This window comes from Lathamus discolor, chromosome 5 (genome assembly GCF_037157495.1).
Source record: "Lathamus discolor isolate bLatDis1 chromosome 5, bLatDis1.hap1, whole genome shotgun sequence".
In the NCBI taxonomy this organism is placed as follows: domain Eukaryota; kingdom Metazoa; phylum Chordata; class Aves; order Psittaciformes; family Psittacidae; genus Lathamus; species Lathamus discolor.
In genome coordinates, this window is record NC_088888.1 from 59,047,603 (window position 1) to 59,164,284 (window position 116,682).

Below are 116,682 nucleotides of genomic sequence, written 5' to 3' on the forward strand. Positions count from 1 at the left end.
ATATATATTTGCTTGAACAGCCTGTATTACCACTCCATGTCATTGGAAATTTGTATTGAAACCAAAGCTTTTTTTGCATCATTATAGCATTTTTGATCACAGCGGAAGACTCCACCCTGAATTAGGAAGCATAGAGCTCAATACTTCTGAAGTATGGTGTCTCATTCTGCATAAAAGTTTTTCATATCAGGAATTATTAATGAGCTAGCACAATCAGTGCTCCTTGTGATACAGTCAGACTTCTCATGATAGAAACTAAAGGAAGTTATACAGGATTAGGAGTATGAAACTTACCATGATAACACTACTATCAAAGTTACAATATTCAGGATATATTCAGTAGACTGAACGGAATACAGACATCAACCAACCTCAGAAGACCGGATTCAAATACAAATCTGAATCTGATATTGGGACAATATGATTATAAAATAGCACCTGTTATTTCATGAATGTGTAGCAAGAAGCTTGATTTTTAAGTGTGTTCTTTTCTTCGTCCTCTTCAGCATCATTAGTGAATATTCTTCACCTGACTTCTCCAGAAGCATACAGAAATGCATGTTGTATATAGAATATCATGGCACTTGTAAAATATTTTTCTATTAAAATAGCCAGTTGGGAGGGTTGCAGTATTTTTTAATCATCTTTACTATTTCTCGTCTCAGTATACACATTTGCCCTAAACCCATGAAAGCTGATGAACATTTTTCTGCAGATTTCCACCAGCAGAAATTCTGGGTGAAGAGCACAAGTAATTTTGAAATCCTGTGACATTTTGTGGCAGGCTGAGGAAGTTGGGGCTGTTCAGCCTGGAGAAGAGAAGGCTGCGTGGAGACCTCATAGCAGCCTTCCAGTATCTGAAGGGGGCCTACAAGGATGCTGGGGAGGGACTCTTCATTAGGGACTGTAGTGACAGGACAAGGGGTAATGGGATAAAACTGAAACAAGGGAAGTTTGGATATAAGGAGGAAGTTGTTTACTGTGAGGGTGGTGAGGCACTGGAATGGGCTGCCCAGGGAAGTTGTGAATGCTCCATCCCTGTAGGTACAGAAGGCCAGTTTGGTTGGAGCCCTGGATGACATGGTTTAGTGTAAGGTGTCCCTGCCCATGGCAGAGATGTTGGAACTAGATGATCTTAAGGTCCTTTACAACCCTAACTATTCTATGATTGTATGATTCTACCATTGTTTTGTTTGTTTCAGTTATCCGGCTACAGTGGCAGGCTACTGCAATTAGATAGCTTATGATATTTTAATGTTTTGTCGGGTTTAAGAAAAAATGGTTTATTTTATAAGAAAGAAAGAAAAAAATGCGACAGAAAACAAAACTCAGTATCTTTTATTTATTTCCTGAGGACTTTCACTTACACAAGTAGGCACTAAATATTTGAAATTGACTTTCCAGAGCACAGCAGTAAAAAAGTAAGTATTTGGCTTAGTTTCATTTAAAACAGTAAAAATTGACCTTGTAAACATTTCCATAGGAGGTAGGATACATACATTTGACAATCTGTCAAATAAGAGAAAGTAAACAGTTACTCTGTGGTCCTAATAAATAATGAGCAACACAGGCATTAAATAAACATTTTTATACAAAAAGATGTAAGTGAAAGATGAAAATAGCATTTTTAATAAATTAGGAATAGATGTAATAATTTCTTTACAACTTAGTCTTGCTTGCAAGAATCACCGTCTCTTTCTGCTCACCCACAATTTTTGACTGAAAAGTTGTAATGGTGAAAGCAATCCTGAGTGATTCACAAGCAGGACGAAATTTGCATATAGCTATTTTTTTCTCTGTGGAGGGCTGCTAATATCCATTCTTTAACACCTGTATGTAATACTTTTCTATTCCATCAACTTGGAGGGGCTTGTATCATAGCCTTAATATCTGGATTTGGAAAGTAAGCTTAAAGGAACTGACATGACTCTCCCAGTTAAGTTCCTCCAGCAGCCGCTCCCATGAATACAGTGTTGATTGGTGGTAAAGATGACACCATATCTCTGCTTGGTGGGCCATGGGGCTCCAGATTTTCCTGAGAAGGGAACTGACCGAGTGTTCCATACATGCACTGGGAAGAAGATGTGGTTTGCATGTTTGAAGCTGTGGGGAAAAAAAAGTTACCTTAATTGTAAGTTTTCTATCTATTGGATTTAACAAAAAAAAACAATCCAATTTCATCTGATGGAGACCTTATCTACCAGGCACACTATCTGAAGGGTGGAAATGTCAACACTTCTATACTACACTCAATTTACCTACACTTCAATAAATTTTCTTCAGTGGCACTGAATTCTTGCAGAGCCTTAATGAGGTAAGTAATGTCTGATCTTTTGTGCAAGGCTAACAGGTAAGTAGTAGCAAGAGGTAATCAACAACAGAACAGTGCCTTGGTTTATATCTTCCATGTAACTCTTCTTTGGAATGTGAGACAAAACCCTTTAATGAACATACCAAAACAAACCCTTTGGGGTTAGGTAATTTCACCTAAAATTCACTGTCAGTGAGAGCTTTGCCTTAAGACACACAGTTGTGGAAGCACAGGACAGGAAGGGACTATGCCATAAGAAGAATACGTCTAGACATCTCTGACCCAGGGTTCATTTGATCTGTGTGACAGTGAGGATCCTTAAGAGCCCTTAGAAGAGTTCAGTCCATTATTAGCTCACTTAATAGCTAGTAAGTGTTTTCTAATACGGATTTTTCTGCAACTGAGGCCCAGGCCAGTCATTCCAGTCCTCACAGACAATGGGTCATAGTCCTCCTTATGGAATTGAAGAGTTATTAAACCCGCAGTCCTGCAATATTAGGGAAAACATATCTTATGATGCCCTGGGTACTGAGCCATTTTATCTCAGTATTGCAGCTTATATGCTATATATATGTGCTACAGTTTAATACTCATCACTTGTTCGGATGCTAAAAAGTTCATAGTTCTTCCTCAGTCATTGGCTATACTTACACATAGGAGTCCGACAGGTGATTGAAGGTGAGGACTCTGTGTAGTATGAGCCTGCTTGTTTTCTTCCGCTGTCATCCAAGATATTCAGTGGATCATGTATATCATTGTATGATGGCAATGATCGAATGCTGCTTACACTGCTGATTACAGAAACATGTTGATCCACCATTGTTCCAAGTCTGTGAGATTCTGGATAATTTATATTGTTTCCATAATACCCTATTGACAGGAGATTGGAAAAAAGCAGAGTGAAAATAAGGCTGAGGAGAAAGGGTAGGGTAGGAGCCTGTGACAACCTGGGACAAAAGTTAATTGTTACCGTCTGAGTCCCTTGAGAGTAAGATTATTTATGTACTCATACAGCCTAGTAACATTAGAAACGTACACAGTGATTGACCCAAAAGAGGGGTGGTAGCATGGGATTAAAAAGATCCCAAGAGTTGTCACACCTTCAGTACAGAATTGCCCTTCCAGTCTAAGATCAAGAATCAAACAGTAGCCTACAGTCAGTGGCCATAAGAGACACCATGGAGACTCCTATCTACAGTTCAGTGCTCCCTTCTGAAGCGCACCATCAAGGAAAGTACATGTGGAAAGAAAATCTGCATGATAATGCAGATATATGCAAATCCATACAAATGCAATAATTACACTGTGTCTTTCTTCCAGAAGAGGGAGATGGTTTTGTTGACCATATCTCTAAAGCAGATTGGTGCAACAACTTTATGCTTGAAACAAGAGAAATATTAGGGATGATGTCTCAAACTAATTCTAACGCACATATCTATACTTTGTCTCACCACCCTGACCTTGTGACTAGAATGGTCCATTATGCTGATCCCAGAGGTAAGCTATCTTATTCTTTTCTGTTTCATAGTAGATGTTTGGGAGGCTTTTCAAGAGATTGTTACATCACAAGGTCAGCCTGGTTTTGCTTCCTTTGTGCAAGACATGGCAGTGGTGCCAAAGTAAGATTAGCATAGGCAAGGCAGATGCATTTGAGGTCTACTGAGAATGCACCAGAGGAAAATAAATCTTTAAGTAGCTTGTTAAGCTACTTTACAATCTCTGTGTGTCAGCGAAGTGCAAAACAAGAAGGTATAAATAAGAAATGAAAAACATCTTCCATAGAAAAAAGCAGATAAAAGGTGTTTTACTCCAGAAAGGAATAGAAACAGAAGGCAAAAAGAAAATATCTATTGATACCATTGGAAGCATTAGCAGGATATGCTGCTCCTGGGCATGTAGACACAGAGTTGCTCAAGAAGTTGAAACTCCCAGTATTCAGAAACTGTGTATTGTGCACGTCCTGAGACATGGATGAGGGACCATAGCTAGAAGGGGATCTGGCATTGTATGGAGACACAGCACAACTGTTGCTGAAGTAGTCTCTGGAGAACTGCTGTTCACTCAAGGCACTGAAGCGGCTGTGCTCTGCTCTGTGGTGGTAAACTCCTGGAGTGGAATGGGCCTGAGTTCTGAACATCGTCTGGTAATTGGAATTGTTTCCATAGTAATTCTGGTTAGTTTGTGACAGTGTCTGGTAAAGGGGTTCTGAATAAGAAGAGCATTGTGAATGTGTAGGTAACACTGGACCTACACTTGGAGGTCTCACAGCCATTGGCCCCTGGTTGATAACACTTCCTCTGCTGACCATGGCTGGTGAAATGGGTGGAGTCATCAGGTGACCAGTGCTTTGAGACAGTTCCATCTGACCTGGAATAAATAAGAATTAGCTGCAACCAGAATTCATACTGCAGTACTGCTGAATAGAGCAGATCTGTTAAGACATCGTCCCTCTAGTGACCCCCACCTATACAACCAATGCTCTTTAATCCATGGCTTCAGGGTATGAAGCTTCCCAGTTTCATTTTCTCGCTTAGAAGCTGTCACATTCAATGAGAATGTCCAGCAATTGGTGGAGTCACTAAACCTGGAGGTATTTAAAAGATGTGTAGATCGGGTGCTTAGGGACATGGTTTAGCAGTGGACTTGGCAGTCCTAGTTTAACAGTTAGACTCAATGATCTTAAAGGTGTTTTTCAACCTAAGTGATTGTATTGCATGTATGTATGAATTACAAGTCACATGTGCTTCAGGTGTTACTGTTCATTCTATCTTCACAAGAACCAGCCAAGAGGTATAGAATAGTTTTACCACTGTTCCAAGAGGACCTATTACTGGCATGGCTCTACAATTGCCATCTTCGGTAAATCAACACAGAGGGTGAATTCATCAAACATTATTTACTAGAGGTCTTTATAAATGCATATGGTCATTACAGCAACATGTTACTGTGGACTGAAAGCCTAACAAGCAAGAGAAGGACAAACTACAAGAACTGATACATACCTGCCAGATGCATATTCTCACTGTCTCCTGTGGCAAAAGGGTTCAGACCAGAAGCTACACTGCTTGGCTGACTAGCCGACAAGGATACGTAGGTTTGCTCTGCTAGACACTCATTTTTGACTGAAGTGTCACTGGGCAGAGGAGCAGCTTTGTTACGATTTGCTAGGAAGCAAGAGCTGGGTGATGCAGTAAAGGTGGCTTTGCTTGCATCTGGAAGAGTAAGTGAAAACTCTTGGTGGCTGTCATGTATGCTCATTGCACATAAATTCATCACGAGTATATAGACAACATATGAGCTGCCTGATTTGTTCATATCTTTGCGTATTTCAAAACATAGTGATGCCTCCACGTTTTGCATGCAGCCAATGAATATCACCCTAGTCTTTATCTTCCCAGTGGAATTGTTTGTTTCATATTCCCTGACCACAGATCTGCATCACAGAGTATCAGCTTCTTACTGGAGCCATCATAGTGAAGGTACAAATCAGACTGATTCCCTTGTAATAGGAGTCAGCAATGAAGTCAAGTAAATTGGACCAAGAGTGAACCAAGCTCATGACACTTCCTTCTAAAGAATTAATAATAGGAATATTAGAATGCTTGAACTCTATTTTCATACTGGTATCTAGAGAAAAGCATTTGTTTTACTCAGTATCTGTACAGGTTTGTGCAGATTATTGATAAAGTCTGTGGAAGTTTTGCTATTCTTCAGTAGAAACCAGGACTTCATGGTTTCAAGGACTTCACCTAAATATCCAAGGATAAGGCAACTGCTACACAGGAGAAGCTTTTTCCTGAATGATGAATTAAAAACATCAACTGTCAGACAAATTCTATGCAAGTTTCTTGCAGCAAAGGGCAGATTTAGAGTATCAACAACCAAAAAGTTAAAGAATGATTGCTGGTGCTAATGTTAATAAAAAATATCTCAGCAGATCTATTTTTATACAGTCAAGTTTCACTGAATTTTTCAGGATAAACTTGGACTTAAATTTGATCCAAATTAAACTTCATTCATTTTTATAGCAAAGGGCCGGAGAATATGACTTCAAACTGTCTAACCTTGAAGAAGCCTGGTAGATGGAAAACATTAAGGTTTTTAACTTAATTTTGTTTCTCTTCCACAGGGTAATATTTCAGCCAAATGCAAAACAGGGCTCCAAATTTGTGTTCCAACCTTGCAGGAATAGTTACATTTTAGCAACATTTAATATGTTCCTAGTTCCAGGCCCAATTTCATATTGAAGCTTTTGCAGAAAAACTGGATTAGGAATTTCCGCCCTTTCTGCTAGTTATATCTCTTTTCATACTTCAGCTTGTGGCCCTTCAGATGTACCTACAAGTGTTTGTTGCACCCAGAGATCCAGTGTATTCACATTCCCACAAAATGTTAAGTGAACTATGGTAAGAAGGTGGGAATGAATTGCTGAGGGGTCACAAGCTTTTCAAGTGAATTTGACAATGTTGAATATATCTACACCTTCAGGAGAAGACAGTAAGCTTGTTTCTGTTTAAACAAATAAGTCAATTTCTAAAAATACGGGAGTACATTTAAAAGAACCAAGCTCTAGTTACCTAAATTCTTCATGTATTTGTCCAGTAGATTTTGGAGTTCTTGTTCTTTGTCATTGTTGAACTGTGTCTCCATGGCGAGCAGGATGTACTCATCTAGTAGCATGCGGATCAAATGAAAAGAACCTTTGGGAGGAGAAAGAGAGAGAGTAGCTAAGTTATCTTTGTGACCATCTCTCACCACCCTACAAGAAGCGAGTGAAACAAACAAATAATTGTGGACTTTAAATGACCTGGCAAGACCAACAAGGTATAGTGCCTAAGTTCTACCTCTAATCTCTCTTTGCACTGGCCCACCTAGCTCAATTGTTTACTGTCCTGTAGGCTATTTGACCACTAATTACATCAAAGAAAAATACTGATGAAAGTGAGACATGCTTTATACTTGAAGAGGGCACACAGTAGAGTTAGATAAGGCCAAAGTCTGCTAGAATGCCTCTGCTCTGCTTCTGTTTGCCTTGTGCTAAATAACCAGACAATAACTGGTGAAGTCTTTGACCTTATTTCAAGGATATATCACATTAAAAATGTGTGTCTCCTTACAGCCATTTAAAATGCACTCTGAAATTTTAAATTGCAATTTACTTGCAGCTAAACTTAGGAAATTATGTACTAGATTCACAGTGACTTTCACTTGCTCTACCATCTTCTATTTTATAAAAGGTTCTTTCTGAAAGTCCCCAAAAATGTAAACACTTCCAAAGATGGACATGTGAAACTTAGGTTTTAAAAAACACAAACTGTTTAACTGACTGTCTACTGATCCCAGAATTAAATGAGGGGTGATCTGCCAAATTAATTTTGTTTGTGTTAAATCGTAATATGCACAAGAACTTCTGCACAGCAGTTTTTTTTGTTTTGGTTTGGTTTGGTTTTTTTTTTTGCCAAACTGATCCACATGTAAAACTGACGATTTAAATCTTCTGTCACCTACACTGAGGTATGCGGTTATATTTCCATTGCCATGTCAAAACAAACACAGCTTTTCAATGCAAAAAAATAGCTTTTAAAAATGAACGTGATACTGCTCACCAACAAAATATTGCTAGCATTTACACCGAAAGGCTAGTTTGCTTAAAGCCACAAATGCTGTGTAATGTATTTTTCAAAGAATCTTTAGGCTGGGACATGTTCCTCTGCTCAGTAAATGGTGGAAAGCTGGTGCTAGCACATATGTACAAAACATGAGAGTTTTTACAAAGACTGGGTACCAAAACTTGATGCGTTGTTTAGAGTTAGATTATGCATCACTCGAGCACCGAAAAAACTCCATTTGAGAAGGAAGTCTTGAGCTCTCTTCTTTAATGACCTCCCATTTTGCTTGCTTGCCTGAAAGAGAGTAGTAAAATATTGGTAAGTATGCTAACTTGTTTTCTGCACACATGAGAACTGAATATTCTTGGGAGTTCAAGGAGTCTTTGACTCAAGCTGATGTTACAGGGTTGGATCAAGCTGCCTCATTCAAACTATCTTCATAATATGTGTCCTACAGTGATAAAGAGCATCATTCACTTATTTCAGTACAACCAAAGCAGAGGTCTGACAACATCAGATGAAGCAAACTGCTTACTGCTTTGGCTCTTCCGTGCCCTGAAGGTATACAAATTGCTTCATATTCTAGTATTAAAGATGCCAAAATGTTCTGTAAATATACAGGTGTACAGGGCAGAAATAAATTTTTAAAACCTTACCCTCTGCCACTATATTATTCCATATAAACAGGGAAATTAGTCTTTGTACTTGAATGTAGTCTAATACTGGCCAGACTTTCTCTTACAAAATGGTATGTTTACTAACGAAACACTGACAGTTTTAATGCTGCTCATTTCATACTGTCATTTCACTCTGGCAGTGATTTTTTTGTGTGGTAGTGTATGCCCTGTTGCTTTCTCAAACAGCAAGCAGTTGTGTGAATTTGACAGTAACCACAATTTGGCATGAACAGAAGGCAACTGAAGGATTACATGTTCTGTAAATTATTAGCTTCTGCTTATTTGACCTAGCCTCCTATCAGGAATCATTGGTATTTCTTACCCTTGACTACAGGAAAACAATGCTAGGAACCATACCTGTTAACTTTTAATAATAACATATCACATAGTAGATGCTGAATGAGAGTATCACCCTTTCTGCCTGGCTTCTTTATCAGAAATTGTGTTCTGAAATTGTGGAATGAATTTTAGACCATAATCATTCAGTTCTTTGGATAAGTTGTGATTGCTTAGCTTCAGTGGGAGTTTTGTGTCCAGGTAAGTGTGTATGAGGACTTGCTTTGGCTCTGCCACCCTGAATCATTCGTAGCTCCCCACTGTGCTGAACACTTATGACAGCAAATATCAGGAAACTCAAAGAGCTTTAAAGGAAAGAAATTATCACTGTCTCCATTGAAATTTGGGAAAACAGGTGAAGAAAGGAAAAAAGACATGCCTATGGTTGTTTTGTAAGTGGCAGAGTCACTGTCCTGCAAGTCAGTCAAAGCTAACTGCACTGCCTCCTCCTCCTGCAACCATTCATATGAAGATGCTCCCTTAAATGGCAGATATAATATTCCATTTCCAGATAGAACAAGACCTGATGAGAAGACCAGTGTTCAGCTCTAGTAAGCAATGGGTAACAATTTATTCTGCTAGTTCATATTAATTAGAGTCATGAATTGGTAAATATCTCTTACTTGATGTATAACATAGAACTCAATTATTCTGTTCTGAGTCATAGTGTAATCATTCATATGTAACTACACGCATATAAACTACTTGTGATTATAAAGCATCTTGTAAATCAGGAGGAAAAAAAAAATCCCATCAAAACCATCAATTACTGTGTTAAGAGCCATAACAAAACTACAAAACTGTATCTTTTATCCTGGTTTGTAGAAATCCTTCTACAGGTTAGCTACTTCTGAATCCATCTGATACATTAACTTACACCATTCAAATACCATGAAACCATAGAATCATAGAATGGCTTGGGTTAGAAGGGGCTTTAAAGATCATCTAGTTCCAACCCCCCTGCCATGGGCAGGAACACCTTCTACTAGACCAGATTGCTCAAAGCCCCATCCAACCTGGCCTGAACCTGGAAATAATGGCTTCTCTAAGGCACAGCTTCTGCTCATTCACTGAGCAATATACCTGTGTTTCTGCATACACATATAAGGTGGATGTGTTTCTTTCATGTACACTGCTGACTTTTATGTTAAGATACTTCTTAGTTTGTTGCACACATAAGACCACTTAACAGCACTCAATATGATTAACTGGAACTAATGGCACTGCAACCTTTCTCACCAAATGAAGAACTCCCCTGTTAGAATAAGAAGATGGGAGCAGAGATAAGAATTCCACAAAGGTAACCAAAGGGACTACCTAAATGTAAGGGGACTGTGCAAGTAAGGGGACTGTCTGACTATGTGAGGAGTAAGGGCAGCAGGATTTGGTCTTGAGTCAGACAGAACATTTGAAAGGTACCTTGATAACCCTTTGCTCAACCACAGTATCCAACCATTCAATAAATGATTCCACAGTGGCATTCTTCTTTAGAAGGTCCTTCAGTTCTTGGAACACTGTAATAGAGTCATCTACCATGTAAAAAGGAGAACATATCATTTCATGCCATTCTGAATGTGTGAAAAAGCCACTCACCAGCAATATGACAATATTGTAGCATGGAAAGGAAAAGCAAAGAATTAGAGCAGTAAAGAAATAAGCAATTCCCTAGCAAAGCAAGCAGACACACATTCATCACACATACATATTTAAACTACTTAAGCATTACAGTGATACAAGTTGTAAGATAATGAAGTTTCATAAGAAAATAAAAACAAAAAAAAAATCTGTTAATTTGAATTCCTTTTAAGATTCAGCCTTGAAAACATTTTTATTACTAAGTTTAGTTGTAAAGTTTTATCTGTAACGTGGCAGACTTGTACACTGTTTTAGGTTTACCCTATATTTTACAAGTTTGTCACAACATAATATAAATCTAACTCCATAAACTCCCATTTTCAAAAAACTGCCTGAATGACCAGTTACGTCTCTTCTTTCTTTCTTCTTCTTTTTTTTTTTTTTTTTTTTAAACCAGTGTGGAAGAGCACACAAACAAAATAGAAAATAATTACACAAAAGCAGAAAATGGGCAACTCAAATGAAAATGTGAATAGGTTTCTGAACTATTAGAGACAACAAACTTTCATGATCAAGTAATAATATTTAGAGGACAACACACTGCTACTCCTTTCAGCTCTCCAAACTCTGATCAACATGATTCCTATGACAAAAGTTATTTTTTAAACAGAGAAAAAGGCTTTTTTTTTTTTTTAAAGCAGGTATGTATATGAAAATTAACACTCTCCACTCTAATTCTGTGTATGAAAATAGCTGTTATACTTCATAGAAAATGATGTATTTTGTTAAAGAACAACATGCAGTAAAAAAAACCCTATTCATAAAAAGGAATGTAAAGTAGCTCAAATGTCCATTAAATTAAGCCATAATGATGTGGAATTTTTGAGACATATTTCAAAAATTGATCTGTGCTAATATGCTCATAATTAGGACAAAACTAAAGAGATTTGATTATACTTAGCAACTGACATGTAAATGATTTCTTTACCAACTGCTCATGACTTCTCAGACCAAGCTTCTGTTCTTGTAGGACATGCTAGGGCAACTAACTGGTTTTCTTGAGATACTGAAGTTAATACTGAGCTAGACTAGAGGATGCAGGACATCTGTATGCCCCTTCTCAGTCCATCTCCAAGTAGACTAGCATGGTATGGAACGAAAAAGCGAATTACTTTTAATGATACATATATATCACCATGAACTTACATTCACTGTAGACTTCCCCATCAGAGTCTGTGCTCCCTGAGACTGCAAGGAGTGCCTGAGATGCAATACTATTCAAGTCAACTTTTTCAATGTCCGACACCATGGAATTGACCACATGCTGATCAAAAAGGGCTGGCCGAGCAATCTGGAAGAGAAGTAAATGTAAACTGTTGAGACCGCATCACAGTTTAACCCCAGCCTGCAACTAAGCATCACACAGCCACTCATTCACTTCGCGCACCTCTGTGGGATGGTGGGAGAATTGGAAATGTAAAATAAGAAAACTCATGGGTTGAGATAAAAACAGTTTAATAATCTAAAAAAAAAATAAAATAACAATAACAGTAACAATACCAATAACGGCAATAATAGCAAGGAAAAGGGGAAAAAAATAACAGAGAAAAATACAAACCAAGAAAGACAAGTGATGCATATGAAAACAGTTGCTCACCACCAACCAACCGACTCCCTCAGCAGTGCCCCCTCTGCCAACCTTCCCTCAGTTCCTGTTGCTGAGCACGATGCAATATGGTATGGACTATCCCTTAAAGCCACTTAGGATCAGCTGTCCTCACTGTTTCCCCTCCCACATTCTTGCCACCCCACACCTACTCTATGGTGGGGTGAGAGGCAGAAAAGGCCTTCGCTCTCCGTAAGCACTGCTCAGCAGTTAATGAAAACATCTCTTAATTATCTGCACTCTTTTCAGCACAAATCCAAACCATCAACTCTATTCAAGCCAAAAGCAGCACACACCCACACCTGGGGATCACCTGAATAACCCCTCAGAGAAGAATCATACTCTGTTTGGCTGGGGTTCTTGTGGATCAGTTGAGAAAATGTTTCCCTTCCATTAGACTTCTAATGCTTTTCTAATGCGTCTTTCTGTAAGATTATATTCCTGATGTCACATATGTGCTACTTCTGTCTTTATATTTATGTAAGAGAAAACTAAGATGAATATATGGTGCATGTACTCATGAGGATTACCATCTCAAAGCCCAAGCTGTTAGCACTTAAGTTCCCAGAAGACACTGTATCCTTTTGTATAATCTACCAAACCATCACATGGAGGTGCCTTCTAATCGCAGACACCTGTATCTTGGCCAAGACAGCCTTGAAGCCCTAGGCTACCTGTCACTCACACATTCTCCTTTCAGTCAGAACTCAAAAACAAATAAGCTCACTAAAGGACACCATGGAAAAGACAGCAAACCTTTTCTGGGCAAGAAGAATCACCTTGCTATTTTCCAATTTGGAACTAAAACAAATACACATATATTATGCTTCATCATTTGATCGCCTAAAGTTCCCATGAAAGTATTTCATTATAACCATGGTCTTTTCTCTCTTTTCCACTACAAAAGTTTGAAGTTTTGGTCAGATCTATTTATGGTCATTTCCTTCTTGTGTGGTTAATACTACAAGATGTTAAGTGTTGCATAGCTGAAGTTGAACCTTGAAAAAGTAATGCATTGTATCTCATAGCCTGAAAGGTGCATGAAATATAATTGACAATTTTTTTTATATATAGTCTTCTTTTTTTTACCTGTGCTAGGTGTAGGAATGATGTCTGTCGTTTCAAGGAGGAAACAAATCTTCGCGCAATAGGCAGTTTCTTATCTGTCAGATTTTCTGGTAGATTTTCCAAAGAGGAAATGACCCACTGTTCCCAGTTTTTTGCAAAATTTCTTATATCTGCCAGTAAACTATTAAAAAAAAAAAAAAAAAGTGTTTTAGGGAAACATCAATAAAATTTGACTTGCATTAATTTAAATAATTAGGTTTCAATCATGATTAACAGAAGATTCAGAGGCAACTTATATAATGCTTAAATATTATTGTGGTGCACAGGCTACAAACTTGAAAAATAGTCCGGAAAAAGGTAACAATTATTTTTCCTTAAGTAACACAAGTACATTTATTTATTTTTTTTTTATCTTATAGGGCATTAATGTAGAAGAAGCCTATTACAATATATCCAAGAAGCCAGTAAAATGGGATATTAAAATACTGTGTAATATTCAATATATTGTGTTCTATATACTACTTCTATAGCTGTCTTGAGAGCTAAGTGTATTTTGCCATACATATGCTACTGTTCTGAAAAAAAAAGAATAAATATTGTAAGAAAATTTATCTGGGATACAGAAATTCTGCTCTTTACCTGGAATATGCCTAACAACCATGATTTAGCATTATTACTGACAAATACCTACCTTTCTGGCATTTCTTGCATTGTTGCAGGGATAAGTACATCTGTAAGGACCTTCAAAAAAGTTACAGAAAATTATATCAAGCTTCCACTGGCCATTTATTCACTCATATCTTTCTTGTCTACTTAGATTGCAAAGTGATAAGGAGAAATTAATGCAGAATAAAGCCATTTAATTTATTGTCCAGATACTTGAAATGTTATTTAAAGCAGTGATTATTTGAAGTGAGTAACATGTTATTTAATGTGATACTGAAGTGTTTGAGGCCAGGTTGGACAACCTGGTCTAGTAGAACGTGTCTCTACCTGCAGCATGGGGGCTGGAATTTGATTATCCTTAAGGTCCCTTTCAACCCCTAATGATTCTATATTTATATACCTATATTTCTCCCATCACTATTAGATAGGAATATATGAGATATTTTTATATTTTGGGTAGCTCCCATTCTTAATGTATGCCAGCATGCCAGTAAAACAGGAAAGTGCTATCACTCCTATGATAGGGAAATCAGTAGAAGTGAGATGCATAAACACTTTGTCTTCTCTAGAATCACTGTGAGTCTCAGTAAAGCATGTCCTAAGTCCTCATGTGCTATTAGCCATTTGACTCTTCTCTCTACCATACTGAATGTTGTGGCACTGAATGTGTTCAGAGTTTTGGACAAATCCTTGATAGAAAAGTATGATGTAGAGCTGTTTGGGAAAAAAACTGTGCCATCTGGCATGCCTTCTGGGGAATGTTATTGCAGAGGGCAAAGCTGTCAGCTTATATCCTAAAAATCTGTTTCCACTACTGATGTAAATGGTTTGATAACAACACAACAACATTTCTCCTTCTTTCTGGCAGCTGTGCTGTCAAGAATATCTAACATTATTATAAGTGAGAAACAGTAAGACACAAAGAAGAGACACAATAGTAAATTTATGAACTTTTGAGAAATTCTGTCTTACTTGATTTATAACTTAGGGCTCCTGTAGTATTTCTCCTCCTGTCACATTAAAAACTTATTACAAATAAAGTTAATATTGACAGCACTTTTAGAGCAAGGAAAACCTCATAAACTCAAGGTACAATATAACCTCTACAAGTAATGAGGCTTAATGGCTCATCTCCAGGGCAGTAATTATGATCCTTGATGCTAATTACTGCTACATCTCCCTGCTAGCTAAAACACCTCTTCTAACTTTACAGTTTGATGTGTTTTTAGTAAATACATAGTTTCATCTTCTCTGGATTTTTTCCAACATCATTTTGTACATTAAAGAATGAAATAGATGGCTGTGACACACTCAGTGATAAACAGTCCCAAGTCCCGTGCTTTGGCTGCTTGGTGTTTTACTGTTAGCCCTTATAGTTATTTGGTCCTGAAATTTGTTAAAGAAAAGATGACAAAACTTTTCTATTCATATGGCATGCCCTACCAAAGGAACCTAAAGTACTTTGCAGCTATTAATTAATGAACCGATCCGATGTTCCAAATTAAAAGCTCCAGTGGCATTACATTTTTTCCCCAGTGCTCTATTATAGAATCATAGAATCATAGAATAGTTAGGGTTGGAAAGGACTTCAAGATCATCTAGTTCCAACCCCCCTGTCATGGGCAGGGACACCTCACACTAAACCATCCCACCCAAGGTTCTGTCCAACCTGGCCTTGAACACTGCCAGAGATGGAGCATTCACAACCTCCCTGGGCGAGCCATTCCAGTGCCTCACCACCCTAACAGGAAAGAATTTCTTCCTTATATCCAATCTAAACTTCCCCTGTTTAAGATTTAACCCATTACCCCTTGTCCTGTCACTACAGTCCCTGATGAAGAGTCCCTCGCCAGCATCCCTATAGGCCCCCTTCAGATACTGGAAGGCTGCTATGAGGTCTCCACGCAGCCTTCTCTTCTCCAGGCTGAACAGCCCCAACTTCCTCAGCCTGTCTTCATACGGGAGGTGCTCCAGTCCCCTGATCATCCTCGTGGCCCTCCTCTGGACTTGTTCCAGCAGTTCCATGTCCTTTTTATGTTGAGGACACCAGAACTGCACACAGTACTCCAGGTGAGGTCTCACAAGAGCAGAGTAGAAGGTCAGGATCACCTCCTTCGACCTGCTGGTCATGCTCTTTTTGATGCAGCCCAGGATACGGTTGGCTTTCTGGGCTGTGAGCGCACACTGCAGCCATCTCATGTTAGGTTTCTCTTCGACCAACACCCCCAAGTCCTTCTCCACAGGGCTGCTCTGAATCTCTTCTCTATTAACTAATCCTGACCTTACAATACTCCTCAGTTTCACTTAGTTTCAGCTATTTCTATGATCATGCTGTTAACTAGATTAAATTACACATATGGCACAAAACCTCTGCAAAACAAATGTTCCATAGATTTTTTTTAAACCCAAACAAATTCAAAGTGCAGCAGTTTTGCTGGTACATCCAGCAGCATAGGAACAGAAGCAGAGTGTAGCAGGCAGGAGAGGCAGGAATATCTTTACCCAGAATTCTTCCAGCTTTGTAACATGAAGCTTTGGCCTGACATAACCTGTGAGTAGCACATTTGTGTGTGGAATTACCTCACTGATCTGCCACAGACTGTCTTTGCTGGTCGAAATTGCAATAATCACAGACTCATAGAATAGTTTGGGTTGGAAAGGACCTTAATAACATTTAGTTCCAACCTCCCTGCCGTGGGCAGGGACACCTCACGCTAGACCATGTCACCCAAGGCTCTCTCCAACCTGGCCCTGAACATTGCCAGGGCTGGAGAATTTACCACTTCTTCAGCCAGCCTGTTCCAGTGCCTTATCACCCTTACAATAAAGAACTTTCATTATATCAAACCTGAATAAACTTTTAAGTAGAAACAAGGCTTCAGTCTTAATTTAGCCTTGTCAGTGAAGCAGCCAAGCAAGTAGGTCAGGATTTCACTATTACTGTGCATCCTGTAGTCACATAACAAGTGTTCAGCAGAACTGAGACTGGACTTCAGCTTTTACATGCACCAGATTTCATGATTGAAACTGAATCCTTCCTGATTTACACAAGTGAGAGGCAGAAAGCAGCCATAGCATCCTGTTATTCTAACTTCAGTGTTGTTTTTACACAAGCAAAAGCTGTAATGTACCCATGAAGCTAAACACTTAACTTACCTTATACAGTATTGAGTCACAAACACAGAAGATGTCAACAATGATGGGATTTTCAAGCAGAGGAAGAAGATGGTCAGGCATTCCTTGCCAAAAATGTAATAAGAAATGCTGAATCTAAAGGAGTAAGAACCAGATTCATGGACATAAATAACACTTTCTTGGCTCCCTGTGCACATATACCAAGACTGTGTGTTCAAACAACCTTACCTCTTCGAAGTTCCCATTAATTGCATTGTCAAGGACACACTGACAGTGTGTCTTGTACATCATGATAAGAGTATCTACCTATTTTGGAAGAAAGAAAGATTAAATAGAGTTTCTTAGCTCTCTACTGCTAGTGATGCAGATTTCTGCTTTCTGTAGTTAGTATTTAAATATAGAATATAAATTGTATTACAACGCATATGCACAAATAGGCAGCCTGTATAGCCAGAAGTAATGAGGTCACTCTAGATTTTATTGACATCTTTGCGTCTTGATGCTGTTGTCAGAAATGTAACATCTGAGACTCTATACACTGTGAAAATGTGAGTATCAAAGCAAGGAAATAGCTAGATTAGCCAGTCAGATGGCAAAGTAAATTCCCCTTTCTGAAGCTAAGATTAATCCCAAAGAGTAGTGCAAGTTAATCATTAGGCTACTATAGGCGTCTATGAGTGTTCTGAACCATCATCTGGTTAGACAAATGAGAAAATAGCTGCCAGTCATTTGGTCAAAGTTTAATCACTGCTTTACATGAACAGAACTTTAAAAAGCAGAACTCCCTTTCATCTCATCAGGCTAATTTATCTGAATGGAGTGTTCCCTCATTTTAATAAATCTTCAGAGGTATTACAAGACTGTAAAAAATCGTAGCAAATTTTAAAATCTGTAACAGATTATAAACCAAGAAACTTCGTAAAGTATCTTAAGGAAAGAAAAATGCTAGCAAAACCATTCTTATGGTCCAGAATCACAGTAAGTTTGTCACAGCTTGTGAACTTCTCTGGCAAACCAATATCAGGTTTCAAATGCACCTAGTACCACCTTATTTCAGTAGGTTTAGCATACAGATTTCTTTGAAAACAGACCTTGCTGACTTTCAGATCCGCTTCTGTAATTACATATCTTTGAAAAACAAGGGCAAAGTGTGAGAGTCAAGAACATTTTATGATTTATTTATTTTTTTAAGGGGTTGATGGAAGCTAAAGCTGTGGGTAAGCTTTTTTTCAGAAACTTAAAATGAAGAAATTATCGATCTATTTTAGTGCTGGCTGCTACATTTATTAATTCCCCAGAGATTTCAGTTGCATGCAAATTCTTAGGAGTTTAATGCAGGAATCAAACTTCATGTACAGGGTCTCTTCAACAGAGTACCTAAATATCCTGGGTTCAGTAACCCTTGGCCAGACAAGGTGAAGGAAGTGAAAGATGGTAAGAAAATAAAACAGGACACAAGACAACAAGGAATGAGGAAAAAGCAGCAAGGAAAGAGAGAGCGGCAGACACACAGAAATTCATCTCTCTTCCTATAGTCTTCTCATAACTCCATGAGTCTGTCCACAGTCACCTGCAAAGCTCTGCTGGGCCCCCCATCGTCTGGTTCAAACATCAGAGCAATTAAATGCTTCAACCCAAAATGAAGATAAAATGAGTTGCATCTTTTTTCTCATTGTTGGAGTGGTAAAATTCAGTTTTGCTTACATTGCTGCGTTGGGTCTGCATGGAATCTCAAATGTTCTTCAGATTTAAATGTTACATGAATGTTGCATATATGAGAGATGTCAATTCACTGATGGAGACTATAACAGCAGTTGATGCACACTGCTGAGTACACCAATTCTTGTGTTTTCTTTAGGAACTGTAAGATTTCTAGCTAAGATCTCTGTCCTACAGATGGCTCCTTTTGTTCAGTCCTCACAACAGGATTCCTTGGCTTCACGACTTTCAGAGATCAAACTTTAGAGGAAGGGATCATAAACCAAAAAGCTTTAAAGCAACATTTCTCAAGACAGCCACCATCATGATCTGTACTGGAGGCTAAATTGGAGAGTTCTTAATGTATATCAAAAGGTTTCTAGCACAGTTCAGGGATGTAGCAGTCTGTAATGTGACCAGAAATAACACAAACGTAGCACACAGGCAAGGAGTCAAAGACATAAAACATATGCCAGCAACACTTCCAACAGAACAGTTACTTTTAGGATGAGCAATACTAAGTATTGATTTGGGGAATAACATTTTACTAATTGAAAAAAAAAAATAAGTTCAGATTTTCACAGTCTCTTTTCAAGCAATTGACCAAAAAGAGCAAAGTTCATCTAATTATTTGTTGTGAATTATTTGTTCTGATCTAATCAGAACAAAATTTACCTTAAAACCAAAGACATTTAGAATGAATACAACTCTCAGCTATTTGTTTGTTTTGTTCTCCCATTCTTACATACCATCAGTTTGTAAAATACCAGGTCAGTTAATAGGTAAATAATTCAACCACCTTTCCAGTGGAAAGCCAGTTAATCGGTGTTAGTAAAGGTTTGCCCCCTCTATAAATCAGTCACCTCTGTTTGATTATGGACATTTCTGGTTCTTTCATGCCAATACCTCAAAGTCTAAGATATGAAGAAACATTCTGTGGTAATTTTTGATCTGTAAGTAAGTAAGTCAGAAGAGAAGTAGCTCACATTTTACCTTGTCTTTAGAAATGCATCCTTGAAGCAAAAGGTGTTGAGCACTTGGAAACTCTGGGAGGAGAGTCCCAGTTTTGGAACTCAGAGAATATTTACGAGTGAAACCACCCTGAAATGGAAGGGAAAAAACAGGCGCATTAAAATAACCAATATAGATTCAACTGAAACCAGAAATCCATGCTAAGTTGCATATTATCTCACAAGTCTCTCAACATTCATGAATATTTCTGTTCAGATAGTCCTTCAAAATATTGATGCATATACAGACTTGAGTTCCAGCTCAGGAAGGTAAATAGATATGTGCCAGATCTAAACTCCACCAAATGCAGTTTTCAGAGTAATGCAGCCTTTAAACCACATTACTTCATGTAATTCCACGATCTTTGCGTTGCTCTATGTTTAAAAACTGAAGTAAAAAATTCTCTCCTCTACAGTGTGGACTGTCATACCCTCGTGGAGACCCTCATACCCTCATGGAGATATAAAACCTTAAGTAATATGTATCTTGCTAGTAGAAGGATCTAGAGTAGTGGAGGTATTATTGCTCTTCCTTGCTCTCTTCTTGTTCTGATGGCATGGCAATAGTGACTTCTGCTGGTTTAATACAGCAACCATTATTTTAGTTGATCATGAAGTTTTATAATATGTTATAGTGTTATGGATGTGATGGTATGTAGGGTCTACAAACACTTACGACCTAAGTATTTATTATTAATCTCTTTGTGATAGTTGCAGACTTGACATGAAGCCCTGGTTTCATACATCAGTAAGAATGGTATTCTTGGACATTTAGTGTTCTCCAGTTATTGCTGAGACACGGTCAGTGTTGACCTTGATACAAGTTAAATTCCTCCTGAATTATGCTAAACTCTGCTGGGTTTCTTTCAGCTCTTAGAGTTCTTAAACCTCTTAAGCTGCTTTAGCTTGTGACATCCGAAATACTGTAGACACATCTTGTACTAGTGACAGATTGAAAAAATATCTTGAATAACTACTAGGTGCTAACCTTTGGAGAGATAGGATTGAAGGGTGAAACAACAAGCTGCCTTGTATATGTGGATACTGACTGTTAAGCAACATATGGTAAATCAACCCTTATTTGGACTCCTAACCTAATACTTGCACAGAATCTGATTTAGTCTACTTCACAATAAAGCTGAGCAATAACATTCTGTAGTGATACAGTATTACCATGCTTACATTTATAATGCACACCTGTCCTGGGTTCAACAGGAGCAGTCATTTTTCTTCTTCTTAGTAGCTGGTGCAGTGCTCTGGTTTTGAGTCTCAGCCTGGGAACAGCACTGATAACACCGATGATTTTAGTTGCTGCTCAGTAATGTTTAGTCTGACCAAGGATTTTGTGAGCCTCATGCTCTGCCAGGGAGGAGGGGAAGCCGGGAGGAAGCAGAGACAGGACACCTGACCCAAACTAACCAAAGAGGTATTCCATACCACAGCACGTCATGCCCAGTATATAAACTGGGGGCAGTTACCCGGAAGGGTGAGATCACTGCTCAGTCAGGCTGGGTATCAGTTGGTGGGTGGTGAGTGGTTGTATTCTCTTCCCTTGTAATTTCCCTTATCATTATTACTATTGGTGGTAGCAGCAGTGATTTGTGTTATACCTTAGTTACTGGACTGTTCTTATCTGGGCCTGCGGGAGTTACATTCTTTTGATTCTCCTCCTCATCCCTCCGGGAACAGGGGGAAAGAAGGGGGGGGGGGGTGTGAGAGAGACTCTGTGCTGAGTTTAAACCATGACAACATGACATTATGCTCAGTAAGCTCTCAAATGATATAATTAAGATGAAACCCTTATTCTCAAGAGAAACAATAAATTCTGTGCTATGATTCTGTCCTTACTGATGGAATTGTACTTATTCTCATAGAATGGCATTCAAACCCAGAGAATACTATTTGGCTGAAACCTTTGGTTCCATTTTAGCCCACCCCATCCATATATCAAGGCAGTGTGCAGAGCCTTGAGGGGCCTTCTGTATATACCTGCAGTAAATCCATTACATCTGTGCAGATTCCCTTTGTACTAATGGATGGATATATAACCATGCAAAAGACATTTGAATGGCAGTTGAAGCGGCCTTTTCTATCCGTTTGCATACAGTCAGATTTCACTGAAGTGGAAATAGTAGGTATAAAGTATAACACATAGTATACAAGTGTGCAAAGGGGAGTATTTTCCTATAAATGTTGATTCATGAATTAGAGGCCAGTTTCAAGTGAAATTCTCTCCAATACTGCATTCAGAAAACATAACTGCAACTGACTTATTTACTATATATTTATCTCCCTATTTTTATAGGGTGAAATGTCTGCCAAAACAGACAGCAATGAATGAAAGCATACACTATGCAAATACACTTTGACTGCCCTATCTACTATTCAAATATGTATAAAACTCTAAGTCCAAGAAATTGAAGAAATGTAGAAACATTAGTATTTCTTTCTGTCAATACTTCTGTGGTGTTATAGTTGCCTATCAGTACCAGGAGGTTTGTTTTTTCTTTTTTAATAGCAGGAGTAATCTTAATGATTTTATTATGTAATTACCCATGAAATATATTAAAAGTTCTGATTAAGAGAGATTAGTTAATTTAAAAGAAGGCAGTGATGCTGGTGGGATGTTTAAGAGAGGATAATCTGCAATGATTTTACCTTGCTAATGGTAATGACTGTGCCTCAGTTCTAGGCTTAATATTTTAACCCACTGCCACTTGCCCTTTCAATGTAATGCCATCTGTTTCTAATGACCATTTAACATTAAGATAACGACAGTAATATTATCTGCCTAATTAACCATGCAGACTCTAATGATGCACTAACTGGTTTAGATAAAAGAATTTGCCGATATCTCCCCCTACAGAGAGAATACTAGAAAATGTGATAAAACATGCCAGAAGTAAACAGTGTCCCTGGTACTCAGTAAGTGTTCATTCAAATGCCATTTACTCAGTATATTTAGACAATCAGTGCTTTAACATCTTTTCAATGTCTTTATGTTCCTATTGAGAATTACACCTTATGCATCATTGTAAATCTTTCTAGAATACCTAATTGCATGTACTTTCAAGCAAATGAATAAGGATATATAACCTGTTCACTTTCATGAGAGTACGCTGCCTAATCTTCAGTATGCTGAGATTGTTAAAAAAGTTTTGACCATGAAAGATGCTTTTGTTTTTTTTTCATTTAAGACCTGCCCCAATAATTCCAGACAACAGAGAGCTAGACAATCAAAAACTCATACTGATGTCCCTTTCTTGCTTATTTCCACCGAGTTCTCTGTGATTCTTTTTCTGGGAGGACAAACGTATTAAACTTTGGGAGGACAAACGTATTGAACAGGTTTATGGGGCTGTTAATTCCCAACCTGATGGGGAATGCCACATCAGAGATGGAAGTGAATGTGCATTAATTTATGCCAAAGGAGCCAAACATTTCCCATCTCAAAACTCTGAAAGAATGAATGCTGTACTAGTGCTCATGAATCCTTGAATATGCTGGGGATATCCCACGGCATAGCACTATCTTTTTTTTATAAGATAGCTGGTTACCTTAATGGGGAAAACGCAGCAGATCTAATCTACTTGACATGGTGTCACCATGGGAAATCATCAGTTATGCTGGTGAGAATGGGGATTAGTACAGGAAAGTAAAATGTTTAAGAAACTGACTCCAACTGAAATGCTAACAAGTTGTGTTGACAGGGAAACTACTTGGTTGAAAAGGGATTGAAGATTTTCAAGGATCAGACTTGGAGCTGATCTCATTGAATATTTCATAGATTAAATTGACTGATAAGAGCTAATGAAATCATCAATAAAGAGGAAGACCAAGAGGTCATGTGGAAAGATCTGGATGGCTTTGAGATAAAGGCAATAAATGGGACAAAAATCAATAGAGCAAAGCTACACTTTCAGGGACCAATAAGAATTTCTGCTATCAGCAAGGAGCTGCTTATCTGGAAATGAAAAAGGAGAAAGACTTTCTGTGTATCAGTTGATCATAGAGGGTATATTTAGTCTAGTAAACTACATGGTGCAAGGAAACATTCCCAGGCAATGCTGGAACAATGTTATGCAGAACGGGTCCTGGTCTACCAAACAATTCTAGTAATGCCTCAAAAATACCTGTATGCTAGGGACTTTTCTCTATGGCAATGTGGATGAGATGTGCTTATGTTGTTTTGTAGGTTCAGGAGTTTAATAATAATGAATGCAGGCTATGCCATGACAGTTGAACTCAGAGTCAAAGCAAAATCCTGGGAGCAATTCTTAACCCTTAGTGTACAATAATCCATAATTCTGTAGTATGAAGGCAACCAGAATGACAGTGACTGTATCATAGCATACAGTAGTGAAAATGTAGGTCACTTGTGGGGGAAAAGAAAAAAAACAGCAAACACAAAAAAAACCCCCAACAAACAAAACCAGAACAAAAAAAAAACAAACACAGTTCTAGAGTTCATCAGAAGGCACATATACAATAGAAACTGGAGATACGCCATTTACAAGTCTCTAAGATTTTTTTCTATAAAGATACTCAAATGACAACAAGTAGAGTGAAAGGCTATAAGGCTAATCAGAGGTGCCTAAAAGTGTTGCTTATTCCATCTAGCAAGTTAAGGTGGTGAAAACACTTATCACAAGAAAATGTCATAAAAACAAAAAATTAAGAGACAGACAATCCTGACCAAGAGGTATACAATTCTCTTTATTAAAAAAAAACATCTTTTGGCTTTCAATCAGATAAATGAGATTCTGAAAAAGCCGAAGTTATGGATGCAAAAATTTAATATAGAGCTTGATCCTTTGCTTAAGAGGGTCTATTATGAGCCTCTGTGATTATGGGGAGCTGGATCAGAACCGGAACCCCAGAAGGTGCCTTCCAATCTTATTTTTCTTTGAATATTCAGAGGAGCAAATGCTCAACTCATAAAAAAGAGATGTTACTCAGTCTAATCTTCAATGAAAATACTGTTGTAATTTTCAAAGAAATGAAAACCAAAGATCATATAATATTTTGATTATAACAGAGGTAAAAGGAAACACACTACAACACTTACCTCGTTCTTTAACTTGCTTCCAGAGAACCTTTGAAAATAAACACATTTGGTGATTTTTTTCATAAGAGGAGCATTTTTAGAGTTTGTAGATATAAATACATATAAAATAGATCGATTAGAAAAAAGATCACATTCCTCCAAATACAGTTACAATAAAAATCATGAGGTATATTTTTGGTTAACTTCTTCTATTGATTTGCAAATGCCTGAGGATGTCAGGATACTTACTTCTAAAACATGATGATTCAGATCACTGACTAAACGGTAAAGTATAAAACACAGTTTCAGTTTTTTCTTTGGATATTTACAACTTCATAAATAGCAAAAGGGCAGCATAGGTGCGAGTCCTTAAGGTCTTTACCAGGAAATACAAAAAAATCTTTGACGCAGCTGAGTAAATTAGAAGTAGAAAAAATATATCTACTATTTATTTTTCTTAGGAAAATGAAGAAATTATAGTGATTTTCTGTTCTTTTTCCCCAGAGCATTATTAGGATGCAGGTGGAATGCATTTCTGAGATAAAAGATTCATTAACTGGCAAAAATGTATTGCAGTATAGTGTATGTCCTATTAAGGGTCCAATTGAGACATTCCCAGTGAAGTCATTGGACTATCAGGCAACTTTTCAGTGCAGAAATTAGAAAGCACACTTTTTAATCATAATTACTAAGCCAGACAATGTGTAATTACAGAGATTCTAATGGACCAGTATAATGATAAATGTTGCTTGATTGTTGCTATTTTCTGTTCTGCTAGCTGCCAACTGATAAGGTACCACAGGCAACATGAAGTCTTATTAGCAGCAATATTGTGATTTCATGCTGTTGGGATGCTCTGCTGGCAGGACAGAAAACCAGAGGCTAAGCAGTTGTCTTGCCCAGGCCAGGCACAGGTGCCTGACAGCTCCCATCATGTGATGATCCAGCACATGTTACCTGCAGAATTCCCTTGGTTATTGATAGGCAAGTATGAAAGAAGGCATCACTCAGTGCGTTACAATGCTGAGCTTATTACCTTCACAGCTAAAGTATTTGTCGCGGACTGTGGATTTCCACATGTGCAGCAAAATGTTCACAGAATGTGCAGCAAAATGTACACAGTATGTACAGCAAAAATGTGAGGCAGCATCTGTTAACGTTGTTCCTTCAGAGCCTTAATAGCTAGCTAATGCTACCCTTCACACAGTGCTGTGGATAATGATTTTTGGTGTTAGCTCCTTTCACAGTGCAAGGCTTGATATTTAAATGAACTGGGAGGTCAAAATTAGAGTGGAATTTAAGGATTCGGGCATCTACAACCCTGCATTTAAGGACGATTGTACTCAGCTCTATTACCAAAATCTTCATACACAAATACCAATTTAGTTTGAAATAGCAGTAAAGGCCTATATTTAGGCATCTAAAGTGAGCCCTAATGCCCCTTCTAATCTTTTCACAAGCTGCCATCTAACATGTAAGCCTTGTGGTAAAGGCCTCCATATGCCTATATTTATGCATGAACATGGTGTGATCTGATACCATTATCAACCCTTATATTTTCACTGCCTAATTCTCCCCCAGGCTTAATCCAGGAACTATATGTATAGCTCACCTACCAGAATAGACATCAAGGGAGAGACTTTATGACAGATCCTTATATACAGCAGCCAGCAACTGGGAGATTCACTCTCAATTTTGAATCCCTATACTTCCTGACTCTTTCCTTACCCAGAAGCTTGCTCTTAACCCCAGGCTACTGCAGCATTCTCTTCACGCAGAAAAATCCAACCAGACTGCAAAATGAGCATTTGAGCTTCTGTTCTAAATCAGCTAGGGAGGCAATTTCAGTGCTGGACCTGGAAAATTCAAGTTCTCATACATGAGAGCACAATTCCCACATAAAGACAAGTCTCCTAACTGGTGAATCTAGTGAGTACTCTTGAAAATCTTCAGAGTATCTGTGCCACCTTTATGTGAGAGTATACTGTTGGAAATGCAGCTGTGGGGAATTTTGCAGTACCTCCACTTTCTTTGTGCTCATTGTTGCTAGATTCTGCAAAGACAGAGCTTTACACGAAAAGAGCACTGGCTGACATAAAACTGATGACTAAGAGTGATTATATTCCCTTAAATGAGAATAAATGTCTTTTAGTCAATTAAATGAGCAAGTTGTTCAAGATAATTCTGTATTATTAAAGAACCTCATCTCATTGTGTACCAGCAACACCTCCACAGCTCTGGATAAACACTGGACAAGGAAATGGCATATTCCAGTCTATTACACCTTAAATTCTGCAGTGGAGAGATCCCCCATTTTAAGCATCATTTGCAATCAATTTTTATACTTATTGCATTGTTTGGAAAAAGTCTCTTTGGATATAACCTAAATATGCCAGCAGTTGAATTTTCAATATGTAATCATAAACTCATTTATCCTTTTCCTTTCTCAGAGTCCCCACTTAATACAGATATACTGCTGTAGACAATGAAAGCCGTCGTTCAAGCCATATGTGAACAGAGACATTTGTTTTATGAACTATTAATCTTTGGCAAACCAACAGGCAGCTATCGTAACGTATTGATCCTGCTAGCTGTCCCTTAAATAAATATAATTAGAGCTTCCTGGGTTAGGTTTGAACTGATATTAGCCAGTCAAAGGACCTGTAAATATTAATCTACAGTGACCCCTCCCTCCTGCCCCACAGGTGTCAGCTTCACACCATTCTACAGACATTTCATAATGGGAAGTTGTCCTGGGGAAAGAACTCAGAGGGTGACACAAAAGCAAACAATATGATACAAGTGTTCTGGAAATGGTGTTTTGATGCTTCACACAAAACTGAACAAATCCTTTGCTGTTATAAATTGGTACAGATCTACATTGACTAAGGAGGAGCCATACTGGAAGTCACTACCAAAAGGTCTAGACCAACCTGTTAAATCATTGTCTCAGGGAGCAAGCTGCTACTTACATATAGAAATACAAGACACTGAGATATGCAGCAATACTAGTTTTGGTATCAACAAAATTAGTGTCCTGCAGATACCTTCCTAAGGGAAGGTTAAAGTTAGACCTTCACTGACTAAGTTTCAGTCTTATGTTACCATACCTGGTTAAGCCTTTACCAGAATACACAGAGTGGTAGTATGCACTGCTTTCTTTAATGCCAATTCCATAATAGTGATACCTGTGGGGGGTAAAAAGGAGTGTTTATGAGTGATGTATCAAGTAAAGCAAATTGTCAAATTGATTTTCAATGCTTTCTGAAAGCTTTTCTTAACAGTGTCTACCAATTCCTTTCACTGACATGAAACAAAATCTGGTCTCATAGAAAACAGTATTGTCATGATTTGATTCAAAATTCAGGGATAGGGTCTTCTTTAAATTTAAAACACTTTCTTACAAGAATGTAGCTGGAACAGCAAATCTCTCAGAAACATGTTGCATCTCTTTTCCCTAATGTGCTTTCTCCCTCATTTTATTTATTGAAAAAGTGCTGGGTTTGATTTACAGGTTTATTTTCTCAGGCTTACCACTGTTACACTTAAGACAGTGCCACAGAGCACTTTCCAGTTGAAAATAACTCACCAGTGTACCCTACAAATTAGTGTATAGCCTCCTATGAATTAAAATGCTAACTTGTCATTTATTCATTCTTCTTTCAGCTTGTAGGCTGATTGACTCTGAATTATTCAGCCACTTAAGCAGTTTTCATCCACATTTGTCTTCCTTGCGGCCCTCCTGGAGATCACTGCTCCCAAATACAGATGAAAGAAGGAAACATGTTTATTGCTCATGCTCTGCAGTGCTGAGCTCAACACCTTAACCAAAGACACTAAAAAGGGTGGGTTGGTGCTAAGGAAAACAGCTATGCAGTAGATACTTACTGCTTTCCTGTGATTTTGCTACAAAAGAATTGACCTTCAGGAGAAGGGCAGGAGAGCAAGCTGGGGGCAGCTCTTTCTTTACCAGTCATAGCAAAGTTTGCTTGAGTTCATCTATCAAAGGTGATAGGCCCTGTCTTAAAAATTCCACTCAATAGATTTAGAAACTGATTGTGTTAAACCAAATTTGTCTAAGAATGTTATGGACAGCATACTCAGGTTCATTTGGGTTTTACTGAAGTTCGCTGGAAAACACCATGGCAGCTGGTTTAGCTGAACTGCTCCAAAGTAATACTTGTAGTTCAAGTACATTGCACTGCACTAATTTCACGGAAACTTCTCAAAAGCTTGAAGAAATTTACTCTTACGACACAAAGCCCCCAACAAATAGTCATAGAACACATAAACAAAAGTTTTCAGCTCATCTCTGCTGTTTGCGGTGATACCCATTAAAAGAAATATAATTTTACTGCTTGGGACAGTCATTTTTGTATGGGACAGTCACAGATAAGAACAAACCCCTCAAATGTTTATATTTGCAAAGCTGACTAAAGCCATTAGATATAAAAGATGCTTAAGAAAATGTTCATTTGTGTGATATATATTTGCTTATCCTAGGTAGCTATGAAAATTTCAGCTGAAATAGTCATTCTATTCCTGGACAGTCTGTGGTATGTATCCAGGATTTTACAGCCAAGAAATTTGAACAGAAAGTGGCTACTGTTAAATATCGTAGCTTTTACCCTCTGCCTGAAACTGATGAGCCAACAGAATACCACTAGATCGCAGTGGCACTTGGTGACCCATAGGAAGGCAAATAGTTTCTCCCCTGCATCTTTACTGTTATTTATTTTTTGCTTATAATGGTATTCTTCTGATGGATGGTGATGTGGTGAACTGACCACTTTTAAATACCCATTAATAGCCAGAAGCTAAGATGTAGGACCATGTGCTCATAACAGTTCCCTTTTTACCCATTAAAGTCAGAGCTGACTGATCAAAGCAAAGTGACACCTGAACGTGGTTTAGAAAGCCAATGGGACCTTTCATTAAATGCCCTACTGCTAGACTGTTGTCCTCTGGTTCTCATATAGTACTGTGTCATCTATGTTGTGGGCTAAAGTCCTGAAGGTTTTCAACCGCTAATTTTGGTTTAGAGCATTAAACAGATAGACTTGGGCCAAAGACCCAGATCTGGAAATTCCTAATATTTGTCAGACCTCTAACACAAATGCTACAGGCATCAATATTTTTCTTCTTTCATGAAAATTAAGCAATTTTACATGTGATACAAGAGGTATAGAAAATATATGTGTATGGGCTCTTGCAAATAACAGCATTTACTTAATCTTAGCATTGTAAAGGTGGTGCCCTGAACAGGATGAAAACCAAAATAGAGCTGTGACTACTTCTTAACAATGTTATCTGCGCATTTGTCATTGGCCATGTAAGCAAGCAGTTGCCTGTATCTCATTCCAACACCCTAAATCTCCGGGTTTTAACCACATGCCTTTTTTAAAATTCTAAAGCTAAAACTCCATCCTTTCACTACAGACTTGGAATTCCCTTCTGCTAAAGCTGGAGTGGGCAGAGACAAGGAAAAACATTACTTCTTTACAAAGTTAGGATTCAGTACCTAGATTATTCAATATCTAATTCAACATTAACATATTTGGGCTAGAAACAGAACTGTTGTATGATTTGGATTTTCAGTTTTCCAGTGGTAGACAATACACTTGCTCCTCCTCCAACTCATCAGAATTTACTGTTGTGACATTTTGTTATGGAGAATAGGTATTTTCAGTGTCTATTCTGAGTGCATCAAGACATAGTAGTTACCATTCCTATTTCCTTCAGCTGTTTGTGTAGTTGAAATTTTAGTACTAAAAAATACAGCTGTCTAGTTATGACACAGAAGCAATTAAAAAAGAAGTATAATCTGTACTTTTTAAGCTCTTTCGGGCATACTTTATGGAGTAATAAGTTGTGAAGATTTTTATTCTCTTAGAAGCCAAAGTTGTTAGCTGAATGGCTTATTTTGGGCTCCCTGTTGAGAGTTGAGTATACTCATCCCAGACACACTGATAACATCCTTAACCTACAAATTCTGGTAACTTCTTTCTGTGTCTTTATATGTATATTTCTATGTGTATGTACAGTATATATGTATTTTACTATTTATATTGCCATTATATAATTAATAAAACCAGTCATCACAAGCAACTTACTCTCAATTTTTGTAACAAACCTTTTGAAAAGCAAGCTGAACTGCTTTCCTCTTTTAATTTCAGTGGTTTGTTGTAACATATGTTCCTATACAACTAGTAGCCCTGATTTTAGCATACACTCACACAAATGACAGCTGATAAGGAAATGATAGGCTTAAGCTGTTCAGGGACTTGCAATAACTTGTTATCACAGGGACAGCTGCCATATCAGTTTTATTAACCCACTAAATCACTCCTAATAAATAAGATAATAGTTTTCAGACATGACCGGTAAAAGCTAAGATTCATCATTGATCAAAGTCTACAAAGAAATTACATTGTAACTTGAGCTCAAAGAGTCTCTTGTGTGTATAGACTGAGCAGTATGTACGTTTCCCAAATAGCTGCTCCAGGTAACCCATGTACCATGAAGGCTATAACTGAATTCTAGCAGTGACCACCGTATGTCCAATATTGCCTATGCAGAAAGATGTATTCAGAACCTACTGCACAGACAACTGTTGTTTATGAAATACTAACCTAAGAGAGCAGTTTGCAGTATTTATCATGCTGTATCTTCTTCCACTTAGCAGGAATATGGAAACCTTCCCCTACAATCATCAATCTGGAGTGATTAGCATGAGCATGCAATGAATGAACTCAGTTAAAAAAATTGCATCCAGTGCATTGTACCTTCTTGGCCAAATGTTTAAATGAGTGTTTTGGTACTGACACTTTTGTACAAATATGTTGTTGGATGTAAACACAGAGAGAGAGAGACTAGACTCAAACTTTTAGGATGCCTTTTTAAGTCTCTCTTTTGCCCAGACCTGGAGATGACAAATGCTGCTTGGAATCAGAGAAGGAACTAACATTTGTGTGTCTCACACCTTAAAACAGAACCTGTATCCCACACCTAAGAGCAGAATTTCTTTCTCAAATCCAATCCATGCTCATAAGAATGCCTGAAAGAGCTTGGCCTTGTTTTGGTGTGAGGGAAAACCTATTTCTGTTACCTTGAAGATGATAGAAAAGGGACTGATTTTCTTTGATTTCTGAGCACAGCCAGGCTCTATCAATACGTTACTGTGTGTGCATGCAGTGCTCAGCAAGGCATTTCATTCCTCAATATATAAAGAATATAATTCTTCACTGGAGAAGAACTGTCTTTTTCCTTTCATGCTTCTGCAGCATCTGGTGCAGTAGAGCCCTGGACAATGATCAGAGCAGCTAGGCAATGCCATATGAAACCATCACTGTCAGTGATGATATTACTGTTACTGCTCATACTAACATTATATTGAAATAATATAGCAACAACAGAAACAAAACAATGTCACTACACTACCATGCTTAAAAAATAGGATTTAATTGCTAGTAAGAAGTGTCTCTTACCAGTCTCAGTAACCCTGCTGTGTTCCACACAGAAATAGCTTACAACATTTAGAGTTCATGTTGACATAAAAGCAAAAGATAACTAGTCATTTTCTGGAACTGATGAATAGTCCCTTAACTTGCTTGTTCATTTAATTTAAATACTTCTGAAATCAGATTTATGTTACTAACTGCTAACTGGTGAAAGCAGAAATGAATTTGCTCCTCCGTGAGTCTGTGGTTCTGGGGTGAATATGGTTCACAACATCAGAGATAGATAAATGGATAATCAGAGACTATTATTTATACTGCCACTTCTCTATGACTGCTTGCTGACCTATTCAGTCTCTGAACTGGAGATATTGTTACTTGTGCCTTTTATGAGGTCCTTTTTTTACACAGCAGGAATAGTGTAAATATATCTTGGTGGAAATGAGAATTGAAGAGGAAAAGTCTCTGAGGAAAACTCAAATGATAAAAAAAAAAAAAAAGGAAAAACAAATGCCAGATGTTCAAACAAAACCTGCCAAAGCCTCATCCCTTTAAGGAAATTGTTCAAGAACAGTTAATCCGTATGAAAATATGGCACATAATACCACCAAGGTCAATAGAGATATGGGATTTGCTGAAGAACTGTTGGGCATGAGGCATTTCCGTGCTCATAATGTTAAATGTCTTAGAGAAAGGGGGAATATAGTGACACATGTTCCAACACAATTAATTTTGTAGCTAGATTTCCATGTAAAAAAATAGATTTTAATTATATTCCTTTACTTAATAGAAGTTGACTTACAACGTTTTAAATTATGCAGACACATGGTATGTTTGGAAGTTTGGATCCTGACTGGATCCTGGTTATCAATTCATTAGATATGTCAGAACAAAACTATGATGAGCATTTGGAGGACTTTCCCCCTTATATTATCTCATTCATTATAACTTAAAAGTGGTTTTTCAAATATGTTGGGTTATGAGCCTGTGTAAGACTTAACCAATGCATTGAGGAATTAGTAGGTTGTCAAATATTCCTGCACAGATTGTACCAGATATCCTAAAATCTTAAACACAACACCAGCAGCAAATGTCCATCTGCAAAGCTAAATCTACATGAGTTTATGCTGATAACAATAGCTAAACTTCACCACAGGTGACAATACATGAAATCTCTCTTTTCTCCTATAAATAACCTTTCTAATAGTGACTTTCCCCAAAACCCCTCTATTCAGCATCAATAGGTCATTTTCCAAAGAGAAATTCACTTCAGTTCCAGTTTTTCTCTATGCAATGCAGACCATGTACTCTCTCTTGAAAAAAATCAATGGATTATGAATTTGTAAGACTGTGACAGAAACTGTCCTCAGTTAAAAAAGGAAAAATATTCTATGCAGACTTTATTTCCTTTGAATTTTAATTAATTATTATTTAAAATATATACTTGAGACATACCCAGGAAATAGAACGCCTTTGTAAAAATTGGAAATTGAAATTCTTCCCCACCTTCATTTATACTGCAACAAACCTTACAATTCACAAATGACATCTCTGGTGCATTCTTTAGCAAAACTACGTTGGAATCAGCTGGCTATTTCTTATGTTTCTAAGGCAGGAAGAAAACCAAGCATAACAACATGAATCAACCTCCCAAAATTATAAAAGTAAACAATGAGTCTTTCAGACATTTGTTGTATACTGCAAAGCACTGGGGAAAACCACAGCCTTGTATTTATTTTCATTTACAGTCTCCTTTCAATTTGAATTTTGCTTATAAATTACTGAGAGACAATAATAACTCTGTCTTTCAAGGCTAAGTCTTTCAAAACAGTTTTCCCAAACAAACAGAATGTTTGAGTCTCTTCTGCAAGTAATTCTGGTTCTCTATCTTATTCATTAGCAAAATGCTTTGCTAATTTTCTGGGGTTTAGTTTTGTTTCAGTACACCATCATCTCTCTGTGCCTTCTTCTATAAGTCAAGGAGGGCTTCATAAACCTTATTCAGTAAGTATCTAAGAATATTTTTAATATGAAGCATGAGAAAAACCCTAGGGCTACTCACATGTTTAAAGTTATGAATCTCCTAAAATATTCACATTAATAATAAATGTTCAATTTCTGTGTTTACACAGAAAGCTGGACACAATATCTATCTTAATTTGCTCCTCATAGAAATAACTAATTTTTTGGAGAATCTATTCTGAAATAAATAGAAATACACAGATAAGGATCTGATCTAAATGTTATTTGGGATTGAAAAACATTATGTTTCTGAAGGTTACTTTAAAATAACAAAATTGTTTAACTAGCCCTGGAGAAGAGAAGGCTGCGTGGAGACCTCATAGCAGCCTTACAATATCTGAAGGGGGCCTATAGGGATGCTGGGGAGGGACTCTTCGTCAGGGACTGTAGTGACAAGACAAGGGGTAACGGGTTAAAACTTAAACAGGGGAAGATTAGATTGGATATAAGGAGGAAATTCTTTCCTGTTAGGGTGGTGAGGCACTGGAATCAGTTGCCCAGGGAGGTTGTGAGTGCTCCATCCCTGGCAGTGTTCAAGGCCAGGTTGGACGAAGCTTTGGGTGACATGGTTTAGTGTGAGGTGTCCCTGCACATGACAGGGGGGTTGGAACTAGATGATCTTGAGGTCCTTTCCAACCCTAACTGTTCTATGATTCTATGCTTCTATGTTGAATGGTATCATCACATTATTTAGGTTTAAATATTTTTTTTAAACTGGATATTAATAAACACTGAAATAACAGTTTAAATCACAACACTCAGAAAATCTGAAGGCCAGACTTGGTTTCAGGCACTACAGAGAACTGTTGCATTTGTCACTCCCCTTTTCTTAGAATTGCCTAACTCATGGCTTGACTCTAGCAACATCCTAGAGGATTATTTTGACTTCTCTACATTCCTTAGCCAACACACTAGGCAGTTTTTTCATTTCCTTATAAGTAGCACTCCCCTGTTAAAAAACAAAATCAGACTGGGGACAATTCATCAGTCCTTCCCCAGCAGTCTTGTTATCAGGACATAGAAGGGAGGTTAGATGTAGGCGAATATGTTGCTACCACTGTTCACCATTGGTTTGCTATGACCAAAAGCATAATGTCAGAACTAATACAAATATCACCACAGGTGATATATAATTATCTGATCTATTCCTACCGCCTAATATTCCACAGATCAAAGATACAAATTAACTGTTTACATTATTTAGGAAATGACTGCACTATAGGTGTGTACTTTTCAGAGTTTTTATTAATTACCTGTAACATAGACCAAATGTATTCCTTCTTCTCAATTTAAGGCATTTTTTTTTTCCCTAGTGTCTTTAAATTAATCCATATAGTTATGTAAGGAAGGCAAAGAAAGTTGTTAGGTTTGCAAAAGGCAAAGAAAACCACAGTTATTTGCAATAAATGCATGGTTCTATAAATATAATGACAAGGTTTAGAAGCTTAATTAGTTTAATTTAGAAACTATGCCTGAAGTAATGTTTTCAAAACTCAAACTTTCTATCAGTTTCATTATTGAACGTTATTATTTGCAGCTTGTCATCTGAATAAAACCCCCATGCCTGTCAGGATATGTTATACTAATTATATATAGTGGAGACATGGAAATATGTCATTCACGGAACGCATTCTGTTGGTGGATACACAGATGAAGTGCGCCTTACTTTGAATGGCCCCTTGTTCCAAGCCGCCTTGTGGTAAGGAGAGGGAATTTCTGGCGAATGGTCTAAAGAGAAAAAAGTTGTGTTAATTTCCAGCACTGCTATGCTTTCTTACCAATCTGTTCATAGAAGAATAGTAGTGTTAGTATATGGTGTAATGTAGTCCATGAATAAATATTTGTGACACGTCACAACAGAAACACTTAAGCATGCAACACTGCAGGCTTGGGGAAGAGTGGCTGGAAAGCTGCTCGGCAGAAAAAGGCCTTGGGGTGCTGACTGACAGCTGAACATGGGTGACAGCTTGTGCCCAAGTGGCCAAGAAGGCCAGCAGCATCCTGGCCTGTATCAGAAACAGTGTGGCCAGCAGGGCCAGGGCAGTGATCATCCCCCTGTACTTGGCACTGGTGAGGCTGCACCTCGAATACTGTGTTCATTTCTGGGCCCCTCCCTACAAGAGAGACAGTGAGGTGCTGGAGTGGATCCAGAAAAAGGCAACAAAGCTGGAGAAGGGTCTGGAGAATCAGTCTTAGGAGAAACGTCTGAGGGAACTGGGGTTGTTTAGTCTGGAAAAGGCTCAGAGGGGCCTTATCGCTCTCAGCAACTACCTAAAAGGAGGTTGTAGTGAGGTGAGGGTCAGTCTTTTCTCCCAAGTAACAAGCGATAGGACAAGAGGTTACAGCCTTATGCTGAACCAGGGGAGGTTTCGATTGGATATTAGGAAAAAATTCTCCACAGGGACAGTGGTCAGGCATTGGAACAGGCTGCCCAGGGCATTGGTGGAATCACCATCTCTGGAAGTGTTCAAAACACATGTAGATGAGGTCCTCAGTGATATGGTGTAGTGGTGGTCTTGGCAGTCCTGCGGTTATGGTTGGATGATCTTAAAGGTCATTTCCAACCTAGCTGATTCTACGGTTCTATGATTCCATGCTTTTATCCTTTCATCCTTTGTCCCTCTTGCTATGTAACTCCAGTCTCCCCTCCCATAAACTTCTTCCTACCCTTCCCAGCTGTTCTTCCCTCCCGTTTTCACTTCTACAGTTTAAAATCTAGTTTTCTTCACCAGGATCCTGCTTCCTTCAGGTCCCTAAAGTGCAATTGTACCTTTTGCTTCAGAGACCTAAACAAAACCAGGGAAAAGTCTGCCCTCTAGCCATTCTGTTTACAGTCAAACAACTAAAAATAAACGTATTTTTTATTTGGAAAGTGTGATCTGAAGGTTAAAGCAAGCAAATATTTGTCTCACAGGTCCTTCTGTGTCATTGACTATCAAAGCATTGAACAGTCTTAAACTTAGTTAAACTGAGTAAACTAAGTTAAACACTTAAACTCACTAAAACCCTATGAAATTTTCCTTTAGCTCTATGATGCACATAAAGAATTCATATTATATGATTTAATCCAAATCAAGCAAAACATTCTGTCACTGTAGTCCTGAAGCTGAGATTAGAGCCCTAAAAACATCCTACTCTTTCTGTGAAGAATGATGTTTAAGGCAAAAGGTTTATTAAGTGAAAAAGTAATTCAGTAATAGAGGTAGATGTAAGATGTACCTAATAGACAGATCACTGTCGTAACAGTGTTTATATGGAAAGCTATTGTCTTCCTCATTTATACTGAAACTGTAATGAAAATTAGACACTTTCTCAGTATATCCAATTCAAGAAAAAAAAAAGGTAAGTGAACATTTTATGAACTGGATTTAAAACCCATTATTATTATTTAATTAAATTAATGCATTTTGCTATGTATGAACAATGACTAGATCAGTACTGTTTAAAAAAAGATGATCCTTGAAGCATTTTTGGTTTCCTGTTTCACTAACTACTGAGAATTTAATTTGGAGAGTTCACATCTCCCTTTCATTAAATGATTTTAGGATTAATTGTAGAGAAGGGTAGAAAAGAGGATGAATCAACAGTTTTTCATTCAGGAGCTCTCTGTATTATTAATTTTTATTCCTCTTCTTGTATTGCTTCTTGTGTCACATCTCACTTTACACTGCCTTTAGTATAATTAAAAGTGTCCTCCATGTCAGATCTGTTTTTGTGGAAAGAACCCTATTAACATCATCATCATCAAAATGGAAAAGAAAAATATCTCTGAGAGAATGTCTTTGTTTGTATGAAATAGCAATAAATGAAAGGGAATCTCAGTTTCCTAAATCTGATGTCACGAAATCCTGTCATATGAAACAATGTAGTCTGATTCCATGTGTGTAGAAAATGTGAATTTGAGAGGAACTTCAACACAGCTGTACTAAATTGTGATTCCGTCAAAGTATTAATACAGTAAATTATGAAGGCATTTACTCTTTACCTTCCCAAAAGTTGCAGCACAAGCAGGTTCCAGCTTCTCTTTTCTGCAGAAGTCTAAATAATGTGCATATAGGATGCATCTTGGTAAACAAACTCCTTCACAGACAATGTAGTTTTCTTCCAACCTGTACAGAGAAAGAAATTGCCAGAGTAAGAAGCAACATTCCATGTCTCCTGATCTCATTTTCCTTCTGGATTTTGGTACTGCCCTCTTCTTTTTTAATTTTACTGAAATATTCCATGAAAACACCCAAATAAGTTTCTCCTGAATAAGGCAGATACCACAGACTAACTCCACTATTGATGCTTATGCTAATTGCAGAATATGGGAAACCTGGGGCCAGGCCCCTTTTCTTAACGAGTCTTTTTCAATGTTTGAACCTTTTGTTTTATAGAAATTATCATCACCCAAGAACCAGCCTTGCTCTGAAAATAAGAGCACTAAGTAGACTATGAAAGGTTTAAGCCTGCCCTTTGAATAGAGCAGGGGCTTGGACTTGCATCTTCTGCCCCACTGTATTTTTAATACCTGTGCTAACATGTCTTCTTTTCCTACCTTTGCTTTTTAATGTCCACGCTGGACCTGAAACTGTTTCTTGACCAAACCATACTGAAAAGCAAAGACCTGGCTTTTTCTGAAAGGGGTGCCTTTTTTACGTAGCTTCCAAATCAGTTTACAGAATACAAGTGCCTACTGATGGTCATTATAGCAAAACTTTAAAAACCAAAGTGAAAAACTGGCTGTCTTCATTTGAACTGAACTTTTGGTGACAGCTGGGTATTGTGCTGTTGTCCTGTTTCTTTATCAGTTTACATTATTTGCTTCTCCTGGGATGATGTGCAGTCTATTTCTTTCTCAAATTACACAAATCTGCAAGAAAATACTCTGTAGTAAATGCTGCGCACAGGATAGTTTTGCACTGACTCATCAGACCCAAATCCTTACAGTTTATGCTCTAAATCAGATGTAAACTAGACTATGAAACTGAGTAACTTGGGTTACTCTCATTTTTCAGTTAGAAGAGAAAAAAAAAATCTAGATTTACAGTCTGTATTTCATAACTAAATTCCATTTAATTCAACATCACTCCTTCCTAATTTCAAATGTGCTTTAATAGAAACATTTATCAGTTAATGTCCGCAGAATTTTACCTGCTATTTGGTTATTTTTGCCCAGTTAAAATGAGGTTAGAAGTTCCATGCAGTGTAGATTCTGATGTAAAAATATACATTATAAGGCAGTGAAAATCTAACAGCCATAGCGTTAAAGAATAATTAAAGCATTCATTCACAAAAGTAATTCTTCACTAATGCTTCATTTCTACTTTTTTTTTTCGATAGGTTTCATCAATAGCCACATACTGTGGGAATCTGTTGGAGATTTCAGTTAACTGATAAACCTCTGCTAGAAATTTGGGGGTGGATGTCTTTATTCGTAGACGAGGCTTATCCGAAAAAAAACCCAGCACTAACCAAACATCACCCCACAAACCCACAGGTTACAATTATTGCTAAAGGATCTGTGAGGTGCAGCACTCCTTGCAGCCTCGGCTTTACAGGAAGGTCCCCCCGGGGCAGGGCGGCAGCGGCTCGCCTGGGCAGCCCTACCATTGCAGGGTGAGCTGGGTCTGCTTCTTTTTGTCCTTCATGATCTGCGCGACGCTCCTCTTCGCCGACGCGCTCTGGTCCGCAGCTTTCAGCGTGCCATCGCGAGTGCCTGCATCCTCTTCTTCCGAGGACAGGGCTTCGCTGTTAAAGCGTGTTTCTGAGCGCCGGCGAATGAGCAAGAACAGAAACCCAAGAGCATCGTCAGTGTCCGGCAGCACGCCGCCTCCCCCCGACGCGGCTGCGGCCCCGTAGGGGCCCGTTTAACCGGCCGCCCTGCCCGCCGCTGCCGGAGGGGACGGGCCGGGCCGCCCGAGGCAGGACCCCGAGCAGCACGGACGGTTGGGTGGCCCGCCCGCCGCGCCTCGCCCGGACTGCCCGCACCCGCCCTGCCCTGCGGCTGCCACAAGCGCGCTGCCGGCGCCCCACCTCGTACCTGCCTTGATGTCGGCGGGCAGCGCAGGCTCCGCCAGCCCGCTCTCGGGACCCTCCGCGGCACACAGCCCCTCCTGGGCGTAGGGCAGCAAGTCCGAGTAGCAGTCCTCCTGCGCGGCGGACGGCGCGGCTTGCGCGGCAGGGAGGTGCAAGAAGGCGTCCTCTTGCTCGGGTCCCTTGGCCATGCTCCTCAGCGCTGCCTGCTCAGCCCCATGGGCGGCGGGACGGGGCGACGGCGGCCTTAGGGAGCAGGGGGCTGCTCCTGAGCGGGCAGAGGCGGCCCGCGGGCTCCACTCCCTCCTCACGGCTGCTCCCCCGTGCCCGCGGAGGGCTTCTCCTGGGACTGTGTCGCGGAAGGGAGGCAGCGGGGAGTTCTGCCTGTCCCTGCCTGTCGCTGCCTCCCGTCTCCCCGCCCGCCGTGGCGCTCAGTCGGACCGATCGCACCTGGCCGGGAGGGGACAGGGCATGGCTGGAAGCCCAGCAGGTTCAGGGGAGCCTGCCCGGAGCGGATCTGCTGGGAACTTAATGATTAACTCCCGCCAGCGGTGGCTCCCGCTTGTGCGAGGGTGCAGCTCTTGGCCAGCCGCCCCGGCGCGACAAAGACAAGGGGCGGCCGCAGAGGGTCCCCGCATCTCTTCAGAGCATAGGGCTCCCGCAGGGACTCCCCTCATCCGCTCCCGGTGAGAGCAAGGGGTGCTGACTGGCAGGCAGTTCCAGGGGTGGGGCAGCAGCAGCTTCTCTGGGTAACCTGTTCCAGCGTCTCAGCACTAGAGAAGAGTATTTCTCACCATAGAGAAGAATATTTTCCTAGTATCTAATTTAGATCTACCCTCTTTCAGTTTAAAGCCATCACATCTTACCCTGCCGCTCCATGCTCCTGTCAGAAGTCCCTCTCCAGATTTTCTGTGGGTTCCCTTTAGGCCCTGGAAGCTGCTCTAAGGTCTCCCCTGAGCCTTCTATTCTCCAGGCCAAACAAGCTCAACTCTCTCATGCTTTCTCCATCCTCTGATCACCTTCATGGCCTCCCTCTGGACTCACCCTCTTGTGTTGGGCATCACAGAGGTGAATGCAGCAGTCCGGGAGGGGTCTCACCATAGTAGAGGGGCAGAATCACCTCCTTTGACCTGCTGGTCACCTTCCTTTTGATGCAGCCCAGGATATGGTTGGCTTTCTGGGCTGAGAGAGCACACTGCCGGCTCATGTTGAGCTTCCTATCAGCTGGCACCCCCAGATCTTTCCCCTCAGGGCTGCTTTCAACCCACTCTCTGCTCAGCCTGTATTTGTGCTTTGGATTGCACCAAGTTCTTAGCATAATCAGTTATTAGCATAACTCACTGAGACACTTCAGCTTCTGCTTTCAATGGCTTTGTTTTGAGGTAAAATCACATTTGACTTCTCTGTGACTTTTGGGTGACCTGATTGCTTCAGAATTTGGTCCACAAGGATCAATATTTCTACAATATAATTTGTGAGCAAAATCCAATGTCTTTTTTGGTTGTAGGGACCTAAATGTAGTTATTTCTTAAGACCAGGATTTTCCTTTGCTATGACATTAGAATATCTGCAGTGATTCTAATGAATCTAACTACCATCAACACAGGGATTAATTGAACGAAGGGTCCAGTCCAGGGAGCAGCTAGTTTTCACCCTGGGGTTATAGACAGGTATCATTATACCTATATGATCCAAAAATAATTTCTCTCACTTGTTCTTAAAGATGTCCAGTGATGGAGGATCACATCATGCCCAAATCATCTGTCAATGAAAAATACCTATTAGCATCAAACAATCTTCCTTCCGCTTGTGTCCACCGCTTCTTTTTTCCATCTGTATAAGAACATGATTACTCCTGTTCTATTTTTGTCACTTTGCCAGTATTTGAGGACTGTTAGCATGTCTCCTTTCTGGCTGTCATTTCATTTCCAAAACCAAACAAGTACAACTTAAAAATTGTGACACCTTTCCGCTCTTGGAACTAAACCAATTGCCCTAGCTTTGGTTTTCATCTTCTACCTTAATTATTTCACCCATCATTACCTTCTTTCAGACCATTCTTGCTTCCATCGAATACACCATTCTCTTTGTACCATGTTGCTTCTATTTGCAGGTCCATTTACCAGTCTGTTGAGCCAGATTCAACTCTGCCTTTCATGGCATCTTTGCTATTATTTTTGTTCATTTGCCTGACTTCCCTAGAGCCTTTGCCTCACTAATGCATTCTGAAGCACCTATTCCACCATAAGCAAGTCATTACTTGTCCATCTTCTGCTTACTGGACCTTAAATGTGACAAGTTGTCACACCTGCCTATTGAAGGTGTTGATTTGAGGCAACTGAAAAGGTCTTTTACAAAATAATTAACACACTGTGTACTACTCTTTTTACCTCAGGGAGTTAATTCCTGGTTTTCTGTTGTTTGATGTAATCTCAGAAGCATTCATCCTGATGGAAAGGTCATATTTCATATAAACAAAACATACGTTTTCATTATCACTTAGCATTCTTACCCCTGTTCTCTCTTCGAAGGCTAGTATCATAGCTAGAAAAGTGTTCTGAGTCCTTCTGAGCACAGCTATCTGAGCTGCAAACCCAAATTTCTCAAAATGGATTCCATGCTAGAAACAAATCTTCAGAATCTAACTCAAGTTCTAAGCCAATAGCTCATCTATAGCCTCGATGTAGTTAGAAGAATAGGCTCTTGGACCAAGCCTCCTGCAGCAGGGATGGTTTTTCCCTGTGCACTGTGTGCAAATCAGCTCAGCAACATCTAACAAATAATGCAGCAGATGGGAAGAATATCCCTATACTTTAGTTGATTACAGGTAGATGTTCTGTAGGTGGTTTAGGAGTCAAAGCAGTAATTTTAGAGCAAGGTATTTCATATTTTGCCTAAAAAAAATACGTATTTAATTTAGCAATGCTATAGGAAAGAAAAGCCTTTCCCAAAGGCTAGATCTGATTCTCATCTGTGTCTCAAAAATTTGTCATAGCTGAGAAGAGGCAGTTTCCCTGGAAGCTGGGAACATGGCTCTCATCAGTCAGAAGGCTGGTTTCTGCTGAGCAGTGCCTTAGACACAGGGCTGGGAAAAGCTGTACCAACATTTCCTGACACTAGAATCGAACAGTGCAGTGCTGAACTGTTTGGAGAAGAGGCCGGGGAGGCTCAGGGTGGTTCATGTTGGCCTGGGATATAATTTTCTTTTTATCATCATTAACTCCACATCTGAGCCAGAGGGTACTGGAACCTTCTCTCTCCCATTCCTGGGATTCAAAGACTGACTATCCCCGCGCAACACCTCTCCTTCACTCAATCCTTTTTTGAGATCTACAGACCTCCTCTGAGCAGGAACTCTGTGTGTTCCTGCTCTTTGCTGTAGCAAACAATGGACACCAAAAGTTATGGCAGGTGACAATCCTACCCCACACTTAAGCTCCCTGCTGCTGGAGTGGGCTGTGCACCCAAGATGTATGATCTCAGCCTTTGGGAGACAAAAGGGAGGGAACTGATTCAGAGCTGGGATAGCTGGAGCCAGAAGTACCACAGACATGACAGCATTGCTAGGGCCTAGGAATAGTTATTACGATTTTGTGGTGTGTCCACTGAGAATTATGGTGCTGTCAGTATTGCTCATTGCTGAGTAAAATCTGAATTATGAAGTAGAACTGTTAAATTATATAACCACATGTATCTATTTCTTGTCATTGTATTCAAAAATTGTATATATGTGTGTGTATATGTATGTGTATATATATATTTAACTGAAATCATGGCCCAGAGAGTAGGTGGGTGCCCCATCCCTGGAAACATTCAAGGTCAGATTGGATGGAGCTCTGAGCAACCAGATCTAGTTGAAGAGGTCCTTGGTCATTGCAGGAAGGTTGAATTAGGTGACCTTTAAAGGTCCCTTCCAGCCCAAATTGTTCTATGATTTTATGATATGTCCTTGAAGCATGGGATCCCTCTTGTCTGACTTTGTCTCAGAATTAGTTTTGAGTCTGATCCAGTCACTTTAAGTCTCCCTTTATAGACAGTGCAGAAGAAAAGGTGTCTCCCAGGGATAATTCATAGCAGGCACATTACCCACCGATAGAAATCATCCTCTAACAAATCTGTTTCTCTTCCTTGTCTGTACTGAGAGGCTAAGAAGTCTTAGTTTAAAGTGAATCTTGTAATGGTTCAATCCCACCAAAATTCAACAGATTCTGTTATGCAGCCTGGAGTGAATGCGCGGACACACGTGCTCTGTAGCACAGTAGAATAATTTTTCAATAATTTGCATGTGAAATATCTTTTATATCAGCACTCAGGTATGGCACCATTTTATCTTGCTGCAGTGTTCCTTTTTCTTGTTGCCAACACAGCACATTGAAACAAAATGTTTTCAACTTCATTTGTATCAGTGTGAATTGCCAGTAACAATAACCTACTTGAGGGGTTCTGTGTGTTGTACTGGAAAAGGTTTGGGAGGTAAATGCAGCAATAAGAATACAATTTGTTATTGATCTCTTCCTGTGTAACTTCATGGTGTTTGCATAAGTGTTAGAAACTGTTTCACCTCATATCCTCACTCTGATGCGGTGTTGATGTCAGGACTATTTGATAGACTCTAACACCTATTTATTTCCAAATACACTGACAGCATATTTGGAATATTTGGACAGTATGTATGTAACAGTATGGTACACACCAGTATTGCACAAGGAAATAGTAAAGAAATTTCTCACTATCATCAGTATTTGTCGTTCCCTTTGCCTTTATGTAGCATGATTCTAGCTCTTCCCGATGCTCCATTTCTGGTTTCCTGTCACTCATTACAAGGAACAGTTTTAAATACCAATAATTCCACAACAATTCCAATAAGATTTTTTTGATTTTTTTTAAGTTTTTGAGATAATTTTTCTCTCAACCAAAAAAAAATAAAAATCGTTTCAGTAATCTACAAGCCTCTCTGCATTTTGCCCTGTCACTGACAACACCTGTTGAAATGATATAACCAGGAATAAGTTCTTTAATCACAAAAATTTCTTTAGAGAAATATCTATCTAAGAATTAAAGAGTCTAAGTACTGAAGCATCCTCCATAATATCAGATTTATTGTTTACAATAGTTATCCAATCAAACCTTTTGATAAACTAATGGTAATGATGGCTTTAGAACATCATTCACTATCCAGAAAAATTCTTTGCCTTTCCATGTTTATTGCTGCTTTTTCTCTGAGCCCTTCCCAAAATGCTTATACCTCAGCAGCTTCTTCTAAATAATTTCTCTGAAGAACTTGTTTAGTTCTGGTGGCTTGAGTCACTGCTTGTGTGAATACAACCAAATGAAACCAAAGCAAATGAGGAAGCAAAGGGAAAGAAAGAAGAGGGCCCTCAAAGTTTTACCACTTCTCCGTTAGAGCTCTCTTCTGCTACCGTTCATTCCTCCCACACAGTGATGTCGCTTCTCTGAAACTTGAAGAAAAATGAGGTGGGGAGAGATGCAAAGTGGGATAAATGGGGGAGAAGTATCGGGTAAGGAAAGAGCCATCCTTAACTGTGAGGCCAAGGACTTCTCTGAATGGGGAAGAGGAGCATCCTTCACTGCTCAGCTGTGCCAGCCCAGAAGCTATAGCAGAGGACTGTAACCTGCACTGGTGCCTTTTGCCCTCAGCAAGCTCTGTGAGCCTCGCTGCTAGTCCTGATGCTGAACTTTCTCTGTGCAGCCAAGAGAATGAGTGGATAAAGTTCAAACCTATGGAACTGCAGTCATCATGAGCTACCCAAGGGGACAGCCATGCAGCTCCGTGCTGTGCACATGTGTGTGTGTGTTTACACAAACATACCACAAGAAAACAAACAGATTACTCAAAGGATGTCATTGCCCCTGTGCCTGACTACTTCTACCTTCTAGCTTTTAAGTTCCCATTTTGGCTTATTAACAATTTCACAGCCTGCATTATATCACCCTGACCTTCTTGAGTTTGTTTTCCTAATGCTGAAAATCTTTTCCCAACTTGTCACTGAAAAGGTCCACAAATCTTCGCCTGCCAGTAACTATATAAGCAGTGTCAGATCTGTGAAAGCAGAGGCTTGTCTGACTGCTTAATTAAACATAGAAGTTTAGGGTTCCCTTTGTAAGGAAAAAATGCTGGCATCCAGTAGATGGTGATGTTTAATAATGTATTTCCTGCTCGGTCTCTTGCTGATAAGGCCAGACATGTCTGTCTGTTCCATTACATTTGGATATTTTACTTATTTCTTGTTCTTAGAATCACAGAATAGTCAGGGTTGGAAAGGACCTTAAGATTATCTAGTTCCAACCCTCCTGCCATGAGCAGAGACACCTTCCACTAGACCAGGCTGCTCAAAGCCCCATCCAACCTGGCCTTGAACACAGCCAGGGACAGAGCATTCACAGCATCTTTGGGCAACCCATTCCAGTGCCTCACCACCTTCACAGGAAAGAGCTTCTTCCTTATATCTAACCTGAACTGCCCCTGTCTAAGTTTAAGCCCATTACCCCTTGTCCTGTTGCTAGTGACCCTGATGAAGAGTCCCTCTCCAACATCCATTCATATACTTTTTAAAAGAAAACCCAGTGTTTTTTATAAAAGTAGACACTTTTGGTTTTCTTCCCAAAGAGGAAATTTCAAAATAAATAAACTATCATTATGTATTTGCGTGACACCAACCCCTTCACAGTTCACATGTCTTTACCCTCTACAGGGAGCCTCCACATTTTGTTGGTAGACAGGGTAAAGTGCAGGTGGGGACTTCATAGTCTGACCTCGTGTAGCTACATGGAAGTAAAAATTTCCCATGCTTACCTCTCTCTTGAGTGGATGTTAGACAATTATCTGAGGTTACTTATCTTGATCTTAAAAATCCATTTTTCAGTATCTTTTCTTTTTTCCTTTGCCAAATTAGGAGAAATGTTTGTATTCATATAAGTACATGCTCCTACAATCTTGCAGACTGAACAGCCACTTAACTACTCGTGTATTTGCACCGCGCTTTGGTGGGCAGGATCCAGGAAAAGAAAAGTAAGGAGGCCAGCTGAGTTTTCAGTGGGCAGCTACATAAACATCTCCAGTTTCCCTGTGAATGACCCAAGAATAGAGCTGAAGTTAGGGAATATGTTCACCCTTGAAGAAGTGGTTTTGAGAGTTTCTGCAGATACTCCAAGTAGCTCTGTCAGCAGCACTTGTTCTTGTATATCTAGCCAGTCTGCAAATAACTGCTAAATAGGTGTTAACAGAAGCAAAGCACTAAAGTCAAGAGACTATTCTCTTTATGTAAAGCTGAGTTCTAAAGGCTCTACCACCAGCTGGGAATAGCTCACTACGAGCTGCATACACGGGCAGCTCACCAATGCTGAAAACAGGTTGTTTTCACCTTCTGTGTCTCTCTGTCCATGCTATTCCTGGCCACACACTCCTGCTGCTAACCTTGTGCCAGCTTCAGCACTTGTCAGACACTTCTCTGATGGTTTCATTCCCTGAAATAACAGAAAACAAGACAAGAAAAAGTTAGTGAAAAGCTTTCTGACATTCCAATAAATTAAATCAGCAAGGGAGGGTGATGAGGGCCAGGATTCAGGTGAGACAATACAGCTGGGACTGAGGGAAAGGGAAAGAAGATGAGGAAGGATACAGGAGGGAGAAGGTATGTATGACTGGAGAAGGAGCAGGATTTCCTTACTTTTGCAGCAATAAGATCTGCTTAACTGCTTGTCTGCTTATCCGCTTGTCTGCTTAACCACAGACCTATGAATATTTGTCATGGATAATGTGCATCTAGCAAAAGGTACTTTGCAGATTTATGCAGGTTTCTTTGTACAAATGATCTCCCAGTTACTGTGCAACTTTACAGTTCTGTAATGTATTACTAATCACTTCTTTATATATATATATATATATATATATATATATTTTGCCCTGTCCCAGGCTTGACTTTCCATCTTTTGTGGGATATTACCAGTGTCCTTCCTGCTATGCATGAGTAGGAGCATGCTGCCTTAGAAAGCTGCCAAGTGCTGTGATGGGGTATATCTGATTCTGGTGTTCTGTTGCTTTGGATATTCTGGTTTTCACTCCAGATTTTAGTCTTTTTTCCCTCGAGATTGATTAGCCACAGTCTACAGAAGGCCTCAGGGACAGGCAGTGTCCTCACTCGGAAGTTACTCAGGTGCTCAACCTGGAAACAAGACCACTGTTTGCCCTTTTGCGTATTCTTATTTGTAGCATATGGTCTGTATTGAGATGCAGATATGAGGCTTGGAATCTGTTTCCTGGATGGGGAGGCATTCATGCACTCACTAGTCTCTGAGTTATAATAATTCCAGCAAGTTTTTCTAAGGTTAGGAACCAAGTGTTTGCAGCCACCTGCCGCTGATTGTCACTGACAAAATGGTGCTTGCCAGAAGCTGATATATTATAGTGAATTATTTTTAAATTCTGGGACAGAAGAAAAAATTATGACATTTTTCTGCATGACATATTTGGACAATATTTTTTAAATAGTGTTTTATATATATTATACTTAATCATAATATCAGAGCAATTCAATGCCTGATCTAGAGGCAATAGTATTCTTCTCAATTACTTCAATGGGCTCTTGGTTAGGTTTTTATTTGCTAAGTAAATAATAGATAGAAGTTCAGTTTCCCACACATACACAATCATAGTGCTATTGTGCTCTAAGTAAAATCACATATTCTTGCCAGTAACAGATTCTGGAATCTGCTCAGGAGGAAAATGAAGTCTGATTGATATCTGTGTCTGTGAAGTGATGTTGCTTACTGTGAAAGATCTCTTATTTTCACATACAGAGTGGTCATTTCCCTTTCAACCCTAACCATTCTAAGATTTTAGGTTGTTTTCAGAACTTTTGAGTGCAAATACTGGCAAAAGACAAGATCCTTGGGATCGCTGGCATAGTGGACAGAAACCCAGGCATTCCTTGGGGAGGGCGCAGTGTGAAGCTTCACATGCCACAGAGGATCCGTGTTGAGAAGGGTTTCTTGGCAAAGAGGTACTAGATCTGCCCAGTAACTGTCAAGTTCTTGGTGGGCAGTGTGCTTTCCAAATCACTAACTTTAAATAAGCAAGCTTGCTCACTTCCTACTCTGTTCAACACACCAAGCTAAAGGAGGCTGAGTGTCTCCTCAGTCCCAGTCAGCCTCAGCTAGTCCTTTCCTTCACCCAGAACTCCTTCAACACCACCTGTTCAACCTGCTAACTGTTTTGAAAACATCAGAAAGGTCTTTGCTGTGTCTCTTATCAACAGATTAAGTGAACAGAACATTTGTGCAGGATTTAGCAGTACATCCCGCTGCAATCTGAACAAATGTGAGCTTGAGTTAATGGCATACTGAAGTAATGGATGGGTTGTAACAATGGTACTCAATAAAAGCTGCTAGAAGAGACAGGTCTTACTGCTTCCTTTTAGCATGTCTGATTTGCCCTTGGAAAAGTCACATGCTGTCTCTGTAAAATAAAGTTAAATGGTTTCTTGGGTTTGGTTAACCTATAAATCTTTTTGGGGAAGAACTGTTTCTTATTATATGCAGTGCCTAGTGTATAAGTGCCTATAGTACAAGTGCCTACAGATGCTTATAGTCACAAACTGTGGAAGTATTACAATTCACAATTCATAGTATATGCTGATATTTATGAAAAGGGCCATTACAATCGTCTTGCGCAGAACAAAGAAGTTCTTACTTTTTTATAGGTATAGGTTTTTTCTGACTTTTCCATGCAACCTTCCTATTATTCTTTACAAGGACTCCACAAAAGATTCTCTCATAATACTTTTATTTCAACAGTCAGGGGAATCCCACAAAGAACTTTGTAAATCCCACAATACTTTCTATTTCAGGGTGAAAAATGATGAGATGTGGTAGCAAAGACCTGCCTTTTCTCTTTAACTACATTTTTAATTTTTAATATGCGTGCATATAAACCTGCAGAAAACAGATATGGATTTATCTGCTTGTTTATCTAAATTCCAATCAAATGTTACTGCTACACTTCATTAAAAACAAGGCACTTGGACATGCACTGTTTACAAATGGGAAATAACATAAATAAAACAGACTAAATAAGGGCTAGACCTGGTAAGAACAGGAAAGCTCTCATGGGAATGAAATTAATGATAAGAAACACTGGGGACTGTGTTCTTTCAAAACATTTGCTGTTGGATCAATGGGATGAAATATTTCTGACCCTAAGATACTCTTTTATGAAGGATTTTTTTCTCTGATATTTTATATAGCTCGCAACAGGCACGTTAATGTCTACTGAAACAGCAGCAACTTCCTCAAAACCTCTATTAAAGTAGAGTTGGAAAGGCAGTTTGAAGTACTTTTAAAGATTCTGTGCCTAAATTAGTCTTCAAAAAAGGATATCATCTGTACTGTACGCATAGAGGAAGCTGTGTACTTACGTGCAAAATGGTTTAGGAGAGAGATTGCCAGTGGTGGTGTATCTGTATTAAATCCTCTGAAACATAACCTTCCAATTAGTGAACATGAACCAAAAATATTTTCCTTCTATCCTCTTTACTTATCTCACAGAATAAAATTATTTTTAAATTGAATATTTGTTTGAATAGACCCCCTACCTAAATTTGGAATGCCTCTTCGATTTGTATTTTCTTATTACTATGTGGTTACTGTGCCACAAAATGAAGGGTGACTCCAAGCCAAAAGAAGCATAACTATGGACAACCTCCAAGGACCAGCATTTGAGATTTTCTAAGCAAAACTGCTGCAGAGAATTTCATTCTTCTTAGTGTAGATCACTGTCCAGAGCTGTACAGGCCCACAATGAGTGTTGCTTTTTCTTATCCTATTATAGAGGAGTTTTACTGTTGTTGATAGCAGTAGGGTAGGTGATACAACATTGGCTCAGTCACATCTAGTATCATGTTGGGCAGCTAGGAAAAAACTAAATCAAGTTTGCATACTCATACACCTCTTCATTCTACTTCCCTTTAGAGACTGCATTGGTTTTTTGAAGTTAAGTGAGTTCTGTCATTAACAAGTCCATTTAATTCTTAAAGCACTTGACAGTGCTGGTAGGGAAGGGGATGTGTTTTGCTCGTCATTTAACAGTGGTCTAGCCACTTAGGTATCAAAATAAAGAGTATATAATAATTACTCCTAATAATATTCACTTCCAATTACAGTTGAATTGTTTGTTGTTGATTTGGGTTTGGTTCAATTTGTGCATGAGTAACAATAATGGTGCCATTGTAGTCTGGGAATATTCAAATACAAGAAAGTAGTCTTTTACAGGCATTCAAACTTGGCACTCATTGTCTATTGCTCTTTATGTTGTAAATCAGCCCACTATAGAGCATGGAACATAAGTCTGTGATCAGAAGGTATGATTTGTGCAAGGCCAGATGATGTATGGGGTAAGGAACTGCTTGACGTACATACACTGAATTGTGTGTCAGTAGCACTATAATAGTCATAACAAAATAATATTGTAATTGTCTTCCTTGTTGCCTCAGTCTTCACTGGCAAAGGCTCCGACCGCACCACCAAAGTCTTAGAAGGTAGACACAGGGACTGTGAGAATGAAGACCTTGGGCCCACTGTAGGAGAGGATCTGGTTCGAGACCATCTTAAAAATCTGAACGCGCACAAGTCCGTGGGACCCAATGAAATCCATCCGCAGGTCTTGAAGGAGCTGGCGAATGAAGTTGCTAAGCCACTGGCCATCGTATTTGAAAACTCATGGCAGTCAGGTGAAGTTCCCGATGACTGGAAAAAGGGAAATATAACCCCCATTTTCAAGAAGGGGAAAATGGAAGACCTGGGGAATTACAGACCAGTCAGTCTCACCTCTGTGCCTGGAAAATTCTTGGAGCAGATTCTCCTGGAAGGCATGCTAAGGCACATGAAAAACAAGGTGCTTGGTGACAGCCAGCATGGCTTCACTAAGGGGAAATCCTGCCTGACCAATTTGGTGGCCTTCTATGATGGGGCTATGGAACTGATGGACAAGGGTAGAGCAGTTGATGTCATCTACCTGGACTTATGCAAAGCGTTTGACACTGTCCCACACAACATCCTTGTCTCTAAATTGGAGAGACATCAATTTGATGGATGGACCACTCGGTGGATAAAGAACTGGCTGATGGCCTCGCACAAAGAGTTGTAATCAATGGCTCAATGTCTGGCTGAAGACCAGTAACGAGTGGTGTCCCTCAGGGATCGGTGTTGGGACCGGTCTTGTTTAACATCTTCATCGCTGACATGGACAGTGGGATTGAGTGGGCCCTCAGCAAGTTTGCCGATGACACCTAGTTGTGTGGTTCAGTTGATACGCTGGAGGGAAGGAATGCCATCCAGAGGGACCTCGACACGCTTGTGAGGTGGGCTGATGCCAACCTTATGAAGTTTAACCATGACAAGTGCAAGGGTCTACACCTGGGTGGGAGCAATCCCAGGCACAGCTACAGATTGGGCAGAGAAGAGATTCAGAGCGGCCCTGCAGAGAAGGACTTGGGGGTGCTGGTCGATGAGAAAATGAACATGAGCCGGCTTCAGTGTGTGTTCGCAGCCCAGAAAGCCAACCGTATCCTGGGCTGCATCAAAAGGAGCGTGACCAGCAGGTCGAAGGAGGTGATCCTGCCCCTCTACTCTGCTCTCGTGAGACCTCACCTGGAGTATTGTGTGCAGTTCTGGTGTCCTCAACATAAAAAGGACATGGAACTGCTGGAACAAGTCCAGAGGAGGGCCACGAGGATGATCAGGGGACTGGAGCACCTCCCGTATGAAGACAGGCTGAGGAAGTTGGGGCTGTTCAGCCTGGAGAAGAGAAGGCTGCGTGGGGACCTCATAGCAGCCTTCCAGTATCTGAAGGGGGCCTATAGGGATGCTGGAGAGGGACTCTTCGTCAAGGACTGTAGTGACAGGAGAAGGGGTAACGGGTTAAAACTTAAACAGGGGAAGTTTAGATTGGATATAAGGAAGAAGTTCTTTCCTGTTAGGGTGGTGAGGCACTGGAATGGGTTGCCCAGGGAGGCTGTGAATGCTCCATCCCTGGCGATGTTCAAGGCCAGGTTGGACAAAGCCTTGGATGAGATGGTTTAGTGTGAGGTGTCCCTGCCCATGGCAGGGGGGTTGGAACTAGATGATCTTGAGGTCCTTTCCAACCCTAACTATTCTATGAGTCTATTCTATGAGCTGTTTGGTTTTCTTGCTACTTGGATACATATACAACACTAGTATTTCTTGCAGATGAGATATTTGCATTTCTTTTCTTTTGTTCTTCCACTAACATTTATATCTTAATAACGCAATGCAGAAGTTACATTGCTATGGCAGGGGAGAACACTACATGATCTTTAAAGGTGTGTTCCAACCCAAACCATTCTATGAGTTTGAAAAGCTGCTGCCTGCATACACCTTCTTAGACAAATGTATATTAAAGAATTCTGCATCCATGTAAACAAGAATATTTATCCTGTATTTTTAAAGGAAGTGGTATCTGCATCTAGGCAGATGAAAATGAAGAGGTTTTTTGAGCTTATGTTTTGGTTTTCTGAGGTACCTCACATTTTTCTTATCACTAGGAATAAAAGGAAAACTGAACTTACCCAGTGAGAGATGGAAATCTATGTAAACAAGTTGATGTGTGAAAAGAAGGAAACAGTACTGATTTAAATAAAAAAATAGGTGGGAAAACAATACATGCACTAACCTCAAACTCCTGAAGTTCTTTGTAATCTCTGGAAGGGAAACTTTACAATATAATTTAGTATACGGCTTTATGCTTATCCTTTCATAGTTTAAAGTAGGTCCCACTAACAGAAAACACTGGTAAAGCAAGTAACCTTTTAAAACTAGATATTTAAATAAGGTATACCTCTAGGAAAATGCTTTCTTTTTTTCTTTTTCAAATAAAGACTCCTTGCTTTTCTATGAAATCATGTGATTTCTGTCTTGCAATGTGGCAATAATAATTTCATCAACACAGGTCACAATGGGAGTACCTGAAAACTGCAGGGAATTGAATGCCTGAAAATCTAGTCTGGATAAAGATCAAATAAAAACATGAAAATCCACATAGCTAATTTTTTTTCTTTCTGTCTTTGGTTCATTCTTGTAAAGTCTCACTGTCTTTTGGACAGCTGCTGGCATAATTTGTTTCTTCTTCCAACTAATGGAGGTAAGGATAGCTGTTCTACAACCCTCAGTTTTTAAAGGCAAAGACATTTAATACCAAACTTAAGATCAGTCATGGTTTTATGTACTGTTAACTGTTTCATACTGTATTTCTAGAAGATGTGGATAAGCAGAATGCTCGGGGAAGTAACTGCAGATTAATGATCTCATCCATTTCCCGTGGTATGTCTTCAAAGACAACTTCTTGTCAGACAGCAGAAATGATTTAAAGAAAATACTTATTTCCTATTTTCTTATTTCTTAGTAATGCAGTATTTCTATGTATGTGAGCTCTCCTTAACCAACAGTGTACAGTATTCTGTAGCAAGTGTGTAAAGTGATATATTATTCTCCAGGGTTATAAAAGTGAACATTTTTAGCAAGAAACATTCCCAACAGGTTTAGTTTGTGAACCTTTTCTTTTTTCAGTCTTTAACTCTGAAGATTAAAGTCAGTCTCCAGAGTGACTCCTGCAGATTTGCTGTTTGGGGTTCTTTTCCTTATCTGAAAGGAATTTTTATGAGTGTCACCTGTTCTGCCTGTACTCTCTTTGCAATGTATGTTTACTTTTATAACACAATCAGTTAAACCTTGTAAGGTGAGCTGAGACCTTTTAAGATCTAAAAAGAAAACCAAAATAAATAAAAAATTCCAGAATAAGGGTGACAATGACAACCTTGAATCAATTCTAAAAAAAAAAAAAAAAATGAAAAAGACCTGATGTCCTAGAGTCCAAAATGTTTTAGAGTCAATTTTAAATGTATTTAAGCATCAAACCAGGACAGCCCAGGAAGGAGGCTGAAAGCACTGTCACAACTGTCCTCCAGGCTGGTGTTCCAGCACCTTAATTTTCCTCCAGAAGTACTCCAGTGAGGCTATTTGCATCGGGGAAAATGCAACTTTCAGAGTACATCAGCAGCACATTATAGTATTGTGACCTGATAAAGAAAAACGGGTCATCTTCCGTGTCATGCAGCTCAGCTGACACCCTCTAGGGGACAAACCCAGTGAACTTGAAAACTGAGGAGTTAATTTCTCAGGAATAAATGTGACTGCTTGGTTTCCATCCAAAATCCATTTCACCGTTGATGTGGTTTTAATTTTTAAGCTTTTTTTATAACAGACCACAAATCAAAATAATGGATATTTTCCAGCCCATTCTTTAATTTTAATATTTAGTAATAAGCTACATAGAGTCCCTGGAAATGAATATTTTTTTAAAGATAATTGAAATTAAGTAATTAAATACTCATTGCTTTTTTGTTGCCTTTTTTTTTTTACTCCATTGTTTAAAATTCTTTATAAGAGACTCAGTAATTCAGAATTGTTGTGTTAAATACAGTGGTTCTGTTGGTCTAGAAAGATGGCAGTCGTAACCAGTATTTACTCTTCTTGATGTTTTGACCTCAGCACTATCTATTTTCTTTATTAGTATAGATGTAGTCTATCATACTGAAAGAAAATGGCTCCATAAACTTATTGCATGGAAATTCAAATGGTTTCACAAGGAACAATTCTTTCTTCCTGGCCTGGAAGGTGTCAGTGTACTCATTGGTAATGGGCTCCCTGATGGTAACAATTGCAACGTTCCACAAGTTTTCCTTGGTATTTCTGGTTTTTAAAGTGTTCTGGCCAAAGTGCTGGCCAAAGCAGTGGGAAACCATATTGGCTCTGGAGTTGAAGCGACATGGTAGCAGACACAGGCATTTCTACTGAGCTTCTGCAACCACAGCACTTACAGTATTGCCGGGCTCAATTACAGTTATGTGAAAAGTAATAGTTTTTTAAATAGACACTTCATGCAAGGTTTGTTCCTTTATTGCAGCACTGATTTTCTTTTGGACTTGGATTAGTCTAACTTGTTTTCTCTTGCCGCGTTCTTATGTTATTTATTACTTGTATCAAAATACCCTATAGAATCTGGGGGGATACCATAAATGAAGGACAATAGTTATTCTAAAGAATTTATGATCTGAATGGAAAGGCATTATTGTTCTATTTCACAGATATGGCATGAACCAGAGGAAGGTTAAGTCTGGAGTTTCAAGGCATTTTGAAACTACTTAATTTGAAAAGTTGAGCGCTTCAGAAACCTGGCTGCAAGCACCTGACTAGGGTTGGGAAGTCGTGCATATCAGGCACAAGAAATCAGTGGTAGAATTTGGAGCAAACCACTCAGTTCAAAATTCTGGCTCATTTTCCTTTCTTCGGACTCATGTCTTCAGAAGGAACAATCAGAGAAGGGGTGGTCACTCTAAACTTACACAAGCATCAGCTTCCCTGTAAATGACAGCTTTTATCTGAATTCTGCTGGGTTCTCCAAACAGGACACTCTCCCTAGTGTCAGGGTGGGTCCTGTCTGAGTGACAAGGAGTTATCCCACTCTTCTGAATAATGGTGAGAATATCCAAATTTCTTTTTTCTCTCCTTAATTCTCCTCTTTGCTGTATGTTGGTTTGGAAACAGCACAATTAAAAGCAGTATAAGATGGAAAGTGATGAAAAAACTCTCCCTCTGCATCTGACTGGATGGGCTTCAGAGAAAAGGTGCTTCTCTTGGAATCTAAGCCATTAACTTCTCCATGAAAAACAACTGCTAAAACAAAGAAGTTCAGCCAAAATCTTCATGTTTGTTTCCTGCACAGTACAGTCCTTCTTTGCTCGACCAAGTTACTGACAGTTGCAAAACTTCCTTCTGCACAAAAGCAATAAACTGTCCAGGTCTAGAGGCTGTAAGCCTGGGAGAGGCAGGTGGTCCATTCACTGGTATCCGCTGCTCTAAGAGTACACTCAGCTGATCACACACTCAAGTTCCCCTGGCTTCTCTTGCACATTTTGGAATGTGGATCCTTTCAATAGGTATGACACTGTAGCAAAAAATTTACAAGAAGTCACCTGCAGGTTTAGCTTGACAGGGCAGTCTTTCAGAACCTGCCTATTATTGTCCTTCTCAAAGGGAAGCTGAAGCCTATGTGGAAGAAGTAGCCATATTGGCGCAGCAGCAGGTAACTGTGGAGCATACAGAGATACTAACAGAGTATCTTTGTCTCCCACGAGATCCTCCAAAGCCTCTTGGAATTCATCTTAGCTCTCAGAATAGTTCCAGGTTTGGTAGGTCCTGTTTTCTGCCTTTGCACAGTCTATTAATGGCTGTTTCCTAGAATTCCCCTGAGTGTGATTCTTGATTTTATCTGCCAGGAAAGACTCCTATGCAGACAACTGTGAAAGTCTAGCAATGTTATAGCAATACATCACTAAATTCTAAGCAAAGAGCATTTTACCACACACTTATATCTACTGGTATTTAAATGTCAGTGAAAAAGGATATTTTCAAACACTTCCAGTTAATTCTGCAGTACTAGCTTATGCTGTCTCAGTAAGGCGTCTAAGTACTTCTTATCACTATCAGCAATCATGAGATATAGGTCTTGAAAACAAACAACAGCAATAAAAACCCTTCCCTGTGAAAATACTCTACACTGTGACATAAACTATATGTAGTTGAATGTGAAGCACACATCATTTTGCAGTGTTTCTATAAATAACATTAAATTATGCACCAATTAAATGTGATGTTTATTTTGTCAACTTCCACTTTCCAAAGTGACCAAGTAAGGATTGGGGTTTTTTTCTTCTATAGAAATTAATAGCTTTTTAGAGACTGGCCAGAGTAAAGTTTCTTTTCTGCGTCTAATAATAAATTATAACAAATTTGAAGTTTCAGCTTATCAGTACTGCATTTCCATCAGGTCCTTAACGCAACACTTAATACAATACTTAGTGCTACAAGTTACATATTAAAGACACACAGTTGAATATTTTTTGTGGCTTGCTTAAGCTCCAGTCTTATGCTTTAACTACGTCTAACTATACACAAGTTTTATACATGAAGTTATAGGCAGAGTCAGGGTAAAGGAAACACCAGGGTATGTGGAGCTAGGCTTTAGGGTGCATTACATGGGTGGTAAGGAGTGAGTACATTAATACTGGCAAGTGAATGTCTCACAGCTCAAGGCCAGAGTCTGACAGCAGATATGCTGTTAAAAGTCAAAAGGAAAACCTTTGGAATAACTGGAATTTTTGCAAGTCACTGCAGAAACAGAATAAATTGGTATCATCATCTGCCCATAAATGCATGGGATCAGATACCTTAAAGAGAGTGCAGGCAGCTGTTTAATATATGCCCTGACCCAGAAGTGAAAATGCCACACGGAAAGAAAGAAGGCAGATGAAAGAAACACGATCTGTTGTAACAAAGAAGAGGCTGAATAGTAACTTAACTAGGGATTAGCATTTGCATTTGCAAGTAATATGTCTGTTACATTTGCATTTGCAAGAAATGTTGTAAATGGAAACTCTAACCGCAAAGACACTAGTGAGAAAGAAAAAAAAAAAAAGCAAAATACAATAGTTCCAATAATTTATATGGAATGTATTATGCTCATTAGAAAGACTATGTAACAGACATCTCTTTTTTTGCTTGCCAGGAAACAAATTTTTATTCCAGGGTAAGCCCCATCTTTTTTATAATACAATCATAGATTTTTATATATAAATCCCCATTGTTTGGAGAGTGTTTTGGCTTACTACCAAAAGACACAAAATCTGAGGAAGCCATTATAGGAAAACAGAAGCCAATGCCAAGAACAGAAAGGGATTATTGTCAAATCTGTGCCTTTTACATGAATTGGGATTTTTCAGTAGCATCATCATGTTTCTGTCCTACAAAGGTTCATTTTGGTGTTTATGGCTGGAGCTTATGAAAGCTGAGAGTCCAGCCTCTGTTTCTCTTTTCCCCCAGTCCCCTTCTGATACAGCATCTGATTCCTGCAAATTTGAGGGGAATGATGTCATCAAGAACAGCTGCATCTTGGTCCTCCTACAGCCAGGGAGCAGCTACACCTGTCAAAGGGAGAAGAGAGTCAAAAAACTAGGGCTAATATTTTGTTTTCCCACTGTTCTGTGTTTCCCAAACTAACGAACAGCAGACGTGGCCTAGCTTGTAAATACAGAACCTGATCCAAAGTCCACTGAAGACCCTAGGAGCTGTGTATGCATCAGAACCATGAATATCAGCTTATACAAACCATTTTTATACAAAAAATTTAAAACTTACAAGAAAATGGTAAGGTTTTTCTCAAGAAAGAAGAAGTCTTTTGATAGTTTGGGGTTGCAGGGTTTTTTTTTTTACCAGAGTCTGTTCTATAGCACTGTGTGGCAGGGAGATCTGTTTTTCAGTACTCTTTGGACGAGACCTTAAAATACAGTCACAGCAATATCAGTACCAATTGGTCAATCAGTACATGATTGCTTCTTCACACCTACGCTCAGTTGGAAGGAATTCAAGACAAGCCCAGATTTATACCAAAATATTTGCCATGTGTTTCAGGTATAATAAACGTTGAACACAGCAGAAGTGATTTTATGTCCAACATTTCCTGCAACCTCACATTCTATGTGACAGCATTGCTTCAGTACCTTCAGCAAAACAGCCTCAGCCAGTGAAGCAAATACAAGCACCTCATGAGGTGTGGCTAACTTTCAAGTGCAGCCTTTCTCCTTTGCTGTTTTTTTTATAGGTGACATAAGAGCCCTTGTTGGCCCTGCAGTTAATAGACTTGAAGCTGGTAGAGAGCAAGTGAAACAGAAACATGGCATTTGTTAGATTTTTGATCCCCTGCTTTGTGATCGGCACTGATATTGCTTTCTCTTGCCAGAATACTGATGACTTTGTGGGAGCCAGTTCTCCAGGGGACATTGTTATTGGAGGCTTGTTTGCAGTTCATAGTGAAATGATGCATCCAGAAGAACAACCCATCAAGCCAGTCATTCAGAATTGCGCTGGGTGAGTAATCCTTGAAATTACATATATAACAAAGAAGAGATCACTGATATCAGGCATGTACCCCTTATATTAAGGTCAGAAAAATCTGGTTCTCTTGCACTTCTTAGTCTGTAAGAAAACCTTGGACATCACATAAATTGTGTAAAATAATACACTATAACAAAGTGTGGCAAAGTTACAATGAAAAATATTGTGGTTGCCTCAGGAAGGAAATGAGCACTGGATCCTGTTTCAATCTTCATATAAAACCAAATAGCCCTGGAGGTTTCTGAATCATGTCTGAAGTACTCTACTGCGCAGTTGTTCATTATTTGTTATGAAGTTGTACCTACATGATTTGAACACAGACAGAGGGCTCAAGTTTACCTAAGCACATACTAAAGTAATCCCCTCACTTCACAGGGCAGCTCAGCTGTAATCTGTGATGGTGCCTTGCTGGCTAGATCGGAATTACTGTTATAATTACTGTAATTATTACACTTCATATTATAATTGTGGCATTATGTTAGACTATGTAAAACACAACATGTCACATTTACATTCAGGTTCAGACTGTGCATCAGAATATTTATTTCATGGGCTCCAAATCCTACTGTGCTTGAAACAAATTTTTCTGGAAACAATGCAAAGGAAGCGTGGTAGAAAATTTTCATTTTAAGGGTAAAACAAAGCTTTCCTAAGCCCAGGAATCCAAAAGATGCATTTTCTTTAATTTTGATGCAGGTGCAAACCCTCAAATTTTCTTTGACTTTTACATGCAACTTAATCCCACATCTGAATCCAATAATAAGTCAGACATGAAGGTATCCATGTGGATTTATTTCAAAATGGTGACGAAGTTCAAAGTGTTGTCAGTCTTCCATTATTTTTCTATGGAGTCATAAAGTGCCTGGGGTCCATCACAAAATTAAATTTAGATGGCAAGATTTGTAAACTTCAGAGAAGCTTGCCTGAGAGGAGGGTAGCTCGTACTGCGGACACTCTGTGCTAGCACAATTCTGATTAAGAATCTCACAGTATCTACTGGAGATAAGGGGAATAGCTGTGCTAACTTCATCAGGTTTAGAGAGGATTTGGGGAAAATCAGTGCAAGCACTAGAAGACCTCAATCTCTGAAATATTTTCTTCTCTTCTGACATATTTGGTCTTTATTTCATGCTTTTATTTAAATAAAAAAGTAAATTTTTATATAAACTTACTGGGCAGAGGAAGTAAATTGCAATAGCTTCACTGACTTTGACAGATGCTTCCTGAATATATCACTTGCAAATTTTCATGTAACATGAAATTTTATTTTTAGTACCTGGTTATTGGTTGTTATTGTTTGGTTTGGTTTGGGTTTTTTTTTCCCAAAAAAACACTTTTGTTCAGGTATATTTTGTGTTTATTTTGCTTACTCTCCCATTTAGGAGAGGCAAAAATACACAGTTTCTAATCTTTGTTACACTAAAACACATGCAAATCACACAAAACATTCTATCGCTTCTTTTCAGTAGTTCTCAAATTCTATGGAATATATTCAAAATGGACTTTGCTTCAGCCTTGTTCCCAGCAATGTTTTTCTAAAATGAAACTTCTGTGTTTCCTGACAGCTTTGAAATTCAAATTTTTCTTCAGACACTTGCAATGATACATGCTATCGAAATCATCAACAACTCAACCCTGCTCCCTGGAGTTACTCTGGGCTATGAAATCTATGACACATGTGCAGAAGTTACAAAAGCTATGGCATCTGCTCTGAGGTTTCTGTCTAAATTCAACTCTTCTGAGGATATTGTGGAGTTCAAGTGTAACTACTCAGACTACATCCCAAGAATTAAGGCTGTCACTGGAGCCACCTACTCAGAGGTGTCGATGGCAGTTTCAAGGCTGTTGGCTTTGCAACTAATCCCACAGGTAGGTTTGAGGCATTTATTTTGGTTTGATCAGAGGGCCACATTTACCACGTTTAGAGTAAAGGTTTGGCTCTGATTACAGGGATTGCAAAAGCCATACCTGCTATAGAGCAGGATTTGGCTAAGGACATCAGGAGGGGTGGGATTCAGCTCCAAATGAAGGGCTTGGTTCACTTGACCAGACAGAGGCAGTAAGGGATATTTTATATGCCCAAGGTACATGCCTCTGAGTGCTATTTCAGGATGATGCTGGGCTCATACTAGCCTAGCAGTGCCATTAGTCAGTCCTGAATGACAATGCCAGTTACTCCAGTGAGCCTTGGGTGACACTCAAGGACTTTGCTCAGGCAGCAAAGTTACACCCACCATGTCTAGACTGGCTGGTGGTGAATATGACAATACCCAGTCTCACGTGTGGGGTGGGGGAGGAATCAAATCAAATTTGTCCAGTAAGTTGGAAATTCTCTCCTGCCTGTGAGAGATAGACATTGGAGTCTGTCATAACTGTGGGCAGGTAAGTGAGGAATATTGCTCCTAAACAGTTTTGCTCCTGTTACTCTTCAAACAGTCATAGAAGAGAAAGAACACAACCCTCCAGATCCACACTAGTTCTTCACAAAACACCCTTCTCTATTTCTGACCTCTCTAGGAGTAGTAGTCCCACACTTGCACTCAGGCTGGTGCTTACGTTTCTACTTTCACTACTGTAAACCAGTCTCGGTCCAGGCCAGAATGAACAAGGGAAAAAGAGATGGACTTCCACACCATCCTCTGTTCCATGTTAGGCTGGGCAATTTGAGATAAATTACCTCACTGCAAAGTACATGGTAACCAAACACATGGAAAAGACATGAAATCTGAACCAAACATAACTTCTAGCTGAATCTTTTCCTCTGCAGTGGTAGGAAGTAATTATGACCTTCAGCTCCACCACAGGAGCTATAGTAAGTATGAACACTAAAATGCCACACTAGAACATCATATAGAGGCAAGTGATGAAACGAATCTGCTTGGGAATGCAGAAATGAAAAAGGTGACCCACAGAGATTTCTTAACTGTAATCTTCTGACACCAGTAAAATTTAGTACACCCCTCCAGATGGGTGACTCTCATTTTGGAAAGCATGTATTTAAAGAACTGTCAAGCAATGTAGGAAAGTGTAAGAAAAAAAACCTCCTGCAAACAAATAGGAAAGGAGTAAAACTAGAAAGATTTAAATAACAATGTTCCATTTACATTTTTCTAGCTACATTCACAAGAAAAAAGGTAGAAAACTGTTTATCTAAAGATGTTCTAGTATTCTGCAGTATCGGTTACTGTTTGTTTTTCTGGAAGGTTCTAACAGACTTAATGATCCTTTTAAAATATTATAATTAAATCTTGGAGACAAAACATATATATATGTGTGTGTGCACGTGTAAGTACTCAAACAATCGTTGATGCTTCCAATGTTTTAAATATTGTTTTGAATAGCAGGTTGATGTTATCTGAACAGAGTAGAACAAAATCATTATACCAGCATAACCGTCATTCCCATTTTGAAAAGTTTTATTCTCTGCCTTCACTGAATTACATGGATGAGAATAAAAGTAGTGGAAGTGGTAGAGGACATGAGTCTGCATCCTAAGAGCAGGGGGAAGGAACCTGCCCAATTTAGCTATGCCTTACTGATGCTCACTCACAGGAGGAGGGAGCCTAGGTCAGGCTGGATGAAACAGGAATTGTGGCAGCCTCAGATCTCTTGCTGTCCATTGAAGGAGACCACCTCCATAACTGAATTTTTCGCTCTTCCTAGGTCAGTCCTGCATCATCAGCTGAAATTCTCAGTGACAAAATCAGGTTTCCTTCTTTCTTCAGGACTATCCCCAGTGATTTTCATCAGACAAGAGCAATGGCCCACTTGATCTGTGAGTTGGGGTGGAATTGGATTGGAGTAATAGCCACTGATGATGACAATGGGCGGTTCGCTGTGGAGAGCTTTGGGGTCCAGGCCATGGCAAACAACGTTTGCATAGCTTTTAAAGAAATGCTGCCTGCCTACCTCTCTGACAGTACTTTTCACACCAAAGTTGATCATGCAGTTGAGAAGATTGTCAAGGAAACCAGAGTAAATGTTATTGTTGTCTTTATGAGACAGTTCCATGTGCTCAAACTATTTAAGAAAGCAATTGAGAGGAATGTAAATAAAATCTGGATTGCAAGCGATAACTGGTCGTCTGCAGTCAAAATCAGTACAATTCCCAATATCAGACAGCTGGGAACCATTGTGGGATTTGGATTTAAAAGCAGAGACATCTCCACTTTTCAAGACTTTCTAAGAAACCTTCATGAAATGCCCACTGACAACAACAAGTTTTTACGAGAATATATTATGCTTTTGTCAGTCTGTGCACACCTGGAATATTATGATTTTCAAGCATGCATTTCAAACCAGTCCCAGGATGGCCTACTGAAAAATGTTGAGAATAAACATCAGATCTGGAAAGATGATTTTTTGAATGCTAACATTGAGCCAGGATTTATCCATAGTACTGTACTTGCAGTCTATACCATTGCTTACGCCATTAAAGGACTATGCAAAAACAGAAACTGCAAGGATCCCTCTGCATTCACTCCATGGGAGGTATGATGTTAATGCTTTCAGGTCTCTTTGCATAACTTTCATCTCATTTTTGCTCACACATTCGCGGATTTACTAGCTTGGTCCTCTTACTAAATCACTTTTTATTCTTGTTCCTGCTTTCCTTCACCAACAGAAATCACAGAATATGTACTAGAGCAGTAGTATCTAACTGCTGCAGAGACAAGAACTAGACTCCAGATTTGTCTCCCTTTTAGCCCATGTAGATGCAGAGGCTCCCGGTGCTAAGCCATGACTGTGTTCTGCTGTAGATAGAGAAGGATTAATGCATTTCACATACAGATAGCTAACTGATAGTGAGTAACTGCATGCTCACCATCTCCTTCTTCAGGGGCACCACAGCAGTGGCTGTAAATGCATGACTCCACAAGTGTTAGAAGGGATCTTTATCTGCTGGGCTTCATTAGCTACCCTAACATTTTCCCTGCCACCTTCAAAGAGCACACATCTTGGATGAAGGTTCCAGTCTGTAGGATCCTTGCTGGAATGTCTTGCGAGCTACTCATGTAAGATAGAATAAAATGTATAGTCAATCTACAGTTGACCTGTCAGGTATTCAGCTGCTAGTGGTCGGTCCTTGTGATTTATAACATCACCTTCAAGCTAGAGCCAGAGCCCATGACAGTCTACCAAGGGGCACACAGCCATGTTCCAGTGCCAGGCAGAAGGGGACCCCATGCCACACATCCAGTGGAAAAAGAAGGACAAGATTTTGGATCCTGGCAAGCTCCTGTCCAGGATTCAGATAATGCCCAATGGCTCCCTTGTGATTTACAACACACATGTATTTACTTGTCCATTTTTTCCCTCAGCTTCCTTTTTTGCAATAGAGGAGTGGATGAAGTGACAGAAAATCAAAACCTTTGTGTGTAATTTTGTCAAAAAATTTGGAAAATTCCAACCAAAACAAAGCAGCACTTTATCCAAAAGCCATTTTTGTCAATGAAGTGCTCTGTGAAAAACAAAATTGAAACCAGACCTGGTCCATAAAGCTAAACTGGCTGCACCTCATCCACTATCTCAGCAGATGTTTGATCCACAAACCACTGCAATACACAGCAATGAGTGCTCTTGAGAGATATCTTGCGGATATTGTAGGATAGCAGCATTCACCAAAGAATTTCAATTTTCCCCACTATCTCTCCCTGCCCTATCTCTCTTTGCCCCACTGTCTGCCCCCCTCTCTCTTGAATTCAGGCTATTTCCTCCATAATGAATCTTTACTTCTAAGTGAAAATGCAACAGACTATTTCTCTGTCTGATCTTAATTTATACTGAAGTGACTGGTAAGAAAATTAGACAAAATCTTTAAGATGGGTGAGGTACTTCTTATCAAACTCTATTGGATGGGAAAAGAAGAGGAAAATCAGACAAGTAAACCTGGCCTGACCTTTTACCCAAGAACCTGCTCACAGGTATTCACTTTTACACACTTTTACTCAGAGGATTAACAAAAGTTAATTTAAAAGTCAAACAACCACTGAAACACTGACTTGCTCTGACCTCTTATCCTAGGTCAGGGCAGGGCAAACCAAGATAGGGGATTTGAAATAATAATTACAAAATTAAAAAAAGTCAGACTTTTACATGAATTTGTAAACGCAAATGGGACAAATTCAAGACTGCTCTGCAGGGGGTGCAGCTCTGCAGAGCTGCATGTACACCATTGCTGAGTTAAATCCCAAATCACCCAAATTAAAATTCCTATTAAAAGTCTAAGAACTCATGAAGAACACTGGGGTAGTTATTCTCCCTGTGCTGTTTTCATAATACATTTTCTCTATGTTAAACCAAAATCCTCTAGAAATGGATATATATGCATAGAGCTTAAGATGCAACTAATCCATATCACACATCTTCACATACAGAAAAATGAAATTCATTGGTGCTACAGACTTTGCAAAAATAACCATCGGTTACATTAAAATGTTGCGAATTAATTAGCCCCTTCTGTCTGAAGCTCAAGATGTATTGCAAAAACTCTGTTGTTTCCATATTGTTGTAGAAAGTGGAAAAGTGGAGAAGAGAAAGACTAAGTGACTAGCCTGAGTATATACAATAAAAAAAAAAATCCTATTCAGTCCCACAAAAATTATGCCACATCCAGCTCAAATGCAGTTAGAAGTACACTGTGGTTCTTCATAAATTGGTATACATGCAGTGAGAGTACATGAATTCTTTTAAAAAAAGAGATGTTATATGTGAAAAAATGGTGTGTTATATATACCGGATGTGTTCTGTACATATATGTTTGTTAAATGATACAGATATCACTAATGGATCCATCTAAGAGCTTGCTTTTCAAAGCAATTTAAATTAATTAATTCTTTCACCAGGACCTTGGGTTTTTTTCTTGTTAATAAATCCTTGTTGCCAAAAATCACTAGACCTGCAAAAGGATAAAGTCTTTGCTTCAGTTCAGAACCATGGTAGCTAATGAAAACCCTTCTGTGGTCTCCCTTATGAATTGGGAGTGAGTTATGGGCCTTAACCTGTCCTTTTCTAGTTTCACACAGAAATTTTTGATCTGGCTGTTTGCAATGAGGGAGACAGAAATGCACTCCTGTCGAATGGAATTGGTTTTGATATTTCCTATAATCTATCAAATATTCCCTTGCTGTTTATTCCTATTGTGCCATTGATCACCACATCTGAGCAAGCTGGCACATACTGTTCATCGAACAGTTCCGAGTCTCACCTTGCAATACACAATATCAGTCAGAGTCACAGCTGAAAACAGTGTTAGATATTTCCAGACACTCTGGGAGAGCTTACTCTGGAAGCAAATGTTACCCGTACCAATTCTGGTGACAGTAAAGTAACAACGGGATCATTGCTCACAGTTGTTCCTTACAAGAAGAGGAGTGCCAAAAGGCCATTAGTACTTGCAAGCGAACAAAAATCTTTTCTTTCCCGTTGTCACACCAAAATTTCCAAGGCTGGAAAAAATGCTAACATGAATATTTGTACACACCTCATAGAGTTAAGGAATGATGATTCGTTTTAATTGAAAGATTCTTGAGGTCAACAGGATTGCCTAAATAATGTAATTCCATGTCTAACACCAAATTAAACAGTTTTAAAAAATTGGGTTTATTTTTAAGATTTCTTTTACTGCTAAGAAGCAACATTTCTTTTCAACCTGACATTCTCATAAAGGTGTTAAACTACTAAGTTTATCCCACTGACATGATATTGATGTATGTTATCATTCCTTATGCTTATGTTCAGCTCCTTGAAGAACTTAAAAATGTTACAGTCATTTATGATGATAAAGAAATCAAGTTTGACTCCAATGGAGACATGAGCACCAGTTATGATGTATTTCTTTGGAAAGAAATTGATGGTCACATGAAAATCACCACTATGGCAGAATATGACCCAGAGAAAGGCAAATTTATCTTTGAGGATGAAGAGAAAAAAAAGGCATTTCTGGATTTAAAGGTAACTTCTGATTTCTTGACATGTGAAATTTGTTTCATATGTTTTCTTTTCCCCCCAGTATTTACAACTGAAGTATGCGTCAGCTAGAAATCTCTCTTGTGATTTCATGTTCTCCTTTTAGATCAAAGAGCCCTCTCAAGGGTGTATTTGACCTTTCATGCACTTTCATGCACACTGAGAAGCATGTTATCCTGTAAGCAGGCTCAGTGACTGGAGACCAAGTTATTTCTCCAGAATGTTTGTAGGAGGTTTCCCAAGAGGAGAACTTATGCCTGTCCTAAGGACATTATTCCCGTGTCCCTCAGGACTGCTGCTCCATTTTACAAAAATGGTCTTTGGAAGGAGGACTTGAAATGAGACCTGAGAGAAGGCCCTGATCACACACCCTGGAGTGGTGCTTCATGACTCAGGGTTGAGCTGCTGAGGTTCAGGACATTAGAGCTGCGGTGCAGAGAACCCATGCCGGTGTTTCTCCCAAGCCCAGATATCTCACATAGCTCAGAGAAGCTGAGCAGAGTTTCAGGATTTCAGCTGGGAAGCAGTCCACTCAAATCCCTCATCAGATGGGATTTCTTTAGAGCTGATCCCCAGGAGAACTAAGTTCCAGGTTCAAAGCTGGATTAGACACCTTGATCTGGATTTTAAAGGTACAGACGATTCCACTTATTGACATTCACTGCCAAAAAGTAAAATTGCCAGGTAGGTAATGCCCCATCCTTTCACTTGCTGACTGTGCAGAAAACATGCAAGAAACATGGAACCTACAATGCCTTTCTCCAGCATCATTTTCGTATTCTCTCACAATATGTTAAACACAAAGAGAGAGTGCAAATTGCAGAATTCCTGGAGGTTTATTTTAATGTTTCTTAGTAGTTAGTTAAGCCTGAGCTGATTTGTTGTTGTTGTTGTCTGCACACTGCAGAAGGTTCAATCAACATGCTCCCAGCACTGCACACCAGGGCAGATGAAAAAGGTTACAGGAAGTCCACACACGTGCTGCTATGAGTGTGTTTACTGCCCAGAAAACCATTACAGCAATCAAACAGGTAAGGAATGGTGATCCAAATAAAGGCTTATTTAGACATCAATACAATGGTTTTGTTTGGGTATAATGTGCCTTGGCAACCTTGGGTATAATTTTGGAGTGGGATTAAAATATTTGTTTATGCTCAGTTTCCCAAATATGAGTGTTCAGCCTATAAAACTCTGTTTAAATGCTTTTTAGAAGACCAAACAATAAGCAATTAGATTGTCCAGCTGACTAGCATTATCCTTTGTTAGGATGGAAAGGCTGGCTGATTCATCAGACTGACTCTTGTTTCCATCTTTCTGCAGTACACCCAGCCGAATAAGGAAGAATATTTTTATGATGATAGCGAGACATTAAGTTGTGGATGCCTCATCACTTGCAGTGTTTGGGGCTGTGTTGGACAGGGCTTGAAGCAACCTGGTCTATTGGAAGGTGTCCCTGCCCATGGCGGGGGGGGTGGAACTGGATGATCTTTAAGGTCCCTTCCAACCCAAACCATTCTATAAGTCTAGAAAGTTCAAGGCTGATGCATTTTGCTTACCAGTTAGGGTTCTTTTGTCTTACCAGGGAGTACTGCAAAGTTTGATTTAACTGTACAGTAATATTTTGTATTATCAAAACTGACATGTATTTTACCACTAGCTCATTTATAGGTTTGAGAAAAAAAAATGTTAAGAGGAAAATTAAATATGGAAGAGAGAGATGGAATTAAGAAAATTGTGGTGAGATGTACTTTAATACCCTGAGAGCAGAAGGAAATTAATTTTTAATTCAAACAATTGTGAAATTTCTCCATACCAGGGAATAGGAATTTTAAAGCAAACCTAACATGTCAAAGCATAACCTAAAGCAGTGCTTGTTCTTGCTGTTGTATTTCAAAAGCTGTCTTTAAAGAGAAAGCAGGGTTTTTTTCTTGTCAAAGTAGGTAAATGAAAGAAGCATTGTTCAAATTTCTGCAGGAGAACTGATTTACTCTCAAGTCATTACTCAGGTGTCAGTTAGTTTGCTTCTCTTGATCTCTGGCCAGGTCACTCATTGCCTGTCAGCGATGTCCGAGGCAGTTTCAGGACCCTGGTCATTCTCCCTATCCCTTTCTTCCCCCTGGCTGCAGGCAGCCCCTGCTCCCAGCTGGCAGGTATTCATCCATTGCTCCTTCTGCTGCTGGCGCTGCTGCCAGCACTGCCACCCCTGCCACTGCAGTCCTGCAGCTCCGCCGCCTGGACAGCGACATCAACAGTCGGAAGCAATCAGCCCTTAGCATCCCCTCCCACATTGCTCCTGTATCTCATGTGTCTCAAGCCTCGATATTTCACTGTGGGGTTTATTTACATTGGGTTTCTAAGTTATCTTCTTTCTTTCTGCTTTCAGATATGGATTACTGCTACCAATGTGACAACAAAACCTACTGGGCTCCCGTCAATAGTAGTACATGCTACAGCAAGACAATCCATTTCCTCGCATGGACTGACTGGTTTGCTATTTTCCTCCTCCTCCTCTCCGCTTTTGGGGTTGTGTTGGTTTTGTCAATTAGTGTGATATTCACTAAGAACTTGAACACGCCAGTTGTAAAAGCATCTGGAGGTCTAACTGTCTGCTACATTATTCTCTTCAGCCACTTCTTAATTTTTTTAAGCACCACCTTCTTCATAGATGAACCCACAGAATTCAAGTGTAAAACTAGGCAAGCTCTCTTTGGCATAAGTTTTGCACTGTGCATTTCATGTATTTTAATCAAGTCACTAAAAATTTTACTAGCCTTCAGCTTTGATCCCAAGCTGCAGAATTTCCTGAAATGTATGTATAAACCTGTTCCCATCGTGGTCACCTGCACTGGAATTCAAGTTATCATTTGCACCTTCTGGCTGATATTTAGGACACCTTTTGTAAAGCAAAATTTCTCAATCTCAAGAGCAATAATTCTGGAGTGCAATGAGGGCTCTGTTTTGGCTTTTGGGATTATGTTGGGCTACATCGCTACCCTAGCCTTCATTTGCTTCATATTTGCCTTTAAAGGTAGGAAGTTGCCAGAGAACTACAATGAAGCTAAATTTATCACCTTTGGCATGCTAATTTACTTTATAGCGTGGATTGTATTTATCCCTGTCTATGCAACTACATTTGGCAAATACCTGCCAGCAGTGGAAATCATCGTTGTTTTAATATCCAATTATGGAATCCTCTGCTGCACTTTTCTTCCAAAGTGCTATATCATCATTTACAAGCAAGAAACAAACACAAAATCGGCCTTTCTCAAAATGATTTATACGTATTCCTCCAAGAGTGCAAGCAGTGTTGCTGTTAGTCAGATTTCTTTGGATTCAAAGTCTTCCAGCTCCCGAGCTACTGTCTCAGACTCATGTAAATCTCAGCAAAACTCTGTGAACGGAAATGGCCATTTCCAAGTGCCTGGGCAGACACTAATAAAAGGGAAGGCTCTTCCTAAAAATACTGTAAGGACTATGGCCAGGAAAAGACTCTCCAGCATATAACGGGTCAGTGTTAAAGTACTTGAAGATGAAAAGCCATTTTAGGGAGCCATTTCTCTTTCAGGTCTCTTTCCTTTTGCCATACACAAGGAAAGCAGGCCACACAAAATGCTTTCTCCCCTGGTACTTAAGCAGTTATCCATTACCAGGTTTGAAAGGTTTTCCTGGCTCACACAGTCCAGCCTTGTGTCTTGTCTTGCCTTGCCTTGCAGGCATCATGAGGTGCAGTCCCCTTCAGCAACTCCCTTTTTACCCTGGCTGCTCACATAGACCTGCAGAAACCTATTTCACAATCTCACTTCCCTGAGTGGGGCAGAAGCATCAGGAAATTCTCACAGGCATGTAGGTGGGATGATAGGGGTTTACCGCACTTTTATTGCATCTCTGATGCCCAATTGTTTAAGGAGCTCTTCTTCTCACCTCACTCTGTTTTACAGATCAAACAGAACCCTCTCCCAGCCTGTGTTTGCTAGGATAAACAAGCCAAGTCCTTCAGTCTCCACCTTTAAGATAGGCTTTCCATTCTCCTGAATATCCCAAAGTAACCCTTTTCACCCGGTATCAGTGAATTCTTTTTTCTCCTCCCCAAAATTGCACATCTTATTCCAGACGAGTGCTGCAGTAGCTTTCGAAGTTCCTTGTATTTACCAGGATGCTGACCAACCAGAGATTGGCCTATCTAAAAATCTAAGAACTTCTCTGGAGTTCTGTGGTTACCTGTATGTTCATCTACTTTTTTTCCTCATACTCAAAGAAATACATTGATTCACCTCATGCACCTCCTCTGATCATGAGGAGAGACAACCCACTATGTTTGTCCCCTGAGCTGAGGCTCTAATGTCAGTATGTGACGTCAAAACTTATAAACACTACTTGTTTCCTTTCACTAGCATAAATAATGTAATGACAAGGATCAGCATGAGCACATCTCTGGAATTATAACTTTTTCATACATATTTTAAAAATCTGATTTTCAACAAGAAAATGACAATGCACCATTCCAATAAGCAGAAATAGCACAAGAATGAACTGACATGAGCTGCGCTGGATGAGTCTCTGCTCTGTAGCTCCGTTAGTGCAGCAGCTACACTGTGCCTTCTGTATGAGAGGAACAGAAAGGAACGTTCTGAAGAGGAGGAACTTTTATGTCAGGACAAAAGGAATTCAGAGCTTTTTCAGACTCTAAAGAGTGGAGGTATGTTGCCAATCCAGGACCATGAAAAATATTTTTCCGTGTTTATAAAGCCACACCATAGAAACTTTGCTTTATTAACCTCTGTGCCATGTTCCTGGGAAATAATACTAAATCCCCTGAGTTTCGTCCATTCTTCTGTTTAGATCTGGAATAACTGGATGTTGTGTAGGCCAAAATAAAGTTCATTAGGTTTGTTGTTATACAGGCATATTGTATTATTGTTATGTACAACATATCTATTTTTCTATCATTTCTATTTATATACTGTAACCTTTATCTATATATTTTTTCTACTCATTTTTTTTTTTTAAAAAGCTATAAATCACATTTCAACAATGGACACAGGCAATTAAATCATTGTGATGTGTAGACTATATATATACACAACATGTACCTGTGAAGCCATTTTTTAAGTCATTTGAATGGCTAGTGTGCAACTTACACACTTGAGTAATTATGTAACTTCTGTAGATGATTGGAAGAATGGAGGTTTATGCACATTTATTTCTGTGATGAATGCTGCTCATACATCAGTTGTTGCAAATACTGTTCTGAATGTGATGGCGTGCACAATAAGGTTAAAATTCCTGCAATTTGGATGCCAAAGCAGCAAGTCTCTTCCTAGAAGAAAGACACACAGCTTTCTTTGCACAATGACTGTCCGCACTCAGCTGGATAGGAAAGTTCATTTGGCTTGAACATTTTGCTTGTATTTATTGTTTTCAAAAGGGTTGAGCGTACCATGTATTGAAGATATATGAAAGGGGATGATTAAAGCCATATTATTACTTAAAATTGAGTTTGTTTACTTAATTTCCTTACTTTTTCCCATGAACTTTGGTTTTCTCTTGAACAGCAGCAACACATGCAGCTGTGCAGTGTTTCCACTGCAGATCTCAGACTGCACCTTAGAAATGTGTGTTGGGTTAAATAGGACATTTCCTCTACAGGTCAACAAGGAAAGTGTCTTGAGGAACAGGGTGTAGTGATAGCAATGTAAAGTCTCTACAAAGGTATCTTTAAGCAAAGACATCACATATGTCAGAATTTTGAAGGAGTCCTACATGCTGCATCTGCCTCTCCAGCTACTCAGGTCTTCACTGTAAAGCACAGTCATGCTAGAGCTGAGAGGATGCAACAGATATGTTAGCTAGACTTGGCAGAAAATAGGGAGGTGCTCTACCAAGCTGTATTACACATGTTTTTAAATGCCTTGTCTGCAAGAAGCAAGGGATCATATGTAGGTAGAACATAAAGGCCTCCTGCTACCCTACACAGAAAATAGCAAAAAGCTGAAATCAGGGTTCATGATGCTAAAGGGAGCATTTGCAAGCATTCCCCCACAACAGTAAGTATTCCAGTGATCTATTCCTGTTACCAGGCATGGGGACATTGAATGAGTCTGAAACAGATTTTCATTCTAAGAGCATAGAACAGGAATCACCTTCCAGAGTCATAATGAAGCTTTGGCATGGCCTTCCCTGACTCGTGGGTCAGACTGCAGGGCCAAAGGGATCAGCTCTTCTTTCTGGCTCAGAGCATGCTCTGCTTGCTTATATTAGAAAGGTCCCAGCACCATTTCTCAAAGTAGTAGCATCCATGTGTGCCCACCTGCATGCTTTCTGTCTCCAAGAACAATAAGGGATGGCAAATGTCCCCAGCTACAGTGCTGTTCATGGAGGAGTGAAGTGAGAAAAAGCCATTTGTTGAGGTCAGCAGGAGGCTTCTCTAGCTCTAACCACTATTTAAGCTTGGGTTTTATGTAATTCATTGTTAATAATGCCAAATGATGTATTCTGAAGCCACTATTACACAGTGTACAGTATTGTTAGGGAGAATGAAGACTATGAAGGCTAACAAGTTTTTTCAAGTCCTTTCCTCCAGGGGATAACTCCCTCAAGATTTGAGTAGCTCTAGCAGCTGTGCCGATGCCTTTCAGCTGCCTATAATCTTTGTAGCAGTTTTTCAGCGAGTGCTGAGAGCTATTTAGCTGCAGGCTTCCTCCCAGTAGCTCTGCTGACAGCAGTTTGAACTACAATGACTCTTAAGTGTGTGGGTTACTAGCAACTAACAGTAGTATTTGGGGTGCTGCTTATGATGTATGATGCTCAGCAGCCTAGCCCTGATGCGCTGACTCTTCCTACCCCTCCCAGCTGTGCATCCAGGGCAAGGAGCACTGCTTGACACCATGCTGCTCTCTTTGAGTAGGAAGAAGGCAAGGGGGCTACAGCCAGACTGTAACCCCAGTATCACACGCTAGGTCATTTCTATTGACGTGTCTTCATCTCCCTGACAGTGGTCTGAAATAGGACACCCTGCTTGGGGCGGGGGGGGGGGGGGGGGGGGGGGGGAGGGTGTGGGGGGAGTGAGCATTAACATCAACAAGGGACTGAAAACAAAGTGCTTTTTCCAGAAAGAGATGTTGTCCAAATGGCATTTTAATTACAAAAAAAATAAATAAATAAAAAAATAAAAAAATCAAGGACACTGGAACTCACTTCAGTGACAAAGTTTTTATTTCCTCTTCTCAACAGTTTGCTCTCAGAGAAAGCTGCTTACCTCTGGCTCTGCTCCTAAAACAGAAAACTGGAGGATTTGGCTACAAACGGTTTAAGACTCCTCATTCGTGCTGTCACGCTGAGCACCGGACTTTAGCTGCTGCTGGGCAGTGAGCCATCCCTGGGGAGTGGGACTTCCTCTGTTCATCCGCAGGCTTTCTGGCTTGGTTGCAAGATGTAAAATCTTCCACTGTTCAGTGCATCAGACCCAATTCTGTTAAGACACTGAGTTACACCATCACTGGTATCATGCTGACATGGGCTGTTGCTTACTAAATATGTATTCTGTGATGCCTTTTCTGATACACGGATGGATTAATTTATTAATAAAGGTTTATTATGTCCAAAATGTGAAAGGGAAAAAAAAACAAAACCAAAACTTTTTCAGAGAATCACAGAATATCAGTCTGAAGGGACCATCTGGTCCAACCTTCTAGGCAAAGCATGACCTACACTAGATGTCCCAGCACCCTGTCCAGCTGAATCTTGAAAGTGTTCAACACTAGGATGTCTACCACTTCCCTAGGGAGATCATTCTAATGGCTGATTGTTCTCATCATCAAAAATTTTCCTCTTGTGCCCAGCTGGAATGTGCCCCAGTGTAACTTGTGCCCATTACTCCTCGCCTTTTTCCATCTGACTCCTTGTAGAATGGGAGCCTCCATCTTTGTAGCCACCTTTTAAATACTGGAGCATGGTGGTGAGGTCTCCTCAGAGCTGCTTTTTCTCAAGGCAGAGCAGAAACAGTTCTCTCAGCCTTTCCTCACATCTCAAGTTTCCCAGCCCTCTGATCATCTTTGTGACACTTCTCTGGACCCTTTCAAGCCTGTTCACTTCTTTTTTTGTATAGTTGGAACGAAAACTGAACACAGGATTTCAGGCGTGGCCTGACAAGTGCTGAGTAGAGTGAGACAGTGACATCTTTATCTCAGCTGGTGATACCTTGCTGTTGTAACTCGTCATTCTGTTGGCTTTCTTTGCTGTAGCTGGACACTCTTCGCTCCTGCTGAGCTTGTTGTCCACCAGGATCCACAGGTCCCTTTCCACAGAGCTGCTCCCCAGCCAGGCAGATCCCAGCCTGCGCTGCACTCTTGGACTTTCCCAGATGTAAGACCTTACACTTGTTGAACTTAAGCAAACAGAATTGCATGTAATTGAAATAAATAGAAAAACATGTGATGAGAATCAGTGGTAAAACAACAGAAGCATTGATATGGGCAGGTCTGTGACTCTAAATCGTGCCTCTGAAGCACGGCGGTGGTTCTTTTAACAGAGCTTTGCCTGGACCGTTGAGGTGCCAGTGCCAAAACCGCAGCCCAGCAGTGCCCTAGGTGAGCACGATAGGCCCCCCAGGAGGGCCAGCCCCCTCCTTGCCGGCGGCTGCTCCGCCTCGCCCCTCCTCGCCTCCGGGCGCGGCTGGAGGGGTCCGCGGGGCGGGACCAGTACAGGGGCCGGGACCGAGGCCAGGAGCGGGAGCGCTCCCACCGCATCAGAGGGTCCCGCTGCTCCTCGCCATGCTGCCGGCGCGCCTCCACCCGGGGCGGCTCCTGTCCGCCGCGCCGCTCCGCCTGCCCGCGCCGCGGGGAGCCGCCGGCGGGGAGACCGCCCGGAGCCCGGGCACCACCCGCGGTAGGGACGGGCACACGGACACGGCTCCGCGGCGCCGGCAGCGCCTCGGGGCTGTCGGGGAGGGCTGGTGGGGACCGGGCGGCAGCGGGGCTGGGGTCGGGGCTGCGGCCGGGGCTGCTCCGGCTCGGGTGGTCGCGGGCTTTCCCTGCGAGCTTGGGTACCCGCAAGCTGCGGGGAGTTGCGGCCACGGCGTGAGGGGCTGTTCGAGAGACCGCGTGGCGATAACTGCGAGGCGGAAGCCTCGAAGTTTAATCCGTCAGCTCCTCTTGCAGAGAGCAGTACGGGCAGGGTTTCCGTTTCCACTCTTCCTACCACGCATCATCCACTCCTAGTGCGAAGTGTGACGGAGTGCTTTTTTCTCATTCTTGAAGCCGAGCAGGCTCACAGGGTGGTTGCAAGTTACAAGCCTTCGAAGTTTGACAAAAAAATCCTCGTCTGGACTGGGCGTTTCAAGAGAGAAGAAGATATTCCTCAGAGGATCCCGTAAGTGCGCTGCTCTTGTCCAAGGGGAACACGGAGCTGAAGGGAGCGTGGTGGCGTGATCCTCATCTCGAGCGTTTTCACAGAGCTTGAACCAGTCAGATTTTCAACACTGAGAACTTGGAAACAAATGAGAGGGCAGAAGAGTTTCTTGTCCTGGTTAGAGGTTAAGATGAAAAAATGTTCCTTACTGGAGTCCCCAGAGCCTGGGGTTAAAAGCTGGATCCATCTCAGTGGATAGCCTTGGTTACACTTACGTACTGGCTTGTTTGTTTTGCTTATTCCTAACACGCAGTTGGAGAAGGATGTTATTGGTAAACCAGTATAGCTCCCAGTCTAAGGGAGATAACTGTCATTGTATAATATACATCCAATAAATTATGATTTATTATAGAATTTGAGGAAAAATAGAGAAGGGAGTTATGAGAGAAACATACCCTACCAAGGAAAACCAAGTACTTAATGTAGCCTTAGCCTCCCATTCTTGCCGACCTGCTGGACTAGATGATCTTTGAAGGTCCCTTTAGACCCAAGTCACATCGATTCTGTGGCTCTCTGATTCATTGGAAGTTAGCATCCCTGAAGAGAGCCAGTCACTGAACACGCAGAACCACTCCAATGCTGACTGCTGCCTTTTCCTTAGGATGCTGGACAATATCTTGGAGGTCTTTCTACAGGGCACAACTTTTTATCATCACAGGATGACCATGGTCCCTGTCTTGGGTGGCTTGTTCTCTCTTCATCAGGGACTGCAGCAATAGGACAAGGGGGAACGGGTTTAAAGTTAAGCAGGGGAGATTTAGGTTAGATATAAGGAAGAAGTTCTTTACTGGTGGTGAGGCACTGGAATGGGTTGCCCAGAGAAGTGGTAAATGCTCTATCCCTGGAAGTGCTCAAGGCCAGGTAGGGCAGGGCTTTATGCAACATGGTCTAGGGCGAGGCATCCCTGCTATGGGCAGGGAGGTTGGAACTAGATGATCTTAAGGTCCTTTCCAACCCTAACTACTCTGTGATTCTATAAGCAACATGCAGATCTGTGTCAGGCAGCAGGTACCTCTTCTGCCTTCTCCTGTTGGCTCTCGATGGTTTTACTGGTGGTTGCTGGGCTAGACAGTTGCTTTCCAAATGATCCAGCCTTTCTTGCACTGTGTTAGTCTCACCATCTTCCCCTAGAGAAAGGTTCAGACAGGTCTCAGAAGCTCTTAAAGCTGTTCAGGTCTTCGGGAGGTGTTTATAATGAGGCATACATTTGGCAGTCCATACACACATACGCAGATTTCTGTGTGGTAGCTGGCTGAGCAAAGTGAGTGTCCCCACTTTGTGCTTTCTGGATGAGCAAAGTCTTTTTTGGAGCTGTAAGATCATAACTAGTGACTTATTAGAAGTTGTTATGAGACATTAAAGCTGAACTGTGTTGCTGCTTTAACAATTAGAAAAAGACATAATTGTAACCTATTCTTACGTGCAAGCACAGTACAGCTGCTGAAGGTAGTTTGTACTAAGAGTCAAATCTGCTGTCCTTATTCAAGGTGGTTGTGGTTTGGTTTTGTGAGACATTTTGTTCTGTTTTTAAGAAAAAGCTGTCACTGACTGCAGCTGGGTTTACCCCGAGTCTTCATTAAGGATTAAGTAGCAGAGGCCCTAATGTGCAATTAGGGAAGAACATAATCAGGTCTGTGTTACTTAAAGCAGAGGCAGAAAGCAGGGAGAAAGTGAAAATCTGCTTCCAAAGAGTTTCAATTAGTGTGTTGTGAAATATAATTAGGTTAATAAGCCACCCTAATAACATTTATGGTTTTGCTTTTGTTGCTACAAATGGATTAGTGGATTAATGATTTTATGTGCTGGTCTAATGCGCAGTTTACTTTAAAGATGATTTTTACCATTGTATAAAACAAAAGCAGTTACTCAGAACTTCAGGCCTTGTCAGTCACCTGGAAGAAACACAGGAGGTGCAACACATGCTTGTGTTGTGTATGTTGGCAGGGAAGGGGGTAGTGTGGCACAGCCGCTCGTGAGGCTTGCCCTCTTCTGTGGCATTAAGCCTTGGAGAGCAGCGTGGCAGCCCTCAGCCTTGGTACTAATCTCTGGGCAGAACTTCTACTGCAGAAACCTCAGCTCTGCCCCATCCCACCGCCCATCCTCTTTGAAGTAAAGCTAAAGGTATTTTTTGGGAAAGAGATTATTGTAAGATTTTGCTTACAATATGAAATCAGTTCTTTATTTCTATATATCCTTTTGCCTATCTATAAAACCATAACTATATATTATGTATATTCTTTCTTACGACCCTTTATCTTTGTGTTTATATATTGATCGATGGCTTGGCTTTGCGAGCGAAGATTTGGGAAGGGCTTTACCCATGCTTACTACAAGCACAATGACCAAGGGCATGTGGGATATGCAAATCTGATTGGAAAAAAGGGTGCTTAGGCAATCAGGAAATGTCCGACCAGGACTGTCACCTCCTGAGCAATCTCGAGCGACCCATGCGCTGGTCCGCCCGCATGCAAGGTTGGATCTGCAGCTTCCCATGCACCTTGTCACCTGCTGTTTCAACCCTTGCCTGCCCGTACAGAGAAGTGAGAGTGAGCCTTCCAGCCTCCACAGTGATTTTTTTAGGTGAGGGCAGCATGCGCAGAACTGGCCCCATGCTTTACACCTGAGGTTTAACTGCCATGGCCTAGTGAGCTGGGATGGTGACAGCAAAGTCCGCAGGTCGTAGGCTTTGTAAGAGTGTCCTCTTCGATGGAAGACCTTGCAAGGCTGGATGAGCTCCATCAGCCAGGGTCTGAAGGTAGGAGTTTTCCTTCTCCTGTGAGGAAGGCCTGTCTTCACTAACGAAGATTCAGGAAGGGCTTTAACCCACACATTCTGAGCAAGGCTGTCATCTCCTAGGTCAGTCTCAAGCGGCCGTTGTCACGATCCCACCGAGGCACCAGCGGTGCTGCGGTATTGCTACGTCTAGGCGCGATTCTGACTTAGAGGCCTTCAGTCATAAGCCCGCAGATGGCAGCCTCACGCCAGTGGCTCCTCAGCCAAGCCCACGCACCAGGGGTCTGAACCTCTCGCACTGAGCAGGATTACTATTGCAACAACACATCATCAGTAGGGTAAAACTAACCTGTCTCACAACGGTCTAATCCCAGCTCATGTTCCCTATTAGTGGGTGAACAATCCAGTGCTTGGTGAATTCTGCTTCACAATGATAGGAAGAGCCGACATCGAAGGATCAAAAAGCGATGTCACTATGAACGCTTGGCCGTCACAAGCCAGTTATCCCTGTGGTAACTTTTCTGACACCTGCTTTCCATGTGACTTATGAAAGGAAAATAAGTGCACAGCAAGTATTAGAATCACAGAATGGTTGGGGCTGGAAGGACATTAGAGATCCATCTAGTTCCAACCCCCCTCCGCCATGGGCAGGGACACCTTCCACTAGACCAGGTTGCTCATGGTTGTGTCCAGCCTGGTCTTGAACACTACCGGGGATGGGGCATCCACTTCTTCAGGCAACCTGTGCCAGTGCCTCAGCACTCTCACAGTGAAGAATTTCTTCCTAATATGTAATCAAAATCTGTCAGTTTAAAGCCATTCCCCCTTGTTCTGTTACTACATGCCCTTGTAAAAAGTCCCTCTCCAGATTTACTGTAGGCCCCCTTTTAGGTACTAGAAGGCTGCTGTAAGGTCTCCCTGTAGGAGAGGAATGAACATCTAAAAAACTGTACTCCCAAGTACAATGTTTGACTCTGAAGACTTGCTGGAAGTTGTGAGAGCACTTTAGTGATACAGACATTGCCTGTACTGCCAGTTCGCAGCAGCATGCAGCCTGCCTGGAATGATGGAGGGTAGAAAGGGGAGCCTGTCCCAAGGCAGCTCACTGTGTTGTACTCTTGCAGCAACTCCTGCCAGATGCAGGGCAGGAGTTTTCATTACTTTCACCGTAGATAACCAGCAAAAGTAATCACGTAGATTGATCTTGTTTGGTTATGTGATCCTGTAACACAGAGGAGGCTGACACCAGCTGCCCACTTTGCATAAAGCTGCTGTTTTTCTAAAGAACTAAAAACTCTTCATTTGTAGCAGTTCAAGCTCTGTTTTAATCACCTACGCACATACAGGAAGTCCCTAACCAATACTATATGTGACACCATCTAAACAGATGTGACATTAATTGCTAAAGTTAATTTTGAATAAAAGGAACTTGCTTTCACCACATCTGGTCACCACCACATATACGTCTCCAGCTTTTTAAAACAGATAAACCCCATTTTACTTCCACTATGTTTAAACAGAGCTAAAGGAATGATTTGTGGTAAATTTACCCCAAATATTTGAATACAAGTATTTATTGCAGGAGTTTTGTTTTGGGTTTTTTGTTTTTGTTCCCCCTCCCCCCCCCCCCAGCTTAAGAAAGAATTTCAAATCCATTAGACATTGATTTTCCACTGGAAATGGGTTAGGGTCAGAAAATGTGAAGTCTTTGAGTGGTCCATAACCAGTCAGGGCAAGCTGGAGATACATCTTTTAGAAACTGTTACTTTTTCATTCTGTTGTTAAGTCTGCGATGCTTTGAAGAAGAGATGCTTCAGTTTTGTAATGATTCAATAATTTTAACTGCAGGCCAGAGATGCTAGATAAGGCAAGAAACAAAGCTCGAGTTAAAGCTTGTTACATCATGATTGGACTCTCCATCATTGCCTGTTTTGCAGTGATTGCCTCAGCTAAGAAGGTGAGTACAGCACTAGCTAATTACCATGTAGCATGCTTAAAAATGATGGAATTCTGTGGAAAGCAGACAACCTAAACAAACAGCAGCAGCTTACACCTGTCCTCATTGTAGCTAACCCATGACTCTACTGCCACTGTCATTCTTGAGATGGGGTCCCTAGGGTGCACCGTTATTCCTACTGTGCTACTCTGAAGTGGATGTTCTACTTCTGCAGGCTGCTGCCCGTCACGAGTCCTTAACAAGCTGGAACTTGGCAAAGAAGGCCAAGTGGCGGAAGGAGGCTGCACTAGCAGCGGAGGCAAAGACCAAGTAACTTCACACACAGCGCTGAACGTCCTTGTGGGAGCAGAATTAATGGTTGCTGAGAGCGATTAGTGAATGTCCCCAGTAACTAGACAACTGTAGTATTGTACACAGAGGAGCCAATAAAAGTAGTTACAGGATCACAAAAAGAACTGGAGGGTCTCTTTTATTAGAGATGCTCAATGTCCTTGTTGCATATAACTAAGATTAAAGTGTTTTGCATATGATTGAAATTAATCACTGCTTTTAAAGGAGAAGAGGTAGTTTCTTAAGAATGACAGGTATGTTTGGTTAAATATTTGCAAAACATATTTCAACTCCCAAAACTTTGGTGAAGGTGCAGAGTTTTACAATGCACAAATCAGCCAGTTTGAATTCATTTGCCTCAGTGCTGCAATTCAAAAAGGCAGATGCATTTTCTAGTTTCAGCAGCCACACTTATTCAACCACTAAATAAATACAACAAACATCTGTAAAATAGGCTTTATTGGTTTCTGTACGGTATTTGGAGATTTAACATTCCATAATATTGCATACTATTCATGTGTTCTGTTACAGTAATGGGCCTTTGGCCTGGATTTAAAGATGCACTATTACTATCTGAAGTTCATATAGGCAAATTTAGTTCCCACACATTACATGAACATATTGTGCCGTAAGTAAATGAAATTTCTCATTCCAGATTTCAGTGAACTCCTGAGGTCACAGTTAAACTTCAGGTATCAATTGGCAGATCTATTACAAAAATCCTCAGTTGTACAATTTAGGAAATTTAAACTGAGCATTACCTGTGGAGGATAGGCAATAGTGCATCTTTTCTATTTTTAAAAAGACAGACCCAACAATAAATATTTTCCAGTTGAAAATGTGTTCTACAGCTAGCTTATTTCTGTGTCAACATTATTACTATTTTCTGATTGCTGCTAGCAAGTGTTTAAAGCAAATACTAGGAAATTAAAAAGCTGTATGAACCAGTCCTCAGACAAAAGTGCAACAATGAAAAAATTAGATATGATTCAGTGTGTCAAGAGTAGGGAACTAAAAAAAATAATCTTATGCTCTGCATAGTTGCATAGATTAGCTAGTTAATATTCACATTTAAGCAGAACAAATGGTACCCTTTTAATTAAAGCCAAAACCCCAAACCCCTGCATTTTTAAACACTTTGTAACTGATGGGGCACTTTAGAGTCTGTATCTGAAGCCAAACATAATGATTTTCCTCTCACAGTTAATTTTTTCTTTTCTGTACACTGGTCTCATCATCCTATTCACACCCCTGCCTGCAAATGACTACACCAGAGTTTGCCTTAAGTCATTATCTCTGTTTTATTGTTTATGTATGTGCTTTTTAACAAAGTGGGATGTAAACCCAGTGATACTATAGGAGAGGCCATCCTGTACATTTAACCTTTAAAGAGCTTTCATTAACAATTTCAGGGTAAATCATATGTTGAGTTTAAATAATGATTTCTATTAGCCAAAGTCATCATTTTTAGTTCCCTTTTAAACCATTACACTTAAATGTATCAGAGGCATGAAATACAGTTTATCTAAATGCGTAAAGTGCAGTCACTAACTGTTCACACATATAGAATAAAATATCCATACAACTGAAGAAATTCTTTCAAAACAAATGTAATACTTTAAATGTAGCCTCTTTTCTTCATTTTCAAGTCTTTACGTAAAGATTTTTATAGTTCAGATTTGGTTTCAATTAGAGAGGCTTATAAATGCAGTTTTTACAGGGTTCTCCAAATAAAAAGCAGGCACAGCTGGTTATGTTATCAAAACAAGGTTGTTAGAAACAACAAAATACCCTGTTACCTGAATATTTTTCTTACATTAGAAGAACATTGAAATTCAGCATTTACTAGTCATCCTGGTAGATTTCCATTATTGTTACCCTGTACTTTGAACAGATGGGGGGAGGGGGGACACGGGAAAGAAGGAGGGTCAGTATATGAAAACCTAAAACTATGAAAGTAAAAAGGGCATAAATACAATCATCTAGCATTATATGAAAATTTGGCAGCTGTACTCAAGATTATCACACTATTCAAAACTGTTGTATGCTGTACAAATCTAGGTTTAAAGTGTCATTTGCTAAAATATCTCATTATTCAGAGTTCATAAAGTAACAGCACTCCTATTTACACTTCTATCTTCACTAAAAAGACTGAAGAGGCTTCTTCCCTCCCAGTTACATCTTAGTCAAAACTGACCATTAATCTTAGAAAATCCACTTCAAGTCGCACGTTCAATTACGATATAGTATATATTGCTGTAACATCAAAGTGAAACATTTTAGAATCTTAACTTGCATGGTAAAAAAATTATAACTATAAAATGGTACTGCAAATGATGCTGCCTTTAACCTGTATTTTTCAGTGCATTATGACATTGTTTAGTGATAAGCACAGTGCCATGGGGTAAGTAAGTTACGTTGAAACTGCAGCTTTTCATGAAACATGAAATGCTGTTGTATGTCAAGGATTTCACTTAACCCAGGAGTTTGATATTAATACAGGTAATAAAAATAATCATACTTCAGAGTTAACCCAAAGTACTGATTTCTCCAAATAAGATATACTACTAATACACCAGAAACACTACTTATATGCAAGTCAAAGCAGAGCATACGTTTTTCTGTTATTCAAAATTGTTAAGGTAAATATCAGAATTCTATTTCTTTTAGTGTTTAACAGCAAATACTGTATATTATAGAGCCTAAATATTTAGATGACATTAACTTCTAGTTAGTTTTGGTGTCCATATAGTTAATGCTATTTACAGTACAACAAACTTTTCCTTCAACTGGAAAACAGTAATTCACTATTCATTCTTCACTGCAGTATTTCTATTGTCTTACCAAAAGAAAACCAAATTAGTCAACTTAAAGAACAATTCAAATGGTGGTAGCATATTTGGTCAAAAAAAACAACACTTACTGTCTAAACTTTCAAGAACCTACTGTACTAGAAAGGCAAACATTGCAATGTTTCTCAAACTAAGTGGTGCTACCACACTTTGACAGGAGACAGCTGTAAGCCATCTGCTTGGTGATTTGTGCAAATCAGCATCTCTGTCACTCATAATTGCAGCATTCTTGTGGTAACTACAGCAACTGCTTCCACTGCAAAGTACTGTACTTGTGGCTGACTTTTAATGCCATTTAGCAGCTTTAATTACAGAGTCAACACCAAATGACCAGCAAGCTCCCTACTGATTCCAATTGGGAAACTTCTGAAATAGTTCTCATTCCACATAATTCAGAAAAAGCTTTTTCATATACTCAATATTATATTAGGTAATTAGCATTATATATGTATATCTATTATGTCTTTAAATACTTTTTATAAATAAATTCCAACAGTGTGTGGTAAAGTAATGCATAAAAGTTTCACAATTTAAATAAATATTTTTCACATTCCAATTCAGCTTCTTGCAAGCTCATCTTTAATTCATGCCTTAGTTCTGAAGCAATGTTTTTGCTTCAATACAAGAGGTAGATTTGATAGAGACTGGGCAAGTCAAGCCTACTGCCAAAAATGCAACCGTTAGTAACTGTATTGCTGATATGCAGTTTGAGACTACATGAAAATTTCAGAACCACTACCGAAAATTCTACAAAGTCTTAGCTTAACAGTTGTTGAATCACATTTAATTCTTTACTTTAGACATTATTACTCACAGTTGTTTTCTGTACATTAAGAGATAATGAAAAACACAAATACAAAACAAGTAACAGTTGTATCTAACACAATATATAAAAGTGCATGAGCTGTTTCTTCATCTATTTCTGCAAAACATACTCAACTTTTCCTCTAACTTTGGCCATAAAGAAAAGACCTCTGAGGAAGAAAAAAACCCCAAAACCAAACACCCAACCCCCAAAACCCTACAAGTATTTACATTTTATGCTTGTCTTCAGTAGTTTACAGCTGAAACCCCTCCATTGGAGCCTCCTGCTGTTGAAACAGAAACTGCTGCTGACTTTCATCCACCTGAGGTGCAATACTGGAGTCCTCTTCTTCAACACCAAAGTAATGTTCTATGAGTTCAAAAGCCTTTTGGTAGATCTCTTGGTTTTCATGCCTCTGGAGAAATTCAATTTTATCAAGTCCTGAATTGAAAACAAAACATTTTCAAAATCTAGTTGCTTAAAATGAATGATGAATTCAAATTAAATTAATTGTATTGAATTCATTTTTGAACCCATGTATTTCTGGTCTTTTATTTCTGCTGTCCAAGCTAATTTTAAAACTACGCTAAAAGAGTATCAATTAAACTAAGGAGGAGGAGAAGGCGGTAGTTCCAATACCTACAAAGAAATATGCCATGCCTACAAGAAAATCAAATCTGTATAGAATTAGGATAGCACAAAAACATTTGCAATAGCAATTTCCAATGTCCCTATTTCTTTTCTTTTACTCTTTCAGTCTTCCCCAACTCTAAAGTCCTATACCCTATTATGGAGTTGTCACTGTGCACAGTCTGCTATCTTAAAACTTACAAATTTGAAGATACTATCTTTCCAAAGGGTTTTCTCTTTGCCAGCTCGAGAACATAACCTTCACTCTGCTGACAGAATGAAGCGCATGACAGTCAGGTTGATTCAAAACTCCTTTTTAGCTACTTAACGTAACTCAGTTTTCACTTGAGTTGGAAGAAGTTATAAGAACCCTTCTGGTGACTAGAGGCCAAAGCAATGAGGGTGATATAATTAGCTGTTTCCCCTACTCACACTCCACAGCTTCAGCAGCCTACCCACTTAACTGGTAAAGGAAAAAAAGAACCTAGACATTCTATAGTTGAAACTATGAATAGACTCAAAATCTGGAACTGTATAAATTCCAGAAAAGTATTCAGTACTTTGCGATCTAATGTGCAGTTAAGTAGTAACAAGTTCTCCAAGTACACACCCGATTTTAGAAACAAAACTCTGCAACAAGAATTCAGATTTAAAGGCTGCTTTATAGAAAAGTTAGTGCCATCTAAACAGATATAATGTGGTCACCTAGAATTATTATTAGCAGTTTCTGGAACACAAATGTCTGCATATTTTGTTTTATCAGAACTACAAAAAGATAACTGTAAATAATGCCAGCTTTGCTGTAAGCCAGCATTAACATGAATTTTTTTAAAATCAAAAGCATCTAGTCATATAATTCCAGTCATTTTAGTTTTGATATGCTGCCTTTAAAATGTGGTTTAATTCAACAACTCTTAAAGAGAGTAAATAGAACAAAATACTTTTACAAATTAAATACAAACTTATTTAACTTCGTTACCTAAAGTTGATTTTGCTGTTACTGATATTTACTATGCTAAAAAGTGATCTGAATTTGGAAATTAAGTAAAACTCTGATCTCACATCTCTGTTGTGAGTACCACACAGGACTATGTATTAAAGTAATAAAACTGTATTTAGGATTGGCTGATAAACTCATCCAAACCAAGGCTCCAACAGATTAGGACACCCGTGTGTTAAATATTCCTGAGAATGGTTCTCCTGAGGGACATTTCATAAACAGACCACAGACAAACATTCACAGGTTTTCTGCATTTAATCACTTTTCCACCATGTTAGATTACTTATGATACTTTAATGTCCACTTATGCTCGAAGTAATTCTTATATTAAGCTTACCTACAAATTTCAGAACAGTTCATAATAGTTTTGTTTTTTTACAGCCTGAAATGATGAAGTTCAGATACATGGATTATAAGAAGTAATTTCTTACCATATGCTTCCTCTATAAGGGCACAATAAGGATTAACACCCATTCCATTTTGCTTAGACTCTTGCTCTCCAAGGCGCAGAATATTTTCAAGTCCATTTAAAGCCACCTGCACTATTTTTGAATCCATCACAGTCAGGAGGTCACAGAGAGGCTTGGTACAACCTAGTGCTACCAAATACCTTTATAACAACAGAAAAATAGAGGGGTGTGGGAGGAAAAAGGACTGATAATCCAGCATATATATACTGACATGCCATTCTATCATTACCGGTCCTTAATTTCGCTTTAAAAAAGTGACTGAAGAAAAAAAAAATAATTCTAGAACATGTAACAACAGAAAAAATAAGCTTAGTCTGAATTTTAATGAATATTCTAATTTATCCTAATGAGAAAACACAATGTGCATATTCCTAACTGGATGTGGAATTTGGAGTCTTTTCTACTCCTTTTCACTTATGATCTTCAGATGGGTCAAACTGAATGTAAGAGAAAAAGTTCATTTTGGTAGGAAGTTCTTTTCTCAGACATCCAAAATTTGGTAGCGGCAAAAATACCTGCTTCTAATGTGTTTACTTGATAAGAGCACTGGATACTGCTCTGTGCTAGTGTAGTCCACACTGTCAGCTCACTAAGATAATAGCATTGTCTATTACAAAGAGAAGGACATAGTTTTAAGTATATATAATAAAAAAAGTATATTTGGACTCTGAGTATTCTATTCCTTTTTCTAACTTTGTGCAAAATTGTGTATGAACTTTTGGAAGTCAGAATCTGTGTCTTTGTTTCTAATAAGAAAAATTAAGACAGTAATGTTTGCCTGCATCTAAAAGGTGCTTAAATGCAGTTTATTTAGTAATTTTAAATCATCTTGAAGTTAGACAGTAGTACATTGAGGACACAAAAGAAGACTAAAACTTCATGACACAGATAATATATCTGTATTTTGTGACAAGAATTTACTTTTACCATGTTACGAACACATTAGAATTTACTTAAAATACGCTAATTTTTAGTATGTTACATTATATGCACAAAGTAATAGCAAAAAAAGCCACCAGCAAACTTTCCTCACCTCTGATAACCATTAGCAGGTTAAAAAAACCCAGAATTGTTTACATTTAAAACAAATAAGCATGCATTTTTAGCAAAAGATTTCCCATATGCTATGATATCACTTTCAGTTCTGGCTTCCAAATAATACACTGTCATTTATAAATCCATTTATCGACTGCTGATTCAAACTGATGACTATTCTGAAAGTATTCAGGGAAACTAGAAAGTATTTTATATTAGTCATTCAAGAAGTACAGTCTCTGAAGCACATACACAGCTAATGACAGTAAAATTTTAATCAAACTCAATTCTGAAAAAGAAGTTTAGGTACCTGCTTTAAAATAATACTGATAAGTAATTTTAAAATATATGAAGAAACCACTAAAATTCCTGAAGTCTGTCCACAAAGATACAATCCCATTGCAAAAGTTTTCTAAACAACTCTCCCAGAGTTCTCAATTTTCAACACTGACACTGTTCATTAACTGTTCCAGTTGTGTGTGTTCTCAACTCTGGAAGATAACCCTGTGAAAGCTTCATGTGTAACACTACTGAAACAAAGCAGTATCAGTCAATTTATTATTAAGTCTACTGCATATATTTCACTATTTTTTTCTGAATTTCTACATTTTTAGTCCCTGTACAGACCATTTCAAGGAATTATAGTTGTGTTTAGGATTTTGTTGCTGTTTGTGAAGATTCAAATCCAGAAATAGAAATGCCTTAGAGAGGATACTCAGGCAGAGGCAATAGTAATATATACAAACTTACCTAATCTGTTCATGGGTTCCTCCTGATGTGGCATTAGTTATGGCCCATGCTGCTTCTTTTCTGGTGCGAAATTCAGCTTTTTGAAGAATTTCAATCAATATTGGAAAAATATTTGCATCTATAACAGCCTAAGTGATTAAATGGTAATATTTATTATTGAAGATTTAGTTTACACAAAGAACAGTAACACACTTCATTACAAGAGTCAACAATGCCTGTTGATATCAGTGTTTTCTTAGAAATCACCACACAAACTAGAAACATCAAACTGAAATTCTGCACTGCAGCAGCCATCAGAGTATCTTTTTTTGATTTCTTTGTCTCTGGTGGACATAATACTGCTTATTGAACAGGCACATTTACAGCGTTCTATGACATAAGCACTAAACCTGAGTTTTTGAACTGGAGATCAAGCCTCAGAACAAGACTTCACTTTGTCCATTTTATTCCGGTTTGTGGAATCCATAGAAGGATTATGTCTACAATCAGAGACATCAAATAGTAACATTTTCATCTCTGAGGGAAGTATGGGAAAAAAAAAAAAAAAAAAAAGTCATACTAAAACATGTACTCTGATTCAGAATTCTCATTTTTATTGACCAAAAATTTTTTTTCCAGGTAGCTCCAGACACCTGGAGCAATAGCCAGGATTTAGTAGTTTCTACAAGGATACAAATCAACCATCACACAAGTGTTTTATCCAAGCAAAATGTTCAACATTACCAAATTGGTAGAACTGTCCACTTTTCCCTGGACTTTGTGGAAGATGTTTTGTTTCAACTTTTTTTCAAGAAAAAATACTTATTACTTTAACATATGTATTACAGTGCAAAACAAAATTAAAGAGAATTTTCCCACAGGGAAAAATAACAACTATTGATCTCAGACATAAGAGACGTATCCTTTCATTTCATTTATAAGCATCAACCGTGTACCTTTGAGAGAAATTAATCAGTTTCTCTAGTACAAATCACGACAGCTATTTTTAAAGTATTACTTTATGATACTAAAATGATTTTACTTTATGATACTTTATGATATTAAAAGTATCATAAAGTAATATGATGCTTTAATAATTTTACTCAAAATGATAAAAAAAATTAGAGGAGATTTATAGGAAATTCAGAGGAAAAATTTAGAGGAAAACATTTACATTAGGTAAAATAATAGAGTTAATAAAACAAATAATGCAGAGTTGATGTAGTATCTACTTATTTCTCCTTGTGAAGGAGAACCAAGTGGACTAGTAAAATGAAAACAAACCCAAGTAATAAATATACAGGTTTTACCTGAATCTGAGCTCTGTTTCCTGCAGTAATATTAGAAACAGTCCAGCATGCTTCTTTTCGAATAGATTCCTTGGGACTACTAAGCAAGTGCAAGAGACAGGGTAACGCAGAGCAGTTCAGAATCACCTAAAAAAATTTGAGAATTTAAAATTGGGTTGTAGAATATATGTATATATATACACAGCATAGGCTTATGCAATATACATCTGAGAAAAACACTTTCAAAAGAATAATTTGCAACTCATCTGTATTATACAAAGTATCATAGATAACATCCTGCAAAATAGAAGTATTTCATGCTGTAGTGTGTGAACAGACAATCCAGCAGTTTGAAAGAATCTGCCCTCATTTAAGTTCAGACCAGAAGACTGACCACAGCAAGTCTAAATAAGGCTCCCTAAGGTTAGAATATGAATAACTGAGAGTATAAATCTAATTTGTATAGTTACTTATTAATTTGGCTTTTTGCAGAGCAGATGTTTTCTGTTAAATTCCTCAGCAAAATCCTCTCTGTCCTGGTTTTGGCTGGGACAGGGTTAATTTTCCTCCCAGTAGCTGGTGCAGTGCTGTGTTTTGGCTTTAATCTGAGAATAATGCTGATACCACATGGATGTTTAAGTTGTTGCCAAGTAGTGCTTATTCTAAATCAAGGACTTTTTAGTTTCTCATGTTCTGGCAGTGAGGAGGGGCACAAGAAGCCAGGAGGAAGCAGAGACCCAAAGTAGCCAAAGGGGTATTCAATACCAGAGCACGTTATGCCCAATATATAAAATGGGGGGGAACTGGTTGGGAAGGGCTGATCACTGCTCAGGTTGGGCTGGGTATCAGTCAGCATGTGGTGAGCAATTGTACAGCGCATCAATTGTGTTTTCCAAACTTTTACTTCTCCTTTCTTGTTCCCTATTATTATTATTATTTCTATTACTATTATATTTTACTTAATTTCAATTATTAAACTGTTCTTATCTCAACCCATGTGTTTTACCTTCTTCCAATTCTTGTCCCCATTTCACCTGGGGGAGTGGGGATGAAAGGGCATGAACAAACCGCTTCACGGTACTTAGTTTTCAGCTGGGCTTAAGCCACAACACTCTCCTACAGGCTCACAACAAATAATGTAATTAACCGATTTCCTTATTTTCCCTTTAGACTAGGTCTCTCAGCCTTTTAGACACGATTTTCTTTAAAGCAGAACCTGACTTAGCATTTCCTGCATTTCTTCAAACTCAATTCCATTGCCTAAAATTAAAATATAAATCTTTAGGACAAATGGCATCAGTAAAACTATCACACATGAATTTCTGGACAAATCAAGCACAACTGCTGAAGTGAAAGTTTTCAGTTGTAAGCACTGGAAGACTTAAAAATGGGAATGATAATAAGTACATGAAACTCCAATACGGAGGAAAAAGAAAGAGGGGGAGAGGGGAAGGGAGAAGCAACACTCTACATTTAATACTGTAAAACAGTGTTCATTCTTGCAGTAACTTAATGTTTAAAATAGCAGCCCATACTGTCAAATTAACAACACAGAATTATACAGAGCCTCTTTAACTGATGTATGCAGATACCTGTACTGGACACATATTGTATCACAATTTTTACAAAATTCTGTCCTGCCAATTATTTTTTCTTTAATCAAGTAGTCTTACCTGTGTTTGGATATCATCCCCAGTAACAATATTTCCAACTGCTCTTAATGCAGGGGATACCACCTTGTAATCATTATGCCTGGAGAGAAATATTAAATTGCTTGATGTAAGTGTTAAAGTATAGTTGTGCATTTTCAGTGAACAAGGTTCACTTCAGGTGCTAAATTTTTAGTTATAAAAACACTGTATTACTTCTTACACCCCCCTGCTTAGCCAAATTTGACAACTGCAAGCCCACAACTGATCTGCTCAAGCAAAGGGCATCTCTGTGGAACAGCACAATTTAAAGAAATCTATCTGTCCAGCAAATTCATTTCACCCAGCTCAAGTATTGTTCAGTACAAAACTGGAACCTGCACCATTCAATAGCCATAGCAACAGAAGGGGTGTTACTAGGGCTACACTAAAATTTAGCAGCCCTCCTATTTAAGTGACCCCCCCTCTTTCATTCTAAGTCAATTTTTATTCTAAGTCAATAAGCCAGTGCATGAAACCCATATTCAACCATGTGAGGTGTGGGGGAGGGAAACCTGTTCTAAAGATTCTACAGGAAGCAACCTCACTGTGTCCTGACAGGTACACTAAGCGAGCTTTCCACAGGGAACTGCGCTGAGCTGTCAGTGCTGAGAACTACTGTCCCTGACATATTCTGCAGTCCTCATGTGAACACAGAGATTTAGTCTCCCTTTCTAGGAAAATAATGAACCATAAACCAAATACACAGAAGCAGTTTAAAAGTGGCATAAGCCTGCTTCTGGACTTCCCAAGGCCAAGAACTGCCTACGTCTCCTAGAAAGGTAAGAAAATAAAATACAACAGTGAAATTTAAAAAGTTAATAGTAAGATGAGATGAGAAATTAATTTACAATTCAAACTGGGTCTTCAGTCTTCACCTTTCTATTCCTCTATGTAAATGAAATCCTACATTAAATTTTAAGCAGTATAAATTAATATATTGGAGAAAACTTTTTTCACTGTCAATCTCAGTTGAAAAAAAAAAAAAAAAGGAGCAAAGTAACCTATCAAGCAACTAAAAAGATTTCAGATAAATACATATTCATCACTCCATACACAAATTCAGACTTAAGGTGAGAAAAGACAGTGCAATCTGAATCTAATATTAACAGTACTGTAAAGACATTTATTTGGTGAAGACTTACATAAGCAGCTCTACCAATCTTCGACACACTCCAGAATCAATAACAGCTTGAATTTTATCATTGGGACCATCTGAAAGGTAAGAGAGGGCCCAGCAAGCATCTGCCAAAACGTCTGGGTCACTGCTAAACAACAGTCTTGATAAAACATTCAAGCAAGGAGCAACCTAGATTAAAGAAAAATATTGCATAAAATTAGGTGGTTTGTATTTTTCAGCTTTCAGAGAACATTCTGCAAAGGCATAAAGGTGAAAAACTATTTCCTGCCAAAGCACATGAGCTTATTAATGAATCAGGACCTAAGTGGAACACTTCCCAGTTAAACTAGATATCCAATTCAAACAGGCAAACTGGATAAATTCCGCTTCACAGCCTATTTATTTAGATATACTACATTAGGTATATAATTGTTCATGAAAAAAAATCTGCTTTTACAGATAACTAGATGATCAGGAATTACTGATGCTTTTTTGACTCACTCAGTGAACACAATTTCAAAGTAGTAACATTTTTCGCTATTCCTGTTTTTGTAGGAGTGCTGGATGTTATTTGTAATAACCAATTTACAATTGCTTTACCACAAAGGAACTGAAGAGTCATTCACAGAGGACTTAGCATTCACTGAACCAAATCAAAGAAACAACAGCTGACTTGCGTTCTCACTATAACTGTAGTCTCTGGCCTTAATCTCCTACAGGTTCCACACAGACAAGAGCGGAATGAACTAGAGCATCTTAACACCACCTGGAACCTGACCGGTTTCAGCTGTACAGCTTGGGAATTTCATATTCTTTGTTAGAGCTTAATTCTTTACCTTACATCAGTTATGCAATTCAGCCTCCTTTAGCAGTCCTGGTGCTACTACAAAGGGCAAAGAGCAAAGGAGCTGCTTCTTATTAGAAGCTGCCTACAGGGCATCCTTTTCCACTGATGCTTTAAGCATTTAAGCAGCAGAAAGTCTTGCTTTTTTTTTTTTTTTTTACTACCAGAAAAAAACACTACTGAAAGATACAACTTAAAGCAACTGTGAGGTGACTGATGAATTGACATCAGAAATTCACCATTTTTGCTAGTATCTCTCAAAGAATTAAGCAGCAATGACAGTAATTACTACCTCAAGAGGTAAGTGTCAAGACATGCAAATTCTCTCCAAATTCTCTTTAATGATCATTTAACCTGACTCTTCTACCAGAGCATTCAGTGTTATTTAAATCTTTTTAACGCCATTAACCTTACAAGAAATTAATTAAAATGAAAATAAGAAGCTAATATTCCTACTAGCCTCTAAAGTCTTCCTGTCTTTATAACCACATACTGGAGAACACTGTGTTACATTAAAGAGGTAAGTTGAGTCTATCTCCAGATTCAAAGAGTGTGTGTTACAACATGTTACAAGCATAGGTCTTCTTCGGCTTTCTGATTTGTAAAAATGAATTACTTTATTATACCTTACTGAAGTCTGGAGGTGGGTTCTTTCCTCTACAGAGATTTGAGAGAGCCCAGACTGCATTTCTAGTTGTTGTAAGACGATTTGAATTTGTTAACAGTCTGTCAAAAAGACAATAATAATAGAAATAATCATTTCTTATTGAAAAGGTGTTTTTGTCTATTATTACTAACTACCTCAAATTTGGAAAGGATATCCTAATACTGTGTCCGAATTTCAACTTACTTTTTTTCAGAGCCTGCATGCTGCGAATTATTTTTAATTTTTTTTAGAATCAAGTGAATCTGAATAGATTATTTTGTGTGGACAACTCATTATCAAATCAGGTATACGTATATAAAGTAAATCAATGCTCATATGAAAAAATCATTCAACTAATCTTTTCTGAGGGTCTTCAGAAGGGACTAGAAGATGGAACCCTCCCCTGAATTAACTTCAGTGTTTTCATTCAGAGAATGCAATTAATAATAAGAAAAACAGATTCATAAAAAATTAAAAGATCTTAAAAAAACCCAAACAAAAAAAAACACAAGCCCACAAAAAATGCACACAAACAAAAAACCCACAAAAACCCAACACCCCAACTTTTACTAGTTTTGCTGAACAGAATGTAAAAGATTCAGCACCTGAAAAATGAAGTTCACTTTGAGATCTGTACCAAAATCTCTAAAGCTGTTAATCCTCAAAATCCTCAAGGAAGGTAAGCACAGTCTCCTCTATATTTGAAACTATTTTACAAATTTCTAAGGCATTTCCTCTGATAAAGTACATTTACCTCCTATTGAAAGTGTATAGTAAATGCTCGAATGATATTCCTAGCAAAGAGAAATTTTCTGGGGGAACACAGCTCATGTAACAGCTGCTCTGCCAGGTCACCCCAACCAAGCAAATGGACAGACTGCAACACTGGATCTTGGAGCTACTGGACAAAGGTGGAGAAACCAGTCTACTGCCCAGCCAGCTGGAATCACACAAATGCATGTGTGAATTAAATCATCTGTCCTACTCTACATATCCAGATTTCTGACAACGCAGAGTTCTGCACAATACAGAAGTTGCCATAACTGTGAATAACACTTCTTCTGCAAACATTGGAAAGTTTACAGTCATGGACTACCTAACTAAAGATAAGCATGAAGCTCAGGTAATACAAAAACACTGGATTTGCAGTAATATAATAAATGAGAAACATTCTCAATTCTTAAATAAATTTTAAGTTGAAGTTTACAGTTATCTATATTGGTATTAGTTTATTATTTTGTTATTATTAATTTAATATTACAGTACTAATTTACAATACTTACTCCAAGAGGGGTGGTAGTATTCCACAGTTCAAAACAAAGTCTCTGCATTCTGCATTATCACCAGCAATGTTACCAAGAGCCCACACTGCCTTAAAAACCAAGCACTCAAGTGAATTTATACAGATTTATATAGATCATATCTAGATATTTTACAGCAAATATTATAGAATCTTAAAAAAAGTATCATTCCAAATACAGCATTTCAAAAGACTACTGATTATTATATTTTTTGTGAATTTGCACAAAGTCAATCACCTATTCTGAAGTCATCCTTTCAAGTCTTCTGTTATGAAAACATGTTGATTCACATGTTTTTTTTTGTTTTGGTTTGGATTTTTTACATAAAAAGTGTGTATATACTCTTTTCAATAGTTACATGTGTTACTCTGTGTAACAGACAGAATAAAACTCAAAAGTTGCAAACAACATATAAGGAATAAAAAAAGTTGCATCACAAACTTTCACCACACAAACTTTGAAGCATGCTGAATAAAAGCCAGTAAATTACAGCCTCTCAAACATAACCCCCTCCTCACAAAAACCAAACCAAAACGCAAGAGAAATTAGATGTTTTCTTTAAATTACCCAAAAACATGAGATAAAATACAGGTTCAGAGAAACACCAAAGGTAAGTTCTTTTCTTCTTGATGCCAGATGGATGGGCTAGCAGGCAAATGGGGTTCAAAGCCTCTCTAAGAACATACCCCTGAATTTATAAATTAATTTTAAGTAGTTATAAAACAGTTACCTGCTCCTGTACGTCTTCATGTTCTGAACTAAGCAACTTAATAAAAATTGGAACAGCTCCAGTTTCAATTACAACTTTGGTGTGTAAAAAAGTTCCAGAGGCTATGTTTGTCAAAGCCCAAGCTGCTTCAAACTGTTTGGCACAAAGAAGACCATGTTAAAACACTCAGCAGTAAAACTTAAATTAATGAAAAACAGTTTGATGCAAGAGTTGCAGAGGTCAATCTTCCAACTTTTTTTCTCTTTCTACTGAAATGCAATTATTACTATTATTGTACTTTCTATACAATAGAATAATTGGCATTGACAAAATCTCTACTTAATAAAAACTACCAGTAGTGAAGTTAGCTTTAGGTTTTGGATTTCAGCATGAACTCTAAGGAAGATTACAGCTCTCTATTAGCTAGTATAAATCCCTTCTGTTTACTCTATATTAAATTTAATTCTTCTAGTATGAATGTACACAGGGCCTAAGTTCCACAAGTAGACAGAACTAGTTCCTTGTATTTTAATTGTCTATTCTTCAAGGGTTTTCTAAAAGGGTTTTGTCAAGCTTTTCTGTTCCCTGTATTTTTTTTTTTCTTCTTTTCTAAAATTTCCACTGGAAAGTACTACAATAGACTCAACACAAAGAAAATAGATTCTGCTTACACATCCATGTTGATGATCTTAACATACCACTCTGGAAACCCTCCTGAACACATTCTGCTTTCAACACCCAAGTATTTGAGCAGGTGAATACATAACCCTAAAGACTACTTTGAAATTGACATGAGTTCAATCACAGTTTCAGTGGCAATAGCTGACATTTCAAACAACTAAAAATTTATAGCTTCAGTGGTTAAAAAGAATAAAACACGGCTATTAAAAAATACTAATAATAATAATAAAAAAATCCCATTCCAACCCCCCAGTAAGTACAAACCAAACTCACTTGCAGAGTGTAATTCTCATTCCTCTCTAGAAATTTCACAAATCTCTGTACTACTCCTGGTTTTTGTATAACTTCATCTATAGGTGGATTAGGCTCTAAGGAATAAAACCAAACATATTTGTGTTAATCCTAACAAAAAAAAAAAAAAAAACAACAAACCAAACAAAACACAAATTAACTACTTTTTCAGTATGACACAAAATATAAATGTAATTCTCAGTTTTTATCATAACTTTTAGCATTCAGTCATTTTAATCTCAAATGAAGGTGCTCAACTCTTGACTTTAGAAGACTGCAGTATCATCTCTAAAAACACCCTATTATGTATAGTAATACTAATATGTACTATTATCCATCGGCACACTAGTAACGTGTTACAAAACACTGTTCCTTCAATCAGCACCTCAGGTCAGAGGAAGAGCAATTATGATTAGATACTATTTTAAATCACCTTTACCCATCATGCTATACAAATACTAGCATTAATTTCAGACCGCATGTCTTACAGTCTCAACAAAAACAAGTTGCAACTGTTCTCTGGCACCATATAATTCTTCTCCCCTCAATTACAGAATGAGAATCGGGAACTGAATCACTGCAACAAGTACTGTAAGTAATGTTAGTGTGTAGTTAGTTACTGTCCTGGACACTTCAATCAAAATATCCTTGCTTTTGTTACTTTGCCTGAAAGACTTAACATTAGAATAATGAAGCTTTCTGTATTTAGCCATTAGGTCGGAACAGATTTGGCACGGTTTCTCTACAAACAGAACTAGAAGCTTCAGCAAGCTCTATTTTAAAGTAAAACAAAACTAAAAGTTAACTGACTATGACTAAAATAACACAAAAGGCACAACAACAAAATAATCAGGCAATGTTTATGTACCTTTAGATAGCAATTTTCTGAATTTCTGAGTTGCTGTGAGTTGCTGATCAGGATCATCTGAGAAAATCATCTGCACCATATCTACTGTAATAACTTCTTCCTAAAAATGAAAGGATTTCTTACATCTAGTACTACGCACATTAACAGACAATATTCTAAGCACACTCTGAAGTATTACCTCTGGAATAGGTACAGTGGAGCTGACATCAGGATCCTGAATTGGACTTTCTACCATAGATTCTTCATTTCCCGGTAGAGAAACATTTCTGCGTTTAAACAGCTAAACAAAGAAGAAATTTTGGGAGTCATCAGGACGCACTCTATGGTAAGTTTTAATGACATACACTTGAAGAAATGCTTTCACCAATACTAGTCAAAGTATTTCATTTACTCACCTTCCCACTCATCCATGCAAATGGAATTCTACATGAAAGTTTAAAGAGCATAAAAGAGAAAAACACTACTGTATCTGTATCTTGACAGCACAACACTTCAGAGAGACACTTAAAAATTGAGATTCTTTTTAATTAGCAAAGATCCATATCTTTTTTCCACACGTAAGAAAAAGATACAGATATTTGTGCTTTTAGGCTTTTATCCCTCATAATTAGCATTTATTTTTAAGCAGGAACAGTATCCTACAACTTATTTTCTCTGTTTTTATTTTATAGGTTAAAATCATCAACACAGAGTCAACGTTTGTATTTCAGCACACTGCATTCCTTCCTGCCACAGAAGGTCTAAGATCTATGTGCTTTCTCTGAATGGCAATTAAACAGTGCCTATATTTCAGGTACAAGTGCAGAAAGATTAAAACAAAAACTGTATTTTAATATAGTTGGAGAAAAAACAGTGTAGCTTCAAAGTGAATTTTTAAATTATGTTACATTAAACATTCCCTATGTCCAAAAATTACAGTGCATGCAGCCAAAAATCCATTGGCTGCTTGCACTGCCTACACTCAAAATACATTAAATACTAAAGTGCAGGTATCAGCTATGTTTTACAACTGCCTCTTCATTTTCTGGCATACAAGCAAAATAATCACACTAGCCTGTTTTCTTCCAGACACCAAACCTAAATTTTTTACAGTACTACAACTACTGTAATAAATAATTCCAAGAATATTACCATTGATATCTTTAAAAAAAACGTTAGAATCTCAGCCCCGTTACCAAGATTTCACTGTAAGTACAATAAGGAAACCTCCTACTAAATCCTGAAGGTTTTGTCCTGTGGGTGTCTACAGACACCTAGATTTCTACTGTTGTACATACCCAAAACTGCAGAAGCAACTCCAGTTTACATTTACCCATATTTCAAACCAAGGCATTCTCTCCCTTCTTCAACACACTTTTGGACTGAGCACAATCCTGGGCACAAAACAACTGCAGAATCCTGGAAGTAACCAAGGTTTAATTCCATTTAAGCCCACAAAGGCAGACAAAAAACATTCCTCTTCAGGAAGACCAGCCATTCTTTCTAGCATTCCAGTCATTCTTTCTAGCACTCAATAAGGACACAGCACCTCTTGACTGATATGCATAAACTGTTATTGTTTAGGATCATGGTCTATCTACCAGTTAGAATTTCTTCTGGAGCAAAAGCATCTCATTTCACTGCATAAACATGTTGTCCCCAGCTCAGGAAGAGTCAAAAAGCACCAGTCCAACATATTAAGATCAAGGAGAACATAACATCATTCTCATTGTTACGACAGCATGGGAGAGAAAACACCCATTATTTTCATAATTTACCTAGGGAGTATTTACTACAAAATACACAAACAAAACTTACAGTGGGAACTGCAATGCAGTTACCCAATCACAGGTAAATGCTCCAGTATCATACGACTTCGTACTCTTACCTCTCTGGCCTAACTAACTTAAATTCTTTTCCATGAAGCAGCACCACTTTCCCAGGAGAAGAGTAAGCATTCTCACCTCAGGGAAGACTGTAGATCAGTGCCTGGGACACTCTCTAGGTTGCGGAAGACAAATTCAGCCACTTTAGACCAAAGAGAAAGACAAACTATATTCCTTAATTTCCTGGCAAGAAATTACTAAACATTTGGGGTAAAAGAACTAACACAAACCACTAAATTACACAGTGCTCCATGTACTCCAATCACTAAAAATTCATTAAGGAGAACTGCAAATTATATATATCCAGGGATGTATGTTCAGAGATCACTAACTGGCAGCCAACTTACTAAGTTACCGTAGAAAAGCTCTTGAGCATTTGAAATATGGTTTCAAAGACAAAAATAATCTTCAACCTTCTAACAATACAATTTTGGCCCAAACTCTGGAAGAGAATGCAAGGTTTTCACTCCTTACTGGAGAAGAAAAGTATCCTTTCAGACCAGTCTTAAATGTGTAAGGATTAAACTTAAGACACAGCTCTCTCCTCCATGTGCCCTAGTGACTTAAGTGCTCCTGCTGACTTTTTTGAGAGGTGCCTGATGCTCCCCAAGACTACACAGAAAACAGACAGTCAATCTGGTGCTCCGGATTCTGCTCTACAGGAGGAGTCTGCTCAAGTCCTTTCATGTGCCTGCATCCAGCTTCATAAGCACTTAGTAGCTCACCAAGATACTCACTTGCTCTTCCCTTTTCTGTTTCCGAAGCTGGATTCCCTCCTCCTCTCTTCGTCTTCGCATTTCTTGCGGATTAAGTGCGTTATTCTTGTAGCTTTTCATTCTGAAATTATCTTTACCCGGACTCGCCATGTTGTCTATTAAAAAAAAAAAAAAGTAAAAATTACTCCAAAAGGCCAAACCTTGAAAGGCAACCATGGTATCTCTTTTAATACAAAAATATCTACAGCAGCAGCTATATATTCTTGTAGCTGTTTGCAATACCCAGTTCATCAATAAAACCTCTTTAAAGTAGAAATCAAGAGAAAAAGCTTTGCCTAGACAGGCATTTCTAAACTGCAGATTAAACTTCAGTTCATCTCACAAATCAGATTTTTCATTAAAGGGCATAATCCCCTGCAAAAGAAATTATGGGTTTTATAAACAAACTGAGAAACTAAAAGCAAAATTATGTTGTTAATTTTTGATTGTCACAAGTAATTTGCTTCCTCCTCTCATAAAGGAGACCTTAAATGCATTAGGAAATAAGGACAAATCAAAGAAGAAAACCTGCAGTAATTATTGCTTCATTTAATATACTACTGTATTGTTTTTTGGTTTTTTTTTTTTTTTTATGCTTATCTTGCAAACATAACAGAGGACCTAAAAGTTGTGTTTAATTTCCTTTTAAACTGTATGCAGAAGCACAAATTAAGGGTCAGTAGCACCAGATAAGCTTACTCTTTCCCATTTTAAACTAATGAAATGATTGATTCCTTCTAATTAACAGCTTTTTTGATGGATTAGAGGATTAGAAGCTGTCATTTCGGGCATATCAGTTGGGAAAAGATAAAAGTGATAAAATATGATTCTGTCACTGAAAAGATCAAACTGACTGAAAAAGGCTGTTAATATCATGGGGCTAGCTTCTAAAGATAAAATTGTAACTGTCAAAGTTACAACTGTATCTGTCAAAAATATGATTTAAAACCCTACATGAACTCTTACTTGTCTGGAATTTTTCCACAAGAAGAAAGCACCTGAACTACATCTCCTGAAATGTACACAATTCTCTATAAACTTCCATGCTGGGACTACATTTTTTTTTTCCTTCCGTTTTTTAGTGTATCAGCAGTACCACAGACTGCTGAGCAATAAACATAAGCTGCGAGAGAAAAAGAATCTGCAAATGTACGCTGATATCGACAAGACACTCTGAGGACTCTGCAGCCTGTTTCACCCAGACACACTTGCTTCACAAGAAGCTTAGTAAACTACTGCCATCTCTGGACCACGAAGATAAGTATGCCACTGTCTAAAGCAATTTTCCCTTAGATGTCATGTAACTTTTAAGGTACTATTTAAGCAGATAGTTTTCCCAATAACAGTACTGGCTTAACTAGTCCTAGAACATCGTCACTTCCTTAATCACTTGCACCGTACCAATTTAGTTGTGGAAGTAGAACTGTGAAGCCAAGCAATGAAACAAACAAGGTATGTGTGCACTCAAAGCTACACAGTTTAGATCTCCAGCTCTATAAAGACTTACAAAAGCTCAACCGGAAGGAAGCTTTCTTCAGAGCTATATTCAACAAGAAAAGCTTATGATTTTATAGCTTCATTCCCCCCACAAAGATTTAGGTATAGACATCACGAGGGCAAGAAGACCGGCAGCCCCTGATGTATTCAAGCTTCACGCCTTCTGCATCTAGATCTCCAAGGAAGTCCACACTTCTGCTCTGCAAATTACGCTCGCTTTAACACTAAATCCCTCCACCCACCACATCCTGCATCTCGCCCACTTGTTGTGCCTAGACTAAGCCCTATCTTACTAGCATTTCTTTCCTCCCTGCCTACACAAGGCTCCCTAAATACCGCTCTGCACTGTACTAGCGTCCCTTCCCAGACTGGCAGCGCCGAGGGAGGCCAGGCACTGCCTGCATGCTTTGCACCAGCCAAGTCAGACCGCAAGCCCCTCGCCGACTGCCCGGCCGTGAGGACACCCACCCCGGCCACGAAAAGCGACTGGCAAAGCGCTTCATCCACATCCCGCGAAGAGGGGATGAAACTCCCCTCCGCCAGCAGCAGGGAGGGAAAGCTGTGGCTTGGCAGCTCTGGATCTGAGAAACCAGAGGCGAACACAGAGCGGAGACCCCGTCCCAGCAACGACCGCCCCATCTGACGGGGACCGAGCTGCCGCGCTCGACAACGCCCCACTGCTGCCTGCCAGAGACCGGCCTGCGCTGGAGAGCTTACAGCTAGAGGCACCGCGCCCAGCCTCGGGGGTGCAAAACCCCCTATCCCTTCCCGCCGGCTCTCGGGGCTCTTACCCATGGAAGCGGAGACGCCCGCCGCCCTCCAAGCGAGCAAATCCCGCTCAGCTCAGCACCGGCACCCGATCGCAATTCAAGATGGCGGACGCCACCCGCCGCGCTCCGCACAGGCCGGGAGGGCGGGCCCATCCGTTCCCGGCATGCTCCCTGAGAGCAGGCACCTGCCCCTAGGCAGGAAAGGACGTGACGTAGTACGTCTCGGGGTAGGGGTGTGATGTAGGTGTGTGGGGTGTGCAGGCAGGCGGTGTGCCCTGAGGCGGCGGCGGCGGCGGCAGGGCACCGCCGACACCAGCCCCGGCCAGCGAACCCCAGCCTCCCTCCCTGCTGTCCGCTCTGCGGCGCCACCGGCGGCCCGCAGCGCTGCGACGAGCGCCGCCGCCACACCGACACGGCGGAGCTGGGGCCGCCGGCAGCCTGCCGCCCGCCGGCCCCCGAGGGGCTGCCCGAGTGCCCCTTCTGCGGGGAGGCAGCGGGACGGGAGCTGGAGGCGCACCTCTGGGCTCGGCACGGGCATGTGCTGGGGGACCTGGGCCCAGGTGAGCGGCGGCGGATTGGGGATCGCGCCTGAGAGCCGCGGAGGTTGGGGTTGTGCCAGGGCCTCACCGCCCGGGTGACTCCGCCGTGTTGGGGCGCTGCCTGAGTGCTCCTTCAGCCGTGTTGTCGCCCTAGAGGATGTGGCTGGAGAACCCAGAGACTGTTGGGAGTGCGTATTAGGGGCCTCGAGTGAAGGCGGTCGGGAGAAGTCGCTTAGAACAGCGAGTGAAGTGCAATGCAGGCGTCGCTTGAAAAATCTGTTCCAGAGCTGTAACGCTGACGAACCTGTAGTGTTCTGCATTCCCCAAATATGCTGTCTGTATCAATAAAAGTAAATTGTAATGCTTTCATGGGATAGGGAGGTGGTTGTTACCTATTTGGCATATAACTTTTGCTCACAGAAGTTTGACTTGTCCCTTGAAGTCTCATTCTAGACAGGATCATAGAATACCAGTTTGGAAGGGACATCAAGGATCATCTGGTCCAACCTTTCTTGGCAAAACATGCCTTAGAGTAGATGTCTCAGCACCCTGTCTAGCTGAATCTTTAAAGCGTTCAGTGTTGGGCAATCCACCGCTTTTCTGTGGAGATTATTCTGATGGCTGTTCTCACTGTGAAAAATTTTCCTGTAGATCCCATAGAGCAGTTGTAGGACATGTTAGGGAAAGGTAGCTTTTGGTTTGAGGTAGAGACTTGGGAAAGCTCCAGCACTCATGTGTTACGAAGTGCTAAACATTGGTTTGGAGACAACAAGGATATTTTGGTCAATAAAGTTGGAGTAAGGAAAATTGTTATTTATTCAAATACTGTATCTTATTCTAAGCATAGCGAGAATCTTATTCCAACTGTCCAAAGTTGCTGGTAACTATTTAAGAAATTTATTTATCTTAGACTGTATCAATTAGGAGAAGACCCTCAAAAAAGAAAAAAAAAACCCACAAAAAAAAAAAAAAACGCAAGAAAGAAAACGCACCCTAGGAATTGCATTAATCAAGAAACTGCATTTCTTCCTGAAATGCAGGAAATGATGAGCAGCTTTACGAATGTCCAATGTGTAGTCTTACCTGTACAAACATTCAGATTCTTGAAGAACATGTGGATTTGCACTTGGAGGAAAACAGCTTTTTGGAAGGTACGTGAAAGGATGAAGTATTGATAATAATTGAAAGCTTTTACAGGTATTTGCATGTTGTAGTATAGAATGTCAGACAAAAGTTTAACTAAATATTAACTTATGTAAAAAGAAACTGACACATATATGACGAAGTTAACATAGTTAATAGCCATTCACTTGCCCTAGTTTTTACCTACTTATATGTGCTAAAAGAAACACTTGTCTGTGCATGGTTGTTAAGTAAAGTCACTGTATGTTAGCCAAAACCTAAAACTCAGAGCGAAGAATGTTTAAGATGGCTATATTATATTTTCTTCTAGTGCTATAGAAGTTTTACATACACATAGTTTTACATAAATGGAATGTGGTACATTCCGGTGGGATGAGCTGCAAATCTGTAGCTTATGAAAACTTCGTATTTTTTTCCCAATTCTTTTCTCTAAATGCTCATGCTGATTCATTAGGTATAGCAATAAAGGAAAGGAATCAAAATTATTTTTATTTATTAGCATGGCTGATAAAATCCTGCAGATTCCCTATCTGGTTCTCTGATCCTCAATTTGGTTTTGTTAAAAGACTGCTGGTAGTGATCCTAGAAGCTAATAAGTGTGTGGTATTCAAGAAGCTGGGACTTGTTGCTAACAGTGAAGTGAAACATAGCAAACAAAAGCTGCATTTTTATTAGTAGAGGTACAGGTGTTACTTGCCAAGTAATTGCTCCTGTAACTGCATGAACTGCATCAAAGTCAAGATGCTTAGTCTTGGTAAACTGAATGCAGTCAATCCTGTTTCATGCTCGTTGCTAACAGCTCAGATTAATGTGGGATACATCTCTTAAATTTAATGCCCAGTTGTGTTTATGTATGTCTGCTTAGAAAAGAATATTAAAAAAAAAAAAAGAAAAAGAAAAAAAATCCACCAAAGTGTTGTTAACCTCCCAGTCAAGTCCTCTCTCTTTGGAATGTTATTCCTGGCTAGGTGGAAACATGAGAGATCTAGAACTGGCTCAGCAGCTCCAAACTGAAGAAGATAAACGGCAGAAATCAGAAGAAGAGAAGCAAGAGAGGGAAGAATTTAGAAAGCTGCAGGTACAGTCATGTTTCTAAATGGTAAACTGGTGAACAGTTGTGCTGTTAGAAGCTGATGTGCCTGTGTTGGAGCTGTAATGACCAGGAACTGTCATGCCAGGTCAGACCTGTGCAGTCAGACAGGCTGTGTTGAAGTAGTGATGCAGATGTGGCTACAGGCAGATACAAGCTTCTCAGCAATGTTGATGCCTGCCTTGAGCTAGAGTTTACTGCTTTGAGTGATGCTGGCTTGGGATGGGGCTGGATGCTCATAGGGCATGCTGTACTGCTCCCACTGAGGGCCTCAGCAGGCCTGCTGCCTCATACTGTACTCTGCCTTGCAGGGCAGCCTGGAGCATGTTGCCTGGCAGCGTGCTCAAAAGCCCTCAGCATGGTCTTCTGGATACCATCACCTGCTTCAGTGACCATTCCCTGCTAGGTCTTGCTTTCCTCTCTGCCACCTGACAGCCTTTATAGCTCATTTCCCAGTCTCACTACCTCCTGGCCATTCACTGCCTCTGTGCCAATGGCTGGCTGCCCAAGAGGGAGCAGAAAGGTGTTCCTCTAGGTGTGGCTTTCCTATTCCCACATTCCTATTCAGGACTAAAGCCTGGCAAGCTCTAAAACATAAATCTGAAGTTTCTGTGCCTCGCTGTTCACTGCTTTTCAGTTACTGATTTTTCATGCAGCTTCTCAAAATCAGTACAGGCTCATTTAAAAAATGTGATTGAAATCATGCACATTCTGTCCCTCACAGAGACGGTATGGGTTGGAGAATTCTGGAGGCTACAAGCAGCAATTCCTAAAGAGTATGGAAAGAGAAGTTGATAGAGGAAGAATGCAGCCTTTTGATTATCACAAGAGAAAAGCTGACATGATGGAAAGTTTGGCTTTTGGTATAGATGATGGGAAAACGAAAACCTCAGGTAAAAATGCTGGAATTCTACAATTAAGACTGTACTTTTTAGAGCTTGGCTGTAGTGGCCAAACTTCTCTTAAAGAAAGCATATAATTGAATGTTTAGTATTAGTTGTATCCTAGTTCTAATCCTGGTTTCCTAGATCAATGTATACTTAGTCCTAAACTAATAAGGAAGTTGAAGCTTAGTGTATTTCTAATCTTTATTCTAATGTTGAAGACTTTTTTCTTCTTCGTTTTCCTGTGGAACCTTGGAACCATGTTGTTTGGTTAAGAGCGCAAATACAAAAAGTATCAAAAGATGCAAATGTCTTATTACAAGTTTGGTGTCCTTGAGCGTATGCTTGTTTTCTAGTTGCTAGTCATTGGTCCCTGACTTAATGTAGCGGTTAAAATTTACAGTTGCTTTTTGTCTTATTTCAGTTAATTGTAGTAACATGTTAGTGGGTAACCGCGGTGTTCCTCTGGTTACAAAGTCCAGGAGAGCACTGGGAGGAGTAGACATCTACTTGATACATCTTTGAAATGTTTTATAATTGGTACAAATATACAGAGCGTATGGATTTCTTGATCCCTTTCAAAAGGCTTGCTTGTCTTCACTTACCAAGACCACAGTTCAGATGTCTTTTAACGTATTGCTAGTTGTTCTAGCTTACAAAATATCCATCTGGTTCTTGACAGGTAAAATAAAATTTCCTCTATAAAATGTATTGAGTGGAAATAATAGATTAAAAGTTTTCATTTTTGGCAGTTATTTAGACTTCAGAGAGGAATTCAGAAAATAACCTGTGGCTGTGGAACAATTGTCTTCACAGTAGCATGGCAATAAAAGGGCCTTCGAGAATTTACGTTTACAGATTGGAGAGAGTATTCCCAGGTGTGTTCTTTCGCATAACACAAGAGGATTTGGAATATCCTCCAAGTGGATTTTTAAAACAATATTTGCAGTAATTCTCAAATTCTTTACCTTTTTTTTTTCTTGCCTTAGTTTCTTCAAGAAAAAAATAGTTTGTGGGGAGCATAAGAATTACATAGTATGCATAAGTATTTCCATGGTTTTAAGGGGAGCTTGCATTGGAGGTGGCAGCAGCATAGGCATGCTTTATTGGTGATGTTATTTTTCCTATTTCACCGTAATAGTTCCTATGTGTATCACAGCTTATAATGTAGTCCAAGCTGTGTCACTTAAAATATTCATTGTGTAGCAGCAGTGAAAAAGTAACTTGAATTTTGAAAGCTTAAAGACCATCAAAATTAAATAGGTGTAATGTCCTAATGTTTTGTGATTTGGGTTCTAGATATAATGTAGGATCACTTAGAAATTTTTAAATTAATTTTCTTAACCTATATCTGCTCCAAGCTGGGAAAAAATGTTTTCATGGCAAACTTTGTAGTTCATTTTACAGATATACTTTATATTTCATCTTGTTTTAGGAATCGTTGAAGCATTGTGCAAGTACTATCAGAATGAAAACAAAGATGCGAGGCGTGTCTGGCTTTCAGCAGGAGTAGATCACTTCCACTCATCTTTGGGCGACAGAGGCTGGGGTTGTGGTTACAGGAATTTCCAAATGCTCCTTTCCTCACTGCTGCAAAACAGCTTGTATAATGACTGCTTGAGAGGTATTAAACAAAATGCTGCCTATTTGTTTCATGTACACTGGATGACAACCTACTGATTGATGTTTTGCTGTTTCATTTACACAGCAAGGCTTTCTAGGTCAATGATACCTATTAAATGCTTGTTATACAACTGTAGCTTCCTGTGGAAAGATTCAGAGGGGTGAATACTGGCAAGGCATGATGTGGTTGAAGTTTTAGCTTTAGGGGTTTTTTTGGTGCATCTTTATAATGTCAACTGCCTCTTATGAAAGAAGCTGAACATTTTTAATAGACTGTTTCAGTAACTGTAACCACCATTCAAAACCTTTTCTGTTCCAGATACTACAGCAATTCCTAGTATACCGAAGATTCAGTCCATGATTGAGAATGCCTGGAGAGAAGGCTTTGATCCTCATGGGGCATCTCACTTCAACAACAGATTACATGGTTCAAAAGCATGGATAGGAGCATGTGAAATTTATTCACTGTTAACCAGTCTAAGGATAAAGTAAGTATTGCTTTTTTTTTATTATTATGTGCTAGCTTAAGTGCTGTAACCTTCAAGGTCAGAATTGCCAACTGTGTGATTACAAAGCCAACTTTATGGCTTTAAATTTAAGCAGCCTATAAACAGATCTGATTTTGCACAGCATAAAGCTGTGTAACTGCTTATGCATTTACATAAACTGACTAACTACCTAGATCTTTGAAACTTCGTGAAGACTTACACCACATGTGTAAAATCAAACATGTTCAAAAACTTCATTTCTCTAGAAGAATCTGAATTTCAGCTATTCATGAATACAATTTTGAAAGCTGTTAATTGGGTTCTGTAGTGTACATGTATCACATACAAAGAAATCTAGCATTTTAATTTTTGCAAGCACCACAAGTTCATGTTAGACTGAACAATGTTTCTTTGTTACGGAATAAATTTTCCAGGTTTGAACAGTATATATAGCATTGCTTTGTAATTACATGTCCCCTACTTCTGTATTTAAAAAGAAAAAAGGGGAAAAGGGTTAACAGCCACTTGATGCCTGGAATTGCTGTGTTTAGAAAACATTCTTGGTGCAGAAGGAACTGAGAGGTGAAAAATTGTTTTAACAAACAACCTACTTGAAATCTTATTGTTGCTTTCGTTCTAAATGTTCTGTAGGTGTCAAATCATTGACTTTCACAAACCAACAGGCCCTACAGGTACACACCCTCGTTTATTTGAGTGGGTTTTGCATTACTATTCTGCAGATAATGGAAGTGGTGCAAAGGTTGTGTGTACTTCCAAGCCACCCCTCTACTTGCAACATGAAGGTCCGTATCACAATACACTGGTTTCTTCCTATTCTGTATCTTTTTTTATATGTGCTGCACATCAGAGCAGCATTTTATATTCCTTCTTCATTTAATTGAAGACATGACTTTATTTCCTTTTTTTTTTCTTTTTTTCTTTTATTTAGTAAGAACAACATTAATGCTTGTATTTTTACTGGATGAGAGAGCTGGATGTAATTGGGTTCTCAACTTTTTCACATCTGCTGTTTACTTATTAAATCTCAATGTCTTTTTTGATCTGAAAATAAGTAGTATGCTACGAAGAAGAAAATGGGATTTATGTGTTTTCAAAATACTGAAGCTTGATATTTTGAAATTAGGTCATAGTCGTACTATTGTTGGAATAGAAGAGAAGAAGAATAAAACCTTATGTTTGCTACTGTTTGACCCAGGATGTCCTTCCCAAGAAATGCAGAAACTGCTAGAACAAAACAGTGATGGTACTAGTCTCAAACTACTCCGGAAATACCTGGGTAGCTTAAAAGAAAAACAATATCAGATAGTGGCTGTAGATGGTGTACTCGCCTTGGAAGAGAAGGCTGTAAGTATTTCAGAAAATAGTTTCTGTCTAAGAAAATCTAGAAGAATCTGCATCTCTTCTTTAATATGCATGTATGGGTTCATAGTGATATTTTTGTCATCACTTTCCTTGTTCTTCTTTGCCACTTTCTACTTATTTGTGAATTGAGTAATCACAGGCTATCAAAACCAAAAATTGTTTTTCATGCAAATGCATGCCACCTTGATGTAACTGACAACTTCAAAGTCTTTTATGTGGCTTGCAGATGTTTGCAGATGTAAATTAGGCTTTTTTTTTTCCTTTCATTTTTGTTACAGAGTTTTCTAAATAACTTACTGTTAACATAGAAGGTACTTACAGAGTACTCATAGTCCAGAATTATGTTCGGGGCTTTTACTATGACTTTGTAAAGCTAGGGGGTGTCTGTCAGCCTTTGATAGTTGAAGAACAAGGCTCACAGAAACTGAAGCCTGACTATCCCATGTCTCCTCAGCTTGGATTCTATAACTAGTGCATTCTGCTTTCTGAAAGTACTTAGATCTTTATATATTCAGAATACAGATCTGAGCAACTTGCGTGTTTGAGCTGTTGGTGTTACCCACATGTTTCACTTTGGGCATCATAGCCTTTTAAGACTTTCAAAGTCTTCAGATGAATGTCAGATGCAATTGTTGTTTCTTAAGCTTTCTCTTTCTTACATTAACAAATTGATACTGAGGACCCATGTTCCAGTTCTGTGGTGTCTTCTCAGCACTATTCATCATATTCTAGCACTAGCTTCAGGATGGACTTCTATTTAAACTGTGACGTAACTGATGACTGAGTTACCTGCTCAACTGTATTTAACATCTGTATTGTAAGACAAGGTATTAAGTGTTTTCTGGCCCTGAACATGTAAGGAATATCAGTTAAACACAACTGTCCTCTCTTCCTTTTATTGGCAAAAGCTTTAAAATTCAGAACGCAATAAAAAGAAGAGTATTGTGTGGGATTTGGCAGTGGGGGTGGTGGTGTTTGGTTTCTGGTGTTTTCCTCTTTTCAAAGATTTGATTTATATTTAAAAATATCAGTTCTTTGGAATTTTGTCTTGAAAGCTCGCATTTAATTATGATGAAATATAACCTCTTATACTAGTTAAACTTACAAAACTACTAATTTGGAAAATGTTCTTTAAAGTGGTATTTCTGTTCATTAAACTAATCTCTTTCCACTCTTTCCACCTTTTTTTAGGCCCGCTGCCATGCTTCTCAGGTCTTAACATCAGAGAAGATTCCTTAAAGGATGCCTTTATTACCTATTTCTGCAATTTACTGGATGTAAAACAAGAAACTTCTGGACTGTGACCCTATCTTCATGATTTTAGACTTAAACTATGTCTCCATAAATGCCTGAGGGCTCTGGAGAAGCACAACACTGGAGTAGACCTGTTGTTTTGATCTGCAGTCAAAGCTGTGCCCTCTTGATGACTCTGTAACTCTGAAGTATTACAGTGCTTGTCTTAAAAGAAAATTTGGTATTTTCTTTGTTGCTTAAGTTACCAAGCAACACCTACCGTTCCATAGCAAACTATGCACTGCAGGTAACTGCCAGTAAGCAGTTGATAGATACTGTGGAACTACTTTATTGGAGTGCTAGGTCATAGTTTACCTCGGTAAATATATTTATGCTGCCTCTGTGGCCAGTGCTCTATTTCTTACCAAATTTGATCAACAAATATCTGTTATGCCTCAGCAAATTCTCCTGCAGCTATTTGCGAGTACAGAGAGAGTTTAGAGATTTCACAATACAATATGTTCCACGAGGGATTAGTTTGCTACTGAACTTCTTTTCAGTTAGTTGGCTGGTTCCTCTACATATATATGTCACATGTAAACATGAATGTGTGCTTGTGGGGTGGATCAGTGTTAGCATTGGCTGTGAGGTCTAAGATAGTGGTGTCCAAAACGTGGGGTGCTTGTGCTTTAGGGGCTGCACAAGACAGTCCACTGGAGTGTAGTGTGGTATAGTATCCTTTTTTAATTTCTGTTTTTGTTTATGTTTTCTAATGTACATCCCCCCTAGGTCTCAGAGGCATCTCAAAAGGATGTGTGAACTGACTGTCAAGTAGGGTCTTCGCTGTGCAGGGTTAATGCCATTTAAGAGACTGCAGCTATCTGCTGAAACAAGTATCTTGGGCATTTGAGGCACCCTGCTGTATCTAAGACATGCTGCTCTGGCAGAATGTAAGCATCATCCCTTGCCAGCAGGGCAGCTGGAGGCTGGGAAGAATGGTTGAGTCTGTTGCAGATAGCACAGGATGCCTTTGTGTAAGCAACTGAATTATGCCATAGCATCTGTTTACTGTAACTAGAGCTCAGATACTTACCTTTTAATTTAAACTGTTGCATGATAACATCTAGATGTAGGTGTAGGAGTCTTAACCATTCTGCTTCTGTCATGTTTAATATACTCTGATAATAAGAACCAGTAGTTTTTGGAAGTATGAAACGCATGAACATATAAAGGTATTACAGCCCATAAATCAGCAATTTTTCTGAAACATGCGTGAAAGTAAAAAATTTAAAGTATGGAAATGGATAAATTTCAGTAGGTGTGTAAAAGTGGCCTTTAACCTGTGAAAGAGTTAAATGTTCAGGATGCTAGAGGGGCTGAGACTAGGAATATAGTTTCTTGGAATTGGGGGACCATTAGCTGCCATATTAGCCCTGCTCTCTGTGGCATATGTTCTTAGGCCATGTCAAGTTTGGCAGCCATGTGATCTTTTAATGTCTTGCAGATAGACTTCAGTCTTCTCTGTACTGTTCCTTCACCCCCCCTGTGACTGGGGCTGAGTCTGTTCCTGGCTAAGGCTCTGCTAATTCCAGACCAAGCATGTTCTTTACTAATCTGACACTGTGCCCAGATATTTAAGCCTTAAGAAGCAGGAATTGTAGCTCAGCACCAGCTCTTCATTTCAGCACTTCACTGTGTTCAGCCTGCCACTGGGACTTAGCCGGTATTTCTGTGAAATGCTATAATGTGCCAAATTTGAAATAATCTCTTTGTACTGGCTTGTACATGCTGTTTGATTCCTGTGTAATCACCACAGAGCAGGTAGATTGTAAGTGAACAGGAGAGTGGAAGTCTCATTTGATCCAGCTGAAGATGCCATTACAAGGGCTGTTGTGATGACAATTCCTGTCACCTACTGAACAGAAGCCAGCCATTTGAGATACTTGGTTCTTTGTGTAAGCATGGCTTTATGCCAAAATCCTAATAAATTTTATTGTTTGTTTTTTTCCTTTTTATGTTTTTTGGTTGGTTGGTTGTTGGGTTGTTTTGGTGGTTTGGGGTTTTATTTGTTTAACGAGTGCTTTGGGAGTGTCAGAGCAACACAGGCCTAATTACACATTTATGAAGGTCAAGTTCCTGGTGTCTCGCTTCTTTCATCTTGACCCCAGGAATGCCACGTAAAGGTCCAAACACCCAAGGTAATCATGGTATAACAAGCAATAGGCCTTTCAGGGCATTGCAGCTGGTGCAGGGTAATGGGGTAGCTTTCAAACATTAGCTGGGCACCACTGGTAAGAAAGCAGTAGGGTAATAAAATATCAAAATAACCTGAGGGAGACCCAGGACTTGGCTTCTGTTGCTACCAAAAGTTTGCCCTGAGAGAGAATGCATTTAGGCTGGATGCTAACTAAATTAACTGTTGCCTCTTGGCAGACTGGGTTCACAGAAGCTGAACTTTTTATAATCTTTGTCAGAAAGACAACGGGATCCTGTTTGGATCTATTCCCAAGACCCTGAATATTTGGTTAACTGAGGGGTGAAGAAACTGACTGTGGTCATGAAATTCCAAGATGGACTTTGATCGACTTCCTAGCAGGCAGGGCAAGAGAAAGAGTAATACACTTTTCTAATCAGAAGTAAATCACGGAGACTTGTCATTGCGGGGGCTCCTAGCTGCTCGCAAGCTGTGTTTTCTGAAAATAGTGCAAGAGTGTCTCCAGCCCTACACAAGGCAGAGCACAAACTGATGACTGAAAGGCCGCCTGAGTCTGCTATATATTGAGTGCTGATGCAGCTTATTGTTTATGTAGATTTCATTAACTCTCAGAAAAGCTTCCAGTGGTTATTGTGATGATAATAAACTTGGGTTTGCCAGAAACCATAACTCTTCTACCATGATTTTGAAAATGTGTTTATTTCTCCTTTGGAACAGTGTCACAGCTCTCTGTAAATTCAAATTTGAGGGACAAAATATTTCACTTTTTTTTTTTTTGTCTATTTATATTAAATTTAACTTATATGTGATTTATCCAAATGCTTTTTTTATATATACTACGATACTAACTTACAAAGACTATAACGTGAATGTCATTGAAGCCATCCATCTACTTCTAGTATGCTAGTAATATTCTAGTAATTCTAGTGTTTAGTTGTAATTCGTATTGCTTTATAAATGTTCTTAGTGGAAGGTTCCAGTGAAAAATGTGTATTCTGGTGACCCTAGGTTTTTCTTACAGAAATAGTCTTAACACATATTAATTATTCTCTTGGGCTATATGACAGTGGATTTCTTTGCACTCTTCAGCCCTGGAAGTGTCTGAATGCACTTCTCTGAAGGGGAAGGTGAGCTTTAAACCCTTATCCCTGCTTCCTGACATGTTGTCTACATGATCAAACTGTGGTGACTGAATGCTTTTGACTGGTATTGAATCAGTGTCATACAACCAGCCACAGCAGGATATGATGCCTAACTTAAAAAACATTTAAAATAATCATTTTGATTTCACAAAAAGCATCTAACCTTGGCTTTCCCTTTTTGTTTCCTTCTTTTTTTTGGCATAGTATCATTCCAGTTAACTCATTTGCTCCTTTCACTGATCCTAAGGGACCAGCTCTTCCTTATTTTCAATCCACCTATTTTAGCCTTCTGATACATTTTATTTGCTTTTTTCCTGGACAGAGTTACTTCATGCACTGCACAGTTAGCTGCTTGTATTAGGCAAAGGT

General features: G+C 39.3%; 5 protein-coding genes across 8 annotated transcripts; 3 read left to right on the forward strand and 2 right to left on the reverse strand.

Annotated features, from left to right (window-relative positions):
* Positions 1 to 1,355: 1,355 nt before the first annotated feature.
* On the reverse strand, positions 1,356 to 40,486 carry RFX6 (regulatory factor X6). The gene is made up of 19 exons (XM_065679121.1): positions 40,303 to 40,486; positions 39,870 to 40,026; positions 38,263 to 38,386; positions 35,944 to 36,005; positions 27,909 to 27,986; positions 24,820 to 24,847; positions 19,735 to 19,842; positions 17,272 to 17,349; positions 17,065 to 17,178; positions 13,934 to 13,983; positions 13,264 to 13,423; positions 11,715 to 11,859; positions 10,353 to 10,462; positions 8,097 to 8,214; positions 6,889 to 7,011; positions 5,314 to 5,523; positions 4,169 to 4,678; positions 2,963 to 3,181; positions 1,356 to 2,103 (listed from the first exon to the last, which is right to left on the reverse strand). The coding sequence occupies exons 1-19, from the start codon at positions 40,484 to 40,486 to the stop codon at positions 1,937 to 1,939; spliced, it is 2,745 nt and encodes a 914-aa protein (XP_065535193.1). The 3' UTR covers positions 1,356 to 1,936.
* A 19,628-nt stretch (positions 40,487 to 60,114) lies between these two features.
* Positions 60,115 to 73,760, forward strand: GPRC6A (G protein-coupled receptor class C group 6 member A). Of its 2 annotated transcripts, XM_065679123.1 has the most exons (6): positions 60,115 to 60,308; positions 61,901 to 62,204; positions 63,999 to 64,826; positions 68,076 to 68,288; positions 69,211 to 69,334; positions 70,687 to 73,760. In XM_065679123.1, exons 1-6 carry the CDS (start codon positions 60,115 to 60,117, stop codon positions 71,805 to 71,807), a joined length of 2,784 nt encoding a protein of 927 aa, XP_065535195.1. In that variant the 3' UTR covers positions 71,808 to 73,760. The 2 variants fall into 2 exon arrangements, with proteins under 2 accessions (XP_065535195.1, XP_065535196.1); XM_065679124.1 differs by lacking the exon at positions 68,076 to 68,288.
* Positions 73,761 to 76,912: 3,152 nt separating this feature from the next.
* FAM162B (family with sequence similarity 162 member B) lies at positions 76,913 to 84,326 on the forward strand. Its single transcript, XM_065681019.1, has 4 exons — positions 76,913 to 77,186; positions 77,558 to 77,669; positions 82,290 to 82,398; positions 82,613 to 84,326. Exons 1-4 carry the CDS (start codon positions 77,072 to 77,074, stop codon positions 82,709 to 82,711), a joined length of 435 nt encoding a protein of 144 aa, XP_065537091.1. The 5' UTR covers positions 76,913 to 77,071; the 3' UTR covers positions 82,712 to 84,326.
* Positions 83,171 to 104,747, reverse strand: KPNA5 (karyopherin subunit alpha 5). 3 transcript variants are annotated; one of them, XM_065681015.1, is made up of 15 exons: positions 104,595 to 104,747; positions 102,277 to 102,422; positions 99,865 to 99,966; positions 99,687 to 99,786; positions 98,801 to 98,895; positions 97,868 to 97,999; positions 97,120 to 97,208; positions 95,817 to 95,916; positions 94,372 to 94,535; positions 93,212 to 93,290; positions 91,560 to 91,685; positions 90,271 to 90,398; positions 88,447 to 88,625; positions 86,616 to 86,826; positions 83,171 to 84,612 (listed from the first exon to the last, which is right to left on the reverse strand). In XM_065681015.1, the coding sequence occupies exons 1-14, from the start codon at positions 104,596 to 104,598 to the stop codon at positions 86,639 to 86,641; spliced, it is 1,632 nt and encodes a 543-aa protein (XP_065537087.1). In that variant the 5' UTR covers positions 104,599 to 104,747; the 3' UTR covers positions 83,171 to 84,612; positions 86,616 to 86,638. The 3 variants fall into 3 exon arrangements, with proteins under 3 accessions (XP_065537087.1, XP_065537088.1, XP_065537089.1); XM_065681016.1 differs by having other exon boundaries at positions 102,289 to 102,422; positions 104,595 to 104,746; XM_065681017.1 differs by lacking the exons at positions 102,277 to 102,422; positions 104,595 to 104,747 and adding an exon at positions 100,964 to 101,618.
* ZUP1 (zinc finger containing ubiquitin peptidase 1) lies at positions 104,658 to 114,963 on the forward strand. Its single transcript, XM_065681018.1, has 9 exons — positions 104,658 to 105,133; positions 106,153 to 106,263; positions 107,224 to 107,333; positions 108,070 to 108,238; positions 109,665 to 109,853; positions 110,172 to 110,340; positions 110,992 to 111,143; positions 111,485 to 111,705; positions 112,915 to 114,963. The coding sequence occupies exons 2-9, from the start codon at positions 106,182 to 106,184 to the stop codon at positions 112,960 to 112,962; spliced, it is 1,140 nt and encodes a 379-aa protein (XP_065537090.1). The 5' UTR covers positions 104,658 to 105,133; positions 106,153 to 106,181; the 3' UTR covers positions 112,963 to 114,963.
* Positions 114,964 to 116,682: the final 1,719 nt, after the last annotated feature.

Excerpts from the sequence above, each read along its gene's own strand:
- FAM162B (XM_065681019.1), top strand. The coding sequence starts at position 77,072 with ATGCTGCCGGCGCGCCTCCACCCGGGGCGGCTCCTGTCCGCCGCGCCG. Across the intron at positions 77,187-77,557 it reads GAGCCCGGGCACCACCCGCG|CCGAGCAGGCTCACAGGGTG; the intron begins GTAGGGACGGGC and ends TCATTCTTGAAG. Across the intron at positions 77,670-82,289 it reads GATATTCCTCAGAGGATCCC|GCCAGAGATGCTAGATAAGG; the intron begins GTAAGTGCGCTG and ends TTTTAACTGCAG.
- GPRC6A (XM_065679123.1), top strand. The coding sequence starts at position 60,115 with ATGGCATTTGTTAGATTTTTGATCCCCTGCTTTGTGATCGGCACTGAT. Across the intron at positions 64,827-68,075 it reads CTGCATTCACTCCATGGGAG|CTCCTTGAAGAACTTAAAAA; the intron begins GTATGATGTTAA and ends GCTTATGTTCAG. Across the intron at positions 68,289-69,210 it reads AGGCATTTCTGGATTTAAAG|AAGGTTCAATCAACATGCTC; the intron begins GTAACTTCTGAT and ends TGCACACTGCAG.
- RFX6 (XM_065679121.1), bottom strand. The coding sequence starts at position 40,486 with ATGGCCAAGGGACCCGAGCAAGAGGACGCCTTCTTGCACCTCCCTGCC. Across the intron at positions 24,848-27,908 it reads TCTGGTAAAGGCTTAACCAG|GTTCTCTGGAAGCAAGTTAA; the intron begins GTATGGTAACAT and ends TTATTTTCAAAG. Across the intron at positions 11,860-13,263 it reads CATTCCTACACCTAGCACAG|ATTGCTCGGCCAGCCCTTTT; the intron begins GTAAAAAAAAGA and ends CTTCTCTTCCAG.
- ZUP1 (XM_065681018.1), top strand. The coding sequence starts at position 106,182 with ATGTGTAGTCTTACCTGTACAAACATTCAGATTCTTGAAGAACATGTG. Across the intron at positions 108,239-109,664 it reads TGGGAAAACGAAAACCTCAG|GAATCGTTGAAGCATTGTGC; the intron begins GTAAAAATGCTG and ends ATCTTGTTTTAG. Across the intron at positions 111,144-111,484 it reads CCTCTACTTGCAACATGAAG|GTCATAGTCGTACTATTGTT; the intron begins GTCCGTATCACA and ends TTTTGAAATTAG.
- KPNA5 (XM_065681015.1), bottom strand. Across the intron at positions 99,787-99,864 it reads CCACTGTACCTATTCCAGAG|GAAGAAGTTATTACAGTAGA; the intron begins GTAATACTTCAG and ends TTTCATTTTTAG. Across the intron at positions 98,000-98,800 it reads ATGAGAATTACACTCTGCAA|TTTGAAGCAGCTTGGGCTTT; the intron begins GTGAGTTTGGTT and ends TGTGCCAAACAG.